Below are 139,437 nucleotides of genomic sequence, written 5' to 3' on the forward strand. Positions count from 1 at the left end.
CATCTTGAGTAGATGACAAGGTTCAGACAAGCAAGCATGAGTGCTTCAGGTTCAGGAGTTCAGATTAGCAGGTCTGAGGGCCAGGGAGATGCAGGTCAAGGAAAGAAGAAACAGGTCTGGGCCATCTTCAGGAAATACAAGTACTAGTTACATTACACAATAGTAGTTTGAAAGATGATCAGTGAAGTAGCTTAAAAGATTGGGAAATTTAAGACTGCTAGTTGCACATGAGTTGTTGAGGAATTGCCAGCAGTTGCCATGACAGATTGACAGGTTGGAGATTTCAGTTTGAAATGCAATCGAATAAACAAGTGTGGCCACTTTTGCTCTTCGATTTGCATCTTATTTTGATAGACAAACTAATGTAGTACTACTAGTTTGATACAGACATACTGAAGCATGCTAGTTTTTTTTTTGTTAGACAAGTTGCAAACGACGAATGTAACTTTTCTGTTTTGCCAATTCCTACCAGAATCGAACAGATTCGTACATAAATCTTGCAGATTTGATATAAAACTCAGGAAATCAAGTATGACTGAACACATATGGCCTAAAAATTATTCACCATTCGGTCAGAGGTTCTCTAGCACATATTGCAAATCAAATACATGCATGAAGAAAAAAAAAAGACATGGTGCAAATAAAAAGCGTTCTGCATGTTCCTTTTGTTGAAAAAAAGTGTTCCATTCTCTTGGATTTCAGTGGGTTTCAATCCAAATTTTAAATATTGTTTTTTCTTAAACATGTATATACGGAAATGCGGAATACCATATTTTTAAAACTCATTCCAAGGGTTTTTTTATCGTAATTTGTTTTCTACTTTTTACGTTTAAATCACTGTAGACACATACATATATATATATGTATATGTATATATATATTATCAGGTATAGCTACTTTCTTCACGTCTAAGGTGCAGAAACACCTCTATACATATTTATTCTCTCTTCCAACAAGAAGTACAAACTCTATACATGTAGTTGTATTATTCACTTGAGATTTAATAGTGTCTATACTTTCTGTTAGGTGGGAGCAGAAACAGTTACAAAAATATTTTTCATCGTGGACGTGCAGAAAGTAGCTATTATATATATATATATAATTAAACTATTTTTTCAATCATCGATAAGTCATTACCGCTTATAATTAACACACCCTTATCGGTGCTCCTACCTCATCCAAACTGAAAATAAACTAATGAGAAGCCCTCATCGAAGTGATGATGAACTCATGTGCCATGGCTACTGTTCATCATCGGCTGAGCCTGCAGTGCACTACAACAACTCCTTTGTCCCATGCTGCCGTCCTCTATCTCAACCCCCCATATTCCCATCCCATCCCATGCTGTGCGATCGATCATCCTTCGACCAAATCCCAAAAGGCCTCACTGACCACTTTTTTTGGTCGGCATGGATCATGGAGCCACTCTCTGTCACTCATCCCTGAACTTTGACAGCTGAAACGAGATCAAGGAAAAGATTAGAAGAAGAAGATGAACAAGATTACTCAGTAGGCAGGCAGGCGGCTCTCCCATGATGAGATATGTGCCCTTGGTTACAGGGATCGATTAGCATTCCACACGAGAAGAAAATAATGATCCAAGACGGCTATGGTTTTGATGAGCAGCAGCAAGCATACCACCCCCTGTACTCCAGTAGCTGTAGCTGCAGAGGCAGGCAGAGTGCCCCTTCTTGGCTGCTTCCAGCGTAGGACGGGCTTGTATTATCTGAGGGTCTGTACGGCACCTTAAGGACTGCATGCACTTTCTCAGTCGTCCATTTTCGTGATCAATGCTTCACATTCATTGCTACGGTAGCAATGTCAACAGCATAACTGTTGGGTTAGGGCGGGAGCAGCAAGTCCAATCAGGAAGAAATCCTTACCACACCCCTAAAAGCTAGCTCGATAGGTAAGAGATTTCCCTCATTTTAGGTGGTGAAACTTCCTTTTATTTTCAATATGGGGCAAGTTGTTTCTATCTTCGACCAACAAATGTTATCAGGTTTATAATCTTGGCCTATCTATACTCGGATGGTGTAGGCTCAAAACCCAACAGACTGTGGATGCATGTGATGGGCCTTGAGGATGTGGGAGGCCGGTCAATGCTAAGGGAGGTTGGAATATGATTACATCTATGAAATAGATTACGAATTAAAATCCTAATCTATATGTGATCACCAATTAATTTATATGCAGAAAATTAAATATGGATCTATGGATGAATCCATATGTCTCTCTTCTCTTCTTTCCTTAATATTCTCCGCTTCTTTGTCGCCAACGAGATCAGATTGCCGATGATCTGTTCTATATCTCTAACATTCGGCTCTCCAACCACACTACCCTATAATCGTCCCACAAAGCCCTTCTAGTGCTTCTCTTATCGGGATAGTTCGATTACAAATTTATTAGAGTACGTAAAACAACACAAACATCCCTGTAGGTCTTTCTCTTCTTATACAATGCACGGGTGGGTCTCCTGGGCTTCTTCTTATCAAATTCTGGTCCGTGTTACGGTCCGTGTCACGGTAAACAATCATTAGGATGACAAATTTAAGTTATGGATACATATTAGGTGGTTATATCCTAAAAATTAGCTATACCGCTAAATCAACCAAGGAATACTAATATTGTGACCGGGAGATTGATAGAACACTTCTACATTTAAAATTAAGAGGGAGTTATACCAATTTAAAAGCGTGGAAGGCTCTCACCTGTTGAGGTAACCTTCGGGTAGCGAGGATTCCTCTCTTAGTTGGGCCGACAGCTCCCGTCTTAGGCCAACAACGACATTCCACAATATGTTTGCTACAGTTGACATTGTTACCGTAGTACACGCCTCTTACTGCGTACAGCTCAGGCATAGACTATTAGCTCTCTCGTTTACCCTTAAGTCTGTAAGCATAAGCAAAAATTTTAATTTCAGAGTTGATTATGAAAGTTTTGTATTATACCTTTTTAGCATTCACTTTTTTTTTTTACCAAAAGAAAGTGGGGGGAGGCCTCCACGGTTAAGGTTTTATAGATTAATAAGAAATGTTAGAGCAAGACCTGAGGGCCAGAACAGTTACAAAGAGTTAACCCATAATTAAACTGTATTTTGATGTTTATAAATAGTATAAACAAAATGAGGCAACCCCTGCCTGAAGGCCGATCAGGGGAGACAGACGACATTTTTCTAGCAAGAGTATAAAACACGTCAATTATATATATATATATAAGTAAGTTGGTGTTTGGAACGCAGGAATTAAGTGCGCGTGTTAGAAATAACAACAACCATTCTTACAGCACATGGCATATGTAAAGAAAGAGATCTGATTGATTTTCCTTTGTTTTCCTATTGAGAATCATGGGTATTATTCCGTTGCTCAAACCCTACATTCCAACCATTTCGTTGCTTGATTTGGAGGGGGACCAATAATGCTAATCTAAGTTTCGTTGTTGGAGGGGGGCAATAACACTTTTCTTTTAAATTGTTTTAAAAGATACAGTAACCATGTCCAGTGTTCATGCAACCAGCGTTATTCCGTTAATTCTGAAGCTCATGGAGAAAAAAATCAGAGTCAGCGGGCGAAACATCTTTACAACTTGAGTGCACGATGTTAAAGGTTTGATATCGTTGACTTTTGTATACATATTTAACTATTCATCTTATTTAAAAAATACATTTTATTAATTATTTTTCTATATCATCTTATTTATTATTAAATATACTTTTATGTCTATATATATTTACATATTTTTTAAAAATTATAAATAAGATAAATAGTTAAACGTGTATAAAAAATCAACTACGCCAAACAAATCAACTACGTCAAACATTTATGGAAGAAGAAGGAAGTACAAATGCCATGTCCGGTGTTCATGCAACCAGCGAGATGTCGAAACCCAGGAACATTCGACAAGTTTCAGATGAATACTTAAATTCACTGTTTCAGATTTGAATTTGTTAAAGATATTTCCTCGGTACTGGTAGCTATATTTTGGGACAAAGAATTTATTCAAAATTAAGGGAGTTCACAAACAACCAAAGTGGGGCTGAGTTCGTTGCCCCCGCTTAGATAACTTATCCCTCTCGTTTTCCACACGTATGTTTCCCAAACTGCTAAACGGTGTATTTTTTAAAAAAATTTCTATAGAAAAGTTGTTTTTAAAAAATCATATTAATCTATTTTATATTTTTTAATAATTAATTAATTATTTACTAATCTATCAATAAGTTAACTTACCTCTTCTTCCACGAGCACGGCCTGGGTTTCTTTGGAATTGTAAGGTCGTAGCCCTGCCTCTCTATGACCGAGTATGGACTGGACACTGCAGATGCACGCTGTGTGGCACCCACACCACCAGGCCTGCAGTTATGTTGTGCTGTCTTAATTATGGCCAGCGTGGATTATTAATCGGTTTTTACACGTCGGTTTATAAATTACTAAATAATATATTTTTAGTAATTAATTTTATTATTTATATTATAAAATAGATATTAAAAATAAGACAATCATTTATCTAATAAAAAACGAAACCAATCTTCCTCCTCGGATGAGTATATTACTCTGAGCCCCAAAATATAAAATGTTTTAAACCTATTCATAGGTATTAAAAGAGTTAATTATATTAATTGTGAAAATGTTGTAACTAGAGAAATTAGGTGAAAAATCTGTAGCGGTGATTGTTTAAAAAGAAATGTAGGTGTCAAATACTCAAACTTGTACGCTCTTCCTTCATAAATGATCAACGTACAATAATAAGAACATAACGCATCAAAGAATGATATCTGTATAAGCTGTTTCGTTGAATTAATTAGTTTCATATTGTAAAATTTTTTAGTCTCGTCTAAAGTCATCAATTGATGAATATATATAATTTATATATATATATATATATATGTCTAGATTTATTAGCATCCATACGAATCTAGACAGGGATAAAAAATCTTACATCGTAAAACAGAGGAAACAACAGATTAAGGTGATGTTTGGTTCCAGCAGGGACTGTCAGTATTGGATGAATTTAGACTACTAAACATAGATTACTTATTACTTATTACCAAATATAAGATTCTCTCAAAGTACTACTTGTCTTATGAACTATTTCATTCAATTTGGCCACCACCTACTGACCTACCCTTCTTCTAGTCTCATCTGTTCCTCATTTATTAAAACCATCGTAATATTTTTTTCTTAAACTTAATCATTGATAAATAACTTAAAAATACTTACTGGAGGTAGTTCAAGAGGTAGTTCCAAAAGTTTTGAACTAACCAACACGAAAAAGGTGAAGAGAGTTTTAGTTAATTTAGTTGTTTATATCTAAAAACTATCATAAAATCATATTATTCAGCAGATATAATAAGAGCCTGTTTAGATGAAAAAAAATTTTGGGAAAGAGGTCATATCAAACATTTGACCGATGTTGAAACGAGTTTTCGATACGAATGAGAAAATGAATTTCATAGCCCGGCTGAAAACCGCGAGATGAATTTTTTGAGCCTAATTAAGTCGTTATTAGCACATGTTGGTTACTGTAGCACTTATGGTTAATCATGGACTAATTAGGCTCAAAAAATTCGTCTCAAGATTTTTCTCATAACTATGCAATTAGTTTTTCGTTTTATCTATGTTTAATTCTTTATTTAAATGTCCAAAAATTCGATTTGACTTTGGGAACTAGGGGTGGACAGAAAGCTCGTGGATTGTTAGCTCGCTCGACTCGTGACAAACTCGACTCGGCTCGGCTCGTTTTCATTTTCTAATGAGCCGAGCTAGCGTTTTAGCTCGTTAGAGATAACGAGCCAGCTCGACCTGGCTCATGAGCTGCTCGCGAGCCTAATGAGCTAGACTAAAGACACACGATTCGTCGGCGTTCATTGATTCCACCCCGAAATACATGTGTTCAATATTTCATAGATTCACTATGTGATTTATTGGTTCAAACTTTAATATTTAGATACAATTTCATATGATTTACATGTTTAAAATAAAAATTTGCTTGTATAATCTATTAAAAAATTATTTACATTAATTTTTCATACATGGCTCACAAGCCTAACGAGCCAGCTCGAGCTTTATAACGAGCCGAGCCGAGCTAGGTTTTTTTAGCTTGTTACGATAACGAGCCAAGCCGAGCTGGCTCGTTATCTTAACGAGCTATACCGAGCCGAGCTGGCTCGTTATCTAGCCCAGCCCCATCGGGAACTACACAAAACCTTAATCCCATAAGAACAAAAACACCACTGTAATTATAATTTTCATGTCCTGACGTCATAACCTTGACTAGAGGGAGCAATACGCATTATTATGGGGGTCGATTGCTCACACGCGGCACCTACCTCCCTCTGCCTGCACCCCGTGGTTCCATGTAGCAGCATGGCTCGAGTGATCGACGCTGTCACGTCGCCCTCTCAGCGTCCGCCACGGTCACCGTTCTTCGGCGTCGCTGTCTTGCTGCTGGCGCGTCGCTCGCCGTCGACGTAGCTCGACCGCAGCTCGTCGATCATCCGGCGCAGCGCCACCCGTGACGTGCCGTTCTCCGCCACGGCCGACCGCGCCGCGCGCCCAGCCTCCTCGGCGCTGGCGCGGATCGCGCGGCTCTCCTCGCCGCCGTCCATCAGCTGTCGGACCTTCTTGGCCACCTGCGCGCGGCCGACGCCGGCGCCTGGCCCACGGCCGCGGTCCACGCGGACGCCGGCGCCGATGATGTCCGCCACGTGCTTCGCGTTGGCGCCCTGCTCGGCCATCACCGGCCACGCCAGCATCGGCTGCCCCGCGGCGAGGCTCTCCAGCACGGAGTTCCACCCGGCGTGGGTGACGAACGCGCCCACCGCCGGGTGGGACAGCACGCGGCGCTGGGGGACCCAGCCGCGGACGATCTTGCCGCCCGCGGTGCCGGCGTCCACCGGCGGCGACCACGTGGCGTCGGACCGGCCGAAGGCCCAGAGGAAGGAGTGGCCGGACTCCACTAGCCCGTGCGTGAGCTCGTCGAGCTGCGCGGCGGGGAGGTGCACCTGCGTGCCGAACGACACGTACACCACCGAGCCGGGCCTCCCCGCGCGCTCGTCCAGCCACGGGAGGCAGCCTTCCGGGTCGTCGTCGTCGTCTTCCGGTGACTCGCCGGTGGCGAGGAACAGTGGGCCGACGAGCCAGGCGCGAACACCCGGGGGGTATAACGCCTCGAGGATGGCGGCGTAGTCTCCGTCGAGCGCGGCGAAGCTGTTGACGAGGACGCCCGCGCTGCGGTGTTCCCAGATGCGGACCTCGTCGTCGAGGAACTGGGTCACCGGATCATCGGGGTTCCCCCCCTGGATCACCGCGTCGGGGACCTCGTCGACGGTGATCCTCACGTTCTCCGGGAAGCCGGGCACATGGACCGCTGCGCCGTCCTCGACGTCGACGTGTGGCCGTCTCGAGGCCAGAGTGAAGCACAGCGCCAGGGAGAAGGCCGACATGCCGTTGAACGTGAGGCGCCGGACGCCGGCGTCTTCCGCGACGCGCTGCGTGAACCCGAGGAAGAAGTCGGAGACGAGCACGAGAGGCGGCGACGGGAGGGACGCCAGGAACGCGGCGAAGGGCTCCCGGAGCAGCGCCGTGGCGCGCAGGAACGCCGGGAAGAGGGAGTGCGACGGCAGCGCGTCGGTGGACTCGACGCCCGCCGGGAGCTCCGGGTGCGCCGGGAACGGGATGGAGACGACGCGCACCGACGACGACGACGACTCCGGCAGCCGGCGCCGCACGAAGGGGAGGTTGGCCGGGGTGGTGACGAGCGTGACGCGGAGCTGGCCCCCGTGGTGCGCCGCGAGCGCCGCCGCGAAGTGGAGGAGCGGGATGGTGTGGCCTTTGGCCATGAAAGGGAAGACGACGACGTGGTCGCGGCCGGCCAGGAGGGCACCATCGCCGCTGCCCACGACCTCGGCGGCAGCATTTGCTGCGGCGGCCATCGTGTTCGAGGAGTCGTTGGAAGTGGGTGAGCTACGATAATGGGCACTCGGACACTGGCTCGGTCACAATTTATAGCAAGACTTTTTGCTGTGCAGTACTCCGTTCATATTATGTTTATATTATAAGATTTTTTAGTTTAAAATAAATTTATTCATGTATCAATATATATTATATATATATGTGTCTAGATTTATGAGTTATAAATAAATTTAGGTAAAATTAGAATGCCTTATCATATGAAACGAAGGGAATATGTGTTTATATATGGCTATATATTTATCATGTGCTTATTTACGTGGGGAGAGGGAGAAGATCATAGGGTTACGAGTTCGATAGGTCATGTCGAACATACCCTGGACTGGACCTGTCGAACTAGTGGTGCTCGATTAGTAGTTTTAAACGAGCCTGTCGAACAACCCATCATCAGGTGGTGGGCCCTGTCAAATGGTGGGTGTCGAACCGCAGCAGTTTGACAGGCCCAATCAAATACCCACCGTTCGATAGGGCACTAAATTTGAGATTTTTCGCAGATGGCCTCTAATTTTCCATTAAAATAATATTATTTCTAAAAAAATTCCACAATCCGTCCCAAAATAAGCGGTATAACTCTTCGTATTATTTAAATTTTTTATGATTAATCTTTTTATTATTATTAGATGATAAAACATAAATAATATTTTACGCAAATTATTTTTTATGTATTTTTATAAATAGTCAAACACTCAAAACTGGACATATAAATTACAAAATAAAGCTTTTTTTGGACGGAGTTAGTATGTAATTATGACCAGATGTGACGTGAAATAGATGCAAGAGACTTTTCAACCCAAAACAAAGACGACGAGTATCGACCGTCATTTGTTTCTTCTTGTGCTATTATAGTGTTGACGGGTAGCAGTGCTGGCTGTGGCAGCATTTACGTGGCTTGTAGCGTAGCCACACATAAAAGAACCATCATCTTATATTAATTACTCCCTTCACTTTAATATTTTCTGTTGTTTTTGATGCAGTTATCTTTAAAACATATCTATAACTTTAGTTTCCTATTAGAGCAAGTACAATAGTATAAACGGTCATTGTCTATTTAATATATACAGACAACTAAATAGACAACTCGTACAATGACTTATTTATTTGTTTGTCTGCAAAATATTTAATTTATCCTTGACACATAAATCAAGGTAATCAATGGTACTAGCGAATAGACAATACGCGGCGTACAATAGTGCTAGCGGTGTCGGTTTGGTATTAGAGCATACACCTCTGCTGTCTCTTCGCGAAGAGACGCTGTGGTCGTCTGTTAGATGGTTGGGATTTTTTTACAAATTTCATAACATATAGGGTTGGGTTTTTTTTACAAATTTCATAACATACAGACAGTTAAACATGTGTTATACGTGCCCTTAAAATTCCTATTGCTTACCACCTCCTTCTAAAAACACTACCTCTATCCTTAAAAAAATCTAGCGTTTGACCACATGTTTCATTTAAAAAATTATAATTTTTTTAAAAATTAGTCACTCGTAAAATAATATTAATATTTTATCATATAATAATAATAATAAAAATATTAATCATAGAAAAATTTTAAATAAGACAAAGCGTCAAACATTCTTTCCAAAAACTAAAAACTAAATTTATTTTGGGACAGAGAGAGCACTTTTGTTAGAGTATTTTTAAGACTCATATCTTATACTATTGGCTTTAAATTAAATATTTTAAAAGTTGTTGATAGCTAAAGCTTAAAAGTTTTATTAAAATCTGTTCAAAACGGCATGAATTGTGGAATTGAAGGGAGTATTTATTAGCTACTGCAAACTAGATTTATTTCTGAAAAAAAGTAAGTCTCTTGCATCTATTTTAAGAGTTTTTTTACCGTCTTAAAAAAAATACCTCTAGGTACATGCTTTTTACACCACACTTTTTAGTGTAAAAAATATGATATATTTAAGTTATTAAAAGTTTATACTAAAATTCTGATATCTTAAGATATTTTTAAGCATGATTCCTTGCCTCTAGACCAAACACATCACGACCACGTCTCATTTTCAGTCATTTCAAATACGAAACGAGGAAATTCAACTTGTACCTTGGTGGTAGCTAGGGGAACGTACGTATCAGTAAAGTTTGTACAGCGTTGTGAACCTGACGAGGGCCAAGGAAAAAACTAGTAGAAAAAGAGGGTGCGGTTCCTCTGCTGTAAATGCAGTGAGTACTGTACGAACAGTATTTTGTGCCTTGTGCTACAGTAATACGCAGTATAACAGCGTCTTCGTTCTGCAGCAACAGTGGATCAACAGTGTTTAGATGCTTAGTTCCATGAGTACTGTAGCGATAGACCGTAGCCTTTATTTTTGACCGTACATCCAAGATCTAACGTCCCAAAATAACCAAGCAAATGCTAATCACGTAGCATCTCTGCATTTTTTTCTTCAACGCAGAGGATCTCAATCTAGAAAAAGAACGCGGCCGCAGTCGGTCGTCTGAAAAGACTAATGGGCGCGAACACTTCCACCGTAAGTAACTTTTTCAAGTTTGCATATATAAATTTATATATATAAATATTTGTATATATTTAAGTTTATACCTATAACATTTGTGTATACAAAGAATTTACATGCATAAAGATATATCTATGTAAATTTGTGCACATAAAGCATACAAATATAATATTACACGTATAATATTTACTTGCTCTGTTTCGTAATATAAGACTTTCTAGTATATGCTAATGAATCTAGACACATATATAAATTATATACATTTATCAATGAATGAATTTAGGTAAGGCCAGAAAATCTTACAATATAAACAAAGGTAATCTTTTTTAAACAAATTTTTTACACGAGAGTTAGCATGGTGAATGTTTTAAAGCATATTGGGGGTACACACTATGTTTATGAATACTTGTACGCTATCATTGTTTTGGTAAAAAACGATATATCGTAAAATGGATGACCTTAAGTACATCAAGATATGTTTTTAGTAAAAAAATATTCATCACTATTTCTCGTATTACAAATGTAACATATGTGGCTGTCACAGTGAATTTATCCAAAACAATAACCATTAAAGCGTTTATAAAAACAACACCATATACTCTTTTGGAGTTAGAGTTAAAAAATAATCACTCAAACAAGCATGTCGTATACCCAATCGTGCTGTGTCATATCCAGTATGAGTTAAAAAATAATTGGTTTCGTAGGTAGCGTTGTGTTGCGTCTTGAGTCAAGAATGAACTCAAGAGTGACTGACCATTTATTGAACAATGTGTTGGTTGTTCAGTTAAAAATTAACTCGCGTTCACTGGCTTGTATTCGTGCTTTAGTAAGTTAAAATTTGATTGAAAAGAGTCAAAACTTAACATACGTTGTTTGGGGCAACCTGCAAGTAATTCAAATAGTTAAAATTTAACTGTATCTTGTATAAGTGGGGTGATTGCTCTATTGGTGGGTGGTGTGGGGGTTTGGTTTGATTTTGGTATGTGACGCGGTGTGTATTACGTAGCACTCAGAGCGCTGTATAGTAGTTCTATATATATATATATAGAGAGAGCAGGAGTAATACGTGCACCTCCTTAGTATACGTTATTCCATACCCTCTCTCTTTCCAGGCCTCCCAAAGGCCTATCCTATCTCCCACACTCTTTTCAAGACTCAAAAATCACCCTCTTTTCATTTAAAGATTGGTCAAAGAGTCCTCTTGTGAGTCAATCCCCTTATGTGTTTTTCCTTATGTCTATTTAAATTCACCCCTCGTCTCACAGGAATTATGTAGTAACACTAAGACAAAAATACAGTAACATAACAACTAATTTACAGTAACAGCGTCGAAACATACCCATGAGGGATCTACTTTTTGAAAACACCTTTTCTAACAATGTGATACAAATATTTTTAAAAAATAATATATGAGGTGAGAGATAAAAATGTACTTGATTAGGATCAGGAGGTTTCAGAAATCAATTGGAGAGTCTATGAATGACCAAGTTGAAGAAATATTTTATGTGACGATCAAAAGGTATCACCACTGTGCCAAATTTACTTGATTAGGATCAGGAGGTTTCAGAAATCAATTGGAGAGTCTATGGATGACCAAGTTGAAGAAATATTTTATGTGACGATCAAAAGGTATCACCACTGTGCCAAATTCTACTTGAAGATCCTCTTATGAAGCATTGTGACTAAGAATATATAAGAAGAATGCTAGCTTCTCTTCAACCTTAATTCTAGTACCATCAACCAATCCTTTAATCCTAAGGTAATTAGCTAGGGCTCTAAATATTTCTGGTTTCATCTGGAATGTTGTCCGACAGTTCTGGACATGTCCTTCAATTAGCTTCCTCCCCCGTTAGCTTCGAAGTATGCCAACGCTTTTTTTCCTTTCCTCCTCTAGAACTCAAAATATGTTGTGTAGGGAAAATAAATAGCATCATATCATCGTCCACCTCTATCTTCCTCTTTCTAACATGATCTCTTATTGTTGTAACCATTGCAAAACTAAAAAATTGAAGCCATACTTGAGAAATCGAGAAATGACAGAAATATTATATTCACATCATTAGAATGCATCGACTCCAAAATAAATAAGTCTTGATTGAGAATTGTTGCACAACTAGAACATGTATCAATGAAAAACTCTAAGAAAAGGAAATAAAATAGATCACGTACTATTTGGAGATGGTACAGGGCCTGTGGGCAAAATCATGAGGACTTTTTCCACACCTGTGTCCAAGCTCCAGTGTCGCCGCAGCGTCGCGCCTTGTCTGCGCCTCCACGCCGAGGATTTTTTCCACACCTGTGTCCAAGCTGATTTTTCCTAGGCCAGGTTGAGTGGGAAAGGTTATGATGGGCCGGGGAGGAATCCCGACTAGGCTTCAATGAACGTGTATTCTTCCATAGAGTGAGATTCAATCCGCGTCGGGCTGATTCACAGGGATTGCAGCCCAATCCCGGCCGTTCCCGGGCCAACCGAACGAGGCCTAAGGAGTCTACAGGCCCACCCGAGCCCAACCCCGACCCCACGTGGCCACGTATATCATCCTCTCCGCCTTCTCGAACCCTCCATCTCGGGATCTCGCCCACCCAGCTCCACCCCTCTCGCCACCGCCGTGCGGTTCCGCCCCCTCGCCGCCGCCACCGCCACCGCCGCCGCCGCCGCCGCCGCCGCCGACGCGAGGTCCCTCGAGATTGATCGGAGGAGGTGTGTGTGTGTGTGTGTGCTGTATGCCTGTATATACGTTCTCGCCTCTCGTCCCCTTTCGGTGATTATCCCGGTACCAAACCCTAGATCTAGTCGGTTCGCAAGCACGGGTCCGTTACGGGCTTCGGATCTGTCGGTCTCGGGGGCCGATTTCTGCGTCGTGGTTCTCGGGTTCTGGGGGCTCGTTGTATGATCTGATTGTTTTTTTTTGGGGTAATTGATAGGTGGTTGCGATGGCCCGCGTGTACGTCGGCAACCTGGATCCCCGCGTGACGGCTCGGGAGCTCGAGGACGAGTTCCGCGTGTTTGGAGTTCTTCGGAGGTCAGTGACTAACCCGCCTGTTCCCTGGATTCGCCCTAGCCCACCAGACGAAACAAGTCGTTGTAGGGCCTCAGCGAGCCCCATTCAAAAGTACTGAATGAATGAATGAAGGATTATTTGATTTTATGGTAATAGTAGAGTGTTCTAAGAAATTTATATATTGAAAGATTTCGCAAAAAAAGAACTCATCCATGTAGGAGCTTAGGAAGCGAGCTCACGATAATTGATAAGGAGTTCTGAACGGGGCATATGCAGCTGCGCATGTGGTACTTTAGTGATGTATAATTTTGGGTAATCCCGCCTTCTAGATGATTGGTCATACCAGTAGTGCACGGTGCATAGCCATTGTGTATTTTTTCTAATGTTGTAGGCTTTATCTTCTGCTTTAACTGTGCATACGTTTCCATGAACTGACACTGTCTGATGTTAGTGTAATAGAAGAGGGAGCTGTTATGATTCGAAATCAGAGGAATTCATCTGACTTAAGATATCCCAATTAAAGTCACTAATTATTTTCTTTGATATGTATTGATCTTTCTAGAGCACAATACTTTCCAGCTTTGACATCTAAGTTTAAATTGGAGCACGACCTCTCAAATTCTCAGTACACATCTATCTGACATCAATGCTTCCAACAAACACTACTCTTTGGATTAGGTTTCATCACGAAACACAAATTCAAGTCATTTTGATATGTAGAACAATTATGGGCTTATTTACTGTGTGCTGAATATGCTCTTTATGTTTCTTTTTCACTTTTTCTATTGCCTATAATTTTTTCTTATTTTCGTGATGCGCTACTGATAAGTTTCTTACCCAAGCTCATGTATTTGTATTTTGCACACAGAATCCAAATTCTGTTTGATGCTGATGGTCCTAATGCAGTTTGTTTATTGTTCTTTTGTGCAAGCAGTGTATGGGTTGCAAGAAAGCCACCAGGTTTTGCATTCATTGATTTTGATGACAGGAGGGATGCTCAGGATTCAATTCGTGATCTAGATGGTATGTGAATGTTTTTATGGGAACATAGCCTCTATCGGTTGTTCCATCAACTCAGAAACTTTCTGCTCTACCATTCTTTTGGTGAGTAATGGGGAGGTGTATGCTCACAAAAATATCTTGTGTTAGTTAAACTTCTTCTGGAGACTATGATATATGTGTATTACTTACATCATTTGTTACATTATATCTACTTGGTTTCATTGGTAGAAAATGTGATATGGACTGCTGTTTGGATTATGCTTGTCCACCCCATTCCCTCTGCCTCTCCCATCCATCCAAACACCTCTTCCCTTGTTATGTTAGATCAATTTCATTTCATGTTTGTACATAGATGGTTGTGCACAATCCACTTGGACACACAAGTTGGTTGTGTGGGGAATCTGGGACTGTCAAGGGGGTAAAGGGTCTGCATTTATGGGGGTAGTGAGGGGAGGTGATAAGGCGTAGAACTAACAGTAGTGTTAGCTTTGAATTTCTAATTGTTGAATGGCTTCTTTTATAGGCAAGAATGGATGGAGAGTTGAGCTGTCTCGTAATGCAAGCAGTGGTCGTGGTGGCCGTGATCGATACGGTGGGTCTGAGAGTAAGTGTTACGAATGTGGTGAGACTGGGCATTTTGCTCGTGAATGCCGTTTGAGGATTGGTTCAGGGGGCCTAGGAAGTGGAAGACGTCGCAGCAGGAGCCGCAGCCGCAGCCGTAGTCGAAGTCCCAGATACCGCAGGAGTCCAAGCTATGGTAGAAGGTAATCAAAATGCCAAATAACTGTTGTACTATTTTAATAGGTTGAAAAGCTGTCCATTATTATGTACTATATTGGTCACATTACCATTTTTGAGTCTGTTCTGCTACCGAGCTGAAGTTTTATTGGCTTGCAACCCTCCTTGAAATCTTTAAACAATCATGTTTCTGCATTCATTGTAAACATGTTACAATATGTCGATTTAGGTGTCTCTATGGTCACAACCAGCTTAGATAAAGCTTTCAAATTTTTTCCATTCAATATTCATCCACCTGTTCCCATTTTCCAACTTCTAGGTTAGTAGATTGTGTAAACATGTTTGTAAGTGCTAGTGAAGAATAGTGTAGAATTTAGTATACTGTTATTTTTATTACTGTACAACTAGTAGATTTACGCGAAGAATAATGTATCTGATGATGTTATAAATGATTTATTATGCAAGCAGAAGTTACAGCCCTGCAGGGCGCTCTCCAAGGCGTCGTAGTGCGTCACCAGCTCGTGCACGCAGCTATAGCAGGTCACCACAATACAACCGTGGCCGTGATGAATCTCCAGCCTATGATAACGGGTAATGCAGAATTCAGTAAGCGGCAGTTATTTTACTGTCTGTTACTGAGGTAACCATTTTTTATCATTTATACTGTTAACATTGTCTAATATGTTGCACTTATGGTGTCAGATATCGCCGCAGCAGAAGTTAGAGCTGAACCTGATGTCTAAAGATTGCTGATACAAATCTCTGTGGGTTATCAGCCATGAACAGTGTCCTATTCCAAAGATCATCTCAACGCTTGACTTTGATTAAGGTTCTCATAACTTATCTACCTTACTATGCTGTGTTTGAAGTTTTATTACTCGAGAAACTTATGATTGGATGTAGTATTCAACTAAGATCAACTGTCTTTCTGTGTGTTAATAAGGCATCGTCCTGCACTGCTTAAACGACTCGGCCGACTACGGCTATCAGTTATGTCTTCATGGTTGTGTTCGCTCTTCATTCTACGCACGCCCTCGTCTGCTTCATGCAAACACATGAGAATACAGCCCCATTAGTTGCTGCCTACAACGCCTCTTCACGATCCATATACTTCGTTGAGGATGCTGCTCATCAGTAAACAGTAATGACCTTTTCTTGTCATAACAATTTGGTAATATTGTCTTCATAAAAACAGTAAATGCAGCATCTGGAAGTACTGGCAGAACAAAGTTCTTCATAGGCCTAGACTCCGGAAACTGAATTTGCTTCCCCGGGGCCGCACTGCATATTCAGTTGGATGATTCTTACTCCTGCCCCGTCTACCATGCCTTGTGCCAGTGAAGTGAGGGCACTAGAGAAGTGCATTTAACCAGGCCGACTTCAGTAAGCGGTTTAACTGTGCAAGGTGTAAGCCTGCTTAGACTTCTATTTTTTTAAGCAAAAGCCTGCTTAGACTTCGGATGCTGGCAGTGATCTTGCTCTCCTACATGATCTTTGTTCTGCGCTATCTCAGCCTGCCAGCTGCCACAGCGTGGTGCGCTTCCTCAGCCTGCTTCAGCGTGCTGCCGTCTAGCAAAGAGCCTTCGCTACCTCTGCTTACCCGACATCTGATTGCAATTACTTGGCATTTGGCATTCGTTCATCAGATTAATGTGTTAAATGGTTAATTCTTGGGGTATCTGATAGTTACTACGGGTGACAATGTCAGATGTTATTCTATTTGCGCCAACGGAATGTCAATATCGGATCATTTTCTTTTTTTTTTCAGACCTGTGATGCATTGCATTGCGTTTCACTATCTCTGTTGATTGGCTGCGTTCGAAACAACCTATTGCAAAAGCTGACTAGCAACGGAAAACGATAAACGTAATTAGTATATGATTAATTAAGTATTATTTATTAAAAATTTAAAAAATAGATTTATTTAATTTTCTAAAATAATTTTTATATAAAAAATTTTCGTATGAAATACATCATTTAGCAGTTTGAAAAGCGTGCTAACGGCGGAAAACGAGAAGCAGTTTATCTCAACAAGGCCAAACGAACGCAGCCATTTTGTGGCCAGAATTTTTATCCATCCATTTTAAGGAGCTTCAACGTCGGATGCTTTATTTGCGGATCAACTTTTGGTTGCCGTTGGCCAACCGGTTCCTGTTGATGGAGCTGTCCAAGATGGAGACACCGTTCTCCATGACCAAGTTCTTGGCTTCTCTTTAAAATATAGTTGGTACTTTATTTCGTTGAGGTAAAAATCTGATAAAAAATACTCTATTAATGTATTGTTTATGTGATATAAAAGTATAACTCTATGAAGGTATTATTAATATGAATATAATAATATTAATTTTATTAAAAAATATATGAATAGCTTAATCTTTGATGGAACATTTGTTCTAATAAAAAAATGCACGGGCGATTGATTGGTTTTTTATGAAAAAAATAAAACGATATATTTATAAAGGAAAAACAATTTGTTAATAAAACTTTGATATCCATGAAAACTATTTTTAAAATTAAATTTAAATTTAAGATTAAAAATTTAAAATTTGGTTTACGGGCATAGTCAAAAGGGACGTGAGTCTCTTCTGAGTGGGTGGTTTGGGTGACTGGTGAGGTGGGATGATGGAAGAGGATGACGGCAGCAGTCCCGAGTCCCGACCGAAACGGGCTGAATAAACAAACAGCACGACAAGGATTAGTTAGACATGACATGATGATCCCCTTGCCCTGCTCTTCTTTGTGCTTCTGTTAACGAGGGAGGCTACGGAACGGTCGTTACTCAGAGCAGGTAAGCTGACTATAAATCAGCTATAAATATATTTTAAAGAGATAAAAGGAAGAAAAAAAATGTGAGCTACTAATTTATAGCCAGCTGTATATGGGCTCTAAGACAAAATATGTGTATAACATGTGGGACATATATTGATGTTTTGTAGGTAACTATTATATGAGTTGGCTATTAGATTGACTATAGATGAATTAGTGCTAGTAGTTGGCTATACTATTGAACTTGCTCTCAGCACAATAGATCTGATACCTAGTTATTACTCCTATTGGTAATGTTTGACCACTCGTCTTATTTAAAAAAATTAAAAAAATATTTTTTATTTATTTTTAGAAGTAGTTTAAGTATTACTTATAAATTTTTATATTTGCACTAAATTTTTAAATAAGACGAATGATTAAAAATTATAAGTGAATAGCCCAATTCCATATAATCTGGGACTGAGGAAGGAGGTCTGGTATACACTCGTATAAGGTTTGACACATAGTATCAGATGTTCCAACGGAATACCTTTTTCTAGCGTTCCCTTTTCTTTTGCTATGAATTTGGGGTTAAAGATATTTTGTCACTCGAGAATTGATATGCAGGGCTGAATGGCTAAGCATTCTGAAAAGTCGCTGCGACGTCAAACAAAGTCATTATTAAAATCTCTATCAGCTAATTTACTTGCTACTGTCACAAAAATTACGTACAACTTCTGTTCCATATTATAAAACTTCTGATATTTGTCTACATTCATATATATATATATATATATATATATATATATATATATATATATATATATATATATATATATATAGATAAAAAATCTTATAATATGAAAAATGTGGAATACCTAATAAAATATATAATGCTGTATATCGCGCATCCACGCGTGTGGTATGGTCATCTTCTGACGATTTGGAGAAATAGTGAATGATATATCTATAAACGGAAAATAATTTATGAATAAACTTGTACAAATATGTTCTTAGTGATTTAAAAGTAAATACTGGAAAATAAATTATGATAAAAAATCTTAAACTTAACTTTAAATTTATAATTAAAAATTTAAATTTAGGATTAGTGTTGCTATGGGTTTGCATAAGAATAATGTTATTACATAGTGGGTGGATGAAATTAAATCTTTTTTACGTAAGAAACCGTGCTGCAACGCTAGCAAATGAATGAAACATGTAGGATGACCCTTCATTCATTTTATGGGTCGAAAACCTAGTGGTTTGAGAAAACGATGGGTGGAATTAGTGAAAGGACTATTGATTGATTTTTCTTAGAGTCGTGACATTTGTCGAAACCTTATCGGTTCATAGTTTGAATTTTGCAAACCTTGGAAGGAGCCAAGTATGTGGCGACGTAGAATAGATACCACCGCTTCCCGTTGTCCAGCCACACAAGATCTAGATCTAACACTATCCAAAGTTTCAAGCTTGCAGTAATTAAGCATTGCCTCATTTGATCATGGCTACCACTGCTGCTGCTAGCGCTAGTTCTGCAGCCATGCAAGAAACCAAGGCGATGCCTAGCAACTCGATCGTCCACTGGGAGTGCGTCACCGGCGATGTACTGGTCATCGTTGCTGGTCATATTCAGAGCCTGCCCTGTCGTCCCACTCGGCGCTGGCCGGCCGCTCCTCCTCTGGGTTTACTTCACGCACGGTGGGAGCCGCCTCTAGCTGTCCGCCATGCTCCAAATCTCCAGCTGGCTGCTCTTGCTTCCGCCGCTCCGCGTGTCGCTCTACCGCAGCCGCAGGCATGGGATCCCAACCTCCTCCTGCGCCGATTGCCTCGTCGAAGTGGCTGCCGCGCTTGGTGGGTTCTACACCAGGACGTGCTTCGTGTACGGGCTGGGTTCGCAGGCGCTGCCGCTGTCCACGTCCCTATTGTTGGCGACGCAGCTCGCCTTCACCGGAATCACCGATTCACCGCCATGTTCGTGTTCCTGTTCGTGGGGCTCCGCTTCACCCCATTCTCGATCAGCCAACGCTGTCGTGCTGCTCACCATCGGCTCGACGGTGCTGGGATCAGTACTCGGCCTGTCGTTCATGAAGCTAGCGGGCCATTCCTCCAAGGCATACTGAACTGGACAGGGTTCTGCGAGGCCATCGCCGCTGCGGCGCACGCTGGGCTGGTGCTTCCCTTTGTCGAGGTCACCAAGGCTAAATACGACCATCGCACCAGCCCCGCCGCGAGGGTGCCCCTACCCTCGGCAAACATGATGCAGATGCAGACGGTGATGGGCACAACCGGCACTGTGGTGTGCGACCAAGTACTACCTCGTCCTCGTGTGGGCGTGGGACGCCGTGTCCTGACCGACTCGGAAACCACGCGCGCTGTGGACGGGCGAACCGATGGATGAAATTGCTTGGCATAATCGTTACCTTTTTTTATAATAGTAGGGATATAAATATAGATAAGCCTAAACAAAACGAAAAGAGGGTTCGGTTGGATTACAACATGAGTATGTTATTTTTTTTTCACGACTTCATCAGCATCGACACACGCATCCACCTCCCTCTATGGAAAAAAAAACCGGATTCATACCTTATGTCAGGTTTCCTTTACAGCCAGCTACCTCAACTTGTTGATAGTCACGGTCAGCGTCTTACCATTAAACGTGAAAAAGACCAGACAAATTTAACAAAAGCATTTAAATTTATTTGAATCTGAAGTGTTTTTTTAGAGAAGGGTTTTTTTTTAATTTAGCCTCTGTATCTACTCGGATATATCCAGCTATTTTTATTTTGAGAACTCTGAGAATTTAGCCCAAATAGAGAACTTAGCCTCTCAAATACCCAAATCTGAAAAAATTCATGCTTCTATGGAGATTTGAACTAGAATCTTTACCGCAACATTATCGTTACCGTCAGTGTTAAAATTATTGACTTAGGGTCGGCTCCCCCTCTTTTTAAATTCTAGATCTTTTTCATGCACACACTTTATGAACAGCCAAACAATATGTTTTTTCCGAGAATTATAAAATGTGTTTTGAAAACCATATTAATCTGTTCTTTAAAAGTTTGTTAGCAAATACTCCTTCTGATTCACATTATACCATCTCCAGTTTCATAATTCTTATCGTTTTGGATAAATTAAAATCAAACGTTTAAAACTTTAACAAATAATGACTTCAATAATATTTACTTTAAAGATACTAGAACAATATATGTAAGTAAGTCTTAAAAACACTTTAATAAACATAAAAAATATTTATTTATTATATATATTATAATAAAAAATCATAGTCAAATATATGTTTTGGAGATCGTGTCGATTTCCAAAACGATAAAAATTATCAAACTGATATATTTTGACTTTTTTGAAAGTCAAACTTCTTTATGTTTGACCACATTATTTGTAGAAAAAAATATATAGCGATACATTCAATGTTCTATTTAATTAAACTAATTAGTTATATATTTTGCTATAATTTTTCAATAATTTGATCAAACTTTTAAAAATTAATTTTGGAAAAAAATCAAAATATCTTATTAATATAAAACAAATAATATAGAAAAAAAGCTGTTGCTCAGTTTTAATAACTGCCATTGGAGAATTTCACAACTCCACTCGAGGAACACAGTCCTAATCCAAAATTCAAATTTACTGTTTTAAGCTGTTTATATCTTACTTTTAAATCGCTAAAAACATATATATAAAATTTTACCTATAAATTATTTTAATAATTAATAAGTCGTTTCACTCCCACTTAATTTCAGCTGCACATGCGTTACCAAAACGAGCAGTTGACCTGGTCTCCTCAATACAAAGCATTGAAGCAGCAGCAGCACAGGACCAAAAGAATCTCCAAACCACAGCAAGCAGCTTCACCCAGCAAGTGCAAGTCAACACACTTTAACCGCGATATTTATCCCAACCCCCCAAAATGCCCCCGATTTAACCGCGCTTAGTAAAGTAATACTCTCTTCTAAAATAAAATAATTTTTGTAATTACTATCTTTATTGTGGTTAGACGATAAAATATGAATACCATTTTATATATGACTATTTTAAAGTATTTTTTATAATTTTTTTATTAAATAAAATGGATGGTTTAAATGCTGGACGCATGAAAAAGAAGTTTTTCTTTTACAGAAGCAGTAATAATTAACCGAAAAGCACCCTACCTTTTCCGCGGGTAGCAGCGGCAGCGGCAGCAGTTGGGTTCCCGTCCTCCGCTCGCCTTCCTCCCCTCCCCCCTCCGACCCCGCGCCGCCGCGCTCGCTCGATCCCCGCCGCCCGCGGCTGCTCCCTCCCTTGCCCCGGCTAGGGTTCTCCTCCTACAGCGCAGGGGAAATCCGGGCCTCTTTGCTGCTGCTCCTCCGGCGCCGGAGGGATGCGATGCGAGGCATGAGGTAGTTTGTTTCTTGGTGGTTGCTTGGGTCGAGGAAGGCGAAGGATGGTATGGAGTTCACGAAGCAGAGGACTGTCAGGTGAGGCCCCGGGTGCTGCTGCTTCGATTTAGCTTTAGCTTTAGCTTTGGGGAAGTTTGGGGGGTTGGGGGGAGGGGGGCACGGGGAGAAGACGTGTTCTTCTCTTGAGTCAATCTTTCTCGGTCTTGGGTGTGGATTTGAGAAGAATTTGAGCCACCTGTGGTATTCTTGAATTAGTGTTTAGTTCATGAGTTATAGTTATGGTTGTGATTTTATATTGATTTGAATGATTAGGTTTACTTTTCTGTATTGGATAATCTGTTTGACAAGCTGTTAGGTTAGGGCACTAATCGTGTAGTGAAGAATCCTTTAAGTTGTTTGCTAACTTCAGGTTTAACTTTGATGATCAGAGTATGAGAGATGCTTATAAATGCGAGTGAGATAGAAAATGATATCTAATAAGCCTAAGGAGATCATATGTTATGCTGCTAGCTGATGAGCTTAGATGATCATTTTTTATTATTAGATCCACTAAACATATTCTCTAGTCCCGCATAAAATAATCTGGCAAATTAATAATCTTACTTTTTGAGGGAATCTTAATGATATTTTCATCCACAGATTCTACGAGGAGAGGGCAAAGCCAACTATACCCACTCACCAGAAGCAGGCTGGGCTAGCTGCCAGTAAGCTTGGTCTGGAGATTTCGGAGAAGAACAAGATTTTTGTAGCAGGGCAGGACCTTTGGTACAAGAAGATTATTGATCCATCAAGTGATTTCATCTTGACTTGGAATTATGTCCTCCGTATTGCATGCTTCATTGCTCTATTTATGGATCCTCTATACTTCTATGTACCTAAAATCTATTATGGTTCTCCGGATTCATGTATCGGGAGAGACACACGACTAGCCATCATCGTTACTGTCTTCCGATCAATTACCGACCTCTTTTATGTTGTCCAAATTATAATAAAGTTCAGGACTGCATATATTAATCCAAGTTCCACGTTGGGGGTCTTCAGTCGAGGAGACCTTGTCATAGATCCTGATAAAATTGCAAAGCAATACTTGAGATCTGGCTTTGTGGTTGATCTAGTGGCTTCGTTGCCTTTACCGCAGGTAATTTGGTTTCTCTCCCTTGCTTGAATTCATGCTAATGCATGGTATAATTGAAAGCATGGGCTAGCAAGAATGTTCTTTATCAAACATGGAAGTATTGGATCTCAACCTTATATCCTATAAATGTTCCTGCTGTAGTTGCGAGGTTATAGATCTTAGTGTCTTTAGGTGAACTGATCCTCATAGGTTGCTAACATCCTTTCATGGTGCTTGTATTACTTCTCTTAATGCAACTGATTACATTCTTTTGCCTTAGTTAAAAAGGTAATCTGCATTTGTACCTAAAGTTTGAGTTATAGATGTTACCTAACATATTTTTTTCACTTCCCTGCAGATCATTATCTGGTCTGTGATACCATCTGTCAAATATTCATTGTCACAACATGACGATGACATACTGCTTCTGATTGCAATATTTCAGTATGTTCTAAGATTATATCTTGTATTTTCATTGAACTCTAAAATCGTTGAAGTTACTGGAGCATTTTCAAAGACGGCTTGGCAAGGAGCTGCATACAATCTTCTTTTATACATGATTGCTAGTCATGTACGGTACTCATGCGAGTTCTTTACAAATTTTATTCCTTTTTCTGTTTAATACTATCTGGCATATTAGAACCATGCTACTGTTTTCTTCTGTTTTGCTATTTGGAACATCAGGATGTACCTATCCTTTTCAGGTTTTAGGAGCATTATGGTACTTGCTATCTGTCGATCGCCAGACTGCATGCTGGGAAAAATACTGTAGCGATGAGAGTGATTGCCATAAAGGATACCTGGCCTGTGATGTACAGTCTGATTCAAATTGGAAAACTAACACTGCTATCTTTAATAAATGTGATGCCAGTAGCAAATCCATCGATTTTGACTATGGTATGTTCGCACCATTGTTATCAAATCAAGCTCCTGATCAGGGTTTCCTGAAGAAGTTCTTCTATTGCCTTTGGTGGGGTTTGCAGAATCTAAGGTTTGACTCTGAACATATTTGATCTAAGGTTTGTTATTAAGAGGAAGAATTTTGAATATAAGACACATTTTGTGCTCACTGCTAAGAGAAAAAAACAATTATAACTCCCAACATTATTACCTTTTTTTTATCTGATTAATTTAAACTATTATGGTCTGACTGTGATCAAATGATAGCAAATATGAAGATTCTGGTACTTGTACCATGCATTGATTCTTTTTCTTTAACAGTTGCTATGGGCAAACCCTGACTGTGAGTACTTATATTGGTGAGACGTTATATGCTATATTCTTGGCGGTTCTTGGTCTCGTCTTGTTTGCGCATTTGATTGGAAACGTGCAGGTACTTTTATGGTCTAAACTGCATTTACTAGTTGTTTATTTGAGTATTTTCTATATCGTGTTTTGTTCTTGCAACTGTCAACTGAAATAATTATACTGGTAATACCACAACAACCTCTTAGCTTCAAGGCACACAATTTTTAAGGGATTAATGACCTCATCACATTATATTGTCTGCTAGACCTACTTGCAATCGATCACTGCAAGAGTTGAGGAGTGGAGAATAAAGCAAAGAGATACTGAAGAATGGATGAGGCATCGGCAACTTCCTAATAAACTAAGAGAAAGAGTGAGAAGATTTATTCACTACAAATGGCTCGCTACTAGAGGTGTGAATGAAGAATCTATATTGAATGCTTTGCCTACAGATCTTCGCCGTGACATTAAGCGTCACCTTTGCTTGGATCTTGTTCGTCGGGTAAAATTAGCTTTCTTCCCTTTAGTTTTATTTTATTTTATTTTTTCCTTTCTCTGTTTCACATTCAACATAGAGGGGACGACTATAGGATGGAAGATGAATGCTATGGATGCTCTTCTATCCCCTACTTTTTTGTGAGAAGGATATATCCAAATCATGGTTGTTTCCTCCAATCATTTCTACTCTCCACAAGAGATCTTTTTTTCTTTTAAAAAAGGAAACGACATTTCCCTTGTTCTCTTACTATCATGTATCATCAAACCACAAATAGCCCACCATTGCAGAACCAGCTAATGCATGGACCTACTCATTTTTTGCTCTGCTCATCGAGTTATGCTGGAGCTTTAGATTTTGAATATGGTACAGCTGACATGATTGATCTAAATCCTATTGTCTGAGTGAGTACACATTTGAAGATTCACCTTCTCCCTCTCCCCTTTGTTGGCCAGTGAAGCACTTGATACTGGCAGTTTTTTATTAACTTGACAATGGCAATTGACAGTTAATGTATGTGTTGTGAGGTCATCATTGCCATTCATGTAACATTTTATTTCAGTGAGATCTTGATGTTTTATATCAGTTATTGATTCTCTCTAATTTCAAATTGCAATGCTTTAGGTTCCCTTTTTCTCCCAGATGGACGACGGTCAACTTCTGGATGCCATTTGTGAGCGTCTTGTATCTTCCTTGAGCACAGTGGGCACATACATTGTCCGTGAAGGTGATCCAGTGACAGAGATGCTTTTTATCATTCGTGGGAAGCTTGAAAGCTCCACTACTGATGGTGGCCGGACGGGCTTCTTCAATTCAATCACCCTAAAAACTGGTGATTTTTGTGGTGAAGAATTGCTTGGATGGGCTCTTGTTCCCAAGCCTACGGTCAACTTGCCATCCTCCACCAGGACGGTGAAGACAATTGTTGAAGTGGAGGCATTTGCTCTCCGAGCTGAGGATCTCAAGTTTGTTGCAAGCCAATTCAGGAGGCTCCACAGCAGGAAGTTGCAGCACACATTCCGCTACTATTCTCACCATTGGAGGACATGGGCAGCTTGCTTCATCCAAGCAGCTTGGCGCCGCTACAAGAGGAGGAAACTGGCCAAGGATCTGAGCATGAGGGAGTCATTCTCTTCCAGGAGATCATATGAAGACGATGGGTCCCCTGAGCACAGCCTTGAGCTGAACGCAGCCAGGAAAGGAGCCCATATCATTAAAGAACTCCCAAAGTTTAGGAAGCCTTCTGAGCCAGACTTCTCAGCAGAGCATGACGATTGAGGGACTTGCTACAGAGAAATAGTCACTTCTGCTGTAAACACTGCACTCTATTGTCCTGGAACATGCATCGACCGGTGACAGATTTGTTGATAGGAGAAAATGCTGAAGCTCAAACTTTGCATGGTGAAACAAACATCAACGAACGGTGGTACGGGAATTAGGTTCTTGGAGTTGCAGACAGAATGATAGATTATAACCACCTCTTTCACTCTCTCTGCACCTGGTGATTGTGTTACTGTAGGTTAGCTTAGTGATTACAGTTTACACCGCGTTCATTCTGTAAATGCAGATGTGATTATGTTGGCGATGTTGTTGGGAACAACTTGAGACCTCATAGTAGCAGATTGTTGTATTCACTGGCCGAGCAAATTCTAGCGCCTCGGCGAATACTCCATGTTTCTTCTTTCGGAGTGTATATGTAAATCTCAGGAGGGAAACTGTTCATTATTCAGTTGCAATGCAATCCCTGTTTCAGTGATTTGGCTATTATCTGGCGATTTACTGCTCGTGTCCTAGTGCTCCTTACGGGAAAATTTTGGATGTACATCGTACTGCAGACGATCTTAGTTGAAAAATTTCCCTCACCTACGGGAACTGAACTGTTTGGTACGAAATTTCTGGTAAATTTATACTGAACCACTAAATACAAACAAATGTCCGCCTGCTCGTGCCTGTTACAGTTAAGACTACTTTGGTACTTCTCGCCGCTTGTTTGGCGATTATTACTACAGTTTCCACTTTCAAAATCAGTGGGTTGATTGTTTAACTTTTTCATAGAAAAACCAAATAGCATATTTGTAAATAAAAAATAATTTATGAAACTTTTATATATGTATTCTTAGCAATTTACGCCAATTCTGAAAAACAAACTTCGATAAAAAAAAAATTAAAATCAACTCTAAATTTAAGGTTGAAAATTCAAATTTTGGTATATAAGCATAAGCGAAAAAATGGGATCAGTCATTTGTGTTTCATATGCCAATCTGAAGGGCAAACTGAATTACTGATACTGATAGTGGATAACATTATAGCCAGGTAAAATACTGGTCTTTTACAGAACAAACAGTTAATTTAGCTACCTTAGCTACACCAGCTATTTTGCCGGTGCTAGAACTGGAGACCAGGTAAAAAAAAAAATGGATTGGAAGTGGTATTCAGTAATTTGTCTGCTTAAAGAATGCTTAAGGGCTACTGAATCTAGTGTTACTACTTGTGAGGATGTGCCTCTACATCTGGTGCAGTCCTTCGTGGCATCTTCCTCTTCTGCATATACTTCGCATACGAATACCAGACACCTCCAAATGTGTTGATCACCAATCCAGTAACGTTGAGCGTATGTACTTCCACACCTCCCAGCAGAACGAAACCCAGGGTCTGAAAGAGCCAACAACGCGAGATGATACCAAATGTTAAAGTTCTACAATACGGCGTTTCAGATTTTCAGTAATTCAGCTAGAGATAGAAGTGCTTACAGTAGATCCAACACCCTTGAGAACTCCTACTATCGTTGTCGTCAGGGCAGAGTTCACGATCGTGCACCAAAACATTGTGAAGTTTAGGACGATGCCCATCACCAGTGAAACAAAAAGAATAACACTGAATGATAGAGAGGCTGTCTGCATTGCAAGTGACACCACCAGATAATGTAGTTAAGGAAACCGGATAGAGGAAAGCACTGCAAACCAGATTGCTATCTTTGATGTCCTATTTAAATTTGATAAATATCACTAACCTTTTCAGAGAGTACTGAAAGAGAATAGGGGAATTCTCCTGTTGCTATAATGATGAAAAACAGAAAGGGAAGTGATAGAACGCTGTTATAGAACATCAATTCCACAGAGGAAAGACCATCCTCTGCACCTGATTTCTCCACTAGAATCAAATACATTGTCTGCATACACACTCAGCTGTCAGTTACAGTGAGAAACACAGACAATTATCTGAGAGCCACAATAGTGAACATATTATAACCTGGAAGAAGACAGACGTCAGAGCCATGGAGTATCCATACAAGTCAAAGGAAAAATCTCCAAGAGCTGCAATAAGTACTCCAGCAGCCGTGCAGATAACTGAAAGGGACACCTAAATAAATTTGTAGTAGTAAGAGCCAAATATAGTGTATTTTGAAGAAAAATTGAAATATGGTTAGAACCTGTTTATAGGATACTATAGTTGGCTCCATTCAAAATCCTGAAAGGATTGCATGGTAAATCTTGTAATTCAGTGGCAATATTAAGTTGTTGACATCTACTCAATTTTGTTTAGTGCTCTCGTGATTCCACTAGAAGCATATGGATTCCAAAGGGGAGTACAAATTGACACAATCTTAGAAGGCCAAGTCTTCGATTAGGAGTTTATTCAAATATCCTACTCCCTCCGTTCTAAAATAAGTGACCACTTTAGGAGAGAGATGACAATTTATGAGGGGAGAAATGACCAAGACACCCTTTATCAAATGAGAGATGTTTATGATGGAAGAGTAGTTGGGGCTAAGATGGGAGGAAACTGAAGGAGATGTGGTAGGTAGAAGAATTAATATTCCAAAGTGGTCAGTTATTTTAGGAAAATCTTGAATCCAAAGTGGTCACTTATTTTGGAATGGAGTACCTAACTTTATTATGACAATTCACATCGAAAAGCCGCAAAACCGACTCCCAAAATCTAAAAGTAACATCTTGGGTAGGAATGGCAGGTCTAAAGTAAAACATTACTATGTGTGAAACCTAGTTCAAAACTGCGCTAACCTGTGTTGGTGGTTTCCCCTTTCCCCGTAAACACCCAGCCACCAGTACAGCAAGGGGAGTGAGCCTCTTAATTGCAATATACATAGGAATATTAACACCCTTTAGGCTTGCTAGAGCAAATGCAACATTTGCATTGTAGAAAATCGACACTGGAAGAAGTTTCCTTCCTGTTGCTATACTGAAATCTTTTCTTTTAGACATTCCTAGAATTTGACCAAAATGTATGAAAATTGCTGTAGCTATTTGCTGCAGAAAAAGAGTTAATGAACCAAACAATCAGGGTTAGAAAAACATACAAACAAAAGTTGAATTTTGTCATCACTGATGACTGATGTTCGTTTATAGTCATACCTGCAAGGTGAGAAGAGTCATTGAGTGAGCATACTGCATAAGAATTGCTTTGTTCACGAAAACCATTGCCATAGATGCGATTCCATAGGAAAAGGCGGCAGATAAGCTGAACGAGAAGACAAACATGGAAATGGTCAGAACTTCCAATGCATTTCCTGCTTCAATCAGGTCTGAAATAGATCCATACATAGATGTACAGAAAACTGCAATATTTATGACTAGCAACAGGGCAAATTCTCAGGTATTGCTGGCAGGATAACAAATGCACTAATGATGTCCTCTAGTCTCCAATAATCAAATAAGTCAAGAAGATTCCCCGACAGCATCTTTGGCAATACCAATAGCTCTAGCTCGGGATGATGAAATCAACCTAACGTGTTATACTTAAATCACCATGCAGAGCCATTCGTGAAGATAGTTGACTTGCTATTTTAACAAAAAGCAACAGGCTTCCTTAGGTGAAAAGAAAGGCCTCTAAATTCTCAAGAACAACGAAGGATATCCAGCAAAGAAAAAAAAAGAAATAATTCATGTCGCCTCCGCATTAGCCCGAACAATGCTTATTCGCCTCGGCCCCTGGCAGGTCTCAAATCGATGCAAAGACATCTCTAGCAACAATCACCCACAACAAACAAGCTCTTCCCCATTTCTTGCATTCGCACTACAGAATGAATCAAGAAACGAACAATCAGCTCCTCCGGCCGGATGCTACAGCGGCTAGCGGCCAACCACACGAAATCGAATCGTCAGCCGGCCGCGGCGACGGGCGCTCTCCTCCCAATTTCGGTCGACCGCACGCCACGGGCGAGGAGGGCAAAGAAGAGGGGAAGCTGAAGCAAGAAGAACAAGGAGGAGGAGCCAAAGCAGGCGCGAGGCGCTCACCTGAGGAAGGAGCTGGGCTCGCCGGTGTCGGCCCCCATCTCTCCTCGTCGTCGTCGTCGCGTCGCGTCGCGGTTTCTTTCCGACAAGCCGGCTGCTCTCCCTCCGCGAGGTGAGGAGGGGCGCGAGCTACATGGACCTCTCGAGAGATCTGGAGCCGGGTTTTGTGGAGTCCCAGGGGAACCTGGGCCTCTTTTTCTTCAGGGGAGAGTGTCGATTACTCTTCCCGGTTCTCAAAAAGTTATTATCTGTTACTTGTCCGATTTGTTTCATAAAAACAGTAATTATTATGTTAAAGTTCGGTAAAATAAAAGTTAAGTATATTTGGATTTAAAAAAACATGGGGCAAGTGTATTAGGGTTTTAAAAGTAAATAATACTACCGTCTTTAACACACACAATAATATATATGAAAATTAGACCGGGTGTAGTTAATTCCTTCGCGTCTAAAGTACACAAACACATTCATATCTGTTTCTGCTTTCAGCCAACAGAAAATATATACCGTTAAATCCTATATATGTGAATGATACAAATATGTATATGTAGTAGGTATTTTAAAGTCTTTTTTGTTAGAGGTAGTACACGTGGTTTGAATCATAGTAAATTCAAACTTTAAATACTTGACTATGAATCACTTTTAAAATATTTACTTTAGAAGACATGTAACTATATGTATAGATTAATTTGGAATTATATTTTAATGAAATATATGGTTATTGATATTTTTATACATATTTTAAAAGAAAATGGTGGTCAAAAATAGTTTTTAAAGTTGTGTCTTTGACTCTTTGTAGGGCAAGAATTATAGAATGGGATGGAGTATGAAAGATCGGTCCATTTCATGTCCAATGATCTTAGTAAGAACATCTCCAAGCAAGGCTAAAATTTATCTTTTAAAATATTTAATTTAGTCATTTATATGAAAAGATTTTGTCCCTAAATTGATGTGCACTCTAAAAACCTCACTGTTCAAATTCTAAAGGCCAGTTACCATTGTCTAAATTTTAAAAACTCACTTCATATCCATTCTCCATATCCACTCTCATTATTTCTCTGAAAAATTTAGGCACATCCATGTGGGACTCATGCATAGCCATCTAGTTTGTTGGGAGACAGGCTTGCCAGATTTGGCTATTAAGGAGACAAGCTCAGTCATTCCGATAACATGACAAGTCATATGAGTACTATTTAGTGGCTATTTTTATAATATAAGTGCTAGAATTTAGAATAGAGAATCATTTGATCATTATCTTTGTAAGGCTCTTTTGAAACAAATGAATTTTAGTAGATTTGTATAGGAAATAGTTTAATTTCTTCAAAGTTCCTACTTTTTTTTTCAAAACGAATGACACTTAGAGCCTATTCGTTTTGGAAAATATATAAATAAATGGCAAAATTTGCTATAGGGCATCAAAAAAACGTGTAATTAGCTGGTGGACACTCGAAGATCACAATTTTGCTGTAGGGCACCATAAAAATATGGTAATTAGCTGCTAGACACTCCGGCCATTATTTTATTAATTTCGAAGTGAAAAATTTGAAAAATGACAAGATTGCCCTCGGTGGTCGGTTCACCACCGCCCTCGCCGTAGCTGGGTCGCCGCCGCCGTCGTCTGCTCAATCGCCCTGTAGGCTAGGTTCTGGTGTGGTATGGTGTCGAGACCGACTGAGTCTGGTTTGACCGGACCTAGTTGGCACAACAGGTTTGCCACCGAGGGCAATCTCGTCATTTTTACTCTAAAATTAATAATATAATGGACGAAGTGTCTACTAGCAAATTACCATATTTTTGTGGTGCCCTGTAGTAAATTCGTGATCTTACGGTGTCCACTGACTAATTACGCGTTTTTTCGATGCCTTGTAGCAAATTTTGCCTAAATAAATTGGATTCCTATGAAAATAATTCGGTTTGCCAAAATAATATATAGCATTTAAATAAATGATGTATATGAAAAGCACATAAAATTTTTCTTTCCTACAAGTTGCAAAGAGGAAATATAAGAAAATTTTCATCGATCGAAACCTCTTGAAAAAAATGCTATGGATTGATGTGAGCATGCATTCCAATTCAGACTTTTCCTATTCACATGATTTAAATTTTCTTTAAACCAAATGTGCCCATAGGTTTTGTACATAGGGTTGACAACAGGATGGGTTGGAGTCATGTTAGATAAAAACAACTCTTCTCCGACCCTAACCCCGAAATAGGTACCTGGGGGATTCGATCCTTGACTAGAGCCCGACCGGTCCTTGGCCTTGAAGTGCCCCGATGCCCCCCCCACCCCCGCGAAAATGAGGAGAAAAACTGTATCGCCCGATGCCATAGCCGGTGGTATGGCAGGACCGAGATCGGCAAGTGTGAACATGTCACCAGACAAGCGCATTCTTCGTAGGAATGCACTTGACCTCCTTTGGCACATCAAGGAGAAACATACTGACATTGAAACTCTTCATTGCTTCCTTGAACCCGCTGTAGTTGGACGGCATGTCATTGAGCCGAAAAGGCAGGTTGTCCAAGTGGTACAGCGTGCAGCCCCATATGTACTTGACCTTGACGTCCTCCTTCTCAACAACCTTCCGCTGTAGTTGGACGGCATGTCATTGAGCCGGAAAGGCAGGTCGTCCAAGTGGTACAGCGTGCAGCCCCATATGTACTTGACCTTGACGTCCTCCTTCTCAACAGCCTTGCTCACTCCTCGGTGCGGCACTATCTCACGACACCTCCCCACGCGTCAACACGACCACCCGATCTTTTCGCTTATACTTATACGCTAAAATTTGAATTTTTAAACCTTAAGTTTAAAGTTGATTTTGAGATTTTTTTAAACCGACTCTATTTTTTAGCATTAGTTTTATGTCGCCAAGAATACATATATAAAAGTTTTATTTATAAATTATTTTTTCATCTGTAAATATACTATTTGGCCTTTTGATAATCACCCCAAACTTGAAATCCGCCTCCCGCGCACCACCAGGTCATGCACCGCCGCGCACCGGGTTGCGCTGGCTACAGGCAGGCCGGCCGATCCCGAGCCTCCCCACTGCCTAGGCTACTGCATTCCCTCTTCCACCTTCTTTGCAGGCACGTTGAGGTCGATCGATTCCTGCCATGGCTGCATGCAGCATGCAGCTAGCCGGCCGGAGAAGCACGCGAGAAACGGATCGGAGAAGGCAACCTGAGAGGGCTGAAAGTGCTCGCCGCCGCCTTCGCGATCGGTGGATGAACGCCGGCTCCCCTAGCTTCACGCCTTCGCCTACACCGCTGGGATGGCCGGCTCGGTTGCCCACATGTATATAGCGGATGACTCTGGGTTGACACATGCGTATTTTAGAGTTGACTCTAGTTTATCTAAATAAGCTAAATTTTACTTTATGATGATACTTAGATTTTTTATTGAACTGGAATTGATCCTAAATCATCTGCAGGTCGATCCATGCTCATGTACGTCCGCGCCGTGCCTCTCAAATGTCGCCGCCATTGCTAGCAAGCCATTGCCGTCTTCTTTTTTATTTAAAAAATGATTTTGTCCTTTCTTTATTTGGCTGTTTTAATCTCTTTATCCGCTCACAACCTTTTAACTTACAAGTATATCTTCAGCCGTGGGATCTTTTATTCACCATTTTAGTTTATGCTACGCAGGCTCAAAAAAGTGTTCAGAATAATGTTGTCAGCAAATATGAATGGATACAAATTCTGTCGGATCAATCATGCACCTCCAACCAATGTTTGGACAGCATTTTCTCCAGCAATCAAAATCACCAAGGTGTTTTTGTCAAAGTGAAATCTGAAAACTTTTACTACTGCATTATATCCAAATCCTACAATATGGATTAACTTTGGCTGCACTGTGCCATGAACCATATTTTAGTTGGAACGCTGTGCTAGTTTAATTATTTTTATTCCCTATGAATTCGCGGTACATGCTGAAATATGTACAAATAATTATATTGTTTTTGCACTTGCATGATATTGATTGATCATTGTCTATGTAGATATTTTAGAAGAAACATGTTAGCTACCATATTTGTTTTCAAGTTTAACATAATAACATTGTTGGTGCTTATCTCATAAAGTTAGAGGAAACATGTTAGCTATATCAATGTTGGATTGTCGCTAGAAATTACTCAGAGGAAAACTTTTAGTCCCCTGCCTTTGCTTCTGTCTTGAAAAGTAAGCACAAATTAGACGGATTGAGATCCCTTGCAGTCAAAGACATCGTGCCTTTTTCACTGATAGGTGGGCCCAACAAACCCTAGGCCCACATGTCAGCGACAAAGATACCATGTCTTTCACTGCGGAGGAACCGATCCAAATTAGGCACCCTTCCATTCTAGCTCCTTGGCTATTTGGTTTGATTCGTTTAATTACGTTGCTGTTATGTTCTCTATCTTTACCACATCTGTCGTATTACAAATCTGGAGCTTTTTAAATGGTGATGCTCTTCTAATTTCATTGAACAAGCCATTGACATGGTACTGAGCTATTTCTAATTTTCTACGTACATTGGCAAGTGAAAATGGTTTTTTTTTCATATATTAATCTACATTTTACATGGCTTTGCAATCCAGATACATGTTGCACTAGGAATCTATTCATTTCATTTGTTTCCCTCCTTATTCTTTTATCCTACTATGCAATTCTCCTACCTGACCATCCTACTGAATAGCAATCAATAATTTTAGAAATCATTTCCAGCTAACAATGGTTGCAAAAATAGTACAATTAATGCTTATGGATGGAGCAGTAACTTAGGTCCAGTTACATGAAGTATGGTTGAAATAATTCCCTTGCCTTTTCTATTGTCAAAAATTTGCGATTCTGGTACGTTGTCATCATTCGTAATGTATTGTATATGTTCTAAAATATAACCATTTCTAGGTTGTTTAAATAGTAAGGTTATGTCATTATTCTCTTTTATTCATTTTAGCTGTCAATTTTTAAAGTTTGAATTGTTTAATTCCTTTTCAAGCACCTGATTGTTTTGTAAATAATTGAAATAAAGTGAATCACAAAAAATGGCGCAAGAATGACTATATTGTGGTGCAGAATTTAAATTCTTGAAATATTTATATTTTGTAACGAATGTAGTACAATGTATGGGGCATTTAATTATTTGTCACTGCTACTGATACTGGATCCACATGTCATATATACAAATGTTAAATACTGAATATAAGAGTGATAAATAATTAAATATCCTATAATGGAGTATGGGTGTCCCATAGCAACATTTTGCGGGCCTCTGGCTAGTTATTTATATTCTTTTACTCCACTTCTATCCAAGGGACAGTCAAGCTGCCTGTTATCCTTGGCTGCTTCGTGATCTCAATCTCCTTCTACCACCTGATTTGCTTGCTCTATGTCATTCATCATGATCTCATTCTGCTGTTGCACCTCAAAATTGTGGGAGTTCAAATCTCTGGAGCTGAGAATTGTCGACAAAAAGCGCGCACCCATCCAGCTTCTCCAAGAACTGCATGCAGCCCTTACCTTACTGAACTCCTTATAGAAAAATGTTGCAAACCAGGTAAGTAGCATCAGACTTGACACTGTCATGACGATGATGATAAGCCCAGAGAAATCACTGGTGTCGAGTCTAGGTGAACCAACATCGTCGGTTGTGTTAACAGGAAATGGAATTAATGTGTTTCTTGGGGTACTGGGTGACTCCATCATCGCCATCAGGGCCTCCGAGACACGCCTCCCTAGCAGGGAACCTTGTGGAAAAACCTGAAGAAATACATCGACATATTAAAAATGAACACAAATACAAACTTGATCATATCATATAACGTAAGGGATTCAAAGGATGAATCTAGACAAGCATTTGTCTAGATTCATCCCTCGAGTCCCTTGTATTTGAGGACGGAGGTAGAATTTTCATGTCAGGGAGATGTAGGTAACCTACAAATGCAAATCCACCGCTCTTGTATACTGGGCCAGCCATGGTGTATTTGTTGGGGAAATGTGACCGGAAGAGCTTCAGATATGGGATTTCGTCGAAGATGGCTTTGACACTTCCATCTGACAGGGCTTGGTTATATTGTTCCACCGTGCCAAGATGACGCAAGTTTGACTGTTTGAAACCCATCTTAATTAGCGAGTCCTTGACGAAGGAGCTCTCGTGATACCCCACAGGGTCCCCACCCCTTATGAGTTCTTCGACATCAGTCACTGCAGGTCGTAGTTGCTGCACCGTCGACATTGATGTCAGGCTCGCTGTGTAGTTCGTTGTCAAAACCAACACAAAAAAACACCCATACGATCACTACTATTCTTGACATGTTACTTTGTAGCTTCTCCCCTAAAAAAACACAATTTTGAACAAGATTCATGTCAATCGATGTAAACTAGCAAGATATAGTAAAATAGTTTTCTTACCATCCAGGTCGAGATACCTGAAGTTACCATATTATCTATTGTAAAAAAATAGTATTTAGAGGTACTATAATTTTAAACTAAAAAATTTGGTGCCTTTAATTGCTTTATCAAGAATCACAAATTTTCTCATAGTTAAAACATATACTAATACACGTACTATGGGAGAAAACCATGGTTGAGAAGATGAAGTAGAAGGTAGTGCCAAGCTGCTCCGATGGCGTGCCACGAAATCTAGGGTTGATTCGGTGCTCCAATACCCACACAACAAAGCCGATGAAGAGGAACAAAGCAATGGTTACAAGCCAGAGGGTCCCGGTGAATGGCTTCGGAAAGATCCACATGCTCTTGCGTGTGTCCTTCTTAGCCATCACCATCATTGTCCATCCTAACTCAGTGAATGGCACGGTGAACGTAACGTTCTCCATCCTTTTCGCTGTGATTGTTATGTCACCAACAAGCACATCAACTTCCTGCATTTAAACATGATATTAGCCCTTTTGATTAGTTAATGCACAATGGACAGTTTAAATAAATTAAATTTGGTCTCCTAAGTATATAAACTGTACAATTCAGATATTCTATCCCAATATTATTTATGTCCATCAATTAACTGACCTTTCTATGCACCCTCTCGACGAGATGGTTGTAATCTTCAGAACGATTGTCTGTCACATACTCGTAGCCCCCTTCATACTTCAATTCCTGCATGACCCTGTGAAACAAATCAATACAGTATCCTGTGATGTTAGCACTACTAGCTGTTGTATTGCCAGCGACGTTCACGAACTGTCTGAACCCATTTTTCCTTGGAACAGCGATAACAAGACTCTTTCCACTTGGTGAAACCTCCCACCCTTTTGGAACATTGGTTGTATCACCGGGCCAGATGATTATCTTAAGCCACTTTGCATCTGCACGGCGATCATAGTAGCTGATTGGATGCTCATCTTGCATCCAGGTGCCGACTGTTCTTGTACCCCTGCCGATCACATTCAGAATATCATATCGCAACTGTTGTTGCTGATACCCATTGTTGTAATCCAGGCTAAACTTTCCTGCCAAACCATCAAATGTTGTCTTGAGAACTGAATCAAGAAGCGTCTTGCCGGTGATTGGTAGCTCATCTTGTGCCAGGCCAGTAGCAAAGCTTGCTAGTCTAGCTGTCTCGGCTGCAGTAGCAATGGCCCATGCCGTGTCGTATGCCCACAACAACTGCATGCTCGGTTCATCGTGCAAATGGGAATGGTCAGAATATGAGCTGATCATCTTTCGCTGGAACCTTGCAAAAAATCTCTTGACATGGTCTGTTTCATTCACGGATGGTCGGAGAGTGAGAACCCCTTCCATGGAATTGATGGCATGATCAGATCTGAGGCTGTCCACCGCATTCCCAATAGTAGAGGTGACAATCCAGGCATAGCCCTGAGACATCATGCCAAGATCATTGGCCATGGCGAAGAAGCGAGCAGCCATGCTTGACCTCATGTGCACGATGAACACCCGCGTCTCCATACGCTTCAGGCGACGCATCACTTCGTGAACACGATCTTCAGTGGCATCGACTGGCACAAACACAACATCAGAGATCTGTGTCTCCATGCCGTCCAGTTCATGGGCGAGTTTTGGGAAAATGGCAGCGCCATGCGGCGAGTCCTCGCACACCAGGATGACCTGGCGCCATGAGAAAGACATGGCGATGCTGGCGATTGGCTTAGCTTGGAGCAAGTCATTTGCTGCAGCTTGCACGAAGTAAGGCATTATTTTGTGTGGTTGCTCGCCTGATGATGCTGGAGAAATGCCCGACAAGGACAGGATTGGAATGTGCTTATGGTTGCCTAGGTGTGCCAGAAAATCTGCTTCGGTTAATGTCTGAGGTGCCACGATAATGGCTTCAACTTGCACATTCTTGATCAGGTCCTCAGCTGCACACATATAAAAATTTCCCATAGTTCATACATGTAATATGATTAGGTGAAAAGCAATTTTACAGTCTTTGATTAAGTACTGAGAGTTACCAAAATTTAGTGTAAAATTTGGTATCTTCTGATACCAAAATTTACATAGAAAAAATGGTACCTCCTAGTACTTTCTCAAGAATGGTAAAATTACTCTTAGATGAATTGCTAAATATATCTTATCAACGTTTCAAATAAAATTTTTAATATACTTATAAAAATATATGTTTAGATTTAAATTTTACTATACTAACCTTTCATACTAGAAGGTGCCATAAAAATGCCCTAAATCTGATATGAGGATTTCATAAATAATCAAAGTAATTAAAACGTAGGTTGAGTAATTAAGTACGTAGTTGCCCCAATTGTATATAACTCTGAGAAAACTTGCTAGCTAGAAACATATAAATTTAGGGTTTTTTTACCGTACTTAAAAATTATCTTAAGATACCAAGAATTTAATATGAATTTTTGATATCTTAAGATACAATGTATCTAAAGGTACCACGCTTTTTTACACTCAAAAGTATGGTACCTTAAGATACTTTTTCAAGTATGATAAAAAAGCTCATATATTTAACTTACCGGCGTGTGCTGCCGCCACGGTAGGATCGTCGTCATCGCCATGGGAATCCCTAACATGGAGCTGCACCCGTGTGGCAGAGCTCGGATGCTTCATGTAGAAATCCTCCAACGCCATCTCGATGCAGGTGCGGCTCTTCCTCCCCGCGTCGCTCCGCAGGTCCAGCACCACGCCGACCCTCACCGCCGCCGCCGCCGGAGACGGAGACGACGACGACGACGACGTGGGGCAAATGATGAGCAGCAGAGTAATCATCAACCAGCTGGTGAATGTGGTGTGTGTCATGGCGGCAGCCATTATCGATCGGCAGCTCGATATATCCACTGCATGCAGCAGACCACGCGCTGTGTAAGCTGCTAGCTGATCAGGATATGATATGATGCTCAAGCTACCGTATAAACTTGTCTAGGTTTAGGAACAGCATACGTACGTACGTATTTATAGGCATCTCGTTCTCTCTCTGCAACGACGCATATGCATGCATTCACGTAGCTAGCTAGGTAAAATTACTATACACATGTACAAGTATACGCGGCGAGATCGATGGGGGCTCAGCGTCTTGTACAGAGTTGACGTGTTCATGCATGCATATCCAAGTTGTTAGCAGAATGAGCAAATTAAGTAACCCTAATATATCCAAGTGGTTTGACCTGCAGGTTAATTTTTGTACGTTCTAGATCGAAGCAGTACCACTTGACGACAGTGGCTCAAAGTCTGCAGCTACTTACAATTAATTAATTCGTTGATACATTTCTGCATTCATGCGTACTTTCGTGGGAGCATGCAAAAAATTTTGGAGGATATATACCGTACGTGTGGAAATTTAATTATTTTTCTATATTATATAAATGAATGTAGAGATGAGAGTTGAAATCTGAAACGACCAAGTAATTAATTAATATGAAGCACCTGCATTTCAGTGTTCGATCAGTCAGTCACTGTCATCCCCTATGACTTCTTTTGAGTTCCTTTTACATTGATTTTTAAACCGTCGTTGACGTTGCCAGAAATTGATGTTAGGAAAATAGATGTATAATAGACACAGAAATTTATCTAGAAAACTCCTGCAGGAAGACTAGCTATAGATGCCAATTGACAATGATTACTCTGAGAATATGACTGAAACGTACGTGGGGAATAAAAGTGGATCACCACACACTCTTTTTATGTTGCTTACAATAGATATAAATAAAGGGAAAAATAACATGAGTCTTGATAGAAAACTAATATCATAATCCGGATATATTGTATGCTAAAATTTAAATCTCATAAATTTAAATAACATATTTAGCAATTTCCACCTTCAATGAATTTATCTAGGAGCATAGAAACCATCATTGGCCAAAGAGCCTCACGTAGATAAAATCAGCTGGTGCCAAATAGTCTATATGACTAAACTACAGTACCAACAAAACTTGAGCACACCAAAATCTCAGCATTCACCTCTGCTCTATTTTTTACACTTCAACACAGTAGCACTAATATCCTAAATATCTCTTGTATTTTCAATTTTTCCCAATTTCGATGGAGCTCCAAAACATGCAGTAAACTTCATCATTTTCATCTTTTTATTTGATAGCAATAAAAACTAGATATACATATGGTATTTTTAAAAGTTTTCTATATCTTTTTTTCTAAATTTGAATTCAATCCAAATTTATCAAACCCTACCGATGGTTACCCTTACCGAACCCTTGCGGTAAACTCATTACCCATGTGAATTAAATCTTGAATCCACTAATATGAAATAGCAGAACCCTAGCACAAATGTGAAATCTGGTGCTCCCTCTGTTTTATATTATAAGATGTTTTTGTCTGACTTTGATTTATATATGAATCAATGAATATGTATTTTATGTATGCGTTTGGATTCATTACGATTTGGAGAACATGGTGAGGACTAGAATATGCTAGATATAGCTAATACTTGTTTTGGGATGGAGCTAGCTAGGGAGTACAGTTTCCTTGCACAGCAAGCGAAGCAACGAATCCTCCTGGCTCCTGGGACGTACACATGGATTATTGCGTAGCAATTGCTGTGTGGAATTAATTTGATCAGGCAGCAAGCAGCGTATGTTGTGGGTTTGATTTTTTCTACTCAGGAAACCGGCCGGGTTGGCTTGGAATTAATGCAAGATTATATGGATGGACGCCGGCTGCATGCTCCTCGATCGATCGGTTTGGACGCATGCGCAACCAAGCCAGCAACTCGACGCATGTCGCCAAAATTGATGAGACTGCCGAATGCATGCATGCGGCAGCGACTGGGTAGTGGATAGATTGCTGTTCAATTAATGCTCTGAAAATAGACGTGAATTTTACATGGATAATCTTCGTGAAAAAAACTACCAGCGCCAATTATCAGCGATGATCATTGTGAGAAGATGATTAAATAACACTATGGCACTGTTCTTTCTTTCGTACATCTAACTCAGATTCTCTCGTTTTTCACGCAAACGCTTCCCCTTATTTGACCCTTTCCATAAATAAATTGTAGTGTTTCAGTGCTTGTTTTGTACGTCCTTCGTTCTGTAGTATAAGATTATCTGGATTTATCTAGATTTATTCATCTATTAATATATATATTTTTATATATGTCTAGATCATTAGCACACATATAAATATAGACAATGTTATAAAGTCTTATAATATATAACGAAGGAATATGAGATTGGTAACTAGCAATTTGATCCCTATGTAGTATTAAATTGGTAAAATTTGCTACAGTGCATCGAAAAAATGTGTAATTAGCTAGTGACACCGTAAGATTACGAATTTGCTGTAGGACACCATAAAAATATGGTAATTAGCTGGTAGACACTCCGCCTATGATTTTATTAATTTCGGAGTAAAAATGACGAGATTGCCCTCGATGGCCAACCTGTTATGCTGACTGGGTTTGGACGAACCAGACCCAGTTGGTCTCAGCGCCGCACCATACCCGGACCCTAGCCTACAGGGTGACTGAGCAGACGGCGGTAGCACCGACCTAGCTGTGACGAGGGTGACGGCGAACCGACCACCGAGGGCAATCTCGCTATTTTTAAAATTTTTGACTCCGAAATTAATAAAATAATGACCGGAGTGTCTACAAGTTAATTACCATATTTTTGTGGTGCCCTACAGCAAAATCGTGTTCTTTCGGTGTCCACCGGCTAATTAAACGTTTTTTTCATATCCTGTAGTAAATTGTGCCTATTAAATTAAGTACTACTCTCATGTACATTCCCCTTGATCATCTGACTTGGACATGCAGTGACGCGTACGGTTGGCGTGGTCTCGCTACCTCAATCCTCGAGATAGGAGAGTCGTGTATATTGCCAATGCGGTGACTTGCAACTTGCAAGGAATGATGTGCTAGTTTTGTGTGCTGTGCTAATTTTCTGCATCCTGGCTCTCGATCATATCAATTAGAAATTAAGAATGATTGGCCGTCTAAACAATTTTCTGTTTATACTTATAACCTAAAATTTAAATTTCAATTGAATTTAGGGTTTTAACCGAAGTTTATTTTCAGCATTAACTTTTAGTTCACTGAGAATACGTATATGTTTTTTTCCCTAAATTATTTCTTGTTTGTAAATATGTCATTTGTCTTTTTTTATATAAAAAAAGTCAAACAATCATCCACCCATATTAAAACACCCTAAGCTAATATATACTTCCAATCCTATACAATAAGAACTGTTTTGATTTAGACCATACCTATAGAGCTGTCTTTTGATATATGAAAAAAAATCATATGAGGAGATCTTTTATAAAAAAATATTGTTCATAGTATTACAATTTGATAACATTTCTTAGACCTATACCCCTCTCATAGCTAGTGTTACCTTCGTTCCGAAATAAGATCGTTTTTTAGTTTTTTGATACAATGTTTTGACTCTTCGTTTTTTTTTGAAATTTTTTTGCGATTCTATTTATATTTTTACTAAATGATAAAACATGAATAATACTTTATACATGACTAATTTTTTTTAAAGTTTTTCTACAAATTTTTTAAATAAGACGAATGGTCAAACGTTGGGTATGGAAAAACGAAAAATAAAGTTATTATAGGACGGAGGTAGTATATTTTAGTTGCAGAATTGTGCTTCTTGTTGACTTTTAAAATCGGTTGTCAATGATCTCTGGTTCCATTATTTGGGGACGGGGGGAGGGCATAACATATATATTAAATGCTAGAAATGTTTACTTGTTATAATCTTGGTGATTCTTTTAGCCTTTCAATTGTTTTTTACTATCTGAAAGCGTAGTTGAGGATCTGCTCTCCATCACTCTTTTCTTTTTTCAAAATTTCTTTAAAAAACATTGGTTGTGTGCCTTACGGCATGCAGAGGCTAGCGACGCATAACATTTTTATTATCTAAAAAGAATCAGACACATTTTTGAGTGGTTGACATAAGAGAGTAGGAGTTGTGGCTATATTTTTAGAATAAAATTTAAATGTTAGAATTGGCTATAACTTGAGCCGATGGATTAGCTTATTAGCTAGTTCTAATCTATTCCCTTTGTATATAAATATACACATTTTAATTATTTAGAATTTATCTATAAATATAATTTTTCTAGAGTACTACTTATCACATCGATCATATATTATTCAAATTTATTTCAATCTTATTTCCAACCACCATCTCATCCTTGCCATCCACCAAATGTTTTTCCTTCGTACTTAACATCTTCAAAACAATCTAAAAATACTTATATTTACCGACAGAGGTAGTAGCTGACAAAATAGATTTTAATGCAAGGCGTTATGAGAAAATGAAGGCGAACTAGAAGTTTCCGACAATTGGCAAGAAGATATTGAAAAATTAACTCTCTGCTATTTATCAATCTTGTCCTATTTTAACGGTATGAATGATCAGAACAAGACGGCTTGAAGAAAATATTCCACACTTTTCGTTGAAAACAATGAACCAATTGCATGACTTTAGCTGCACTCCAATTACTGAATTTCTGTCCGGGGAGAAAAACCTGCAAACGTGATGAGTCGAGTCTCAAGTATGAATGATAGATACATGTTCTTCGATAATAATTATTTGATGTTTATGATAAGATTTGATAAAATATTTAAAGATTTAACTATTAATTTTATATCAAAATTTGATGCTATGTTCGGACACGGAAGTTTGATGTGGGCTGAAAAATCCTCGTCTGGAAATACTCAGGGTTGTTGCTCTTTCAAGTAGTTGTCAATGTTCATGCTATAGCTAGGGTTGGATAAAATGACTTAGACCAAAAAAACTAAATAGGTCAAGATTGAAAAAATCGGTCACAAGTTTGTACGAACTGAATTCTAGTCACTTCAATCATTCTTAGTTAACCCAAAAAACCAAACTATTACATATAATACAATAGAAGCCCACTATGCCACACAACCCAATCCCAAAAGCTACCAAAATCCTAAGTCCTAACCTCAGTCCGACTAGGCTACTACCTCTCAAGGATGTTGTCATTTGCCCCCACCCTACTCCCACTCGAGAAGGCAAGCAACTAGCGGTTGCGCATATATAACTGTCTTCACCTCCTGTAGTCCTCCTACACCCATCATCCACCTTCTGTCTCACCCCCACACACCAACTCCTAAATCGCGTTATTAATTATTTAGTTATTTTTACGATTTTTAGGGCATGACAAGATGACTAGAGAAACCCTTTTTAGGTAGTGTGGATAATAAGTAGAGTGAATGAGAGATTAGGGAAACACCTCACACCCAATTTCATATTGTAAGACTTTTCATCAATTGGTCAATATATATGTTTTTTGTACACGTCTTGATACACTAGTATTCATATGAAAGTATACAAGGTTAATGAAAGTATACAAGGTTAAAAAGACCTGCACTGTGAAATGGACAGAGCATTATATGGCCCAAATATGGAGAGATTACAATCAGATCATTAAAAGGAAGAGAAATACACATGTATGTATAGTTAATAACTCCCTCTATTTTAAAATGTAAGTCTTTCTAACGTTGTTTAGGTTTATATAGATGATAATAAATCTAGACATATATATAAATTATATAAATAAATGAATCTAAGCAAGTCTAAGAAGTCTTTCAATACGAAACGAAGGTAGTAAAAGAAATCAGCTATACAATGTCCAAAAAATAAAGATACTGCTGAAACCTACCCCATTCAAACGATCAACAAAAGAAGATAACATTTCTTCAACATACCAACTTGTATCTGCTTTGAGGAATCTCATCTGACAAGTCGCAAAGCTTATCATAGGTTCAGGTTTTTATCTCACTAACTGGTCATTTACACCATATTACATCAACGCAAACGAAATGTCAATACAAAACAATTCCAGATGATGAATGCGTTCACTAAAATATCTACACAACTATATATACCCAACCAAACAAACGCCCTGTTTGGACGGCAAAAAGTTCAGATACAAATATCCAGACCCTGCAAAAATCAGGAAAAGTTCCTGCATCCTAAACAAGGCCCAAACGATATCTGTTTCTGCAATTTCAAAGGGTTTCTGTACACAACCACACCGACATATCAGCCAGTGTTTGGTTCTATCTGAACATGATGTTCAGGCACAGTGCCATTGTGCACTGGATGAGGCTGTTCATCGCCAACACTTCCCTGCAGCGGTTGGGCAGGCTGAGATCCATCATTTCCATCATCTTGGACAGCTTGATCAGGTGCATTACTGTTGTCAGTGAGACTGTGGCCTTCATCCTGCACATCATGGACACGAGCTTCCTTGTCGCATCTGGCGCAAACAAACCTGTTCACAATGCTTATCAGAAGCATGAGAGCTGAGATGCAGCCACTGATGATGAAGAGGCCAGAGAAACTTTGGAGTGTGAGAGGGTTGGAATCACTGCTGCTGCTGCTGCTGCTGCTGCTTGGGTTTGCATCACCTCCTGTGGAGTGTTCACTTGAGCCAAACCACTTCTCTTCAATTTTGGAGCCTTCACTCTCTCCAGTCAGGTTCAAGATGGCTGTAGAGAGATCATGCACTATTGGAGAACCTAGAGGAAATACCTGAATATACCAAAACATGGTGATTGCTAGTTAGGCCAATTTGCTGAATTTCTATATGGAAGCAACACAAAAATCTCTATTATTTTTTTTTCAAAAACATGAAAAGTAAAAGCTTGCGCGTTATACTAATCGAAAAAGATTGAAAAGAATCGAAGAACTCTGAATCTACCAAAGTGCACAGAATTGAGAAGCTTACAAAGCCAAATCCTGGGGTCTTGTAGAACCGATTAACCATCTGGAATTCTTTCTGGTATTGGGGATTAGAGAGGAAAGAAGTTAAGTAGGGGATTTCATCAACGATCGCCGAAACTCCTCCGTTCTTGGATCCATTCCTCAGAGCTTCAGCATACTCCTTTGGCGTTCCATATGGCCTTAACATGGATGGCATGAACCCTCGTTTTTTCAAGAGTGAGCCCACAAATGATCCGTTTTGGTATCCAACATAGTCACCATTTGACAGGAGTTGATCCAAGCTTGTCACTGATGGCCGGAGCCTCTTTGCTGTCAGCATAGATGACAAGCTCGCCGTGTAGCTCTGCACTAGAATCAGCACTACAAAGCACCATATCACCACAACAATTTTTGATAAAGGGCTCTTGATAATCTGGCCTGTTTGCACATTGAAAGAACCCAAGTAAACCTCATATAATGCAACTACAAATGAGCATTCTTGTAATCATGAAAAGGTACCACAATTTATAGCGTAAATTCATCACACCATTTTGACATCATAATACTGAAAGGTAATCTAAAAGGTGACTTAGATTTTACGCTATAAATATGGAACATCCTGTTACCTTTTAAAATATTGTAAAAAGTCATGTTATAAACAAGTAGTACATTTACCATGTTTAGGAAAGTATATAAATATTAAAGCAATAAGTTTAGTTTGAAAGGGACATAGTAAACCTCTTATAATGCGCAATTACAAACAAGCAATTTATGATCTTGACAACATACCACAATTTAGAAGTAGTAAATACAATTACCATGAGAAAAAGTGAGGGTGGAGAAAGCAAAGTAGGAGGCAGTGCTGAGCTGCCTGACGCCCGATCCCTGGTACTCCGGGTTCCTGGGTCTCTCGATCACCCACACCACGAAGCCGGTGTAGAAGAAGAATCCGACGGCGGCCAACCAGAGGTCGTTGGTGAGCGGCTTCACGAATATCCACTGGATCGGCTTGGCGTCGCTCTCCTCCAGCACCAGCAGCGACACCCCCGACGGCGTGTACGGCATCGTGAACTCCACCAGGCCCTCCCGCTCGCCGGTGATCGTCACGTCGCCCACCGCCGCGCTGAACTTCTGAAGATATAGATATGCCCCACAGGACAGAACATGTATGTATGTATGTCAGGAGGAGAAGTGTTCAAGTCATAGTAGAGATACAGTAAAGTTGAAAGGGGTGACGGTATATTTGTAAACGAAAAATAATTTGTGAATAAGATTTTTATATATGTATTTTTAGTGATCTAAAAACCAATACTAAGAAATAAACTTTGGTAAAAAAAATCTTAAAATCTGCTTCAAATTTAACTTTTGAAAAGTTAAATTTTGGCTTATAAGCATGCAGAACTGAAAACGTGGGTGAAAATGTCTTGGAAATGGATGATTATTGTAGTTCTCTCTTTTCTTGACTCACATTTTTATGGTCTCTGAGGTTACGATACTTCCCTATAACTTTTCAGCGAAGAGTAACCGCAAGTTAACACTGCAAAAACATGGCATCTAGTAAAAGAAAAATGGTGTTTTTTTCTTTTGTGAATTAATAAAGCTACTTTTATTTTTAGATACTTCTTTTAGTGCTCTTTGAGGGTCTGAGCAGAAGCACTTTTAAGGTGATCTCTACTGATAATATTTGTTTAGCAATATTATCGCCACTATCATTATGTTACGCCACAAAGTGACACCAAGAATATGATAAAAAAAATATTTGATACAATATTTTACCATTGATGAGAAGGTACCTGATACTATTTTTTTCTATTATAAAATTTGGTGCATCCCAATAACTAGTAGGAAGTGTCAAAAACTATTTTCAAAAATGATACTCTTGCTATCTGTCAAATTAATACCGTAAAATTTATCTTGTTTGATAATTTGGTAAAGCTTGTGTCTTTGTTTGAGTACATAATTAAGTACAAAACAATAAGTTTGTGGGAGTAATTAATTAGGCTCACCCCTGAAGACACGCTGCGCACGAGATCATCGTAGGAGCCATCGAAGACGTGAAACTCGTACCGCCGGAGAGGCCGCAGCCTCGCCATGGCGGCGTCAAAGACGTCGATGCAGTAGCCGGTGATGTTGAGCCTCTTGGTCGCCGGATCACTCTTCACGTTCACGAACGCCTGGAACCCGGTCTTCAGCGGCACGGCGATCCTCATCACCTCCGGCAAGCTTCCTCTCCCGGCTAATCTCCTCCTGCCGCCGGCGCTTCTTCTCTCGAAAGGACGAGAGCAAGTCGTTCTTGGACGAGCGCCGCCGACGCCGGTGGTGTTGCGGCGGAGGACGACGCCATGGGGTGGCGAGCCTCCCGCTGCCGAGGTCAATATGGCGGCGAGGATGCCGGCGAGCGCCGGCGAGGAGCTGGCGTGTGAGTGAGAGAACGGCGCGGGCGGTCGGTGGGGTGGACGTGACGACGGCGGAGCAGCGCCGGAGATGAGGAAGGTGAGGACGGGGACGCGGTGGCGCGCAGCCGAATCCGCTGCCGTCGGAGGCTGGTTACCTACGACGACGATGGCCTGCGCCTGGTCGTTGTTGACAAGGTCCTCAACTGCACGCTCGCACAAACCGCGTAATTAGATGCAGAATTCGGAATACACTACATGTTCATACAAATTATGACACTATTTTATACTCTTCTTTTTTATTTAATTTGACATCGTCTTATTTATATTTTTGTGTAAATATAAAAAAATATAAGTCTTGTTTAAAATTTATGTAGTAGTATCAAATCAAAATAAAATAATTAGTTATATATATAAATTTTTAAATAAGACGAATGACCAACCTAAAATCTAATGTCATTAAATAAAAATACGGTGGGACTAATTTTTTAGTATCGGTAGGAACAGAAATAGAAAATTTTACCATATTTAAAGAGCACCTGAAGATATTAGAGCATCTCCAACGGCTCATCTAAATTTGGTCATCATATTTTCATTTGAATGATCATCTAAACTAATTTCATCCTTCATATCTCTTTGTACTACACTAGATCATCTATATATGACATCCTTTATATCTATTTGGAGGATGGAGAGAGATAATCCAAATATAAATGTTCTCTCTCCTAATATAGATGACATCTAAAAATAGATGATAAGATAGTCGTTCTGTTGAAGCTTAATTTCTAGTCTTCATCCTCTATTTTCAAGATAGAAGATACGATAGATGAGTTGTTGGGATACTCTTACGCTTTGTTTTAAATCTTGATAACCCTTAAGAGTGCAAATTTTAATACCTATGTACTCCACTAGATCATCTATATATGACATCCTTTATATCTATTTGGAGGATGGAGAGAGATAATCCAAATATAAATGTTCTCTCTCCTAATATAGATGACATCTAAAAATAGATGATAGTATAGTCGTTCTGTTGGAGCTCAATTTCTAGTCTTCATCCTCTATTTTCAAGATAGAAGATACGATAGATGAGTTGTAGGGATACTCTTACGCTTTGTTTTAAATCTTGATAACCCTTAAGAGTGCAAATTTTAATACCTATGTATTTTCTTAATGATGGTAATAAATACTGGTGACAGTATATCGTTCAAACGGAATATAGCTGATACATATGGCACATCAATCTTTATGTAACCCTGTTTCACGAGTACTAGTATATATACTGTCGACCAACAATGACAATTTAGAATATTGTTCTAAAAAAATGACAATTTAGAATATAGAAGGTTCTTTTGCATGATTAGATTCATTCGAATATTCATGTCCATTCTTCAAACTATCTAGACACGTTATATATGTTCATCTCTACAGAGCACTCCCTATAGTCATTTTTGTTTGATTATATGATAATTATACCTAAGCTAGCTCTGCCAACTGTCAAATAAAGTCGACTCGAGGGAGTCCAAATATGCTAAAAATGAGGTATCAAATTGGAAGAAATCGTGGAAAACACACTTCAGAAGATATATAGTTTTGCCGAAAAGTTATTTTATACCCCCCTAAGGCTGTGTTTGCATATTCGGGGTTTCAAAAAATTCCCTTAGCATGTAAAACGAAACAACGTATTAGCCTATAACATAATACTTCTTCCATGTTTTTTATATGACGTTGTTGACTTTTATGTTTACATTTGACCATTTGCTCTAAAAAATTATATAATTATTAATTATTTTTATTATAATTTAATTTATTATTATAAAAATTTTATGTATGATTTATAATTTTGCATATTTGAATAAAATTTTTGAATAAAACGAACGATCGAACATAGATCCAAAATTTAACGATGTCGTATAAAAACATGGAGGGGATAACTATTAGACATAGAAAGCTTGAAAAATGGACCAGTATGATTTTTTAAAGAAACATTTCTACATAAACCTTTTTGAAAAAACAAACCATTTGATAGCTCAAGAATGTGCACGCGAAAATGATAGTTATAAAAGATAAAAGATATTGACAGCACAGATCAATATGCTGTACATAACTTTAAATATGTAAGTTTAAATTTGATGTCGATGGTTCTGCTGGATTGGTGATTTCCTAATGATCCTATGCAATGGCGGATACAGGAGTAGGGCAGCTTGGGCTGCAGCCCTACTCCTGATCCTAAATATGTATTAAAATTTCATTTTAAAACTTCAAAAACTAGAAGATAAAGATAAAATTATATAAATTCAACTCACTAAGCCCTAGGTTTGAAAAGAAATTCTGGCTCCGCCACTGATCCTATGATGTGATTAAATATGTGCGGCTTGCACTATTCTATCGCTAAGTCTTCTGCGACAGGAAAAAAAAAGACCTGGTACAACGGTAGTTTGGTTCTTTTATCCCTAGAAGGCTAGAACGTCGCAATCTTGAACTTTCGTTGGCACAATCTTCAACTTACACACAACTGAAACTTCGTGATTGCGACATCCCAGAACTTAATATTTTGGAATTTCTTCAGACTCTATGTATAGTTTATTTTTTATTCGAATAACCATAGTTAATTCAATGCCATAATATGTGTCATCTCAAATTGTACATGTTCGTCGCTGAAGGGAGCTCTTTTAATTACAGGAAGTGATTAAACTCACCCTCAAAGATGCACACTCATCTATTATATATTATCTAAACAATTATTTAAAAAATAAGAAAAATGATATAGATTATATATGTGATATATTACAAATTAACATAGAGGTTCCAGTGTGACTTTGATTACGATGAAGAAAAACAAAATAAACTACTACTTCCGTTTCATAACGTAAGATGTTTGACTTTTTAGTTGCAATATTTAATATTTATCTTATTTAAAAAATTAGTACAAATATAAAAAATGACAAGTCGTGCTTAAAGTTTTTTTATAATAAAGTAAGTCACAAGCAAAATAAATGATATTTTCATAATTTTTTGAATAAGACAAATGGTCAAACATTACAAATAAGAAAATCAAACATCTTATATTATGAAACAGAGGGAGTAATTATGAAAATTTTAACTGCCAAATCAAAACTTCTTCGTCCCGATGAAAAATTTCAGCTTTGAGCTTTGTTGCATCTAGCTAGCGGAGAGATGCGTACGTACCAGCGTGTGCAGCTGCAGCATCATCCTCCCCACGCGAGTCCCTCACGCGCAGCTCCACCGGATGGCGCCGCCGCCGGTGGAAGCCGTCCACCGCCATGGAAATGCCGGCGAGGCTCCTCCTCCCCTCGTCGCTCGCCAGGTCCACCACGACGCCCACCCTCACCGTCGGCGCCGCTGCCGCATCCCGGAGCGCGAGCAGCGAGAGGAGAGCCGCGGAAGCAGCAACGAGAACGAGCAGACGACGTCGCCTGATGAGCCCCATGCATGCAACGACGACGACGGCAGATTCTGCTCACACCTTTTGCGTGATGGCTAGCTTTTTGTGTGGAGATGCAGTGATATATATATATATACGTATACTGAGTCACTGACAGTGCTAGCTGTGATTATTTATATTTGTATATATAGTAACATCAGCCACGACAGCAGTGGCGAACTTTCGTCGAAATTTTCAGTTTCGAATTGATCTTAGGGAGGGACGAAGATGCTTAGACCTAAAGTCATATGATCGACTCTGTGTCACCGATCGATATATGGGTCCATGTTTATCTGACCCCACGTCTTAGTGATCGACAGTTCTTTTAGTGGTTTATTTGATTTTTAGAGTTATATCTGATCATGTCTTATTTAAAATTTTTACGTATATATATAAAATTATAAGTCATGTTTAAAATTTATTTAGTAAAAGATCAAATCATAACAAAATTAATAATTATATAAATTTTCTAAATAACATAAAAACCAATGATATCACATCAAAGAAGCAGTAGGATCGAGTGTATATAAAGTAACGTAATAGAATTTTGATATTTTTAATCTTTTAAGAAACTTATTTTATAAATAGACCTTAAAAAAACCTTCTTGTATGAATAGGACTTTTTGACCGGGCCAACGTCATTAGAGTCGATATCGGTGCCGTCCTTCAAGTCAATATGACATGGTTACGTGGCCGGAGGACAGCGCCAACATTCTATACAATGACGGAGCCAATGACATTAGTGCGGTCAAAATGATTTATTTGTGCAATAAGTTTTTTTAGAAGTCTATTTATAAAATAAGTTTTCAGAAAAAAAAGACTAAAATATCAAAATAGGATCTTGTTCTATGGCTGCGACGGTTTATCAGTTCGATCATTTTCAATAGCATAGGGAAGGATTGTGACGTCAGTAGATTTTATAACGGGAATTTTGATCAAGTCAGATTGCATTTAACAACGTACCAACTAATCTTATATATCTGTTAAAGAAAAGATAATGTTGCATGAAAGCTAGCAACTAGTGGATGGCCTATGCTAAGATATTATGTACGGGAAAATGCTATGCATTGCATGTGTGACAGCTGAACGGGATGAAATTAAACAAATGCTTCTAGAGTTGAACATTTTTCTATCGAATTAATCTGCTCAACAACACCCAAAGAACAGTGACATGCATGTTGCGAGCTCATGAAAGTACAGAACAAAATGTTATTCGAAAAGGAAGTGAACTGTAGTGAATTAAACAAGCATGGATTTCTTAATTTCTCGTACTAAATATATGTTTAATTAAATTTATACTAATCGCTGGTCAATGGCTTGTAGCATCGGGCATGTGTCATTTTCAGGAGAACGTTACGTTATAATTTATAAATGTAAGTTACCTCACCGTGTTCTAAAATATAAATATTGCTAAATTATTTAAGTAAGTATCGAGGTTATATCAAAAGATTTTTCTTTTAGTCATTTCAATTGTCAATTTTTAAAATTTTGAATTACTTAGATTTTTTATGCATTTGGTTGTGTAATTATTGAAATGATGAGAACCAAAATATTTATATTATAGTATAAATTTTTAATTCTACAATTTTTTATATTTAGAAACAAGTGAAGTACCAGCCCATGAGAAAAAATATTGACGTAAATTATTAGTATTTGTCCCTGGAAATTAGTAATATTTGTCGATTGAAGACAGTATTTCAAATTGTACTCCATCTAGTGTCTCATAAAAATACAGTTACTTCTAGCATTCAATTTTGTTTCATAATATATACTTCTTCTTCACCAACCTTCTCAACCAATCATAATTGTCTCTCATTTAATTTATTTACCTACTCTCTCATCATAATGATTCCTCATTTAATTTGACCATATTTATTAATCTTACAAAAAGAAAGGGGCAAATGTGTCTATAGTATGAAACAGGAGGGAGAATAAACATTTTACGCTATGATGGATAGCCAGAAATGCTAATTATATTTTGGAAAGGATTACCATTATTAGATGAAGAGTTTCCCCCCAAATTGCAGCATGTAGGAGGAATATTTCGAATATTCTTGCCATATAGTACTTGCATTAACAATTAGCAATTCCAATGAATTGTTTCTTAAGGAAATAAACTTATAGATCATTGTTCTAGCTGACAAACTGATCCAAAGGTCGAAGCAATTAGCATAGAAACGAGAGCGAGAAGTTTCTGGGAATGCAGAACAATAGGAATAAACTCTTTACCTTCAAAATATCAAAATGTCAACGATAAAGCAAACACCAAAAACTTTGCAGCAGCTAATTCATTGGTCAATCTCATCTGACAGTGATGGGTCACACTCACACACATCTCATGTTTCATTCAATCACTCTCCCCCAGTTTGATTGTTTCTGTCTATTATTAATTGATCAAATTAATTCGAACTGTCAAAGAATAGCAAGAAAAATCAGAATTCAGCAGCTTGTCTTCCCTAAAACCTTTCTTCACAATCAAGTCTTGGTTTTCGTAGGCGACTCACTGACTGACTGCATGACTTGGCATACACTGGACATTTGTGTGCAATTTCTCAGAATCTATACAGTTGTGGTCTAGTTCCATGTTCAGGTCTATAGACTTGTTCATGCAGTAGTTCTGATTCTGACTTTCTGACCAGTTTGTAGTGTCCCAAGGTAGGTATACAAGAAAATCTTGGTTGTTGGTCAATACAGCTAAAGTTTCAAGGGTATCATTCACCTGGTAGGCTGGTACTACTATAAGATTAGTAGTTTTTTTAACACATCCTGATCGTATACTTCCTCCATTTCTTTATTTAACACGGTTGACTTTTCTATTTACGTTTGACTATTTGTATTATTTAAAAAAATATATAATTATTAATTATTTTGCTATAATTTGATTATTACTGAAAACTTATAAATACGACTTATAATTGTATATGTTTGCACAAAAAAATTAAACAAGACAAATAGTCGATCCGAAAGTCAATACTGTTAAATAAAAAACCGAGGGAGTACCATTGCATACAAATTGCCTTCCAAAAAAACAAATGATAATTACATTTTTTTAAAAAAAATAACGATTGCAAATGATAAATATAGACGTGACTAGCTACTGAAATATGCACAGCATCTAATACACAGCCTGCGGTGAAGCATAGGCATCCATGGCTTTACTGAAGAAATTTCTAAAGCAGATTGGTTGATACCTGCACAGAGATGAAGAGATGAAATATTCTTGTTTTTTTAAATTCCAGAACACATTCAGCATGACCGTGTCAACATCTCAGCCAGTATTCATCTGACCTGGGTGGAATCTGCACGCATAGAACCATTCTGGATTGGTCCAGATTCATCGCCATGGACAGCACGTTCAACGTACCCATGGATATCCTGGGGATCCTCAATTATGATTTCATGGTTGGTTTGATCATCAGCCACAGAGAAACTGCCCATGACGTCCTGTGATGGGTTAGCTGCTTCTTCTTGAGCACTGTCTCCGTCATCCACACCAGGATCTCTAATTTTGGTGTAGTATTTGGCAAGAACTGACTTGGAGATGCTTATCAGCAGCATCAGAGCTGAAATGCATCCAGTGATGATGAACAGACCAGAGAAACTTCGCAAAGTGAGGGGTGCTGAATCTGTGCTGGGAATCGCATTGCTTGGAGAGAGAGCCTCTGTGCCAAACCACTTTGCCTCCATTCGTGAGCCCTCATCTCCACTGGTCACGTCCAATATGGCAGTTGAAAGATTATGCACCAATGGAAAACCAGGAGGAAACACCTGAAGGGGAAGACATGATATGATGCTAGTTAGGCCAGAAAAATTGTGTCCAGAAAAATTAAAAGTTTTTTCTTACCATTCTTAAAAAGTACCTTGAGGTACCAAAAATTTTAATGCAAAATTTTGGTACCTACTTTTATACTGAAAAACATAGTACCTCGAAGTACTTTTTTAAAGATGGTAAAAAACTCAATAATCAATGTAGTGTAGCTCTTGAAGCATGAGGATCTGAGAGGCTTACAAAACCAAATCCAGGAGTCTTATATATGCGGTTAAGCATCTGGAATTCTTTCTGGTAATGAGGATCTGAGACAATAGCATTCAAAAAATGGGATCTCATCAACGATAGCAGACACACCTCCATTGCTCGATCCATTCCTCAAAGCTTGAGCGTAGTCCTCTTTCTTTCCGTAGGGCCTTAGCATTCTTTTACTGAAGCCTTGTTTTATCAAAAATGATTCCACAAAGGATCCCTGTTGGTATCCGACATAATCACCATCATACAGGATCTGGTAAAGATCTGTCTCTGATGGCCGGAGCCTCTTTGCAGTCAGTATGGATGACAAGCTAGCTGTGTAGCTCTGCACAAGAACCAGCACCACGAAGCACCAGATTACCACAACAATTTTTGACAAATGACTTTTGATAATTTGACCTGTGCATAGCATAACAAAGGTAGTAGTTAAACCACTTAAATACTGCATCAAATATAGCCAGCAAGTTGAGCTCTAAGTACTAACCATGAGAAAATGTCAAGGTAGAGAAAGAAAAATAGAGAGCAGTGCTGCACTGTCTTGTGCTAGATCCTTGGTACTCCATGTTTCTGGGACGTTCAATTATCCAAATAATGAAGGCAGTGAATAGGAAGAAGATCACAGTAGCAAACCAAAGTTGTTTTGTTAGTGGCTTCAGGAATACCCATTCGATTGTTGATTCAGATTCACTCTCCGCAAGCACAAGCATTGAAACACCAGACTCAGTGTACGGCATCATAAACTCCACATGGTTAGCTCGATCGGCAGTAATGGTTATATCCCCACTGCTGCATCGTTGATCTGGTAGCAAGAACCAGCAGATATAATGTGAGTACTTGATTCTATTCCAATGCCATGAACACAGATAGTAATTAAAAGCTTTACCCCTGAAGATACACTCTGTACTAGCTGGTCATAAGAGCCATCAAAGACAACAAACTCATAAATCAGATGTTATGGTAACTTCTTCACAGCAGCCTCGAAGACATCAATGCAATAGCCAGTAACACCTTGGTCAGATACATTCACAAAAGCTCTAAAACCATGTTTCAGTGGCACAGCAATCTTGAGTTTCTTCTGATAGCCTTCAGGCAAAACTCCTAAGCTTCGCCTCACTCCAGCAGTTATCCCTTTGGTTTCTGAATCAGGTTAGTTCATGTTAATTGTCGATCCAATATTCTCATGTCCTATGAGCAAAAATGAACATCGTGGCACAGCAATAATAATAATTATATTGGCATTTGTTTGCATGAAAGAGGGAAGGTCACTTGTTCTTAAGCAATACTGCTTGCCTGTTTGGTACATTCCATAGGAGAAGTACACAGGGAAATGAAAACATTTTCCTCCATTACAGAAAACAAGAAGAGGACATAACCAATGTAAGAACCTCATGTTCATCCTCGATAGTAATTCTGATATGTATCCTATCCCAAGTCTGCAAGTGTACTGGGTATGTTATCAGTATAATGAAATTTGTCAATAATTTACCTCCAAATTTATTCCCAATTATATGGATCTGGCCTACTGGGTCTGTTATCAGTACAATAAAATTGAATGGCCGACCTTCGCCGGTCCACAGAACATTGCAGCTCTGATATAGATAAATGATTTGGACTTAAATGCCAAAGATAGTAATCACATCTAAAAGTTCATACATAATGATGCTTAGATCCAGTAATTGACCAACAGCCATGGCTATGAACTGCTGTAAATAGGATGGTTCTCATCGCAATCACTGTTCAGATCGGAACTGGTAGTACCGTATAAGAAAGCACTAAAACTGACTAAAAATTCATGGAGCAAACAAGTCAGGATGAGCAGCGAACCTCCTCAAACTTGCGGGGCGGAGCGGCGGAGGCGCCATGCGATGCGAGCATGAATGCTGCAGGAAGGGAGCTCGGCAGCGGTAATCCCTTGGTTCCCTACTCATCGGACGGCCGGCAGCCGGCAGCCGGCGCGGTGTGACTGGGGAGGTGGGGATCGGGGCGATAGGGGTAGAATCGCAAGGCATTTGCAACCGGTGACGCGGCCGCGCGCGCTGGAGCGCACCGGCCGGCGGCGGAGCAAAGGGCCGGCCTAGTGTGCGTGCTCCATGGTGCTTGCTGCACGGCCACGACGACAACCTGCTGCCCTAATCAACTCTACGGTGATTAAGGAAAGGGGATTTGGTTAGAGATACGAGGCTGTCGTCCACTGCCAACAAGAGAAAGATTACGGTAAGTTCTGTTTGATAGGCTCGTTTTCGTGAAGGTTTCATAGGGTTTCAATCTCATCAAATATTACAGTTGCAATGATAAAAATATTGATGTGGTATAGAATTTGTGACCAGAAATATAAGTTGAGTTTAATGAAGATAAACCTTATCGTACAAAGTTATCTGGAGCATGAAATTGGATTCAAATATCATTGAGACTTTGAAAGTAATTTGTTTCGTCTTAACACATTTAAACAATTCACATTGGTCGCTTATATATAATATTTAAGTGATATGTTACCCTATGAAAGCCTTGAAGTGAAATTTTACGTTAAGTGCAACGTCAATGAAAAGCTAAGTAATAGCTCAGAAATCTTTTCATGTTACTAAGAGCTAAAATAGAGTCAATTTATATAATAATTACACATAAACATATGCTATATCATCGATAAATGTTCTACCCTCATACATACATGTTTTAGAGTTTATATTGCAGCTGACTATAAATTTAGCCTAATTTTTTTCTCTCTCATTTCCTCCTCCAAGTAAGCATATATGGCATGGCAATTCCTAGAGTCCGCTTAATCATACTTGTTTCATTCATCTGTTTAAATTTGTTTTGATGACGTGGTATTATTGGAGACCGTGTGTAATGAAATTTGCACCGATAATGACCTTAGAATCCCCAAAAAGTATTTTTCAACTTCTGATTTCTATATCATATTTTATAATCTACCGCTTACAACTTCAGATTCTCGTGAACCGAATCATGTTTGGAATAGTTTCTAATCTGTGGATTCTTTCACCACTGTCGCATACCAGTTGGCTATATTCACATGATATTTTTACTAGAACAAGTGAACGACGTACCATGTGTACCATTCTTTATCTGTACCGTTTCATATCAAGACGAAAAAAGTTTTTTTTATGCTAATAAGACTACAATATATATACTCCCTTTTGTTTTATTTAACGCTATTTACTTTTGAATTCAGGTTTAACCATATTATTTAAAAAAGTTATATTATTAATAATCATTTTATTATAATTTAATTTATTACTAACGAAATTTTAAGTATAGCCTATTATTTTGCATATTTGTAAAAAATTGAATAAGATGAACGCTCAAAAGTAGATCCAAAACTCAACCGTCTCAAATAAAAAAAATCGGAGGAAGTACTAATTAAGCATGGACCGAACATAAACATATAGATTCTTTTTCCTTAGTATCTCTCTTATTACTACAAAGAAATATTAAATCAGGCAAAAAAAATATAGCATACAACATCTATAATATCAAATTAGTTGTGACGGTATTTTTTTTACTCATATAGATAACTTAAACCATAATTCGTACAAATGCCATAGAAGTAATATGGATAGTTAAAAAAGACATGTCATGCAGCGATGTAATGTCAGCTATAAATACGGATGAGTTTATCAGGGTTGGTCGTTTGGTTTTTTTGGAGGAGTAAAGCAAACGACATATTTACAAACAAAAATAATTTATAAATAAAACTTTTATACACATATTTTTAGTGATCTAAGCTAAAAATGAAAAATAGACTAGAATGAGAAAAGTCTTAAAATTAACTATAAATTTAAGATAGAAAATTCAAATTTTAGCTTATAAATTTAAGCGGAAATAAAAAGATGAGGCTGATATTCACAGACCAATTTCACATTACCATTAGAGCAATTTTATCATCGTTGAGAAGGTAATAGGAGATATCACTGTTTTTTATGTAAAATTTGATATTTTTATATCTCTATCTTAGAAAGTATATAGAAAACAGAGGTACGGATGGTGCCTGCTAAGGGTGAAAAAAATTCTCTTACCATTAACACGAGCAGTTGGCACAGCGTCCCCGTGCAGGAGGCCATGATGGCCATCCCCATTTAAGCCCAAGTGATACACCTCTGACGCCGTCGCCGAGCTCCAAACCGTGAGCACGGCGAGCGCCGCCGCCATAGCCACCGAGCGACGCGGCTCCTCCATTGCCGTAGGTGCAAGAGCTTAATTACGTAGCTGACACAGCAAGCAGCAGTGCAGCACGTCGCCCGCCAGCCCAACTGAATTGTGAGTTGTATGTATATATAAATCTTATTACACTGTAACCACACAATTAATTCACAATTCAGTTGGGCTGAATTGTATTGTAGTAGCAGCTAGGCACGGTTTAGTACGCGATCGGGACACGGTTTATGCAGACGCTGACTACTGAAGTAGTTGACACGTTCGCCCTGCATGGAATGATTCTCACTACTCTGTTTTCCTTTTTTTTTATGGGCTGGTACGTGGTGCAGACAGTCAGAAATTGAGCGTGTTGTATATTGGTTTTTTCGAACAGTTTCCTAATTAGATAGAAGTACAGGAGTGTCACTTTCAGTGAACGTCTGCTAGCGATTTTCCCTTCTTATTGGTCCACGAATACAAGAGATTTTGGGGGACTAATCCTTCGGTCTATTAAGATTCATTCAAATTTAGGTGGCCATCGTTTGGCTTTTCGAGGAAAAAAAGTGAAATGGTATATTTAAAAAAAATATAATTTTTAAATATAATTTTTATTTATATGTTCTTAACTATCTCAAAGTAAAGGATGAAAAATAAACTACAATAAAAAAATATAAAATTAACTTTAAATTTAGAATTAAAAATTTAAATTTTTAACTTATAAATATAAGCGGAAGAGAAAAGATGAGACTGATATTCTCAACTTTATTGCTTCCGACTATCGTTTCATCAACCCCAACCCGATATAGTAGTCTAGGTCTAGTTTATACTCTTCATTCTTAATATTTAAAAAAATATAGAAAAATCTCGTAGACGGAGAAAGTATATTCAGAAGACATAGCTAGGCTGTACTATACCTACTCCTACATACCCGCTGAATGCTTATGAATAATCAATAATTTGACTTGACTTGAAACTCGAAGCGTAGCAAACTGGTAGAGCAATCTTCTTTCTTAAGGCCTAAGGTTATTTTTCAGTGATGACCAGATCATTGGGACTGCATGATTTGACTCAATGGAATTTTAGCATCAACCATGTGCGTCCCCTGTAATACGGTGAAAATGACGATGAATTGTTTTTTTTTTGTTTGATAAAAGACTGCCATGACGATGAATCGTCACAACTGACAAATTATCCTTCGCTTCCAGAACCTGAGTGTAATGTCTATATGTATTTTTTGCATTTGTACTATGGTAGTCAGTAATAGATTAAAATAAACTAACTTTTTTAAACAGGTTGCAGTTTCTATTTTTGGTTGGATGGTTTTTTTAAAGAGAAATCGAAGGAATTAAACCGTTTCATGTAAAAATTCATGTGTGCCAGATAGGCCCTAAACACGGTCAGTTTCCAAGCACTCAAGCTGCCCTGGTTGGAAATAACAAGGGAAGTAGGAATGCCGTTTTATCTGCTGCGTCGTGTCGACAGTAGACGCATGGATCAAATTGGCAGAGAGAAAACATCAACTGAACCTCATTCAGCATGAATCATGAATGCGGTAAAATTAGTGCCAGTCTAGAGGATTAGCACAGCTTACAATTGACCAACTAAAAGGAACAGAAGGGAAGCGGCATACATAATTAAGCAACGCGCCAAGGCCAACAGAGTGGCACTTTGCAGACCAACACCAGTGGATTTTTTTTTTCTAGCTTCAGAGCCATACATTTGGGTTAGATGGTGCAGATAACTGGTAACCATTCTAATTGTTTTCAGTCCTAATATGGAGAGAGTGTATAGGGTTGTTACTCATGCCAATCTGTGATGATTGAGGTTCATTGTCAGAAATAGCTTCCTCACTTCTACAAACTAATAGTTTATTTGTAATACAAGAGAGAGAGAGAGAGAGAGAGAGAGCGTGTGTGTATTGCATTCGCAAAATAGAAATGATGATTAAATTTTTGTTAAGGAACAGTAGTTTGTAATGATAAATATCGACATGATCACTTACTAAAATATGTACAGAACGATCTAATTCACGGCCTGGGGTGAATGAAGCATGTCTAGTTGAATGGCAACCGCTGAGACAAGGCTTCATGGCCGGCCTTCCTGCAGTAATTTCTACAGCAGATTGGTTAATATCTCTACAAAAGATGCAGAAATGGATCATTCTTGTTTCTGAAAGTTCCTCTCAACATCTCGCCCAGTATTCATCTGGTCTGGGCAGAATTTGCCGGCACAGAGCCACTCTGAATCTGTCCAGGTTCTTCACCATCAGCACGCTCAAAGCTCCCATGGACATCCTGGGAACTGTCAGTTCTGATTTCATGGAGGGGTACATTGGCCATGACATTCTGTTCCGGGTTACATTCTTCATGAGCACCGTTTCCACCATCCTCATCAGGATTCTGCATGTCAGAGTCTCTAATCTTGGTGTACTTGGCAAGAACTGACTTGGAGATGCTTATCATCAGCATGAGAGCTGAGATGCATCCGGTGATGATGAAGAGGCCAGAGAAACTCTGCAGGGTAAGAGGTGTGGAGTCTGTGCTGGGAACTGCGTAGCTTGGAGAGACAGCCTCTGTGCCGAACCATTTTGCTTCAATACGTGAGCCCTCGTCCCCACCCGTTACCTCCAATATGGCAGTTGAAAGATTATGCACCACTGGAAAACCAGGAGGGAACACCTAAAATAAAATTAAAAATGCTGGTTAGTTCAGTATCACCCTCGCCATTTCCCTTCTGCATATACTTATAAGTCAAAATTTAAATTTTTATGAGTAATTTTACAGTCTAATAAAAAGTAACAAAAAACACCTCAAGGTACCGGTACCTCGCGGTACCAAATCGTTTCTCACAATTTGATCTAACAGCGCACATTCTACTCAGCTAGATCCAATGGTAAGAAATGATTTGGTATCTCAAGGTGCTTTTTATTGGACCGTAGCAAATCTCTAAATTTAGAGTTGATTTTGGAGGTTTTTTTTACCGAAATTTATTTTTCAGCCTTGACTTTTAAATCGCTAAGAATACATGTATAAAATTTTTATTCATAAATTATTTTTCGTTCGCACATCACCCAAATGCAGTAGAGATGTTGAAGGATGAAGGGTCTTACAAAACCAAATCCAGGCGTCTTGTAGATGCGGCTAAGCATCTGGAATTCCTTCTCGTAACGAGGGTCCGAGAGGAAAGAGGTTAAGTATGGGATCTCATCGACAATGGCCGACACCCCTCCGTTCTTGGACCCCTTCCTCAAAGCTTCAGCATACTCCTGCTTGTTCCTGTATGGCCTTAGCATTCTCTTGCTGAAACCTTGCTTCATCAGAAATGATTCCACGAAGGATCCCTGCTGGTATCCGACGTAGTCACCATCATACAGGATCTGGAAAAGATCCGTCTCTGATGGCCGGAGCCTCTTTGCAGTCAGTATGGACGACAGGCTAGCCGTGTAGCTCTGCACAAGAACCAGCACCACGAAGCACCAGATCACCACAACAATTTTCGACAAGGGACTCTCGATAATTTGACCTGTGCCATAGCATAACATAGATAGTAGGTTATCTGAGAAACTAATTGGATCACTCACGATTAAGCAATTTTATCATTTTTGAGAAGGTACCAGAAGGTAACACTCTTTTTTATGTAAAATTTAAGAGATTTACTTCAGTCCAAGGTATCGGTACCTCGTGATACCAAATCATTTCTAATCGTTGGATCTAACAGTGTATATCCTACTCGGCTAGATTTAATGGTGAGAAACGATTTAGTACCTCGAGGTACTAAGTACCTTGAGATATTTTTTATTGGACTAAAGCAAATCTCAAAATTTTATACTAAGAGGTATCAAATTTTACATAGAAAACAGTGACACCTTATGATATCTTCTCAAGGATAGGAAAAAAACTCCTCACGATTAATGCAGCCTGCAAAAAATTTGAGCTGAAAGAATACTAACCGTGAGAAAATGTCAGAGTGGAGAAAGAGAAATAGAGGGCAGTGCTGAACTGTCTCGAGCTTGATCCTTGGTACTCCAGGTTTCTGGGATGTTCAATCATCCAAATCACTATGCCGGTGAACAAGAAGAAGATCACAGTGGCAAGCCAGAGTTGTTTTGTCAGTGGCTTCAGGAACACCCACTGGATTGCTGACTTAGATCCGTTCTCCATGGGCACCAGCATCGACACACCGGATTCTGTGTACGGCATGGTGAAGTCTGCATAGCTGGTTCGCTCAGCAGTAATCGTTACGTCCCCAACCGCTGCATCGTAGCTCTGGTAGTAAGAACCAGCAGATATAATGTAAGCACTCGATTTCGTAATTTGAGTTTTTTTACCGTTCTTTAAAAAAATATCTCGAGATACTATATTTTCTATGTAAAAGTTTAGTACCATAATTTTGCGCTAAAAATTTTGATACCTTAAGATACTTTCAACGATGATAAAAAAATATATAATATATTTGAATTATATTACTAGTTTCCTACTAGATTTCTTTTAGTCGTTTCCTCCTAGGAGTAGGAGTGGGATTAATTTTCTAATATGATTCTACAATCCTTTTCCTACTAGGACTCTTGATTTCCCCTTATATATACCTTCTAAGCTGCACAGGAAGGGTGCGACGACCCGGTGTATTCTTATGCTATTATAATCATTATCTCATAGTGATTATTACCGGTTGGCATCTGTGGTTTTTCTCACAAGGGTTTTTTATGTTAAATATGTATCTCGGTTATCTACCAATTTCCCTAACATAGTGAGTAGAGTTTTTTTTATTATCATTAAAAAAGTATGGTAAAAAAGATCGAGTGATCGAGTAAGGCTCACCCCTGAAGACACACGCTGTACTAGCTGGTCATAAGAGCCATTGAAGACGACATACTCATAGCTCAGGTTATGTGGTAGCTTGTGCACGGCAGCCTCAAAGACATCAACGCAGTACCCAGTGAAAGTTTTGTCAGTTACATTCAGAAAAGCTTTGAAACCAGGTTTCCATGGCACAGCAATCTTGAGCGTCTTCTCATAGCCTCTAGGCAGAGCTCCTAGATTTCTTCTCACGCCAGCATTGATGCCCTTGGTTTCTGGATGAGAAAACAAAATCAGTTCATGTTCAATTATTATCAAGCAATATTCTCATATGCGATGACCAAGAATGAACTTCATAGCACAGCTACAGCAACAATTGTTTGCATGCGTTCGCACGACAGAGTGAAGGTCATGTTTTGTATGAAATACCTTGGGGGTACATTTCATAGGAGAAGTACATGAGCCCCGCTATGATGGTCTCTTTTGGTAGTAGAAATAAATTTGAATCATTGCTTTAATTCTATCACAGAGTTCATATCTATTTCTACTGTCCCCTCAATGGTAGTAGAAATATGGAGAGGCAAAATAGTAAAAAAAAAATACAGATGTAAAATCATATACTTTCTCTTGCGGAATGATGTATCGTCAAGTATGTGCTAGTAAGCAATATAATTTGATAAATATATAAAAATCTCTTATAAAGAATTAATAAAATCCTTAATACCAGTATTACCTCTAATAATTAATTAGTAAAGTACTCTAATAATAAACGAACCATCCAGATCTATTCTACTAGTAGTACTCCCTCCGTCTTTTTTTATTGGGCACCATTAATTTTTAAGTTTATGTTTAACGATTCATCTTATTTAAAAAAATTATATAATTATTAATTATTTTATTATGATTTGATTTCGTATAATTACATAATAGTTTTGAATAAAGCGAACCGTTAAACCTAGATTCAAAGTTAATGGTGTGAAAAAAAAAGAGTACAGTACTAATCATACTACCATTTCTCGATACACACGCAAAAAATGATATTTTTATTGATACTAATGGTTACTGAATAATGCAGCAGGATCGACAGAGGGATTAGTAACCTACAGACACGGATAAGTTTATTGTATTTATTTTCCATTTGAGTTTAACATTTACCATTATCACCAGCGGCCGTGATAGCATCCGTGAGCCAGCCACTGCCATTGGCGTCCAAGCTGTAGGCCTCCGCCGCCATGGAAACGTCTCCTCTCGCCGCCGCCGCCGCCGCCGTGACGGCCGAACTCCAAACCACGAGAAGGATGGCCGCCGCCATGGCCAGCCGGCGCCGCCGCGTCTCCATCGCCGGCCGCGGCCGACTTGCCCTGCCGATCGATCAGCTCCAGACACACAACGTACACAGCGACGCGTAGCCGATTCAACTGCATGTACGTAGTATTTATATAGGTAAATACTGCACATGTGTGTGGCTGTGCAGCCAGTCAGAAATTCAGTTTGCATAAGTTTCTGAAGGGAGAACGTAACGCAACTTGTTCAGAAGTTGTCAAGCACAAAGTCCTCGAGCTCCCTCCCTTCGTTTTATACTTTAAGATGTTTTAATATTTTTTAAATCAAACTTATTTATGTTTGACCAAAATTGTGCAAAAATACAGCGACATTTTCTACATAAAACAAATATCTCTCGGTATATGTTTAATGGTCTATTTAATAAAACTAACTTGGTGTCTTTGATTTTGCTATATTTCTCTGTAAATTTGATCAAACTCTAGAGAATTTAACTTCACGGAAAGTTAAATCATCCTATAGTATAATAACGAGGGAGTAATGCATGGTTGGAGTAGACTAGTAGCAATAATCAATCATTTGACTTGACTTGAAAGTACTAACCACACAAGTGTTCATACAGTTTCGTAGGAGTAGATCAGTCGGTCAATCTTCTCTCTTGCAGGCTTAAGAGTTTGTTTATTTTTCCATCATGACCAAATGTAACGTTCCATCCTAAGACTTAATAGAATTTAATAGAATATTCATTCTAACAAGTTATAACTTTTTTTTTCTGAAAGCTTATCTCAAGAAAACCTCGAGGTTAAGCGTGCTTGGTCTAAAGTAATCTTAGAATGAGTGACCGACCAATAAGTTATTTTGATTAGCCATAAGTGCTATATTAACCAACATATATACGCGAGCTGAGAAATTCGTTTTTTTTATTCATGTCCAAAAACTCATTCCGACATCCAGTCAAACATCTACGTAACCTTTTTATCAAAAATTTTTGACAACTAAACAAGACCTTAATCTACTACTCCAAAGTAAGCTGCACGACCTGCATGGTTAACTCGATGGAATTCTAGCACCAAACCGCGTGTCTTCCTTTTTAATACTGCAAAAAAGACAAGTTTCTTCTCTTCCAGAACTTATCCACTGCTACATTGGCTACCCGTTCAATGTTCTGGTATACAGTCACGCGAGCGATCTGGTCCATTTTCTTCGTTTTGCGAGTACGAGTCTCAGTCACTGTCCGAGCTGCTACAAATTTTTTAGTTGCAGAGACGAAAGAAAAGAAAAAAAAAAAGGAGAAATGGCACAGGAAAGAATGCACAGGTTCAATTGCAAGATTCAGCAGGCGTTTGTTTGACTTTTTTAAGAAAAATGCCAATGGCATATTTACAAACAAAAAGTAATTTATAAATAAAACTTATTTATACGTGTTCTTAGCAAATTTAAAACAATTAATAGTTGAAAAATAAATTATAATGAAAAAAACCCTAAAATTAACTTAAAATTTAATTTAGATTATAATGATAAGCAGAACGGAAAAGATGGTGGTCTCAGTAGCACTACATTTTGGCTGTTCTGTTTTAGTGCAGTAAACACATTGGCCAAGAAAAACATCATTGCAAGATATCGTTCAGCGTGTTTGTGTATTATTGGGGATCTGGAGTTTTAGAATATAGCTAGCTTACAATTGACTTATGCCAAGAAAAAACACATCAACTGAATATCTTTCAGCATGTTTGTGTTGCAATACAGTTATTGTCAGAGTTCTAGAATATCTTGCAATCGACTAACTAAAAGCAATGGAAGAAGCATACATTAAAGCAAAGACCACATGCTGGAGCAAGCAGGTCAACTCAAGAGATCTTCTTTGGTAGCTTCAGAGCAATTGCAGTGACTTGGAGTAGTTGGAGTTGGTGCAGATTCAACTGGTAAGTAGTAACACTATAGTTATTTCTAGTTTCTTGTACTAATCTAGAGGGTATCAGAAGGCACGGAGTTGTTAACCATGCCAATCTGCACTGGTTGAGGTTCATGGCTACAAACACCTTCCTCATTTCTGCATTTGGCATATCTAACCTTGCCAAAGTTTAGCAACAGCATGGCAATCAGAACGCATCCAGTGATAATGAAGAGACCTTTGAAGCTCTGAAAGCTGAGACGTGAGTCAGATTCGTGACTGCCATAATTGAAATACGGGGTTGGATCCACGGACCATTTCTTTTCGATTCTCAAACCTTCAGGCCCCTCTGATAAGCTCAAGATGGCCCTTGAAAGATCTGGTACCAATGGAGAGCCTTTGGGTAAAACCTGCAGAAACATAAAATGTAAAGCCAAGAAAAAATAATAGAAGATGCACTATCTGAAACTGCAAAAAATACTGTTAATAGGTGCAAGAAGCTTACAAAACCAAATCCACCAGTTCTGTCAATGGGACCAACTATCTGGAACTCTTTACCATATTGTGAGAGGAAAGAATTTAGATAGGGTATCTCATCAAAGATAGCAGAAACCCCTCCATGCTTTGATCCCGTCCTTAGGGCGTTTGCATATTCCTCCTGCTTGCTGTAGACTTTAATCTTGCGCTCATCAAATCCAAGTTGCTTCAGCATTGAGTGCACAAATGATCCATTCTGGTATCCAACAAAATCGCCATTGAGCAAAAGTTGTCTCAGATCAGTCACCGAAGGCTGGAGCCTCTCTGCAGTTAGCATTGACGACAAACTTGCTGTATAGCTCTGCACTAGAACTATCATGACAAAGCACCAGATTACCACCACAATTTTTGATAGAAGGCTTTTAACTTGACCTATGCACGGAATTATTAATAAATAGATTATTAATAAATGAATTAATATCAATGAAGGTTAAAGAAACATGGTAACAATCAATGCAGTTTTGAAGTATGAAATAGCATCCTCAGATATTCAAGTTTCAGGTACGACTGACATGTACAGTTCTCTACTTTATTTATTCAATAGTTAATAGCTAGGTGAATAAGGATGACTTTAATGACATACCATGCGAAAAGGTCATAGTAGAGAATGCAAAGTAGAAAGCAGCGCTGCACTGTCGTGAACTTGGCCCTCGGAATGCGCCATTAGTAGTAGACCTTTCAATTGCCCACACAACTAGGCCTATGAAGAAGATAAAGACTATAATAGCAATCCAAAGATCCTTTGTTAGTGGCTTCAGGAAGATCCAAATGGTTGGTTCATTGCCATCCTTAGCTAGGACAAGCATCGATACACCAGACTCTGTGTACGGCATTGTGAAATCTGCATATCTAGTTCTGTCAGCAGTAATTGTCACATCACCGACTGCTGCATCAAAGTTCTGTTGCACACAAAGGAAACATAAAGGGAACAAGTAAATACTTAGGGAGTTAGTTTTGGGTTTATCCACAAGGGGAAAACAATTGACATTAAGAAATAAGCATGGACTAACCTTGAAAAAAACCTGGGATACCAGCTGGTCATATGAATTAGCACAGTCGTAGGGAATGTACTCGTAGCGTAGAGCATACGGTAATCTCTTGACAGCAGCTTCAAACACATCAATGCTATAGCCACTGACACTTGATCTATTGGTGTTAGGATTAGTCTCAACCTTCACAAAAGTTTTAAAGTCATGTCTCGTAGGCACACCAATCCGGAGTATCTTAGCATTCACTGGGAAATCCCAGCCTTTGGGCACTGTTGTTGAATCTCCTGGCCAGATGATATTTTTCAGGCCAACTGAACTTGTGCTAAATTTAGACTCGCCATGGATAATTGTTGAGTTCATAGACATTGCGAGTCCAGAATCAGAGCTCCAAAACCCAATCACTCTAGCTTTCTCTCCAATCACATTGACAACCTCATATATGGGAACTTGCATATGCCTATCAACAAGCCTGAATTTCCCAGCCAATCCATCAAACTCCCCTTGCAAAATGGAATTGAGAAGTTCTGGCCCAGTGGGAAACGCCGGGAGATCATCTACTAAGTTCTTGCCTATGTTTCCCCCAATATGAAAGCTTGGATTCAAAGAAGTGGACCTATGAACCTTCTCAATTGCTGTTGCAACTGCCCATACCACATCGTATGCCCAGTATTGAAAGGCAGTGGGTTTTGCCATCCTAATATCAGTATTTGGATGGTATTTACTGACGAATAAGGTAGTAAATAGAGAAATGAAATCAAGGATCCTTGTAGACTCTGTTATATATGGCCGAAAGCTAACAATTCCTTGCATCGTTTCAATGGTATTTTCAGGGAGCACATCAAGGACAATACCAATGCTGTCTGTGACAATCCAGACATAGCCTTCAGCCATCATACCTAGTGCTTTTGCCCTTGCAAAGAGGCGGGCAGCACGGGCTGGCAACATGTGGACAATGAAGACACGAGTCTGCATGGTCATGAGCTTGTATAGTTCCACATCAATACGGTTATTGGAGGAAGAAGCAGGCAAGGCAGACCGGTTGATGACATTTGCCCCAACCTCTTGTAATGCATCAGTAATGGAAGGGAGAATGCCAACACCATAGTTGCTGTCCTCATAGACAAGAACAACATTTCTCCAGTCATAGGCTTTGACGAAGGCAGCAATGGAGGCCACCTGGAAGGAGTCCTTGACACAAGCACGGATGAAGTATGGGACATGAAACCGAGTGACGGCATCACCTGTTGCCGAGAAAGTGATCACAGGAACCTTGGTCTTGTTTGCTAGGTAAGCCACAAACTCTGCTTGTAGCGTGCTCTGAGGACCAATAACAACTGCAACATTTTCTTTGCTGATGAGATCTATTGCTGCAAGATAAAAGAATGACCAGTTCAATTCTTCAGACCTCACATCACATATTAAAAGGGTAGGAAAATAAATGTGCAATACATATGCTATCAGAATCCTTTCCTACATAGGAACAATCCACACTAGCACATAGAAAAAAAAATTTAATCCATAGTAAATTCTGAAGAAGATGAAACACTTCAACCAAAATAAAATGTGCTAAATTACAAGACAATAGTATAAATGATTTTAGCATGTCTTTTGTTCCTTTCTCATTCTACCATCTGAATGTCATATACTGCATTTTACTCTGTCGGTTCCATTCTAGAAAACAAGCAGGGGCAGATCTACCATGGAGCCCCCTTAAAATTTTATGCCAAAAATCAATGGAATTAGGGGCTTCCAGCATTAACATAGTTTGTTTAGACCCCTAGTATCGTTGCTAGATATGCCAGCGAAGACAAGCTAAGCTACACCTAATCTAGATAAGTGCCTGATGAACAACCCAACCTATCAACCATCTCAAATTTACTAGCCAAAAGTTTCAGAAACTAGTTACGCACTTTGGATTGGCTCATATGTGCTAATGACTGCTACATTAGCACATAAGCGAAGACGAATCTTTTGAGCCTAATTAATCCTTGATTAGTCATAACTGCTACATAACTTATATGTGCTAATGACGGATTAATTAGACTTAAAAAAATCCATCCTGTTGTTTTCTGACACCTTGCGTAATTGGTTTTTTAATTATTCGCTGAAATAGTCTTTCGATATCCAGTTAAACATCTGATGTGACACCTAATCCAAAATTTTTCGTGCACTAAATGAAGTCCTCGGACGACTCTCGGCAGTAAAGTCTCATTCAAGTTTCTATCCGATCTGTATATATTTTTATGCTCCCGTCTCTAAGTCTCGTTTGAGTCTCTCCTCATAATTAAGCTGGTGCTCGATCTCAATTAAAAGCACACGTAGGGAAAACTTTATCGAGACAAAAAGATTTATAGCGACAGCTGCAACTACATACTCCAGCTATTCATAAATTTGCGGCGGCCATGGCTTGCACTTGCCCCATCTCGATAGGGGTAATCAGCGATACATGGGCAAACTTGGAATAGTGATTTTGGGATACGCATGCGTTTCATAAGAAATCACTTTTAAAATATATACGAACATCATAAAAAAATATGAAAAAAAGTATGAAACTTCAGATATAATCCCTCAAGTAAAATACGTACGTACAACAATTATACAGTAGGTACGTACATATATAATCAGACATAGCCAGGGACGGCCCGGTCCAGACCACTGTATATACATCTCTCTCAATCCAACCTTTAACACCCACACCCACACCCACACGTAGCAGTTTAAATTCGGTTCAAAACACTAGAGTCACGTCTCTATATTTTGCGGTTCACATATATAGGTGTAATACCTGCAGATGCGGCGGTGACGACGTCGCCGTCGGAGTCCCTGGCGCGCAGCCTGACGCGGGTGCCCAACTCCGGGCGCGCCGCGTACACGTCCTCCAGCGCCATCTCCATGCTCAGCAGGCTCTTCTTCCCCAGCTCCGTCGCCAGGTCCAGTATCACCCCGACCTCCACCGCCACCACGCCCGCCGCCGTCGTGCCGTCGCCGGCCGCGGCCACGGTGACGAGGAGGAAGAAGACGACGACGACGCCACCAACACTGAGAGTACTGCTGCGGGTAGCAGCAGTGGCTGCTGCTCCAGTACTGGAGCCAGGTAAGCCGCTAGGCTCCTGATCCATATGTGTACGGCACTTGTGAGCAGTGACAGTGGTTGCTAATCCAGTAGTGGGGCTGTACGCTTGGCAAATACTCATATGGTGATAGTACTTATAATACAAGCGATTTACAGTTTCTAAGAGATACCGAGGTATTAAATTTTTAGCGTAAAATTTTGATGCCTCTCAGGATCTACTTAACCTCTTATAATACACATATGCATCAATGCATGTAATATAATGTATACTTTCTCTGTCTCTAAATATTTGACATCATTGACTTTTTTATACATGTTTGACTATTCGTCTTATTTAACTTTTTATCAAACATGTAAAGTTATATATATGCATAAAAGTTTATATATTTAACAATAAATGAAATGATATAAAAATAATTAATAATTATGTAAATTTTTTGAATAAGACAAATAGTCAAACATGTATAAAAAATCAATTGCATCGAATAGTTAGCGACGACCCACGAGTGACGACCTAACCGCGTTCGATGATTACGTGTCTAATGGTGTAAGCGTATCAAATCCGTTAAAAAGAAAATGCCTTACTCTAATGTATTATTTTTTTATTTAGCATATTTTTTTTGTCTCTTTGTCTTATATATGTACCAGTATGACTGATCTGTATCAAATTCGTCTATACTGTTCTTACATGTAGATGGCATCCTCTACATTGTGTAGGGCATGCAAAAGTATATTCGGTAACGTTTAGGCACCATTTAGTTCACGAAAAGAAATTATTTTGGTGTTATATCAGACGTTTGATCGAATATCAGAAATGGTTTTTGAACGCTAATGAAAAAACAAATTTTATTGCTTGTTTAGAAACCGTGAGACGAATCTTTTGAACCTAATTAATTCATCATTAGCACATGTGGGTTACTTTAGCATTTATGACTAATCATGGACTAAGTAGACTCAAAAGATTCATCTTACTATTTTTCCTCTAACTGTATAATTAGTTTTTATCTTCACCTATATTAATACTACATTTATATGTCCAAAGATTCGATACGATATTTTTGAAAAAAAAAATTTGGAAACTAAACAGACCCTTAGTTTTTTTGTACTCTCCGAGCAAAGTATATTCACTAGCGTTTAGTTCTTAGGCCGTGTTCTTTTGGGAGGGGTAAGTTAACTTATCCCGACATAGAAAACGTAGTAATAGATTAGTACATGATTAATTAATTATTAATTATTAAAACATATAAAATAAATTAAAATATTTTTTAAAACAACATTCTATAAAAATTTATAAAAAAATATATCATTTAGCAGTTCAGAAAACATGCATGCGAAAAACGATGAGAATAAGTTAACTTAGAGGGGGCAACAAACACGGCCTCGGTAGTCTCCAAGCTTTGCCCACTTGTTCTTTTCTCACTGTTGTCTGCGAGGCAGTTTCTATTCGGTTTAATTTTCTATCAAGCTGCTCACTTGCTCAGTTTGTACAAGTATTATACACCCGCTTGTCCATTAATTACAGCTAGCTAGCTCTGAAGTTTACTTGTTACGTGAGAGCACTCGCTGCAGTGCAGCATCTCATGAAAAAATTAAGACAAAAGTACACAGATTTGTAGCTGTGATGTTCCCCAATAATGTGACTAATCAAACCTTTCAAGATCAATTAGAACCACAGAGTGCTACTTGCAAGATTAATTAATTACAGGGTACTCCTTGCAAGATTAATTATGGAGTATTTTTTAGAGGATAATTACATAGTGGAGTAGTTGTGGTTCCGGGCCGCGGGTCTTATACAATGACTTGGCGTTGACGTGACACGCCGCTCGCGCGATGGATAGGTCCTGGAGGGATTTTAGCAACTTCGATAGTATTAGGTCTAAATCATTTATACTCGAATCTAATAACTAATTTATATAATACTATCTTTGTTCCTAAATATTTGACGACGTTGATTTTTTTATAAGGATTTGATTATTCGTCTTATTAAAAAAATTTTATCAAATATGTAAAGATATATATGTGCAGAAAAGTATATTTAACGATAAATGAAATGATATAAAAATAATTAATAATTATGTATTTTTTAAATAAGACGAATAGTCAAACGTATATAAAAAAGTCAACGGTGTCAAATATTTAGGAAATGAGGGAGTAGTTATCTACTATTAATACATGGCCCCACCTGTATACATACATTGTGTTTTGAAATTCGTGCTATAGCTGGTTATAAATTTGTAGCTCGCTCGTTTTCTCTTTCCTCTCTAATCTATTTAAAATATATTTATAAATGGCTTATAGTCTACTATTGTGTCTGCTCTTAATAGTAGTGCAGTGACACACATCGAGGAAAATGGCAGAGTATTGTATCAGATCTATGGTATAGTCACTGTGGCATAATAAATAATGTTGAATATACTGTTTATATCGTACCAAACCGCCACAGCAAATCGGACGGCTGAGGTTTATCCAATCTAACAGCACTGTTCTCTGTTTTATTATTGTTGTGCAATGAGAGAGGATCAAATTCCGTCCGCGAGACATGGCACTGTCTGTGCTGACACCGAATCAGGCCGTGAGGAGATTCTTTGGTTAGTTGGATGGAGCCTTGCATTATTGGAATCTGCTTCATTGTTTGTCCGTGTTATCGTCTAATTAGGATAATTTTCCTGGAGACATGATTAAAGATGAAGGAAGAAGGAATAATATCTCTCTCTAAAAAAAAGGATGGGATTGCATGAGGTCAATAATATCTCTCTCAAAAAAAAAAGGATGAAGGATTTGAAGTATGAACTGAATCAATGATGAAGCCTAGGCAAGGCAAAGCACTTGAGTCGTGATCAGTGACGGAGGAAAGACGAAAATTTATCTATAGCGAACTTAATTCTATTAAGGCCAAGTTCGTTCACCCTCATAAGTTAACTTATCCTCTCGTTTTTCACGCGCACGTCTCCCAAACTACTAAACGGTGTATTTTTTGCAAAATTTTTTTATATGAAAATTTTAAAAAAATCATATTAATCTATTTTATATTTTATAATAATTAATTAATCATATACTAATCTATTAATACGTTTTTCGTGCCGGGGTAAGTTAACTTACCCCCACACAAAACGAACACGGCCTAAGGTCGCTTTCGGCCCCTATAAGTTAACTTATGCCCCTCTTTTTCGCGCGCATGCTTACTGAACTGCTAAACAGTGTATTTTTTATTAAAAAAATTATATATGAAAGTTGTTTTAAAAAATCATATTAATATATTTTTATTTTTTAACAATTAATAACTAATTAATTATGTACTAATCTATTGCTATGTTTTTCGTGCCAGATAAGTTAACTTGTCCTCCTTACCTCGAACGCGGGCTAAGTTCTAATTTGTATATAAAACTGCATATGTAAAATAAAATGAAGCTATAATGCATTAACTTATAAATCATCATATAAATAGTACTCCATATAAATCACAATACTTATAAATCATCTTTTGCACGGCGTACAACACTAAGTATGGTGAGGGGGGTCTGCCAACGGCCAGGTATGGCGGCCGCCATACCTCACCATAGTGGTGGCTCCGCCACTGGTCGTGATGATGGTTGAGAAAAAACTCTTTAACAGTTTTTCATCTTAACAGTGCATAGATCAACTATGTCATGGGAGGGGCTCAAAACGGATGAAATACAGATGAAAACTAGCTCTATCATATTCGTTTTTAATTTTTTCCAAATCAAAATCGGAATCAGAAACTCGAATACGGAAACGGAATCGAATATTATTGAACAAATATAGAGTGAGTACGAACCGAATCGAATACAGTGATGAATATTAATCGGAACATAAAACCTCTTAAACTAAGTTTCACAAATTATCAAAGAAACATAACTTGTTATTTTTTTAATATAAGTATATAAGTCATAAATATTTTCAAATATAAGTGATTAATAATATCATAACAAGAAACATCCGTGGCAATTATAGGGTCGTGGGGCCATGGACACCTAATGTTTATTTTTATTTTTATTTTATTTTGGAATAAGGCCGTAGTCCAGCTTTTTATTAAAGCCAGAAAAATAGTTTTGGGAGACTTTACATGACTGATCACAGCACAAAAGAAACACCCAGACTAGGCCAACCAACATATACATCAAACCAGCTGAACAACAGCATTCAGAAGCCAAAAGCTAATCTCAGGGGCAAAGCACACAACGAGTATCAGACTGAAACCAAAAGCGGGGGTTTTTAGATGGGGCTAAAGTTTTTTAAGTCCATGTCACATCAGATGTTTGGACATTTATCGTAAATATTAAACATATGCTACTTATAAAACTATTACATAAATGAGCCAATTCGCATGACAAGCCTAATTAATCCACACAGGCTAATTATGGATTAATTAGGTTCAATAGATTAGTCTCACGAATTAGTCTAAGATTATAGATGAGTTTTATTAATAGTTTACGTTTATTATCTATAATAAATATCTAAACATCTGATGTGATAAAAGGGAACTAAATCAACCTATCCCTACTCTACGTACTGTTTATTCTCACCGACCAATCCCCACCAGAAGTACGACGGTGTGAGCAGGGACATGGCGCTGCAAACTCTATATCTGACACACATACCCCCTGGGCATCCTCAGAGCAAGTTCAGTATAGTCAACTACTAGCTTCAATTCATCTATAGTCAATCTAATAGCCAACTACCTATAAAACATCAATACATGATCTCACATGCCATATACATATTTTGTCTTGGAACCCGTGTGTAGCTGGCTACAAATTAGCAGCACACCTCTTTTTTCTCTCCCCTCTTTATCTCTTTAAAATATGTTTATAGTTGGCTTATAGTCTGCTATTGTACCTGCTCTTAGTATACATTTTCTTAGTAGGGCTATACATGTTATAAGATGCTAGCTTGATGAATGGTACCTTAATGTTTAAAATTATACATCTTATACTAAGGTGGGATCCACTAAAATACAAAGATGTCATCTTTTCCATCTTTCTCTGCCATGCGACATTAAATATTTAGCTAAAATATTTTTTAATCTAAGCACTAGTTGTCTAAATAAGCAATCGGTGTCTAAAAAATTTAGCATAGCACCCTTACTTCGATGTATAGCACTTATCTCACGTATTTCTCTCTACTTTAAGTACCTTTTTAGCCCACAAGTTGGAGCTGTGTAATCACAGCGCTCTGAGAAGTTCCGAGCCTTGCATTATTAGAACAAGTAGGCCATATTTACTCGTCGGCCTAATTCGTTTTCTAACCAAATTCGTTTATTTGGAGTTTGGTGGGCCTAATTTAGATGTAGGCTGAAACGTTGATTGCAATTACATCGGCCTAATTTAGCCATGGGATAAATAAGTGATGGTTTAGGTAACTCAAATGTACTCATGGGCCGTATTCATTGATGTAACCCAAATTCATAAACTTCTAGGCCTGCAAATGGGTTGGGTGAGAATGGGTTTAACGGGTTGGATGTTAGTCTGAATTGGAATAAGTTCACATTGGGTCCCTCAAATTGTCACGAAGTATCAAAATCGTCCCTCGACCGCAATACCAGAAATGTTGGCCTCGAAGTTATGAAAACCGTTCAAATCAGGTCCCTTGACAGTATTGGAGGGTGGTTTTGCTCACGTGGCATCCCGGTCAGCAAAAAATATATTAAAAAATTTATGGAACCTACCTGTCAGTGGACAAGTCAAAAAAAAATACCAAATAAAATATGAGGCCCACCTGTCAGCCTAATAATAAAATAAAAAAAATCGCTACCTCTCCTCGTGTTGGTCATAGCGTACGTAACTACGTATGTAGCGCCGATCAGCCAAGAACGAGTTAAGGTTCTTGCTACGATTGCTTTTGAAGTTTTGATTCGAGATATGGCGGCGATAGATGTGTTCGTCAAGGCCGGCAAGCCGCTCGTCGAGAATTAGACCGGGTCGTACCTCGCCTGGTCCGGCAAGGACCAACCGGCCGTCGCCTGGGAGAAGCTCGGGTGTGGGCTACTTGTCTTGAAGCCCCTCAACTTCGTGCTGCCGCACTACGCCGACTCCGGCAAGTTCGGCTACGTTCTTGGCATCAGCGCGGTGGTCAGGGTTCTCCCCGTGGGGGTAGACGCCAGGGAGAGGGTGGTGTGGCTCGAGGCCGGGGATGTCATCACCGTGCGCGCTGGGGAGGTCACGTGGTGGTACAACGATGCAGATGACGGTGGCGAGGATGTCACCATATTGTGTTCGAGGGTGACACGGCGGGCGTCGTCAGCCCCGTGACATGTATGTTGCCGCGGCGCATGCGGTGTACATCGCCCGGGGAAGTGGGCGCGTCCAGATCGTCGGTGCCGGCGGCGCGTCGACGCAGCTAGACAGGAAGGTCGCGGCGGGGAGCCTGCTCATCGTGCTGCGGTACAGGGTGGCGCTCGTGGCCAGCCCGGCCGCCATCGCCCCCGCCCTCCCGCGCCAGCCGACTCCTGCCACCGCCGCACGCGTCGGCCGCCGCCCTCCCGCGCCGCTAGCCCGCCCGCCACTGCCCCTGCCCTCCCGCGCCAGCCACTGCCGGTCACCGTCGCTCGGCCGACGCTCGTGCCGCTCGCCCGGCTGCCACCGCCCTCGCACTCCCGCGCCGACCGACGTCCGCCACCGCCAAGAGGCCGACGTGCGCGTCGGCTGTCGCCTTCCCGCGCCGCTAGCCCGGCCGTCACCGCCCTACCCTCTCGCGTCGGCCGCTGCCCGCCGTCGCAGCCGGCTTGACCGCCTCCACCCCTGCCGACGCGCTCTAGAGGAAGAAGAGAGGAGAGGAATGGAGAGAGAGGAGAGGAAAGGGGAGAAGGGGAGAGTAAAAATAAAAAATTTTGACATACGGGACCTGCAGGCCGACACGTCAACAAAACCGGTCAAAAAATGGGTCAATACTGCCGAGGAACCTTTTTGAACGGATTCTCAAAATTTAGGGGTACACATTTCTATTATTACGGTCAAGAGACGAAAAACAAACTCGTCTTCAAGTTTAGGGATCTCTAGTGGACTTATTCCGTCTGAATTTGCTTTGGTTGGGTTGAAATGCACCAACATCTCTATTGGATTGGATTAATTTGGATGCACAAGAAAATTGATCGGTATGGATTGGATTGATTTGGATGCACAGGGGAAATGGATCTAAAAACTCATGCCGATTTAACTCAGATTTGAGCAAACAAGAGGCCACGAAAGCCTGTAAGTTATTCCAGGTCGAAACCAAACATACAAATCACAAAAAAAATCACCACCCCGTCCTCCAAAATCGCGGTCGCAACTTGAAAACATCACATGATCCCCATGCTCTTACCCATTTCCAAATCAAAATGTTCAGATTCAAAAAAAAAACGCTATTGATTCTCATATATGGAAAAAAAAAAAAGAATGCAGGGCTCGCCACGCGTGCCAAACTCACCGATTTGCTCTCACTGTTCAGCCCTCTGTCCAATCCACAAAACCAAAAAGAGATTGATTTGTTGATCGAGTCGTACCTGAGAAGAGGCTAGGCAAAACGAAGTCTCGACCGCGGCTGCAGCGTTGACCCGGCGAGTCAGATTGCCAGCTTGTTCACTCCTCTCTCAGAAATGCTGAGTCACCTCACAAAATAAAAAAAGAAAGAAAGAAACACTTGAGTCCAGTCCAGTAGCCAGAAAATGTGCATCCTTACCAGGCCCAAATAGCATACGAATCTTGAAACAAATCCAGTAGCCAAAAAATCGACTGACCAATTCTAAAATTTCAAGCTCTTGATGAATAGCAAAACCAAAGTAACTCATAATATGAAACGGAGGTAGTAACAGTCTGGATTTAATTCATTTTTCTAAACTAAATTGGACCTAATCCAATTTTTCTGAACTAAATTGAACCTAATCTAGTTTCTTGTGTGCAAGCAATGAACTGGCTTGCATTCATTGTTTTGTAATCAATCATCCATGTAAAATACAAGCGTTTTGGTGTGACCAATGCAGGACAGCTGAAGCTTTACAAAGATGATTACTACTTACAGTGCAGTTTTTATTAAATATTCTGCCAAAATGAAACAAATCGGTCCCATAAGTGTGTTTCTGTGATCATCAGCAAGCCATGCAACATCCGAAAAAAAAAATCTTAGTTGTAGTGGCACATTCAGTAATGCACTTCTGGTTTATGCTTTGGGATATGTACTATTCCACCTGCATATAGCACAGTTGGATTTACACTTCATAGGTTTGCTTTAGCTGCAGTATGCTTGAGCCAATAGAAATTAAGGAAATGAAGTGTTTTGAGCCAAAGCCACACAAGATTCAACTTCCTTTGTGTGTGTTGTCTTGAAAATTGGGCACCCTCATCAAAGATTGAATGCACAGGGAGACATCATTGCAGGAACAACATAGCACCCAGCATGTTGCAAACTTGTAAGTCATGTTAGCCTACAATTCAATCACATTTGATAATAGTCATCTCAGAGAAAAAAAAAAAGAAAACAAGAACAGTCCCAGCATGGCTCAACCCATGTTTGGCCGTCTGGTTACTTGTCAGAGAGTATTTGAATTACAACCCCAACATGATTGTGTTTCAGCACATTCCTGTGATAGTTGCTACAGAATCTAAGGTGTGTTACTGGATTGTCGACATGTACTCTAAACCTTGCTATTCTTGTTCACTTTGCAACACCTGCTAGGACCTTTTTTTTTCAAAGCAAATTCCCAATTAAATATTTTAGCCCCAACAGCCTGGGTTTGGCCTGTCAGATAAAATCTCAATGCCTTTTTATTCCAAACCCATTGCCATAAACCATTGTCATTCTCAATCATCAGAGCTACTACAAGATAAAAGTAACAAACAACCTACATACTTCTTCAGCACAAGCTTTAACATATATAGATTATACAAGACAATCCAAAGGGTCACAAACCTTAATAATTTGCATTCCTGTGCGACGACCTAGCCAAAATCGACAGAAGAACTTCAACACCATCCGTTTCAGTCTACACTCCAAGCAGTGAAGCAACTCAATTTACTTTCTCAAAACAACGGGATGCGTAAGCTTCAGCAAGGCCTGGAATGTGGTCCTTATAAGGATCCACGAACCTTTGCACAAACTTCTCCTCGCCCATCGCGGCTGTGCGGTAGTAATCCAACTCGCAATTCAGCAATCCCTTTGCCCGGAGGACCTTGAGCAAGTAATGCCGAGGCAGCAGCCGCCTTTCAAGGCTATAAGTGAACAGCGCTGGCCTTTGCGCAATGTACCGTTCCTCCAGTCCAATATCCCTCTTGAAGAACTCCGCGGCTCGCCGGATCTTTTTTTCAGACAATGCCAGAAACTGTGGCGACTTCCTCACAATCAATAAGACATCATCCCGTGAAAACCCAAGCTCATCCAGCACCCGCAATTTCGCAGCGACAGACTCCTTGCTTGTTAGGGCCACCGCCATGAGCGCGTACCGGAACATCCGAGAACCGCGGCCCAGCCCTAGCTCCTCCGCTCGTGCCACGGCGTCCCGGAGATAGCTGGGATTCAAGGTGAGCAGCCGTCTGGAGTAGACGGATGGACAACTGGCAATATCACAAGCAGTCATCCCGCATTCCTCGAGGAGCGCCAGGTTCGGCTTCACCACCTTCTCGAGGTCGGAGCCGAGGATGGAGGAGTTCATCTTGAGGCACTTGAGGATCTTCTCGAATGAGCCCAGGACCGGGAGCCAGAAACCGAGGTTTGTGGCGAGGGCGCGGCTGCGGAAGGTGGAGTTGGCGAGAGGGACGAGGCGCGCGATTTGGGAGCGCGAGATGCCCAGGTCGCCGAGCTCGGCGGCGCGCCTAGCTAGGTTTTTCTCCACGCCGGCGCACAGCAACCCTGGGTCGGCGGCGACGGCGGCGGCGACGTCGGGGCGCGAGACGCCGAGGTCGGAGAGGAAGGCGAGGACGGCGTCGGGCCTGGAGGGGGACCTGAGGTGGGAGAGCTTCCCCGAAGCCTTGGCTGCCTGGGCCCGGGTGAGGCCGCAGGTGGCGACGAGGTACTCCTCGACGGCGAAGGGTTTGGGGGAAGCCGGCGCGGTGGTGGAGACGGCGCGGCGGAGGTAGATGAGTGGAGAAATCACTACTGCATCGGGGACATGGGACACGGGCTTCAGGAGGAGAGACACGATGCGCCTCCGGAGGTGGATCATGGCGGCGGCGGCGGCGCGACGATTGCCGGCGGCTGCTGCTTCAAAGCGCGAGGCTAGGCTTTGGCTTTATAATTGTGTATTTATGTGTGTATGCGTCTGTATAATATGTTTTCGTTAAAAATTAGTGTACTTCTGTAACATTAATATCTAGTGCAAATGTTGAATGGATTAAGATACATTTCATGTTGTTGTTTAACCGTGGGTACAGATGAAAAAAAAAAGAGTATTGGCAATACATGTGCCATCTCATAAAGGCTGGGAAATGAATCCTTTAATACGCTAAAAAAAGATACTACTAGGTATGTATTCCAAGAGCTTTACAACAACAACGGGTGTAGAACATACTGCGATAATTTAGAACCAAAATGTAGTCTCCTTCGGACGCCTGCTTCTCAAGTTTAAGAAAAAATAATTTTCAATACTTATAAGTTTTGCAATGAACATAAATAAATTATAAGGACATACCATCCTCAAATATTGATATATCTTTCAGAGTACGTCGTCTTACCTGAATAGCTTTACGTTGCATATTCAAGGGCCATGTCAAGATAAACAACGGGGATTTTGGCAAACCAAAGAAATAAAATAGATCTGAGTAGAAACACGTTCTCAACTGGTAGGTAACGAGGATGACTTTAGTTATTTATGTGCAAGTTAATATGAAGCCATTAAAACCGCAAGAATTTAAATTTTGTAATGCAAAAAATATTTGTTTATCAATTAGAACAAACCGCTCTCAATTTAGAACACATCGGCTCGCTGACTGTGGCCCCCGTCGACCCTCGAGTGATTTTTGTTGCTCCAAGATGTCATCATCAACTAATTTTTGTTGGACCAAGTCTTTTAGTTAATAACTATTGCATACTAATCCTTTTTTCTATAAAGTTAATGCTCACTAAGTATAGTTAATGCTAATTCTCTCTTTCTCTCATGAAGTCACATCACCTTAATTATTTTAGTCTTAAGATGATACATTAAGGGTATAAATTACATCTCATCTATAAAGTTCGTCCTCACTAAGTCTAGTTAATACTAACTCTCTCTTCTCTCGTAAAACCACGCCACATCGATTGTTTTTAGCCTTAGATGATACATCAAAGATGTAAATTGTATCTTTCACATCACCTTAATTATTTTTAACCTTTGGATGATTTATCAAGAGGTTAAATTGCACCTCTTTCATCAAAAGGAATACCATACAACCCAATTATTTTATAACCTGTGGATAATTGATAAATGTAAAAAATATATAAACACATGGAAAAAAAATCTAGTAGATAAGAAAATCTTTTTAGAACTCATATCTGCTATATTCTATACTATCACACAGTTCACTCGCAGCAACACGTGGGGGTGTTCATCTGGTGAGTATTATTATTATGCATTACTACTGCCTGCTGTACTGGTGAGCTACATACAGCCTACAAATTACAACATTGCTACTATTTCGGTACCGTTAGACATTGCTATGCTGCTAGCCCCTAATACAGTTACATTTTGGGTATACACAAATGTTCAATAGGTAGTCTATGTGGTATATATGATTATTGCTTTGACTTGATATCACATAAATATTCGTACTGGGAAGTGTTTGTATCTGTCTTGGTACATATTTGTATCCAGTATTATTCTTAATTGTATATGTATTCGATAATATCCATGTTCTGTCAATTCTGGTTACAAAATGTGGATTAGAATATGAGAACAGTGAGATCCGACCGAACCCGATCAGTTTTCACCCTTAAACTTTTAGAGTTTGCTAAATTACTTCTAATACAATGAGTTACTTTTACGCTTTGCAAAGTTACTTCTAATACAAAGAGTTATTTTTATAATTTGCTAAATTTCTTCTAATATACTACGTAGTAAAGAGTTGCTTGTATTTTTATGGGGAGTAAATTCTATAGATTGTGAGGATCACTTTTTGGATTATGAAATAATACTATGCAGTGTAAAAATATTTAATGTCGAATTTATTTTTTTACTCACTAAGTTTTATAATATAATATTTTTTTTAATTCATGCGAATGTTAATGAATCCACGTGCATATAAAACCAAATACATTGAGCAATGGAAAAAAATATCTAGATATCTAGAAAGTCTTACATAATAAGATGTAGGGAGGACATTTTAAGTAAATTAGGTTCAAGTATATCATAAGAAGATCATATACGATTCAAAGTATATTGGTAAACATGGTACTCTCATATTTTATATATGACACCGTTGACTTTTAAGATTACGTTTGATCATTCGTGTTATTCAAAATTTATATCCAAATATGGAAAATTATAATGCATACTTAAAGTTCCTATAATAATAAATCATATTATAATAAAATAATTAATAATTATATATTTTTTGAATAAGACGAATGGTCAAACGTAGACCTAAAAGTCATATAAAAAATATGGAGGGAGTATATAAAAAAGATTGGCTACTATACTAATATTAGTTGATGGCGGCTACTGGGCATTTAACAAATTAAAAAAACATGTAAACATGTGGCAACACGTTAAAGTTAACGTATAAAACATATTGGATGGTGGCTAATCACTATTGAGCTATAAGACTAACGAACACTTGTTAGGTTATAACAAGTAAAAAGTACGCCGTCCGTGGGATTCGAACCCACGACCACACGGTTAAAAGCCGTGCGCTCTACCGACTGAGCTAGGACGGCTCGTTGTATTGTAGCAATAAATAATTTTTATTGGTTTACAAGTTATTTGGTTGCCTAACCGAAAGGGTGATAAAGTTAGGGTGTTTAGTTAGTGAAATAAAAATTTTTGGATTGGAAGGGGTTTTTGGATACGAATGAAAAAACGAATTTCAAGGCTGGCGTGGAAACCGTGAGACGAATCTTTTAATTAGTCTGTCATTAGCGTATGTGGGTTATTGTAGCACTTATGACTAATCAAGTACTAATTAGGCTCAAAAGATTCGTCTCACGATTTCTCACATAACGTGTAATTAATTTTTCGTTTTATCTATGTTTAATACTCTATTTAAGTGTCTAAAGTTTCGATGTGATTTTTTGGGTGAAAATTTTTGGGAACTAAACAACCCCTTAACATCAAAGTTATAAAACATATTAAATCTATTTATCAATATAAGACTTAAATCTACGCATATATATAAATAATATATATTAATCAATAGATAAATTTAAATATATGAAATTCGTACGGCATAAAATAGAGAGAGTGTAGTTAACCATGTGTTGTAACCCAAAATAAGATTCAGGAAACAGAGGTAGTTAAAGGCAAATCAGAAGAAACGAAATTTTCGTATGTCTGATTTTTTTAATGTAAACTTTGTTAGGGAAGCAACTGTTTGGTTGACAGCTTATAAGAATCTAGAAAAGCTCCTAAACCCAGCTTCTCCAGAGTGTGGATTCTTAGTTCATTTTTCAGAATCTGTAACTACAGATTCTCAGAAGCTATGAACCGTTTGGGGCAGCTTCTGACAGAAACAGCTTATGGAAAAAGCTGCAGCTGGAAGGAGCTCCCCCAAACATGCCCAATAATAAGCATTCAATGCTTCTAGCTTATCTAATCCTTCCGTCTTTTTTACCGAATACCGTTGACTATAGAGTTGATGTTTGATTATTCGTTTTGTTCATAAAAATTATATAATTATTAATTATTGTTATTATCATTTGATTTATTACTAAAAATACTTCAAGTCTAGCCTATAATTTTGCATATTTACATACAAATTTAAATAAAATAAAAGAATAATCTAAAAATCATCCATCATCAAATAAAAAAGAGTTCACCGAAGCACGCCACCCGTGAGCTGGCTCCCTCGCCAATGAGCCATCGACACTCGGCCGGATCGGCCTGCTTTCTGGTTCGCATCCTTACTTCGAAGGATTATTAAAAAGGATTTCTCTTGATATATGTTTGTAGTCTCATAAATCATCAATTACCTATCCCATATCACACATGACTCTATTTTATTAATACATATTAACTACATATTTCTCATCAAAGCATGTATTATTTAAGAAATAGTATTTGCATATATATTTGGAGTAGGGGAGATAAACTTTAAATTTAGAGTTTTTTTTCTCTCAACCTACTTAGAAGATGGCTAAAATTAGAGAATCTGTTAGAGGAACTGATAATCATATTGTTTTTACTTTTTATTTTTCTATTTTGTAGATGAAATACGAGATATAGAGATGTGCTGCTTGAAATGCTTTTACACGGCCAAAAATCAAGCTGAGTGTATTATTATCTACTAATTACTTAATTAGTCCCGCATCCAGAGAGCACGCAGTGACTCTTTTCATGATGCACTATCAGTGCTGCTGCTTTTATGTTCAGACTTTAGACTTCATAGGCAAGAACAGTTACTATAGCCCCCAGCTATAAACATATTCCCTCCGTCCCACAAAAAATCAATTTTTTGGTCTTTGTGTCAACCATTTGACCATCTGTTTTATTTGAAAAATTTTCAAGAAATTTTTAAAAAATTAGTCACACATAAAGTACTATTCATGTTTTATCATCTAATAAAAATAAAATTATTAATCATAAATTTTTTTTAATAAGACGAAGAGTTAAACATTGTATCTAAAAACTGAAAAGTTGATTTGTTTTGGGACAAAGGGAGTATTTTAAAGAGATAAGAGAGTAGAGAGAAGAGTAGTTAGCTACAAGCTAGCTGCAGCACGGACTTCAGGACGTAGTGCGTATGATATGTGAGACCATGTATTAATGCTTTGTAGTTAACTATTGTATGAATTGCTTATTAATTTAACTATATATAAATTGGAGCTAGTAGCTGATTATAATACTAAGATCTACTTCCTGCGAAAAACCCCTGAACACATTTTTGTGATTTCTACCGTGACAGTTTTGCAGTTGAGTCAGCTAACAAAATTTTCTACGTTTAACCGCGGAAACATCCCATCAAATTGTACATTTGCAAGATTTATCGCATTCAGATTAACAGTGCAAATGTTGTGTGGAGAAAATCAATCAATACCATGAAGATGTTTTCCACGCACTTCCTCCAATATTTGGCCCGGCTCGTTCCCATTCCTAATTCTCTTTTTTTTACATGCATCCCAATCTGCTAATCATGTGTTTTTTAAAAATTTTCTATGAAAAAACTGTTTTAAAATTCACATTAATATATTTTTCTAAGTTTTATAGTTAATAATTAATTAATCATGCATTAATCCGTTACTGCGCTAACAACACAACCGCCGAACGCAGTATTGGTACTCTCCCAGTTTTTTATTTAACACCATTAACTTTTAAAATATTATTTATTTTATTTAAAATTCTTTTATAAATATAAAAATTATATGTTATGCGTGATTTCGTAATAAATTCGAGGCGTCCGGAATTTCGCCGCGAGAAGACCAAAAAGGGTCCCAGCGCTGCTTCGCATCCACCTCGTTTCAAAATCTCGCCCCCAAATTCCTTCCCTTCGAAGGCGAAGAACCCCCATCAATTCGCACGCCCCCCAATCCATTTGAAACCGCCACCGGCGCCGGCGGAGGAGGCGGAGGCGATGGAGGTGGGGGACCTGCACAAGGTGTGGGAGATCCGCGCGCTCAAGAGGAAGCCCGACGAGCCCGCCGCCCGCGCGCTCCTCGACCGCGTCGCCAAGCAGGTGCAGCCCATAATGCGCCGCCGCAAGTGGCGCGTCAAGGTCCTCTCCGAGTTCTCGTAAGCGCGCCCCATGGCGACCGACCTCTACCCACCCCCCCGAACCCTAGCCGTAGAGCATCCTCCCCCTTCCCCTTCGTCGCTAATCTCTGATTCGTTCGTTCTCGATCGATCGATCGGTTGTTCTCTGTATGTGTGTGTCACGGATTTCTGATTTGGTTGCGGTGGGGAATCAGGCCGAAGAACCCGAGGCTGCTGGGGCTCAACGTCGGCGGGGGCGTCGAGGTGAAGCTGCGGTTGCGGCCCGCGGGCCGGGATCACGACTTCATCCCCTACGAGGAGGTGCTCGACACCATGCTCCACGAGCTCTGCCACATCGTGCGCGGGCCCCACGACGCGCAGTTTTACAAGCTCTGGGATGAGCTCCGCAAGGTACGTGCAATAGATGCTGTGATCGTCTGGCGATTGAAATTCTTTTTGCGATTCCACGTAGAGATGTTATGAACAACATTGGAACATATATGTATTGCTCTAGAATGTGCTGCTCGCGTGTAGAACTGAGAATTCAGAAGTTTTTTTTCATGTTATCCGTCTAGAAGGTGGGAAGTACCCATAGACCCTCGCAAGTTGGAAAACTTTGCAGAGTAGTGCATACTTCAGGATATTTTAGAATCAAACATCATTCAGCTTGGTTTTTAATATCATGTTAAATCAGCCTTTACATAGATGGCATTGGTTTCTTCAGCACATGTGCAGGCATACTTTATAAAACACTGTAGAGGTAGCACCCAGCTATATTACTACATACCGATAGTTTCTTCTGTGGGGGTAGAATTGGAGTGGGCAATAGGGAGCGTTATGTCCTTAATCATGATTTGCGTAGGAGTACGAAAATTGATTTATCTTTGCTGCTACATGAATTCCTGTAAGAAAAAATGCTGTAGCTTAAGAACTGTTGTTTATGTTCATTGTATCGAATTTAATGGAAAGCTCAATAGCCCATCCTTATTCAGCCTACTGTCTTAAGCTTATACTACTCACTGAAACTCATTCAGGAATGTGAAGAACTTGTTTCCAAGGGTATCACTGGATCAGGACAAGGATTTGATGGTACAGGTAGGCGGTTAGGTGGGTTTACAGTACATCCACCACCACCATCTTTAAGGCAAGCAACATTAGCTGCAGCACAGAAACGGGCAAGGAATGGAGCTCTTTTGCCATCCGGTCCTAGAAAGCTCGGTGGAAATAATGATATTATGAGTGCTCTTAGTCCAGTACAAGCTGCTGCCATGGCTGCTGAAAGGAGAATGCATGATGATTTGTGGTGCGGATCACATGATCAATCTGGCATTGATGACTCAGAAGACGTTGTTATTCTTGAGGGTCCTCCTAACTTGCCAACACAGCTTGGGGAAAGCACAAAGAATGGCTTTTCCAGCAGTTCTGTGCAGCCCAGTACTTCTTCAGGATTTCCCACAGAAGCACAGAGTGGATCCTCTTCTTGTAGGATAACAACTGATGCAGGAGATAGTTCTCTATGGGAGTGTGTTGCTTGCACACTTTTAAATAAGGTAACATCATTAAGCCCCTTCTTTTGTACTGTGATGCCTGGATGGTGGCAAGTCTTATTTTTTCCGTGGGCAAGGAGTTTCCATACATAACCTATTTAAGCAGGGTTATTTCTCATTGGATTAATTATTACGTTAACCATTCATAGATGTAATTCAGAAACCAAATCCCATTTGGATAGCTTTTGATAACTGATAAATGACACAAAAATGCATGTATTATACAAAAGAAGTGCTTGGAGTTTTTTCCTTGGCCAAATGTTGAACCTTCTCTGTTGCAGTTTTTATTGCACTTGACCTTATTAGTTATTATGTAGTTGCTTTTATTTTTCTGCATACTGTAAATGCATTTCCTGGCATATTGTTTCTTTACCAAAGGCATTTTTCTCGCTGCACTAAAAGTATCATATGAGAAAAGGTTTTTTGGGGCATTGTAATTATTATTTGTCCTCGTTTCTAATACTTTTGCAGGCTCTGGCACCAATCTGTGAAATTTGTGGCACAGCTAAACCTAAAATTGCAAAGGCCAAATATGCAACCTGGTGCTGTAAATTTTGTACTCTAGAAAACAGTACTAAGATTGACAAATGTTCAGCATGTGATCATTGGAGATACTCATATGGACCACCTGTAGCCACAAGTGTAAGATATGATTGATCCATCGTTGAAGGTTGCATTAATATGGTAGGTACCACTACACTGTACTAAGCCTATTGAAATTCTCATTTTCTTTGTGGGCAACTTTTTTCTGTTCATGCTGAATTGTTCATAGGTTAAACTCTTGATGCCTTTGAGAGTTTGAGTTATGACTGACTAATAGATTTAACAGCCACTAGTGGTTTAGAAATATACAATTAAGTGGCTTTTTTTCTGTACCTAACAGATTTATCTTGGTGTATCAAACTGATTTTCTTTCTGTATTCAACTCATAATATACAGTCTGGTAGAGGTGCATCTAGAAATATCCTTTTCACCCAGATCCGATCATGTAGTAATATCAGTAACAGTCTACAAATACGACTTCTTTCTAGAGCATAATTAGGAGCTGCACCACATGCATTAAACAACCGTGATATTTCAGTGGTGATTTGTTTTGGTCAGACTCTGCATTTGAAGTTCTGTTAAGATTTCTCAGAAGCTGTCCTACGTGAGAGTTAAAAAAAGAATATGCTCTTGAACCCTCTCTTTTGTGCTTTTCCATTGAGTACAACTTTTTGATTCATTATACACAGCCTTGTAACTTGGAAGTTGGAAATGTATATATGTGCCAAGCTGTGCACCATATTGATTTTGTACTTGTGCCATTTGATTTCTGCATTGAATTTAGCTGCATTACAATTTACATCCATTTGCTACATACATCGATCTTTATGTTGAGCTATGCTCCATTGAACAGTTATCCACAAACTGAATTGTAACAGAAAATTTGTTTGGTTATTGCAGGACTAAGGATTTTGACCACCCGTCTGCTGAACTGTGGATATATAGATTCCTTCCCATCTGCCATTCATTGTTGCCCCACTGTGTTTCAGTCTCTGAAGCTGCATAACGAATATGATGTACAACTTATACTATCTAAGGCACTCCCTCCGTGGATCGCAGCGTGTATAGAGAGAACCACCTATTGGCAACATCTAACATATCCCAAGCCCATTCAGGAAAGGCTAACGCTTGGAGCCTTAAACCATTTGCGAATCTGGATTCACCTGAAGCATGACCATGCATACCTAGCTGAACCTAGCACGCGGTACGGTTTGCCTCTGAACTTCAGCAACACAATAGTCCTTGCTGCATTGTCCATTGCAAATTTGTGACGGTGTTTCCAGATGCTAATAGCTTGTTTGGAATTTTTGTGCAAGGGGTTTAAGAGTTTAGAGCAGGGAGCTGAATTGGTGCTGGGATAAGTCACATGAGTTTTGATTTTAATTCCTAATCTTGTGTGTGGCAAGTTTGGCTAAAGAAACGGGTCACGGGATGATTTGGCTGGAATTAGAATTTAAATGATGTACAGCTCAAATTTAACTCATACATAGGGGGGAATTTGCACTCAATTTTTCATCTAATTTGAGCACAAATTCCCTGCTCCAATCCCCGGTAGAACTCCCATGTCCACCATCCAAATAGACGACTTAATAAACCTTAATCTCCTCAACTTAATTCACCCTTAGACGATACAACAGTGCATGTTTAGATAGTGAGTTGCTGTTGCATCATTTGAGCGATAAGCTGTCGCTTTAATGTCATTCGCTAACTACGTTGACTTTCATTCGTCCTTGTTTAGTTTCTCCATTTGGCAGCGTTGGGTTTGCTCTTGCTTGGGACCAATGGCTTGGCATTGCAGGTCAATGCCTATGGTGGGGTTATCACCAATCTAACGATTTTGTCCTCATTATCCCTGTGGTAGAATCTGGTGTTCCAAGCACCTGTTTAAGAATTTTTTTTAAGGTGTTATTGTATTTTCATGATATATGTATTCCTTAAGCATACATAGTAGTCTAAACTCAATTCAAAATACTAAAAAGGAAAGTAGCATCTCTTTATATTTTGGTCTAGCTTCATTCCTAAACTCAACGTAAGCTTTTATATCAACATACACTTATGTATTGATTTAGACTTCCACTTTAATCCATATCGACGTATCGACAATGATGTTCAATCATTGAGGTTGTGACAGCCGGTAGATTCATTTTGAAAAATATACGTAAACACCTATGTTTTGAAACGGAAATAGCACATCACGTACGCTTGTTAGAGATTTAGAGTGCTAAAATAGATTGCCCCAATGAAAACTATAATTTTTTTCAATCTGAAATATAACAGTACAATACTAGGTTTTGCAAATGCATCGTAAACAAAAGCTAATTAATTAAGTTTTCAAAAGAAAAGTTAGGTGATCATCTTTTAGCTTTTTCTAGAAAAAACGAAACATAATATTTGCAAATCAAAATTAATTTGTAAAAGCAAAGACTCAAAAGGGTAAAATAAACTATGATGAAAAAAAATCAAAAGCAAAGACTTAAAAAGGTAAAATAAACTATGATAAAAAATTCTAAAATTAACTCCAAATATAAGGTTAAAAATTTAAATTTTAGCTTATAAGTATAAGAAAAAGAATAGGGTGTTAATCAATGAATGGCCTAATAACTTGGGAGGACAACGGTGCGGACTAGTCGGACCCTCTCCTATGGTCAGGGTTTGCAGTACGATGATATTGGTGATAATCGGTTAAATTGCCATGGCACGGTTATAAACAATAACCTACGTTTTAGTTTGGTAAATATCATGAGAATTTCAAACTTGACAAAAGAAAAAAAAATCACAGGGAGAGATATGGATCCTCTGGAGTTAGTGCTCTGTAGTATCAGAGGTTAACATGTGGGCCCATGTGATATAGAGCCTACATGTTAGCTGCAGCTACTGCATAGAAGTATTACAGACAATTCCCGCCGCACAGTGAGATATTGTGATAATGGCGACATCGTACGGTTTCTCATAAAACCGTGATTATTGGTATAGCAAAAATCATGACCATGATTATTGATATAGCAAAAATCACCATGATTATAGTCTTCGATATAGTAACCATTGTTTGGACCCAAACTTCCACTTACCATGCGGTTTTAACTAAAAAAAACCATAATTATATTAAAATTTAATTCTTACGGTTTTGGTGCACATGATTATCATATCGCTAGTGTGCGTTTTGGACCTTATGAAACGATGAGCGAAACTCTAACCGTGGTACATCTGGTTCACGTCCTCTGATTCTCTCCTTCCAATCCAAACACACATCAACCTGCTGATAATCATCGCGGCGCCAGTATTCGTCACGCATCTCGTTTTTTCTCTTTTTTCTTTTTTGTCTCCTTTTGCAGCGCGAAGCAGAGCATCTGATCGACTCATCAATCCATTACATGCCATTCCAAGAAGAGGCGAAGGCGAGGTCGTCTCCTCCCCCCTCCACCTGCGCTCTCCAAACCAACCCTACCCTCTCTCTCTCCACGACGCGATGCGCGCGGGCGACGCGCCGGGGCGGCCTCGCCGGCGCCCGGATCTCACCCTCCCGATGCCGCAGCGGGACGCGCCCACGTCGCTCGCCGTGCCGCTCCCGCTCCCGCCGCCTGCGTCCGCGCCCGCGCCCGGGGCGCTGCAGCAGCACCAGACGCCGGCGGGCGCTGCACCGGCGGCGCAGCCGCCGCTGGCGGAGCTGGAGCGGGTGCGGAGGGTGGGGAGCGGGGCCGGGGGGACGGTGTGGATGGTGCGGCACAGGGGCACGGGGAAGGAGTACGCGCTCAAGGTGCTGTACGGGAACCACGACGACGCGGTGCGGCGGCAGATCGCGCGGGAGATCGCCATCCTCCGCACGGCGGAGCACCCGGCGGTGGTGCGGTGCCACGGCATGTACGAGCGGGGCGGGGAGCTGCAGATCCTGCTCGAGTACATGGACGGCGGGTCGCTCGACGGCCGCCGCATCGCGGACGAACGGTTCCTCGCCGACGTCGCGCGCCAGGTGCTCTCCGGCATCGCCTACCTCCACCGCCGCCACATCGTCCACCGCGACATCAAGCCGTCCAACCTCCTCATTGACTCCGCGCGCCGCGTCAAGATCGCCGACTTCGGCGTCGGTCGAATCCTCAACCAGACCATGGACCCCTGCAACTCCTCCGTCGGCACCATCGCCTACATGAGCCCCGAGCGCATCAACACCGACCTCAACGACGGCGCCTACGACGGCTACGCCGGCGACATATGGAGCTTCGGCCTCAGCATCCTCGAATTCTACATGGGCAGGTTCCCCTTCGGCGAGAATCTTGGCAAGCAGGGTGACTGGGCCGCGCTCATGGTCGCCATCTGCTACTCCGATCCCCCGGAGCCGCCCGCCGCCGTTTCGCCGGAGTTCAGGAGCTTCGTCGGCTGCTGCCTGCAGAAGAACCCGGCAAAGCGGCCGTCCGCCGCGCAGCTGATGCAGCACCCGTTCGTCGCCGGACCGCAGCCGCAGCCGCTCGCCGCCCCTCCCTCATGACTGCGACGAATCTCGAATTGTTCTTTCAAATCTTGTCAATCCTCTGGGAATCTCACAAAGCAATTAATTCCCAGCCATTTCGAGCTCCCCATTCCATCCACCACCATCGTCTTCATCTATTGCTGCTGATGATTCTGCTTGCTGCTGCCCCCAACTCAAAGGTTTCTCTCCACTCATGTTCTTTGATGTTGTTTTATCCTCAGTGATCATCAAATATTGGGTAAATCTGGTGTGTAGAAAGGATTTTTTTTTTAAGTACAGACATAATCCACTTGTTAGCCGAATGCCATAAAATTCTCTTAGAAACGAAAAATCTCCACTGTACAAGTAGCATTTTCCATGTAATATTTTTGCTTGTTAGCGGTTTAGCTGGTTATGATGATAGTGTGTGCAAGTTGCAACGCTTTAAAGTGGTTCTTTGGTTCTATGTGTTTTCTTGCCTAATTGGATCCTGTATTAAGATTGATTACTACTACTCTGTGTTTTCGGGGAAGAAAAAAGAAGCACTATATTCTCTGGAAGGATAATATTGTGTATGGTTCCTTTTGAACCCTTGCTTTTCCTGACCATAATCCTTCAGATTATGGCTTTATCATGCTCACATTTTGGCTACTTTTGGGCTATTTGATGGTCCTTTTTCCATTTTAATACTTAAAGCATGGTATGATGTCACAGCGACGAGTCAGAAAAGGAAGAGCTGTGCTTGTGCATTTGCTTCTTGTTTTTGATAAACCAGCCTTAGCATAGTGTACGTTGTGTAAGTGAGTAAGGCCGGCTGGTGGGCATAAACTTATACCGTGCACGAAAAACGTAATAATAAATTAGTACATGATTAATTAATTATTAACTATTAAAAAATATAAAATAGATTAATATGATTTTTTAAAATAACTTTCTTATAGAAAATTTTTACAAAAAATACACCGTTTAGCAGTTCGGGAAACGTGCGTAAGTTCAAGAAGCGTGCTCGTGGAAAATGAGAGAGATAAGTTAACACTTAGCGTCCTCGTGGCCTAAGTGTTACTACATCCGAGTTCATCTTTCCCTTATCCTATGCATATCATATCAATATATAATAAAATGACTAAAATATATTTTACTTTTTTCACACATTAATGTGTTTGTCCTTTGCTTTCTCAAACTACAGCAAACTTCAAGCATATCTTTTGTTTATGCTTATGCAAAAGAATGAATTTTTAATTTTAAATTTAGAGTTAATTTTGTGAGTTTTTGTCATAGTTTTATTTTTTAGTTTTTGTTTTTAGATTGCTAAGAATACACATATAAAAATTTTATTCGCAAATTATTTTATGTTTGTAAATATGTCATTTGATTTTTCCTTAAAAAACTAAATAATCACTGCTTGTTTTTTTAAAAAAATTCCAATGCAATAATTTCTTTAAAATAAAGTTAAAGATAAAGTCATTATTGGATGGATGAAGTAGTACAATAGTTGCCTAGTTGAAACTAACACATTTATTTCAAAATATAACCGTATCTACGCCTTTCTTAGCACTTGTCCGACAGCATATATTTTTTTTAAAAAAAATGCAAAGGACCTAACATATTTAAAGCAGAGCAGAATTACTTATATTTTGAAAAACACTTGGTACCAAGGGTCTAGAGGCAGTGAGGCCAGTGGCACTGTTGCGAGTACTAACCAAAAGATGCCGTGAACATGAGGCAAACAAGTGCGAAAGCGCCATGGACACATCTGGGATCTGGATGAGACCAGAGGGCAACAGACGAAAGGGAAACAAAGGAAGGCATGGGAGGGAACTGCGCTCGAAACGATGGGAGAAGGATTGGCGAACAGGGTGGGCTGCCTGCCATCCAAAGCAGAGAGCTCCGTTTGGAGATCCGAAGTTTGATATGGCATTCTCCAAGGCTACTGGTCGTTGTGTTCCCCAAAGGCTCGAGAGGGTTGGGTCCTCTTGCTCTCAGTCCCGTGGCTCTGAATCTATTAAGCTACTACAGCCACGTTCGGCAGAGCCGGTAAGCTATATTAACCTCTTTGTTTTTTACGTATTTCATGTCGGATAACTAACACGGCCTATGATGTATTCTGCTCTTTTTCCAGTCTTTTCGCTTTTGTTTATACCTGTAAGCCAAAATTTTAAATTTTAAATTTAAAGTTGGTTTTATGATTTTTTTTCATCGTAGTTTATTTTTTAACGTTGTCTTTTAGCTCATTAAGAACAAGTATATAAAAAATTTATTCATAAATTATTTTTAATTTACAAACATGCTGTTCTACAAAAATCAAACAATCCATGTGTGTTAGTGCTTGTGTCATATTAGGTTCATAGGAACGGATGGAGTGGATTGGGTCAAACTTTAACGGTATTCCAAGGAATCAGATCCCCTGCTCACTTGAGCAGGAGCACGCGGAACTCATATGTCATTCAGTAGTACTGGAAAGAGATCAGACTTGTATTCCAATAATATGCAATATACTATTTGATTTGAACGAAAAATATGGTTGAATCCTACTTCAAATGAAGCCTAAATAGAAAACTAACAATGCAACACACTTCATTCGCTTTGCTAATTCCTGTGTCTTAGAAATTCAAAGTGTATACTACTACTCCTAAAATACAATAGGACTGATTCTAGACATGTCCATGTTCAGATACATAACCAAAATACAGGACGAAGGTAGGCCGGAACGGCAAAAGCACACGACGAGTTGGGCCGGAAGACGTGTTGCATTGGATATCAATCTGGGCTAGTGATGTACATGTGAGTTCTCCCAAGCCTCTCATGCATAAGAGAGGTCACCTTGATGATGGATTTTACCATTATCTTAATGCGATGTTATCTCCTTTTGTTAGAGTGTATAAAGTAAATTGCTCGTATTTTCTTATCAGTTTAAGCTTTTAGGTGGCTGGTGCATGCAACTTAACATGGTATCATAGTCAAATGTCTTAAGTTCGAATTCTGGTTGACGCGCAATTAAATAAAATAATTGCAGTCCACTCCAATATTCCACCCTCCTTTCCCTATTAGCTTATCCTTTTAGGTGCAATTGGTTGGTACATGTAACTTAACACCTTTTAACATTGCATTTTTTTTCCATCCAACGCATAATCTTATGCTGTAACCAAAGCACACTAGGGAATTGAAGATATAATGGAAATAAATCTGGACAACACCTTACATGCAAGGTATTAAAAGGAGATAAAATGCAAGAGATTAGCACACTAGGGATAATCCAGATTCATCATAAAATACATTACAATTAAGGATAAAGGAAGTAGTCCGGAAATTAAAAAAATAGCTAAATAAAAATAGTTTATTGGGTTTGTGTTAGAGCAAGTGCAATAGTATAGCCAACTACTAGCTCCAATTCATCTATAGTCAATCTAATAGTCAATTTATATAATAATTACCTACAAAACATTAGTATATGGTCCCATATGTCATGTACGCACTCTGTCTTGGAGTCTGTGGGCAGCTGGCTATAAATTAATAGCCACTTTTTTCTCTCTTCTCTTTTATCTCTTTAAAATATGTTTATATCTGGCTTAGAGCCTGCTATTGTACCTGCTCTTAGTGGGTATGTGCTTATTTAAGGTTTGTAATCAACATCTGTTTGGAGAGCATGTGACCAAGCATGCTGTAAATACAATACAAACTGGGCATAAAACTTTTTATCTGTACATGATAGGATGAGATGCATCATACGACTATAAATTTGGACATAGATCGGTCCAAACCTGTGCTTTTATGATGCGCAATATACTTTATTTATTTTTGCTATTGATCAAACGTTTGATTTTTTGTTCTTCTGTCAAACACGCGCACAATAGTTGGGGGCTAGGGGAGGACGTGTATGGGATTTTTAACTTACGTGCGTACCTTCGTATTATCATTCAACTGTAGTGATCGGATTTGATGGATGAAATTAAAATTTTCTAATATTTGATGCTAGGTGGACCTATTTTTTAAATAAGACGGCAAACGCTGGACACGAGAGAAAGAAAAAAAAAGAGAGTAGTTCACATGGTTTATGATGCGTGCTTAGTACTAATCCAGCAGCTGGAGCACCACGGGGAGGCCGCACTTGGGCTGCAGCGTCAGGAAGTCCAGCGGCGCGTGCACGTACTCCGGCGCCACCTCGAAGGCGAACCGCCGGAGGACCATGGCCAGCGTCGCCTTCGCCTCCATCATCGCGAAGTCCTGCCCGATGCACGAGCGGTGCCCGAGGGAGAAGGTCAGCAGCGCGCCGGCGTGCGTCGCCGCCCTGTTCACGCCGTCGCGGAACCGGAGCGGGTTGAACTCGCCGGCGTCCGCGCCCCACACGTCCACGTCGCGGTGCAGGATCGCCACCGGTATGATCGCCGTCGTGCCCTTCGGGACCCGCACGCCGCCGAGGTCCGCGTCCGCCGTCACCTTCCTCGCTATCTGGCTCACCGGGCCGTACAGCCGCAGCGTCTCGTAGAGCACCATCGTCATCTGCAACGTTGGTGTGGCAAGTTCGTCAGCGCATGTTCGTCGCCGGCGATCACCACCAGCTTGGGTTTTGTGAGCTTCATTGTATTACCAGCTTGAGCTTGCTGAGAGCGTCGCCGTTGGGGAGCGCCTCCGTGTCGCCGCCGCCGCCGCCGCCGCATTCCCGGAGGACCTCCTCGCGGAGCCGCTCCTGCCACTCCGGGTGCGTGCCGAGGAGGAACATGGCCCAGGTGAGCAGGTGCGAGGTGGTGTCGTGCCCGGCGAAGAAGAAGGTCTTGCACTCGTCGATGATCTCGTCCAGGGTCATGCTCGTCGGCCCGCCGCTGCCGCACGCCGCGTTGGCCTCGAGCATCAAGCCGAGCAGGTCCCTGGCCTCCTTGCCGGCAGCCACCTGGCGCTCGCGTATCATCGCCATGAGCATGCCCCGCACCTTCTTCTCGAGCTGCCGGCGGCGCATGTTCCTCTTCGTCGGGATGTACTGGAAGCCCGGGAAGCGGACACTGTTGAAGGTGGAGATGGCGATGGCCTGGAGCTCCCGCTGCGCCAAGAACACCTCCTTCCCGTCCTGATAGCTGCTGCCGAACGCCGTGTGCGAGATCACGTCGGCGGTCAGCTCCTGGAACTGCTGCCCCACCTCGACCTGCACCCGCCGCTCGCCCGCCGGCGACTCCGCGGCACGCACCTCCCACGCCCGGATCACCTCCCGCGCGCACTCCGCCATCGTCTTGGTCATCATCTTGAGCTTGTCCATGGTGAACGCCGGGTGCACGACGCGGCGGTGGCGCGCCCAGTCGTCGCCGTCGATGAAGACGAGGCCCTTGCCGATCAGGGCCAGGAGGGCCGGCCCGGGGTCCGGCTTTCCGTACAGCCCGGTCCGGTCGGCCAGGATCTGCCTCACCATGCCGTACTCGCCGACACAGAGCGCCGGCGTGGCGCCGCCCCACGACACAAGCACCTTGCCGTAGCGCGACATCCACGCGCGGTAGTGCGGCATGACGCGCGGGACGATGTCGTGGCAGCGCCGGTCGAGCACGTCGCCCCTCGTCGCCGCGAGCATCGCCGCCTTCTCGCCGTCGCTGCCGACGAACAGCCGGTACGCCGGGCCGCGGATCCCCTGCCGCCCGAACGCCCTCCCCACCGCGTACGGCCTCCACACCAGCTGCGCCACCGTCGACCACAGCCACGTCGACACCAAAACCACCACCACGGCGACGGCGACGGCGACGGCTGGTCCAGTAGAAGCGTCCATGGTCGCCATGCCAGCGAAGCTGAGAGCGAGTTAGCTTGTGTATGGCATAGAGACCAAAATGGTAGCAACTCTGTATTTATCATGCCTACCGCGTGTAGTGAAACTTAGCATTCGAGTAAAATTCACGTAACCATGCGTGCTACATATGCTTTCACTTTTATAAATTTATAAAACTACACTCATTTTACCCGCGCGAGGTATTTTTTTAGTATTTTGATAGACTGAGATAACATACTCCCTCCGTTTCATAATATAAGATGTTTAACTTTTTTAATGTTTGACTACTTGTCTTATTCAAAAAATATAAAAATATTATTTATTTTGCTTGTGACTTACTTTATTATTAAATAAACTTTAAGTATGACTTATTATTTTTTATATTTATACTAAATTTTAAATAAAACGAATGGTCAAACAATGCAACAAAAAAGGTCGAACATCTTACGTTACATGATTATACTAATTATAAAATAATTATTTGTTTTGTTCTAATTAGATTACTCCTACACTCTTGGCACGTTATGTTTGGAGACTTGGGTGATCTCGGCGACACCGAGGCAGCGGATGTGGAAATGTGCGGCCCAATTTTTTCGCTTCTTTCATTTTACACGTTAAAATTTAAATTTTTAAACTTAAATTAAAAGTTGATTTTTAAGTTTTTTCATCAAAATTTAATTTTTTGCCTAATTTTTATATTGCTAAAATATATATTTAATTTTTTTATTTATAAATATATTATTTGACTTTTTTAATTAAAAGTCAAACAATGAGGCCGGCCGGCGAATGCTACTGCGTACTGGCGAGTGGCAACCGATGAGAACAAGACAACCAAAAACATGTTTATCAAAGCAAGCCGGTTGGGAGATCACTGTCACGCACAGTAACCAATGCAGATGAATCGCGCTGCCATTGGATCACATCGTGTTGGATGTACGTGCGTATTAATTTCTTGATAGGGACGTCTAAACTTATCTACTGTCCATTTTAATTTTCATTTTAGGGGGGCAAAGAAGTGCATGCCCATGTGTAACTGAGATGGCCGGACACAGTTAGAGAAATGACTAATAATATAGTCAGCAAGCTGATCGTAAGACCTTTTTAGCATTTTTCAGTATAGAGTAGTTAGCTCATCATCATTAATACATAACTTACTTGTCTCTTTCACAGAGATTTTTGGTTCTTATGCCTAAGTCGACTGTAAGCTTACAGATTGTTTCTCTTCTCATCTATCTTTCATCTTAGCATTTAGTCGGTTTACCGTCTGCTATCATACATGCTCTTAAATGGTAGTGGCTCGTGCATTTAGTCGGTTTACCGCTGCTATCATACTTGCTCTTAAATGGTAGTGGCTCGTGCTTGTGCCTGATATATACTCCCTCCGTTCTAAAAGAAATCAACTTTTCAGTCGTTAGATACTGACTCTTCCTCTTATTAAAAAATTACGATTAATAATTTTATTTTTATTAGATGATAAAACATAAACAGTATTTTATGTGTGACTATTTTGTTAAAAATTTCTTGAAAATTTTTCAAATAAGACGAATGGTTAAATACTCGATAAAAAAACTAAAAAATTAGTTTTTTTTGGACGGAGGGAGTATGTTGTGATTAGGGGTAACCAACTTGGAGTTAAATATACATGGCTGATGCACATACACATGCACACATCCAAGTTGCAAATTGTACTGCCACAAGTTCCGGCGTACGTAGAAAAATCATTGCTTGAGCCAACAAACCATGGAAAGTATTCTAAACACTTCACAAGATGTCCCTTCGTCTATTCCATACTATCCAAATAGTTATAAAATGATTAAAAAAATTATAAAGATAGATTAATATAAGATATATCACTACACAAACATACAAGTTCAAATATGACTTCTACCATCCATAACAAAAATAACAAATTGAAGTTTAAATGATATAAGTATACTCACAGCCATATTTTTTTATTTTTGTTATAGATTGTAGAAGCCATATTTGAACTTGCATATTTATTTAGTGATATATCTTATATTAATGTATCTTTATATTTTTTTCAAATTTTTTATGACTATTTAGATAGCTTGCAATAAACGAGTGGACATTCACTCGAGAGTTTAAAATCCACTCCCAACAAACCACTATCTATATTTTTTGCCGACCAACCTCGCTAACCCGCGGGCATTTCACCTATCTTTCTTGACTTTCTTTAATATTTCCATTTCTCCCCCTTAGCAAATTAAGTGTATTGATTTTCTGATTCAAATACAAAATTTCAGTTCATACGTAATATCGAGTATTCCAAAGATAAGAGCGCACAGTACCAAGAACTACCAGTGAGGAGCTACCACTCACCTCTAGCTCTTTTTCTTTGCGATGACCCGTTCTTATTTAACATTCGTCCTCTAGCAAAAAAAATCTAGAGTAATTTTATCATCCTTGAGAAGTAACAGGAGGTACCACTGTTTTCTATATAAAATTTGGTACCTCTTGAAGCTGGAGATACTAGCGGTTACTGAATTTTATATAGAATACAATAGTAAAGATAGAAAAAATGATCAAAAATCTATCTTCTCCTGTATGTAGCAGCAGTGGCATTAGACTCTGAAGTACCATGAAAGGCAGATAAAATTCTCACGCAATCGATGCAAAACATAGAGAAAGAAGGTGAGCGAGTTTGAAGTGATCACTATGATATAACGTAATCTTGTAATCATACAATTTTTTATCCACAAAATATTTTTCATTTATAAATATGTCGTTTAACTTTTTCTATAAAAAAAATCAAAGAATCACTAGGTGTGAACTTAAAAGCTTATGTATGTACGTGAACTTAAAAGGGTCATTTTAGAGTGATCACTATAATATAACGTAATCTTGTAATCATATAAATTTTTTATTTATAAAATATTTTTTATTTATAAATATGTTGTTTAATTTTTTTAAAAAAAAGTCAAAAAAATCGCCACATGTGAACTTAAAAGCTTACGTACGTGAACACAAAAGGTTCATTTTCATCCTACATTTAAAAAAACATTTTATGGTGCGAGAAGCCTTCCATCAAATTTAAACCACGTTAATCTCGGCCTGACTAAAATCATGGATTTTCATAATAGCTGAGCTGATCCACCGGATGAGATGCATTTCTACCCCACCACACCAATTAAATTCTGCGGTGGGTGTAGTTGAAAGGTACTAGTATTTCTCAAAAATAAAATGCATGGCACTGATGTCAATATGTAGTGTCTGAGTAGGCTGGCCGGACGGCTCGTGTGAATCGGAGTGGTGACCGAGAGGCCGCTGCAGTGGACGGCGATGCGTCGGTGGCCCTCTGTCGGGGCGGTCCCGCCGCTGGATCATCTTCGCCTCATCTTTGGTTAGGTTTTCTTTTTATAGCTTTGCTCCCATTCAGCGGGTACCTGTTCGGTACTAAATCTCAGCCATACAATAAGATTAATCGAACGGTGGTAAATATTTTGAGCGGTGGAATGATAAATTTGTCTTTTCACGTAGGAGTGAGTGTCCAGGAGAGGGGAATAGGGTTGTCTACCAGATCTGATCCAAATCGGATTATCGGCGTATCGGGACGGCTTTAGAGCATTTTCAACCATAACACTATACGTATAAACTCCACATTATCAAGAAACTAGTATTAGACATTATTTTTTCAATGCAAACATCACTATTCCATACTTTAATTTAATGCTACTTATCTCACATGATATCTTGAATGTTGTGTAGAAACCATGTCTCATGCAAGACATAGTTTTATTCTCTTTTCTCATTTATTCACTTCACATTATTTTTCATCCTAGATGACAACTTATTTAATGTTATGGATATCATTCTAGTCATTGGGTTGAGAATGTCCTTACCATGATGGACGTGCTTTGTGCCTCGGGTACATGGGCCGCTCTGCCGCGACGCCCCGCGGCGTACGTCTCCCTCGTACTCTTCTGCTCGGTGCGTCCCACCCACGGCCTCGACGTGAGCTTGCCATTGGCCTGGATGTCAGCAGGCCAGATGGAGCGTGAGAATCGATGGCGGGAGGCCGGGAGCATCACGTCCATCGATCTGTCCGGCAACACCGGGCCACCAGCAACGAAGATTGGGCCTGGTTGTACATCGGGAGATCACACGGGTCAGACACCCTTCCACCTTAATTAACCCTCAGATTTGATTCCTACTGCACCAATGCTATGGACGGTGGAAGGCATTGTCCCAAAACCATGGTCAATAGCCGAGGATGACCCCAGGTTTCGGTAAGAATGGAAACTTTTACAAGATGAAAATATTTCAATCTGTAAGATAAGATTTCGAGTGCAAACTCGAATGAAAACCGAAATATAATTAAAGAGCAAATCAGCTAAAGTCAATGAATTCCTTCCACTCCACATTCCACAGAATGTCGTGTCAAAACTACAGGGAATTCAATTGCAATTTAACAAAGTCACAAATTACATCCACAGGTGCAACAGCAGTGTTAGTTCCAACTTATGCAAGGAACCTTTTGCCACCCAACCTGCTCCAGCTCCCCTCACCTCATGCTAGGCAACAATGCCATCTTGGCACATACTGTATATCTCTGAACAAATGCTACAAGAATTTTGGGCAGTTTCAAGGTGTCAAACGTTTGATCTTCTCGGTGGCATCGGTGATTCACTCGCCCTTGAGCTGAACACCGATCTTGGGTATTGCGAATCGCTCATAAGATCCTGCAAATTTTGCAGCCAAAATACTTACTGAATTTGTACAAGTTGTGCACTGTGTTATGTTGAATGATTTTTATGAAGCATCCCATATTTACCAAGCTTACGCTTATGCTTAAAAACTAAATTTTGAATTTTATAACTTAATTTAGAGTTGAGTTTGGAATTGTCTGAGAAGTTGGGTATTAATTTTTTATAACTTAATACGTATATATATATATATTAATCATTAATAAGTCGTTTTGGTTATACTTAATTTAAGCGGAATAAAAAGGCGGTAAATTTGTCTGAGAAGTTGCGTTAAGTTGAATGATTTTGTTTGGTTAAATTTGTTCTGAGAAGGAACTGTGTTGAGTTGAAAGATTTCGGGGAGGAAGAAAGGTGAGTTACTGCTTGTGAGCGCGAGGCAGCGCTGAGGAGGGACGAACTGAACATTCCGCCGCCGCCGCCGCCCCTGATGGCGCCGCCGCAGAACTGCATGTTGTCCTCGCCGAGCATGCGGAGACGGTTGAGCTCCGGGAGCACGGCGGTGCCGAGGTCGGGGCGGTCCTTGCGCCGGAGCTCGCAGCAGCGGAGGGCCATCTCAGCGAGGCACTGCGCCTCCTCGACGGGCCAGTCGTGGACGGCCGGGTCGAGCATGTCGCCGAGCGCGCCGCGCTCCATGGCGCGGCCGACGTGGTGAGTGAGCCCCATGGGCGGCTTGGCCGTGATGATCTGGAGCAGCATCACGCCGAGGGAGTAGATGTCCGACTTGACGCCGAGCATCCCCGTCTGCTGGTACTCCGGGTCGATGTAGCAGAAGGTCCCCGCCGTCGACGTCATCCGGTACTGCGTCACGTTGTCGGCGACGTTCGGCGGCACCAGCCGCGCCAGCCCGACGTCGCTGATCTTGCTGACGTAGTTGCGGTCGAGGAGGATGTTGCCGGGCTTGAGGTCGCGGTGCACCAGCGGCTCCGGCTTGGTCTGGTGGAGGAACAGGAGGCCGGTGGCGATCTCCGCCGCGATGCGGAACCGGTGCTGCCACGGGATCACCGGCCCGCCGCCGCGCCGGAACAGGCAGTCGTCCAGGCTCCCGTTCGCCATGTACTCGTACACGAGGCAGCCGTACTCCGGGCAGGCGCCGAGGAGGAGCACCATGTTCGGGTGGCGGATGCAGCTGAGCACCTCCACCTCCTGCTGGAACTGCGACCTCCCCTGCGCCGCGTCGGGGCGGAGCACCTTGATGGCGACCGCCGTGTGGTCGAGGTGGCCCTTGTACACCGGGCCGTACCCTCCCTCGCCGATCTTGCGGGCGTCGTTGAACCGCTCGGTGGCGTGCTCGATCTCCTCGATGCTGTACCGGCGGTACCGGATCTCGTGCGACATCCCACCGCCGCCGCGGTTCTTGCGGTCCTCGGCCTCCTTGAGCAGCTTCTTCTCCGCGCTGATCCGCTTCTGCACCTCCAGCTCCGCGATCCGTTGCGACGCCTCCGCCGCGTCCATGGCCGCCTTCGCCTTCGCCTTCTCCCGCTCGATCATCGCCATCGCCGACTCCTCCGTCAGCCTCGCGTCCTGCGTCTTCTGCTCCTCCTCCGCCTTCCACCGCTGCAGCTCCATCGCCTTCTGCTTCGCGCTCAGCGCCTCCTTGCACGCCGTGCTGTACATGTCCATCGTCTGCTTCAGCTCCAGCCGAAGCCTCTTCATCTCCGTCTCCACGTCGTCCTGCACGCACGCACGCAAAGGATCGAACACACCCCATGAGCAATGCTCGAGTGCTCGACGTGGCGGCAATGGTGACAAGCGGTGTGGAGAGGAGAGCTCACCATTCCGAGGGAGCAAAAGGAGGAGGCGCTGCTCTGGGAGAAGGAGGAATAGTCGTTGCCACCAAAGGAGTCGCCGCCCCACTTGCTGGGCGTGCGCGACATCTCGAAGCTGTGGTCGTAGCTGTCCGCCGAGGCGGCCGACAGACGCGCCGGGATGGGGTGGTGGTCGATGCTCCGGCGGCCGGTGCTGACGAACGAGATGTCCGCGGAGTCCGGCATGGAGAGGTGGCTAAGATCCGCGTACGACTTGCGCGTGGCGCCGCCCGTCGGCCCGCGCGCGAACGGCGACCGGATGTAGTTATCCACCCTCGGCGTCTCCGCGTGGTCGTGGGCCCTCGACGACGACGACCACTTCTGCGGCGTGGGCGCCATCGCCTGCTCGGGCTTCGCGGCCGCCGCGGCCATGCTCTGGATCTGCGACCGGAGCGGCGACACCCGCGGCGCCTGGCGGGTGGAGTTCCGCACCGACGCCACCTTCCCCTTGTTGATGACGTACACCGTGCAGAAGTCCGGCGCGCCCTTGGAGATGGTCGTCGGGATGTCGGCCTTGAACCTGAACCCACCCCTCGCGGTGGCGCCGACGACGAGCTTCTCGACGGCGGCGAGGGCGGCGAACTCGGTGATCGACTTGGCCACGTCGTGGTCGTCGAGCAGCACGTCCTTGCACTGGATCTGCAACACCACCGCGACACCGAATCAGCGGGCCCGCGACGCCGGCGATCGATCGTTGGCGGCGTCGAACACTTACGTCCTTGCGCGTGCAGAAGCAGCGGAACGGGAGGAAGAGCTCTTTCAGGTGCGGGTCGGTCGGCTGCTTGAAGCCGGAGGCGTCCTCCACTCCCCCTGCACGCGCCACACATCTATCACTCAATTTTGGATTTAAATTTCACTTTTGCTATTGATCAAACGTTTAAATTTTTTTTTCTTCTGTCAAATACGCGTGCAATGCATGGGGAGCTAGAGGAGGAGGGCGTGTATAAGATTTTTGACTTGTGTACATGTTTTTAGATTATTATCCAACAACAGTGACCAGATTTGATTGATGAAATTAAAATTTTCAAACATTTGATCAATAGGCGGACCTGCACATTTTATGATTTTCATCATTTTATCATTTTCAGGAGCACCACTTAGCTAAACGCATTGAAGGTACAATATGTCTCAAACAATGATTTCTCAGAAAACTTTTACATTAATTGTCATTACTCAAACTTTTACTAAGCTTATACTTCCTCTTATCTTTTTTATTTAACATTTTTTACTTCTGGATCTATATTTAAACATTCGTCTTATTCAAAAATAATTTATTTTATTATAAAAGGTATGACTTATAATTTGCATACTTGCACACAATTTTTCAATGAGATGAATGAAACATAATTCAAAAATCAATAGCGTCAAATAGACAAACCGAGAGAGTATATGTTATCTTTGTGATATTTAATTCATCTATTTGAGCAACCCAACCCCCAGCTAAAGCAACAATTTGTTCTCTCTCCGTTAAGAAGTTATACATACATTAGATAATTTACTCTCTTCCTGTTTCATATCGTAAGATTTAATCTTACCTAAATTCATCATCTTACTAATAAATACGTACAACCATCATCATCTAGATAAAACTAAAAAATCTTAAACCGTGGAACGGATGGAGCACGGAACTTGCCTGAGGTGCCTTTGGTGTTGACATGGACGAGCACGATGACCTGGCCCTTCTGGACGAGGGTGTCGATGGCCCACTTGAGGGCGTTCTGGCTGTTCTTGTCCTTGTCGATGCACACGGCGATGAGCGGGTAGCTCGATGTGTCCACGTCTTTGCCGTCATGGTATCTCCCCATAGACCTCCTCCGCTTCCTCTTCTGCTGCTCAACCTCAAACACCTCCTATTATATCTAATTAATCGCCCAAATAATTTTATTAAAATGGAGATAGTGTATATGCCGGGTTACAATTCGTTAGCTAGGTTTTATCGATATGTTTTGTTTATCTCTTACTCTGTCATTGCCTGATGGGGAGGAAGGCAATGACGAGAGAGAGGGAAAGTGGAGAGAGAGGCCTCAACCTGTTTTGGTCTCGTTTATTTGTCACCTATTTTTAAGTGTTGCCTATGTTTGGATGTGGTGTGATTACTCTATTTATCCATGTGTGTGTGAATTTTGTGCTGGCTAAAATTATGTGGGTGACCGATGAGTCCGGACTTCTTGTTTTAGCTTACAGGATGTATAGAAAGGGATGGCGAAATAGGGATCAAATTAATGAAGATCAGTCGAATTTTACTCCGCAAGGCATAGTTGACAAAGAATGACCCGGTGGAATTCCTTGTCCGTTTTCTGTGAAATACTTGTTTGGCCGAGTACTTCCAAACATGTCATAAGCTAAACCCGTACCGACAAATAACCAACCCGCAATGAATAGGGAAGGTATAGTAATGCGGCGATTGTTTGGCTTTTTTCGGGGAAAACCAAATGGCATATTTATAAAAGAATAATTTATTAATAAAAATTTTATATGTGTTCTCAATTATCTAAAAGCAAGGGTACAAAATAAGTTATCATGAAAAAATTTAAAATCAACTCTAGATTTAAAGTTTAAAATCGGCTTGTAAAAAAAACGGAAAGATGAGGGCGAAGGACATAGTGTTGCTAGGATAGTGGCATGGGTGTGTGATTTTAACCCTGAGTTCACATGTTCATAGGTTAGACTTTCTTCCTTATGCTTTCTTTTCGAAATAGAAAAAAAAAAAGAAAGACGCATGTAATGACATTAACATGGATATGCTGGAAGACTACACTTTCTTCACTGCATTTTCTCTTAGAAACAGAAGAAAAACAAACTTAAAAAGGCTCATGTAATCTCATTGACTTAAAAGGGCTCATGTAATCTCATTGACTTTTTCTCTTCACTGCATTTTCTCTTAGATGCCAGGAAGATTTTTAGTTTTATCTTGATTTTTTTTTTAGGAAAAGGGCATGAGCTCTGCCATTTTTTCTTTTTTTGACAAAAGGTTCATAGCCTTGCTTTTACTGAAAGCATCAAAGAAACAGAGTTTTTGCTGGGTTACCAACTTACAAAAGGGGAATAGTTCTAGGCATAAAACCACACATAAAAATAGCTCTAAGTTCTGCCCAAATTGGGACATGCCTTACTTAAACTGCTGGATACAGCAACATTCAAACTCCACAGGAAGACATAGCAAAAAAAAAAAAAAAAAAAAAAAAAAAAAAAAAACTCTCATCCAACTCACATTCTTCCCATTCTCCTGGTCCAGCATCGCTTCCTCGTTGCTCTTCCGAAGACTTTTCCAGTTCATCAGAAGACAATTCGAAAAACAACAGTTACACGAGAAAATACTATTTTTTTTATAAAAATCATATCATTTCTAGTATTCCACGTAGACCAACTCACTGCTGCTGCCAATTACACAGGGTTCAGTTACAGCAAATGGCTCCTAGTGAGGGCAGCTCGAGCAGCACAAGAGGCGAAAAGGAAGATAGTTAAAAGCTTCTTCTCTTTCCTCTCAAAGTCTGAGGCCGCGTTCTGGGATGGGGTGGCAAGTTAACTTAACTAGCATGAAAAACGTAGTAATAGATCAGTACATAATTAATTAAATATTAAAAATATAAAATAGATTAATATGATTTTTTAAAATAACTTTTCTATAGAAAATTTTTATAAAAAATACACCATTTAGTAGTTCGGAAAGTGTGTGCGCGGAAAACGAGAGAGTTTAGTTAGCTTATCCTCGTAGGCAAACACGGCCTGATTGCCATGTTAGAGCAGGTATAATAGTAGACTATAACCCAACTAAAACATATTTTAAGAAGATAACAAATGAGAGAAGATAAAAGAGAAGAGAGAAGAGGAGTAGACTATAAATTTATAAATAGCTGTAGCGGACTTCAAGACACAATCTGTATATGACATGTGGGACATAGTTTTGTAGATAACTATTATACGAATTTACTATTAAATTAACTAAATGAATTAGAGCTAGCGGTTAGCTACATGATTCAACTTGCTCTTAGTAAGGCTGTGACGTCATAAGGATCATTAAAATTCATGTCGTTTCATTGCCGCCAGACACACGCCGTGTGAACAAAGATGCTAAACCCATCGTAATAATTCGCTTTTTATCGCTCTTACTGTCATAAGATACCTGCTACTCAACTCATGTATTATATACACATAAAAACTCACATATCAGCGAGTCTATTATCATCCATCAATGACAAGTACTTTCTCCGTTTTATAATGTAAAATGTTTGACTTTTCTGCTTATAGTGTTTGACAATTTCTTCTATTCAAAAAAATTATGAAAATGTTATTTATTTTGCTTGTAACTTAATTTATTATCAAAAGAACTTTAATCACGACTTATCAATTTTTTATATTTGTACTAATTTTTTAAATAAGACGAATGATCAAGAAACATATATTGTAGTTAAAGAAATAAGTCTACTTAAGGTCCCTCAACCTAGTCTGCTTTTCATCCTTGGACCGAAAAACCGGATATAACCGGTCCCTAAACTACCAAAACCGGCGCAAAAAAGGTCCCTCGGTGGTTTTGGCTGACTTGGTGCCTACATAGCTAGTCTGAATAAATCTCCGTCCTACGTGGCATTGATATGGTGCTTACGTGGCAATTATATATTAGAAAAACAGTAGGCCCACATGTCAGCTGCACACAAAAATGATTTAAAAACACGCCCTCGTGGGCCCACAGTTAACTACCCAAGAGAAATAAATATGGTAGAGCCCACGTGGGCCCCACATGTCATTCCTTCTCCCCTCTCAGCTAATAGGTGGGTCCACTGTTTTTCTGATATAGAATTGTCACGTAAGCGACATGTCAATGCCACGCGGAACGGAGATCTAGTCAAACTAGCCATGTAGACGCCAAGTCAGCCAAAACCGCCGAGGGACCTCTTCTACGCCGGTTTTAATAGTTTAGGGACCAGTTGTATCTGGTTTTACGGTTCAAAGACGAAAAACAGACTGGACGATAAGTTGAGAGACCTTATGTAGACTTCTAAGGGGGTGTTTGTTTCTAGGGACTAAACTTTAGCCTCTAGTCACATCGGATGTTTGGACACTTATTAAAAATAGTAAACGTAGTGTATAAATAAAACCCATACATAATCTTGGACTAATTTACGAAACGAATCTAATGGGCCTAATTAATCCATGATTAGCCTATGTGATGCTACAGTAAATATTTGCTAATTATGGATTAATGAGGCTCACTAGATTCGTCTCGCAAATTAGCTCTCATTTATGAAATTAGTTTTTTATTAGTCTATATTTAATACTTTAGATTAGTATCCAAACATCCGATGTGATATAGGGCTAGCCCCATATAAACAACCCCTCAGAGCAAGTATAATAACAGGCTATAAGCTGGCTAAATGCTTATATGGAGGAGAGAGGGGATGAGAGAGTGTAAGCAAGTTATAAGCTTGTTGCCAGCTCAGGCACAAGAATCAAGAAACTCTGTGTGGGTACTGTATTAATGAGAGCTAACTAGTATGTGGGTAGGCTAAGAGCTGGCTATAAGAAGTCTTATAATCAGCTGGTTGGCTACTCACTCTGTTCAAAAAATCAATTCTCCGGTTTGCGTGTCCAACGTTTGATCATCCGTTTTATTTGAAAAATTTTCAAAAAATTAGAAAAAAATTAGTCACACGTAAAGTAATTCATGATTTATCATCTAATAAAAAAATCAATCGCAAAAAAAATTTAAATAAGACAAAGAATCAAAAATTAGAGGTAAAAAATAAAAAATTGGTTTATTTTGAAACGGATGGAGTATATTATTAGCCTTGCTATTATGTATTTCGTAGTTAAATGGCCCAACCCCACCTACCCAAACAACCCGGAGTCTGATCCCTGAGCTGCCTCCCACGCGCCGCGGTTGCAACCTAACTTCCCCCCCACGTGCCTCGCCATCACCGTTTAAATCCCGCCGGGCACCGCCGCGACCTCTCCAAGACCCAGTGCGATGGCGCCGCACGTCGCCGTGGTGACCTTCCCCTTCAGCTCCCACGCGGCGGTGCTCCTCTCGTTCGCGCGGGCGCTCGCGGACGCGGCCCCCGCGGCGACGTTCTCCTTCCTCTCCACCGCGGACTCCGTCGCGCAGCTGCGGAGGACGGCGGCGGCGGCCCCTCCCGGGAACGTGAGGTTCGTGGAGGTCGAGGACGGGGCGCCGCCGGAGGGGACGCCCGTGCCGCGGCGGATGGAGATGTTCATGGAGGCCGCCGAGGCGGGCGGGGTGGAGCGCGGGCTCGAGGCGGCGCGCGCCGCGGCGGGGGGTGCGAGGGTGACCTGCGTGGCGGGGGACGCGTTCCTGTGGATGGCGGCGGAGGCGGCGGCCAAGGTGGGGGCCAAGTGGGTGCCCGTCTGGACGGGGGCTTCGAGCGCGCTCGTCGCGCACCTCCGCACCGACGCGCTCCGGGAGGACGTCGGCGAGAAGGGTACGTACTACTGTAACTACAGGATTTCTCACCGGAGTTGGGTGTGGTTTTGCGTTGGGGTTGATGGCTTGACATGGATCTCCTTGACATGTGCTTCATGTGGCTGATGAAATGTCCAGCCGCGAGCCGCGCCGACGAGCTGCTCGCCTCGCATCCCGGCCTCGAGAGCTACCGGATCCGCGACCTCCCCGACGGCGTCATCTCCGGCGACTTCAACTACGTCATAAGCCTCCTGCTGCACCGCATGGCGCAGCGCTTGCCACGCGCCGCCACCGCCATCGCGCTCAACACCTTCCCTGGCCTCGACCCACCCAGCGTCACTGCCGCGCTCACCGCCATTCTCCCCAACTGTCTCCCGCTCGGCCCCTACCACCTCCTCGCCCCCGCCACCGACACCACCGCGCCAGCCAGCGACCCCAACGGCTGCATCGCCTGGCTCGACAGCCACGCCCCGCGCACCGTCGCGTACGTCAGCTTCGGCACCGTCGCGGCGCCGCGACCGGACGAGCTGCGCGAGCTCGCGGCGGGGCTCGAGGCCAGCGGCGCGCCGTTCCTCTGGTCCCTCCGGGAGGACTCGTGGCGGCTGCTCCCGCCGGGCTTCCTGGAGCGCACCGGGCACGCCGGCCTCGTCGTCCCGTGGTCGCCGCAGGTGGGCGTGCTGCGCCACGCGTCGGTGGGGGCGTTCGTGACGCACGCCGGGTGGGCGTCGGTGATGGAGGGCGTGTCCAGCGGCGTGCCCATGGCATGCCGGCCCTTCTTCGGCGACCAGCGGATGAACGCGCGGTCGGTGTCCCACGTGTGGGGCTGCGGCGCGGCGTTCGACGGGGCGATGACGCGCGACGCCGTGGCCAGGGCGGTCGCGTCGCTCGTCGGCGGGGAGGAAGGGCGGCGGATGAGGGCGAGGGCGCAGGAGCTGCAGGCCAAGGCGGCGAAGGCGTTCGAAACCGGCGGCGAATGCGTGAAGAATTTCAGCAAGTTCGTCGAGATCGTCTGTGCGCCGTGATCCCGTCCAGCGTACGTGACATGTCCAGGAGGCTTGAATTGAATGAACCCTTGGGATGTTACTAAGAAATTTAACTCCTTGCGAGTGGTGAAAACAAATTTATCACTAGACATGAATGTCCGTGTGAGTATATAACAAACAAAATCTCTTACGACCATTCGTAAGAATAGCAGAAGTTAAATGTCCCCATGTTAAAATATATAGCTATTTCATTATAAATAACAAAATTAGTTACTACGGAATGCAAATTTAAAAATTAATTTAAAGAGTTATATAGAAAAATATATCGGTTAACTGTTTCAGAAAGTGTGCATGCAAAAGCAGATTATTCAAAGACTAAAGAGTTGTTTCATCTTCCATCAAAATCGGGCCAAATTCGTACGACTCTCATGAGTAGTAAATTGTACTCCTCCTGGCTGGTACATTGTAGACTTGTAGCCCCATTAATACCATACGGAATAAGAGGAGAAGAAACGCATTCCACCACCCCTCGAGGAGGAAATATTTCTTGAATGTTTTAGGCTGGTACAATATATTACTCTATTTTATATTATTTGAATGTTTTAGGCTAATTACTACTCCCTCTATCCCTCAAAAAGGCAACATTTCGGTTTCCGTATTGAGTGTTATTTGAAATTTTTCATATTTTTTACAAAATTAGTCACACATAAGGTACTATTTATGTTTTATCATCTAATAAAAATAAAAATATTAATAGTATAAATTTTTTGAATAAGATGAAGAGTAAAAACTAAAAAACTGATTTATTTTGGAACAGAGGGGTTTAATTGTATAAATTGAAATAAATTTTAAAATAAGTTTAAAACAAATTGTACATCGACTCAGAAATGGTAAATTATGGTCAGAATTGATTGGGGAAAAGAATATTGCATGAGAAAGCTTATAACTAACAATATTAAATTGTGATCAATATTATAAACAAAATAAATAAGATAGGTGGTCTTTAGACAATAAAGGAAGATAAAAGCTCACTAAATCTCGTTACCTTATGTCATTTTTAACCAGTTTTGCTGTTTGCTGCTGTTGATTATTTTTTTATTTGATGCAAAATATTCGAGCAAGTGGTTGCTACTCGTAACCTTTTAGTTTCCAATGTTTTTACCTTTCTCTTCTTTCTATTTTCGTTTCTTTCTTTTCTCCTTTTCTTCTTCTTCTTTCTTTTTTTTATTGTCCTACCTTGCCCTTTTTCTCTCTGTGCAAGCCTATTTAATAAAATACAAATAGAAAAAATCCGTTTGGTTAAAATTTTTTAAGAAAACAAAAACAGAATCTTAATACTCTTGTGATTCAATTTTTGTGTCCTATTTAGACAACATTTGGTTTCTTAAAAAAAGGAGTAGAAATGAAATCCTGATGCTAATATGAAAACCAACCCTGATCATCACCAGCTAAGTGCAAGCATTACTTAGGCTCGTGTGGCTGTCATGGCAACAGATATTCGTTGTTCACCTTGCTTTAGACCACATTCAAATATAGAGCCTAGGATTAACACTTGTCTTGTCCGCGTTAACAACCATTTTATAACCCTATATACATATGCTAAATACTAAAACACAAACTAAGTCATTATCCTGCATAACAATCATTTTTCTTTTTATGGCAAAAGATTTTTCCCTTTCCTTCATGTCATATCATCTTTTTTTTAATCAACACTGTGAAAAGATTTTAATCTACACAGTGAAAAGAAAAAAAAACTACATGCCATATATTTACTCATGTGGCAATAGATTTTTTTTCTTTCCTCCATATCATATATTTCTCTCTTCCTATCCAAACTTCTACTTCCACGGGTTTCTCTCTTCCCATCCAAACTTCTACTTCTACGGGTTTCCCAGTAATAGGAAGATCTGCAAGATACGTGTTAGACATATATTACAAGTTCTTCATAATTGTCCCTTCATAGCACGATGGAATTGCCTGATTGTAGCCTGCCTTAACACGCTGCATCAATGGCTCGATATGAAAGACAACCAGCTCGAATGAAATACACAACTATAAAAAGGTATAAAATGCATTCACTGATCATAAACATTTTTTTCATATGAGTCGGAGGAAATCCTATTTATATTGACTGCCATTCCAGCGCAACAGCCTTCACCAGGTCAAGTCCAAATAACAGCAAAAAACGTAGAACGTTTCCTTTTAAGGAAAGAATGATGAAAATAAAAACAGTAATAATGCAGGGAAAATAAAGATGCACGATGATAGGTCGTGACTGACAGGCAGGCTAGGATTTAGTGCCAACAAATAGTAAAATTTGGGAAATATTCTTCAGGTTCTCAATACATGAACAGTCCAAACTGTCAACACAGCATAGAATCACCATAGTGCGGCGCTTTAAGCTCATAACAGAAGGCAAGAAATAAGCAAAACTCTTCCTACTTCAACCAAACCTGCATGGCTGTATTGTGCAAATCATAAACAGAAGGTAGTATTAGTAAAGCCAATCCAAAATGTTTGGAAGAAATATGATATAATAACTCCTCAGAATATGAATACTATAGAAAAGCTTGCACTCAAGACTTGATGAAATATTTGTGTTAAGGGCAAAATTAATTGGGAATAGCCCGGTTAGGATCTAAATACTAACATGTGGGACCTGCGAATCAGGATTATATATATAGTTTTATGCTATTGTTAGGGTTATTGGATTGGAAGATGGGGTGGAAATGTGGAAGAGCTTCATTTTATCTTGTACATTTTATAGAAGATTCAAAGACTACAATGTTGACGGAGACTGAATTAGCTAAAGCCAGTGTCTTATAAAGATATTTCAACTTATTTAACTTTTTGGGGGGTTATAAGTTTGAAAGGAACACAAAAGGATCTGAACTTTGTAAAATAGAAGATAGCAACAAAAGTGTTCTCTGTGATTGCTAAACAGAAAATGAGTTCTCTGATTTGCTTAAAAGAAAAAAAATTACAGCACAATATTTTCAAGGCGAATAAAACTGAAGTTTAGGCTAAAGAGAAACAATAATACGATGTCTTGTAAGCACAAGGCAAAATTCAAGTCAAGCAACTCAATTGACCAATGGTTCAATGACAAAATGGTCACAGTAACATGAAATACGCAGGTAACAATGATAAATTTCACAGTGCAATGATGTAGACGAAATTGCAATCCTAGGTGGACAACCCATACACGTGATACCATCAATGTTATCACAAATCCGATCAAATCAAAAATACAGGCGGTAGTGAAACAGCATTTCTAGACATAGCACTAACAATACCGTTGCAATACAGACAAAATGGAGCAGAAACAAAGTCATTTGCCTGACCTTAGATGCTGCTCGGGTACATGAACACCCTGACCTTGCGCCCCTGCACCACCAAACAACAAAACACAATGAGCTGAGCACAATACCTAAACAAGCAAAGCGAAAGCACAAGCGGTTGTGCTGTTCAGCAACAACCCACCATGGAGGCCGGCGGGAGGTTGGACTTGAACTTGGCGCGGACGACGCCGGAGTTGCCGTGGGGGCGGGTGACCTTCCCCCAGATGCAGCGGTAGTGGGTGCCGCTGCTCTTGGTCTTGGCCTTGTACACGTACGCCATGCGCTTCCCGCAGTACCACGCCACCTCCTCCTTGGTGTTCACCCCCTCGATCTGCACCAGCGACGTGTTCTCGTACTGGTTCGACTTCGACCTGCACCCGTCCCAACCCGATCAGGCTCGCTGCCGCCGCCGCCACCGCCGCGGCACGAAAATGCCGCGCAAATCCAGAGCCTACAGAGACCGGCGCGCGAGCTCACTCACCGCTTGTAGCCGAGGATGGTGCCCCGGACGTACAGCCTGACGCGCTGCCCCGTGCGCCCCTTCATGGCTGCCTCCTCCTCCTCCTCGCCGCGTGCTTCGCCTCGCTTCTCTTCCGCCGCCGGTGACGAGAGCTCTTCGATGAGGCGGCGGCGGCGAGGGATGCGGCTTATATGGAGCGAGGGGTGGTGATGCGGACGGTGGAGATTGGCCGCTGCGATTGGATGGACGGGTGGGATTCGGCGGGGGGTGGAGGCTAGGGTTTAAGATCGCGGTGTTAATGGGCCGGGCCGTCGTGTATTGTACTGGGCTGGTTTTGGAACCGGGGACCCACTGGCTGTTGGCCCACTGACCACTGGGATGGGCTGGTAGACTTCTGGGCCCAAACTGCATCTACTACGTTTTTGCCCTAATTAGCTGGGAAAGTCCACGTTACGTCCCTCAAGTATCGCTAGATTTTTATTTGCGTCTCTCGAGCGCAACATGGGCTAAAAAGCACATTTAACACCAGTATAAATCGAGAACTAGGATATTACGAAGAGTGGTTTGGACTAACGTGGCGTCTGTATAGCTGTTTGACAATTTCTTTGCACTATGTAGCGCTAAGATGACGCTTACATGATACTAAAAGCAGAATATATATATATATATATATATATATATGACTCGTTTGTCAGTCACGTGACCAGATAAAAATATAGTGGGATCTTCGTTCCTTCAGCTGCCACAACTTCGACATAAGGAGAGAGTCACCTTAGCCTAACTTCATAGGCATGTCACCAGAGAGGACACTGCCCTTGCCATACGACAACTCTCTTAATCAAGCCTAAGCTTCCAATGTGTTCTCTCCACCTATATCCAACGTGAGAGTCTCTCACGATGGTCGACGAGACCTGAGCAAAGGAAGGCATTTCAGATAAGTGAGTCTAGTGTGGGAGCATGAAGAGATAAATGATCACGGGTGAGGTATTAATATCCATCGTTGTTGTACCCTCTGTTGTCCTCCCCTCACCAATCCATCCATTCTCCTCTTCTCCCGAGGTACGATGCCAAACCCAAGCTCAACGGGATGCCCGTGAGTGTGGTGCTCGAGCTTTAGTGATACAGGCTCTAGATCTACTCGAGCACCTCATCGTGTGATGACGTAGAGCACAATGAGAATGTGCATGGATGACGATATGACAGACAAATCTTGATGTCATCGTCGTCTAGCCCTCTACCCCTTTTCCTCTCCCACTGCCACCGGTAAGGAGGAGCATGGCGAGGATGTCATACGGTTGGGCCCAACATCCTACCCTATGTTGTTGTCGCCTCCTCTGGCTGGTGACATTGATGGTGTTACGAGTTGTCACATCTACTACCTGTCTCCAACTTGCCACACGGTGGCCGTAGGGTAATAGGGTAAAAATACGATCCAATGGCATGCAGGACCCAATATGCTTTTAACTTTATTGTGATTGTGGGCCCTCTATATTTATTTTAGTTTATTTTTTCTTCCAATGCCACATGGTGCAAAGACCATGTCAAACCATATATGTAGGTGTTACGCGAGTCAAAATCACTTTGAATGTTACCATGGGACTCAACGTGCACTAGTATTAGAGGATGAGGGATGTGTTGTATCATGTTCTGTGCTTGATGCATATAAATAAAATTCGACTACTAGATTGTGGACATAAAGTCGAGTTTTTCCTTAGCTAGCCCAAATTTAGCAGCTCTTTTTAAAAAAGACAATGTAGCCGGTGTCAAAGATAAGCATGGGTGAAAGAATTAAGGAGATTCCCAACCGTTCGTTTTCATAGTAGTAACATAGAAATAGCATGTTCTCGCTGTTTTTACCTGTAGTCATATATTTTTTTAACTCTATTAGTTTCTATTAAAATTCTCACTAAAATAGTTAAATTATAAATATGGAAAATTCTTGGCCATACCAGCGCCATTTTTATAAAAAAAAATATAAAAAGGTGGTGTTTCCGACTATTTTCAAGGTGATGGACGAGCAGGCGGAGAATGGAAGTCAATGGATTCGATTTAACGCAATTTCAAGAAATATTCCAACGACGTTTTTCGTTCAACGCGGTGCTTCATGATCAATAATCACTATATTTTGAAACGGTAAAAGTCGGTGAGATTAAGATGGTCTTGGTCATACTATATACGCAAAACTATTTTTCAGACACACAGACACTATTCTCATTAAAATTAAATGGGTTTCATTATCGTGTTGCGTTAAATGCTTCAGGGCAGAAGAAACAATCAAACTGCATTTTAATGTGAACAAAGTTCTGATTTTTTTTTACATGGAAGAAAATGATGTTTTGGTCGATGCAGAAATTCTTTCCACGCATTGCGCCAGCCTGGAAAACGACTGACCGGGCAAAGAGAGTATCTTGCAAGCACGTAGTATCTGCTGCAAGCATACATAACTGATGCATATATAATTCTCATCTTTTCGTTCATCGAAAGAACATCTAAACGATATATTTATAAGCAAAAAATAATATATAAACACATATTTTATATACATGTTTTTATCGATCTAAAAGAAAAGTCTGAAACGACGATGAAAAAACTTTTAAATTAACTCCAAATGTATGGTTAAAATTCAGGTCCCCATTGATTCAAAGGAAATTCATCGAATTTTAGATGATTTCATTTTTATAGGAATTTTTCCTATAAAGTCCTTTGAATCAAAGAAACAAACCCTATGAAATTGATATGGAATGTCTTTTTCTATACAAGTTTTGGAGAAAATTTAACAAGAGATAGAATCTCATGGAAAAAAATTCTTTGAGTTTTTATCTCTTCTTAAATTCATGTATTTTTCCTGTGGTCTAATCAAACGGTCATTCCTACGTTTTTCTTGTGTTTTGCAATTCTCTGTTTTACACTTACATTCTTATTAGAATCATATGTTTTTCTTATTTCTCCATTCTTTTCATTCCTGTGATTTAGTGATTTAAAGACTTAAAACAAAACCAAAAGGACGAGGTCCATCGACTAAGCTTACGACTCAAGTTGTCTGTCTGCTTCAAAGCAACACACCAACAACCGTTATATAAATAATTTTATCTACAATTTACACAAATTATATGTGAACAATGACGGATGTAATCTACAAATTACTCTTGGGTTGCCACAGGGGAATTAATTAATCTAGAAGCTAGGTAGCAAGAAGGCTCTAGGAGAAGATTAAGTTGGTGGTCTTTCTGGAGGGATCTAGCCAGGTGACATTGAAGTGCTCCAAGGCTTGTGCCCATCTAAGGTCTTGCTTCAGCTGGTGCACCCCAATGGTGCCCTCCAAGAAGTCCTCTGGGTTGGCACCCTTGAAGTCATACATCCTAGGAAAAATGTTCACCCTGTTCTTGGCCTTGTTGCCCATGTTCAGCCATGTCCCTGTTGTCACATCTTCTGCACCTGGTGTAGTTACATACAGTAATTAGGTTTTAAAATTATATAGAGCTTTCATTAAGGGGTAGAGTATGGGCATAACTCATATATTAACAAATGCTATATGTTTTATCGGGATTGGATCTAAACTCTCTATGTATTGATTATTGTCTTTTATAAATCTTTTGTATGTCATTAAAATAGTTATAAAAATATTTTAAAAGTTTAGCAAGATAGATTAACATGTCAAATTCCCTAATCTTTTCGTTTATGTTTATGCTTATAAGCCAAATCTTAAATCTTAAAATTGGAGTTAATATTAGAGTTTAGTTTACTTTCCATTCCGGTGTTGCTTTTAGATTGAAAAGAATACATAGAAAAAATACCTATAAATCTTTTTAATTGTTAATAAGTAGTTTCACTTATATGTATTAAAAACAAAGTGACGATATTGAATATGACTTTTAAAAGTTATATTATTTGTTTCTGTAGCTTATAGAAGTCATACTACTGTTATCTCAAATATTTATGAACATACAAAGTGTATTTGATCTTACATATTTGTTGCCTATCGTGTAGTGATATATTGCACATTAAATTATCTTTTAATTTCTTAAAATATCATTATTAATTAAATAATATCACCCTTATCTTTCGCTTCTTCTTGTACTTATGAGCCAAATTTTGAATTTTCAATCTTTATTTTGGAGTTTTCACATTATAATTTACTTTTTGGTCTTTGTTTTAATATAATTAAGAACATATATATAATTTTTTTAAAATTATTTTTTATTTATAAATATATAAGTCCATATGCAAGAAATAATTGAAAATTAATTGCATGCATGCTATGTTCAGCTTAGTAGCGTACCAATGGCTAGTGCTTTGACCATGTCGGAGCCGGCGATCCACTCGACGAGGTCCCATGACAGCACGTAGCCCATGCCGAGCATGAACGGCGGCGACCTCTTGTCCAGGAATGGGAGGCCGGCGCCGTAGTACATGTCCTCCCTCGGCGAGCGCCGGAGCGTCTCCACCAGCGCGTCCAGCCGGAGGTACATGTCGTCGTCCACCTTCATCACGTAGTCGTACGGCGGGCGGCCGCCGGCGGGGTCCCGCGGCCCGAGCATCGCCGGCAGGCCGGCGAAGTAGTCGTACGTCTTGCCCTGGTCGGGCCTCTCCTCGCAGTCGAACAGCAGCACGTCGCCGTAGGCGCGGGCCTCCAGCGCCACGAACGCGCGGTGCTCCGGCGGCATCGGCCGCGCGCACAGCGCGAACCGGACGTCCACGCGCGCCGCGGCGCGGAGCGCCGGCGTCTGCTGCAGCGCGTACGCCATGCGGACGAGGTGCCGCCGGGAGTGCTTCTTGGCCATGGTGTGCACGCCGACGAGCACGCTGATCCTCTCCGGCCGCCCACCTCCGCCGCCCACATCCTCCTCCGCCACCACCGGCGGCACAGCCTCCGCTGCAGCCTCGCGGCGGCAGCCGCTGGAGGCCACGACGGCCGCGGCGACCACCGGGTTGCGCAGGTAAGCAGAGAAGGGGAGAAGAAAGCTAGCGCAGATGATCGTGAACGGGAGAAGCAGGACGACGACGAGCGAGATGGTGTAGTACGATGGCTTCTGCAGGTACGACATTGCTGCTGCTGCTGCTCCTCCTCCTCCCGTCTTCTTGAACTCTCTAGCCTTCTTCTTCTTCCTCCTCCTCCTCCTTGTGTGTATGCATGTGGTGATGGCTATGAGTTGGCGTGTTCATATATACCACGAAGAGAAGAAGCGGTTTGGTCTTCAGAAAGCGCAGGAAGAAGAAGCACGCGTAGCAGTTTGAATCACCCTTTGATTTGATTGGTTTTGAGTTTAATTTTCAGTTTGAAAATGACAAGCTAGCTTAGGTGGCAGTGGCTCTCTGGGTGCAATTCTTTGCTCTTGTCACTCTGGAATGTAACTGGTATGGGGATTATACTAGTGATTAATTAATTGGCATGTTGGGAGTATCAACATAGTTTTGGGTGTATTTTGTTAAGTTCTTCCTCGCTGCCATGGTTGTGACATCTGAACTTCTTAATCGTGGAAGTTTTCTAGACTGCTGATGTAATATTTCAAGATTAAGCTCGATTGCGTTTCGAAGAAACCAGATCGAAAAGGACTGAAAATAATAAATGGATTAGTCAAGGAAAGTGGAAAATCACTTTCAATATTGACTTTTTTCCTTGTTATAACTTTGATGTTAAACTTTACCTGCATGCATGAGGGGTATGGGCTACCCCACGTACATATAAGATATATACAAAAGTAATCCAAATCTTTAACATTCATGTGGGTTAAGGTAATTCTTGTGAGACAGTATTGTCTGATATATAATTAAATCCTACCTATGGCAAGTTTATTGTCTGATTTGTGTAACAGATTCCTTAAAAAGGAAGTACCTGATCAATGGTATCCAGCTTCTCTAAAATGGTTCTGTCAGAGAGGCTTGTGAGTTCTGAACTTCTGAAGAACAAGATAACAAAGTTCTCTGGGATTAGGAGAACTCAAACATATCTTGCTCCAAGTTTCGAACTCATCATTATTATGAAACACACAGCTCATCACTTCACCAGCCTAACTGACAGAACCATTTGCTTACTCTGAACACCCTGTCGCTGTTGCTGAAGCTGAGCAGCCAAAGATTCATCTAGAAAAACACCCAAGGATCAATGGTCCAGCATAGGTATGATTGAAAATCTTAAACATAAATCATTTTTATCTGTACCCGAAAATCAATCATGAATCTTGTTATTTTTGCAATTCATGGAGGTTAACATCCCAACCGACTGGGCTGAGAATCTCAACCCTTGCAGCCTTCGTTTTGACCACGCAAGCTGCACGCATGGTCCACAGACCCAGTTCGTGGTTGCTTATTCTGAATTTTTTTTCAGGAACACTGATTAGTTAACTGAATTTTTAACAGAGGACAACCACTGGAACACGATTCAAGCCAACCGGCCGTTTGATCAATGGTTTACTTTTTCTTGAGCTTGATGATCAGGTAGGTGGGAGACCACTCATGATGAACTTGTGCGTCAACTCGTAAACAAATTAATTAAGGTGATCGATCAACTTGGATGAGTTCATATATATTATGAAACCATGTGTTGTTGGCCGAAAAATTTTAAGATAGCAAGTTCAAATTCGCATATTCGCTTTGGGGGAACTATGAACAGCGAAAAAAATTCGTTTCCAAACTGTGTGTAGTGATACATAATACGGGATTAGAAGGCTAATCACTGCAGAAATGCACATGCTTCAAATCAAACTATGACAAAGATTCCTAACAATGGTTTTTTATATACCCCCTCTTGTCCTTACAATGCTGTAACAACTGCTGTTAGTTACTCCATTCACTTTTTATTATTGGACTTATTAACTTTTGTGTTTATATTATCACCCATCTTATTCAAAAATTTATATTATTATTAATTAATTTGTTGTGACTTGGTTTATTACTAGAGGCTCTTTAAGCATAACTTATTTTTTATATTTACACAAAAAATTTAAATAAGATAAATGATCAAATGTAAATTTAAAAATCAATAGCGTCAAATAAAAAAGATCAATAGGAATATATTGGAAACTTTCATAAGTATATTTTTGTATATATTAAAGTAGCACTGTTACTATTTAGTGTCATCTAAAGGTTAAAGCTACACATGATTTATTATTTATGAACGAAATAGACAAAGTCTAATATCGGGTCAAAAACCATGTACTACTCACTGTTTTCTAATATACATGTACTAATCATAGCCTATTATTGTCGCTTCATGACATTTTGTGGATGGATTTTACGAAACCTTATTATAAAATATATAACAACATTGCATACGTGTACGTATCGGTCCTCGGAGAAATATATACCTCATCAGTCATCGCTACTGAGATGTGAAAAAATAATAATAATAATAAATCGGTTGAATTGATTAGAGTACAAGTTTATGATTGGCAACGGCGACCGTAGATTTGTCTGGTCCTTTGGAGGTATATAGAGGTATATATGCTGACTAACACAGATCTATTCTTTTATAAGTTTTTTTTTCACTGGCTATAAAACTCAACGTATAAATGTGACATGTCGTCACCTAGAAGCAATCATTATATTTAAACTCATACAAGTTGTGTTTGACCGGGGGTTGTATATCCGGTGCGAAAAACGTAGTAATAGTTTAGTACATGCTTAATTAATTAATTATTAGCTATAAAAAATTAAAAAACAAATTAAAATGATTTTTAAAGCAAATTTTCTATAGAAAATTTTCAAAAAAACACATCGTTTAGCAGTTCGGGAGCGTACGCTTGAAAAACGAAAAAGTCTAGGTTAGTAAGAGGGAGAAAGTACTCAGCCACAAGTATGTTATATAAACTCAGCTTGTAAGCATGTCATTCATAACCCACGGGCAATTATTCTCTCTGTTCTAAATAATAAGACTTCGTAGCTTTGTCTATATTTATATGTGTACTAATGAATCTAGATATATATACAAAACATATATATTGATACATGGATGAATCTAGATAAACCCAGAAAGTCTTATAATATAAAACTTATTATATTTAAAGCCCATATATGCTACATCACTTATTAGATTCTAAATATTAATATACAAAAATCTGAAATCATCATGCTCTATATCATTTTCTTAATATTTCAACATATGTTTATCCGTAATTTAACATGCATTCATCCATATATCTACAACAAGCATATTCACCTATCATTTCAACATATTTAACCTACATTAATCTATATATCCTAGTAAAGCGTGACATGCCATCCAATATAAACAAAAGAAAAGGTTAACAATATATGTAAAGATGATTTTTTTTTAGTCCACATATAAGGTCGAAGCAACACGTAGGCGGCTAGAGCAGGCGCAGTGAGTAAAGTGGTGGCTCAGCCAAGCTCGAGGTAGGCGCATCCGGTGACAATGGAGGGGTAGGCTCGGCGGAGTGCAGTGAAACAACCTAGGGGAGATGCGTGGCATTCGGGTGACGTGGGAGGTGATGGCTGGTGACGTCATCTACCGTAGGCGGCGATGACGCGTGGCACGAGATTGGGCAGGAGTGGTGTTAGAGCAAGTTCAATAGTATAGCCAACTACTAGCTCCAATTCATCTATAGTTAACCTAATAGTCAATTCATACAATAGTTACCTACAAAACATTAGTACATGGTCCCACATGTCATACACACATGTGCAGCTGGCTACAAATTAGTAACTCACCTCTCTTCTCTTTTCTTTCTTATCTTTTTAAAATACGCTTATAGGTGGCTTATAACCTGCTATTGTACCTGCTCTTATGGATGCTAGGACAGGTGACATGGAAAGCGGACTGACAAGGCGCTAGGATTTATGGCGGGCGGAGCAACGGATATCTGCGGGTAGCCAATACAAGCATGAGTGATAGGTTGCATGTATAAAGAGTAGGGTTGACAATATCCCCGCCGAAGCTAGGGACCGGATGGGGACCTGTCCCTATGGGGTCAAGGTCGAGGATCATTTCTTTTCCCGTGGCATTTCAGGGTCAAGGGCTGAAATTTAAGAGATGTGTGTGGGAGGGCAAAAGCACTCGCGGCCCCGGTTTCATCTAAGGGCATATTTGGTTTGAAGAAATTTTAACCCATAAGAATAGAAAAGGTGGAGGAACAAGAATGCATAACAACATCGATCCATAGAAATTTTTCTAAGAGGTTTAAGCGGATATAAGAAATAGAAACATTTTCTTTAGTTTCCCCCTACTTCGTTCCTAGCTACAAATCAAATGCCTTATAAAGAAATCCAATTATAAAAAATTCAATCTTTTTTTCCCTTCAAATCAAATAGGCCCTAAACACGTGAAATGCATTAAAGTTTTGGGCTTTGGCCCATTTAACAGGTTAACATCTAAACGTAGCCCCAAAGAGCCCAACTCCACAAGTCACATAGAGACAGCCGCCGCCCGCCGCCGCCGCCGCCGCCGCCGTCGCCCGGGCGCGTCGCCTTGCCAGCCGGCATCCGCCGGCCTCGACGGCGCCTCTAGCCGCTCTCCCCCGCGGCCCCCGCTCCGCCCGCCCGTGCGTAGTGGCCGGTGACTGCTTCTCGGCGTGCCCGTCCAACCCGGAAGGTAAGCATCAATGAACTAGAAATTTCGGGGGCATCGGGGGCCATTCAGGGCCGGGGGGATCCGCCGGGGCCGGGGTCGTTCATGTCCAACCCGGCCCCGACCCGCCCCGTTGCGAACCATAACAAAGAGGAAGGGGACGGGCGGTGCTAGCGTCACGATGATTGGTGCGACGGGATAGGCAGTCGGCTGCAGGGATTCCGGTGAAGATGACGGTGAAAACCTACAGAGGACCTGTCGTACTACGTACGGACGAGAGGAGATGAAGAGAGTGTACAGTGATGTTGTTGACCCACGAACATGCCGGTGCCAACGACGCTGTCGCCTGTGTGACATGCTAAGATTGGAACATATGCCATGAGATTTAGACGTCGTCAGCATACGACCAGGGTAAGATTGATCAATGTCATCATCTTTGGTGTCGGCGGCAGTGGCGACGAGTGAGAGGAAGTATAGGGGCGTGCGGATGCATTAGTGGGGGAAGTGGGCGTTGGAGATCCGTCTGCCCAACAGTCGGGAGTGGATATGGCTGGGATACTACACTGGAGAAGGCGGTGCGGGAGTTCGAAATCGCCTTCATCTGCCTCCATGGCGCCCATGCCGAGGCTAGGATCAACTTCCCCGACTTGCCTCCTGTCGTCCTTGCACACACCGCTGACCTGCAGGAGGTGTACGCGGCCGCGGTGTCCCATGCCAACCGGCCGTCGTCGGCCCGACCACCGGCTGCCGCACTACTACTTCCACCAAGAAAAAGCTCAACTGGTGGACATGCCTGATGTTTTACTCAGGGGAAATGTGGTGGTGCTGGCAACCAGGAGCTTCGATTGGTCGCAGAATACTCTACTCACCAACCCACATCCATGATTTACAGACATGGATGATGGCACAGGTGGTGGCCAAAGAATCAATAGAGGAGGATGGTGAAGGAACTAGCTGTGATAATTTTTGGAGTTTCCATTAATCTTCACTGACTCACCTTGGCACTAAAGGAATTTAAGATGCATTTTCCTGGTTTCGCATAACAGCTTTTCTGCAAATAATTGCCATGCATCTTACAACGTACAAAGGCGCATTGTTTCGAAACTTTGTCAAACAAAATTTAAGCTTTCAAAACTGAGTAAATTTACTATACATTTAATTTAATAAAAACGATTGATACACAAGATACTGGCACCATGCATGTAGATCTATCTTGAAAAAAAATAAATCAATCTATTTGGTTCTCTAAAATGTATTTTGTGATGAAAAATCTATTGCTTTTCTAACATAAATCAAAATGTAGATGACCAACCTAGAAATATTCAAATTTCAAAACGTATATTATTTCTAGGTGCATGCAGAGTTTCATCCATTGTCATTAATATGCTTCATGACCTGCTGGCCAGCTCGACGACCACAACTATGATGTGGACTTGCAGTATTGGATAAGTTTATCTGCTTCCCACCACCCCACTCGCCGCCGCCAGGAGTGCGATGGCTAGACGGCGGCGTGTGGCTAGACGACGCGACCCGTCGAGTGGCGAGAGAGCCACCGCCGTGGTGACCAAGATGCCACCGTTCTCTTCCTCTGGCGCTTCTCTGCAGAAGCAGCAGCATAACGCCAGGTGCCACACCCTCCCCCCGTGATTTCGTTTCATTCGCCTTGTCGTCGTCTGTGGACTGAGCTTTTGGTTCTGAATGGTACGGGTTTGCAGGAGGAGGCAGCAGATTCGGCAGCAGAGGAAGTCGCTTCCCATCGCCTCAGGTTTGTTTTCACTGTTGGATACCTGTTTTCTTTTAGTGTGAAAGTTAGCAGTGGTTAAATTTGTTGCTGGTGATGGTTTAGTGGAGAAGAGGCTTGTTGAGGAGGTGAGGAAGAATGACGCACTGATCATTGTCGGAGAGACCGGGAGTGGCAAGACAACTCGTAAGTGTGTTGCTGCATTTTGTTTTTACCACACAGTATTGTCTTGGAACATGTATATGGCTATAGCTTTGCTGTTTTTAGTTTGAGTAGTCCAGCACTATTATGTCACTGTTGTACTCATATGCTTGTGGATTTGGGAACATTGGCAAAGTCGTTTCATAAAGCCAACCGAAGAGTAGCTGTAGTCAGGTCCCAGCTAAAGTTGCATTTGACAAATTCTAAGGTTCTTGTTCCTTAATCTAATTGGATTGTTGTGCCCTAGTGTATTTGGTCATTAGGAAAACTTTTCTTGTGGTTTTTTGGGCAATACCTATGAATTTTCTTTATTTGGTTATGTCAAGGAACATATCAACCTCAGTTATTGCTGAAACCTTTTTTGTTATCTAATAATGTTACAGATTATTTATGCTATTTGTTCCAATTCTAATTGAGGAAACACATGTTCTTTTGCATTTGTTTTATGCAGAGTTACCACAGTTTTTGTATGATGCTGGGTTTTGTCAGGATGGAAAAGTTATTGCCATAACTCAGCCTCGGAGAGTTGCAGCTTTTACTGTAGCAAAGCGTGTTGCTGAGGAGTGCAATGATCAGTTGGGCAAAAAGGTTGGTTACTCTATTAGATTTGATGATTCCACATCAAATGCAACGAGGATTAAGTACATGACTGATGGTTTGCTTTTAAGGTAATATTGTATTTACAGAATTAGTTAGTATCTGATTATCATATGGTTTGTTATTTTATGTTAGTTATTTTACTTCAGCTCATATAATAGCTTATATATTATTTATTTGTTTGGAATCTGAGCCTAGAAAGTTACCATGCTGGTATCTCTGGCTTGGTTGTTGAAATGAAGGTTATTAGATTCACATATATTGATTTTTCATCGTTATTCACAAGAGGGATACAAAAGTTTCTATATCTTGGATGATGGCTACTTGGTTATGCTTTATGAAAGATGTTCAAATCATAATAATTAATGAGTTAGAATCGTTGGAAGTGAAGAAAAACGTTGAAAGTTAACAAAAGCACTGACTTAAACACACACTTTTCATCTGCCACATCCAGGTGGCACACTGGCCCTGCTGATCATTTAGATATTCAACCATTTTCTCATACATTTCATATTTTGTGGCAGTAGGCATCCTTGTATCTGTATCAACTTAAGCTTGTGGGTGCAATTCAGCTACCATTTAATTATTTTCTTCGGGGTTAAATATGTACCGTTATCAATCATTTTATGTACCATTATAGGTTTTAATACGTGGCCATTTCTTGTTTCTGAGATTGGTTTTTTATTAATAAAACTCACTTTTTCTTTCACAATAAAAGCATTGCCTTGGATTTTCAGGGAGGCACTTCTGGATCCACTTTTGTCTAAGTATAGTGTCATAGTTGTTGATGAAGCCCATGAAAGAACTGTACATACTGATGTCTTGTTGGGTTTGTTGAAAAAAGTGCAACGTTCTCGATCTATTTATGCTAATAAGAATGGGAAGATTCTGCCTGATATACAAGATCAGTCTCAATATTTTATTCCGAAGGCATGCCAGGGAACAAAAATTGATCCTCTAAAACTGATAATTATGTCTGCTAGTCTGGATGCCAAGTGTTTTTCAGATTATTTTGGTGGCGCTAAAGCTGTACACATTCAAGGACGGCAATACCCTGTTGACATACTATACACTTATCAGCCTGAATCAGATTATTTGGATGCTACACTAGTTACTATCTTTCAGGTGAGCACTTCTCATGCAAGAGGTGGATGAATTAGGCAGGATAATATGAAGTCGGAAACTTGAAATCACACAAAAGCAGATTTCAGAAAGATTTGGTTTACATAATCATTATAAGTGATACACAATCCTATCTGGAATTGTGTTGCATATTACTATTGTTTCAACAATGATTTAATGTAGTCAGTTCATTGTATGAAAGCTTCTTATTTTTATGTTTGCTTTTTTATAGATCCATCTGGAGAACGGCCCAGGTGACATTCTTGCATTTCTGACTGGCCAAGAGGAGATTGAGTCACTAGATAGACTTATTCAGGAGCGTGTTCGTCAACTTCCACCACAGAGCAGTAAGATATGGACTACACCTATTTACTCATCTCTTCCATCAGAGCAACAAATGAATGCTTTTAAGTCTGCACCAGCTGGAACCCGCAAGGTAAAACTAGTGCATTACGTTTTTTTTATCTTTACTTTTTCTTTGTTCCAATCAAGGGTGTAAAATCTCTATTTTTGTAGAATGGTCCCAGAAAACAAATAATGTCTGATGGCTCACGATTTAAATTTTCTATTGCTGCTCTTTATGCTTCATGGTCCTTTTGGACACAACTTACTGGAGGGTTCAAATAGGTTGCTTCTACTAAACAAAAGCATATTTCATTAGAGTATGCGGCTGCAAAAGAAAAGGAGGTCAGAAGCACTGGAAATCTGGAACAATGCATTGATTATCACTGATGCATATGACCATAATTATGCACAGATCTTGCATTAAAACAAGTGTAACTTCTACAATTTGTCTTGCTATAGATGATTCCTTGAAGAGTTGTCACTGTGCTTGAGAGGAATTAAACAAGGAAAATGGTTTGCTATATAAGCTGTCATTTGCCCATTTCTCTTGTTGCTTATAGAAAACGGAGTAAAATTTGTGGTCCATGAATGAAATTGCAATATCATTCTTTTTCTCCTGTTGTATTTACCTTTTGGATCTTAAGGTAATTATTACCGGATATTGAAATTTTCTGATATTAATTTTGGAGAAAACAATGACCCTTTTTGATTATTCTGCATCTCACAATTTGAATTCTTTTCCAAGGTTCAGAAATGTTTTTTTTTCTTAATAGTTGTTTTCATAGTTTACTCACCCTAAAGTTGCAATCTGTATAAAACGTTAGGATTGCAGGCTGCAGCATTTACTGATGGTAAGTTTGTCTTTTTCAGGTGGTTTTAGCAACAAATATTGCAGAGACTTCAGTAACAATACCTGGTATCAAATATGTTATTGATCCTGGCATGGTCAAAGCTCGTGCTTACAATCCTGTAACTGGAATGGAATCTCTAATCATTATCCCAGTTTCAAAAGCACAGGCTCTCCAGAGGAGGTAAATACATTTAAGCATTTGTAACTCATGTGTTTTCTCTAATTCGTTCTCTACACTCAGTGGTCGTGCTGGACGGGAGGGACCAGGGAAGTGCTACCGATTGTTCCAAGAAAGTGAGTTTGATAAGCTGGTGGATTCCACCGTGCCTGAGATCAAGCGGTGTAACCTTGCAAATGTTGTACTACAGCTCAAAGCTCTTGGAATTGATGACATCATAGGTTTTGATTTTATCGAGAAACCATCAAGGTAAGCTCTGCCGTTCTGTTCTTTTAATCCTTCACATCTAAACAAAAACGCTCAGCCCCCTACCTGATTAGTTTACTGCTATAGTAAGCTTAAACATAGTGATGTGTCATTCAAGACGTGCATTTGGCTCGTAAGAGGAAAGATTAAATGAAAGCTTACACATAAGAAGAAAACATGGAAACTGAAATCTTCATTTACTATTGTGTTTCGTAGTTTCTGTATCAGGAAATTTGTGTTAATAGTGCATAAATAATATTGCATTTGTAATATTGTATTTTAGGTATCCTAGCTTCAAATATTAGGTAAAGCAAGACCCTTAATTACACAATTACAAAACTTATGATGACTACCTTTGTAAGAACTTCAAACATGAATTTCTGTGAGCTTATCAGTATTCACTGAAGATCAAACGCAAGCTGCTTGATTTGGAAACTGAATTTTCACTATTTTGTTTCAAATGTGCTGCAGGACAGCTATTTTGAAATCATTGGAACAGTTGATTTTACTAGGTGCTCTGACTGATGATTATAAGTTGTCAGATCCAGTCGGTCGTCAGATGGCTAGGCTGCCTTTGGATCCAATGTACTCCAAGGCTCTAATAGTATCAAGCCAATTTAAGTGCTTGGAAGAGATGTTGATTGTTGTCTCTATGCTTTCAGTGGAATCTATTTTCTTTACCCCACGTGATAAGTTAGAAGAGGTATTCTCTTTGAATCCTGTCAAGTGATTAAATATAAGTCTGACAAAGGGAGTATGCTTTTATAAACACACCTTAAAGTTCATTGATTATTTGTTGCTATCCTAATTAGCTTTGAAGTTTGGACAGACCAGAGCATTGTTTAACTCAACACTATAGCACCTGTTCTCAGCTATCTTTCAATGTAGTGGGAGTTTACCCCTGTGATAAAGATAACATTCATTTTTAGGTTGTGCAGATTGATGATTTACTTAGTTATGTTTTGGAATCTTTTTCTGTGAATTTCTTTCTGAAGTACCTTTAGGCTTGTCCATGGTTTGTCATTTTCATATTGATGATAAGGTTCAACATGTATTTTGGTCTGCTTCCCCTTTTCAAATGGTGATAAAGAAATCCAGTCTGCTGCTAACTAATTAATGCCCTTATTGTTAGGCAAGAGCTGCCAGGAAGAGTTTTGAAAGCTCCGAAGGGGACCACATAACCTTGGTGAATGTATATCGAGCTGCTGCAGAATGCTTGGAGAAGAGCAAAAATGCAAATGCCAAAGAAAAAACAATGGAAAAGGCATTGCAAAGATGGTGCAGGGAAAACTTCATCAATTACCGTTCTCTAAGACATGCTCGTGATGTTCACAGGTCAGTTTAATATTTGTTCTTGGACTCATGGAAAACCAAATCAACTGATGGTGAGAACAATGATTGATGTAGAATTTGAATTATTGCAGTTGCAATTTGCTAAACACAGTGGCCTTCTCAAGATTGTCTATTTGTTTGTCTTAGCAATGCTGCATTCATCAGAAAGCATGAAGCAAGGCATAGTTGTATATGTACTCTTTTAGCATTAGCACTCGAACTGTTTGTGTGAAAAAATATTTCAGATTCTATTAACGTTTCATTTAGGACCATTGGAGAATATTCAGAATTTTAAATTAATCTGGTACGTTAGACTTTAAGAAATGAAAAGGAAGAAGAGTCCATATCATGAATTCCAGAGTATGCTGTGAATTGACATAGCTAATTTTGTTTGTCACAGCCAAATTCAGGGCCATGTCCAACAAATGGGGTTTAACCTATCATCGTGTGGGGATGACATGGTTCTGTTTCGGAGATGCCTCACAGCTGCTTTCTTCTTGAATGCAGCAATGCGACAGCCAGATGGATCTTACAGGTACTAGCACAGTTTTCCTTTTTCTTTCAATCGAAAAGCTCATCCTAACTATTTTTCTCTCCAAGACTCCTACTATAATCTTTCAACACTCTTGATATAAACTATGTTACTACACTGTTAGTATAGTACAAATTCTTCCATCCAAGGTTATGGCCTCACCTGTTGATTGACAGGGCCCTAGCAACCAGCCAGAGTGTGCAGATCCATCCTTCATCAGTGCTTTTCCAAAAGAAGCCAGATTGTGTCATCTTCAACGAGTTGGTTCGTACGAGCCAGAATTACGTCAAAAACCTGACCCGGATCGATCCCTTGTGGCTGGCTGAACTCGCCCCGCAATACTACGCTACAGAGGACTAATTTTGATCAGGACTAATTTTGATCTGCTGCCGTAGCTCCCTGTAACCTTGTAGCACTAGAGTGTTTAGTGCTTAGTGTGTACTCTTGTCCTGGCATTGGTCACAGGTGAGGTCAGCATGGCGTTCGAAGCTGTAAAACATCCTTGTCCTGCTTATACTCTTTCTTTGAAAGAAGCTAGTCACAGTTTTGACCTCCAAGTCTCCAATTGCGTGCTGAAAACAAGTGATGATTAAAGGTCTGATTCAGGGGGTGATTGCTTGGAAAAAGTCACGTGTATATTTGCAAATAAAAAATAATTTATTATCGAAACTTTATATACATATTCTTAGTAATATAAAAGGCACAGCTAGAAAAATAAATTACGATGAAAAACAACTTAAAATTAATTTAAAATTTATTTAAAGTAAAAAATTTAAATTTTAGTTTATAAGCAGAAGCAAAGCGAAAATATAAGGGCATCAAATGGTGGTACTATGTGATTGTTACTCTTTCTTGGTTTTATATTACATGTCACTTTGTATGTGTTCTAAGTTAAACATAAGTTTAATCAAGTTTATAGAAAAATATACAAGCATTCACATTACTAAATTAGCTTTATTAAATTATAGTTAATTATATTTAGTATATTTATTTGCGTTGAAAATATTGCTACTTTTTATATAAACTTAATTAAATTTAAAGATGTTTGACTTAGTTAAAACCCAAAATAACCTAAAATAAGGAGGAAGGAGTAGAAATCAGAAGGCAGCAAGGACTAAGCAGATTTGTCATTTAGAAGATGATTTTTTTCTTTTGGATCTCTTGTTGTCTGCTGTTGACTTATTATAGCTAAGAGTTATTTTTAAAAACTTAATTTGAGAGTTACTTTTAGGGTTTTTCATCTTTGTATATTTTCTAGCATGGACTTTTAAACCCTAAATAATAATAAATATGTAAAACAAGTACTTATAAATAGTTTTGTTGCTTCATTTGTATCTCCATCACTCCACCGCGTAATACTTCCTCTATTTTATTATAAGGATACTAATCTTTTCGGGAATTTAACTATTTGTCACTATTACATTTACCAACTCCTCGAATGCTCCTCTTGGTTTTAGTCTTCCAAAATTGCCACGGGAGAGATTACCCCGACAAACAGGACTAGCTCCAATATCGGTTTGTCTTAAATTATAGTCACTTGAATCTTTGTGCATTGATTTACCCTGGACTTAGCAATGGTAAAGTAAAAGGAGTCCTATAAATCAACGGCAAAAGAAGATTCCTCCAATTTTCCTCTGCCTCAACCCTCCATCCCGGATTAGTTTAGTGTCAAATCCTATAGAAATTTGAACCCTCCACTTTTCCACCAAAAATCCTTCAAACCAAAGGAGGAAATTGATAATGGTACTAGTTCTAGTGACAGATCTGTAGTGCTGATATGCAAGTGGAAAATCAGTATTTGGTAAGAAGCACATTAAGATAACACCTGCCATTGAAGTCATGTTATCGGTGTGATTATTCCCAGTGTTTCCAGATGGAGGATGCTACTGTTATGGTCACACATGCATGAAGGGGAATAGTATGCTCTCTGTTTGTTCCATTCATGAGGCCACCAAAGTTCTAAGAACAGATTGAATGTGAGGATCCAATGTTCAAGCATCAGACCGTATGCACCGCTTAGCCACATAGTCTTCTAGAGAATAATATCATACAAAAAGATGCATTGGACTATTGCCCTATAATCTTGTGATCATATTTGTTAGTAGAAGATCTGAAATACTACTAAGCTCATTCAGTTGGTTTCATAGGACATCCTTTTTGTGTTGTACCTTCAATGATGTTGGCATTAATCCTCCTAAGGGAGTGCTGTGCTACGGCTCTCCTGAAACTGGGAAAACACTTCTCTCTAGAGCAGTAGTGGCCAATCGCACAGATGCTTGCTTTATCCGTGTCATTGGAAGTGAGCTAGTAGTTCAGAAGTATGTTCAGGCCAGCATGGTTCGACAACTACGAGCTTGTTTGGTTGGTGCCCTGAAAAAAAATTGCCTGGCTTGAACACCTCTCTGAGAAATTTGGATGATTGTTTGGTTGCCACCCTGAAGCTCATTCTCCCATGTCTGGCCTGAAGCATCCATGCATGCAATTAGCCTGAGCCAGGCCATCAGAAGTGGTCGCCTGAAGATCAGGCATAGCCATGCTATGCTTTACCACTGTACTCTCTCTCTTTAACTTGATGTATTTGAGAAAAAAAATTATTCTCCTTCATTTCTCCATCTTGTTCTTGGTATGAATAGCTGGCAGATGAATTTTGTTCAAGTGAGCAATGTACTATTGTAATGGCTACAAGATTAGTATATTTTCCCTTAGCATTTGATTAGTAGCTAAATATTTAAAGTATAATCTCATTCTTACACTCAGGCAACTGTGCACAACCAAACAAGTTAATGGTCAGGCTGCCTGGCCAGACAAGATTCATCTATTTATGAGCTGCCTTTCAGGCATGTAAATTTACCAGGCATGTTGTTCATGGCACCAACCAAACAGGCTCTACCTTCCAAATGGCCCGGTCAAAGAAGGCCTGTATCGTCTTCTTCGATGAAGTTGATGCCATTGGTGGTGCTCGTTTCGACGATGGTCTACCCAACATAAGACAAACCAACCATTTCTAGATACATACACATATTCACACCAACATCATAAATATTTTTAAACTAATTTATATTAATAACTTAATTTACAAACTAATTGTTTATTCCAAAATATTAATCATCAACGTGGTCTTGCAATTGGCGGTGACAATGAGGTCCAGCGCACTATGCTTGGGATTGTTAACCAGCTTCATGGATTTGATGCTAGAGGAAACATCAACACGCCTGATACCTTACTTTTCTGTGCCCCTCCTTTGGATCTTATGCAAGCTTCTTATTTGTTTCCTTTTCTTACTCAAAAAGAAACCTGGGCTGTTTTCTGCATCATTTGAAACGCTGGACAATCTTCTGTTTAGAATATTCAAATATCACAATGGGAGGATGCATTGGCTCCCGTCATTTCGTTTTTTAGAGGAATAAGTGAAACCACTTTTTTGCAAATAAAAAATAAATTGCAGATAAAACTTTTATATATATACGTGTCCATAGCAACTCAAAAGCGAAATGTGTAAAATAAAACATAATGAAAAACCACAAAATCAAGTCTAAAATTAAGTTTTAAAATTTAAATTTTGATTATAAACGGTTGCAACTACGAAACGGAACCCACTGTGTTGTGCCCTGCACTTTGCCGCAGTATAGACGTACTGATATCAAGTCATGGAGGACAGCACGAGCAAAGGCAACCTTTTACCACGACACGAGCAGAGCAACTTTTTTCTACTTGGAAATGGTGAAAATGGTGATGGTATTCCTCGAGAAAAGGATGATCACGACCAGGAAAGGTGTAGATGAAAGGTAAAGTTGTGGACTCGATTCAGCAAAACCATCGAGGGAACCATTGAAAAGATTGAAATCTTCTCCCA

General features: G+C 40.4%; 17 protein-coding genes, 1 non-coding gene and 2 pseudogenes across 22 annotated transcripts; 7 read left to right on the forward strand and 13 right to left on the reverse strand.

Annotated features, from left to right (window-relative positions):
- Positions 1–5,948: 5,948 nt before the first annotated feature.
- LOC102701554 (UDP-glycosyltransferase 73B4-like) lies at positions 5,949–7,962 on the reverse strand. Its single transcript, XM_040525269.1, has one exon. It carries the CDS (start codon positions 7,928–7,930, stop codon positions 6,398–6,400), a length of 1,533 nt encoding a protein of 510 aa, XP_040381203.1. The 5' UTR covers positions 7,931–7,962; the 3' UTR covers positions 5,949–6,397.
- Positions 7,963–13,032: 5,070 nt separating this feature from the next.
- On the forward strand, positions 13,033–16,948 carry LOC102702013 (serine/arginine-rich splicing factor RSZ21A). Of its 3 annotated transcripts, XR_005812062.1 has the most exons (7): positions 13,033–13,133; positions 13,358–13,455; positions 14,369–14,457; positions 14,960–15,200; positions 15,643–15,765; positions 15,877–16,003; positions 16,118–16,948. XR_005812062.1 is itself a non-coding variant. In XM_040525337.1 (6 exons), exons 2-6 carry the CDS (start codon positions 13,367–13,369, stop codon positions 15,896–15,898), a joined length of 564 nt encoding a protein of 187 aa, XP_040381271.1. In that variant the 5' UTR covers positions 13,033–13,133; positions 13,358–13,366; the 3' UTR covers positions 15,899–16,175. The 3 variants fall into 3 exon arrangements, 2 of the variants coding, with proteins under 2 accessions (XP_040381271.1, XP_040381272.1); XM_040525337.1 differs by having other exon boundaries at positions 15,877–16,175; XM_040525338.1 differs by lacking the exons at positions 13,033–13,133; positions 13,358–13,455 and having other exon boundaries at positions 14,455–14,538; positions 15,877–16,175.
- Positions 16,949–19,420: 2,472 nt separating this feature from the next.
- LOC102701832 lies at positions 19,421–20,317 on the forward strand (annotated as a pseudogene).
- A 1,836-nt stretch (positions 20,318–22,153) lies between these two features.
- On the forward strand, positions 22,154–26,629 carry LOC102702292 (cyclic nucleotide-gated ion channel 17-like). Its single transcript, XM_006655802.3, has 7 exons — positions 22,154–22,391; positions 22,953–23,451; positions 23,786–23,998; positions 24,132–24,418; positions 24,649–24,760; positions 24,941–25,177; positions 25,796–26,629. The coding sequence occupies exons 1-7, from the start codon at positions 22,363–22,365 to the stop codon at positions 26,447–26,449; spliced, it is 2,031 nt and encodes a 676-aa protein (XP_006655865.1). The 5' UTR covers positions 22,154–22,362; the 3' UTR covers positions 26,450–26,629.
- Positions 26,630–27,384: 755 nt separating this feature from the next.
- Positions 27,385–30,589, reverse strand: LOC102702569 (UDP-galactose/UDP-glucose transporter 7). The gene is made up of 7 exons (XM_006655803.3): positions 30,427–30,589; positions 29,545–29,650; positions 29,194–29,439; positions 28,421–28,531; positions 28,182–28,340; positions 27,922–28,065; positions 27,385–27,823 (listed from the first exon to the last, which is right to left on the reverse strand). The coding sequence occupies exons 1-7, from the start codon at positions 30,462–30,464 to the stop codon at positions 27,656–27,658; spliced, it is 972 nt and encodes a 323-aa protein (XP_006655866.1). The 5' UTR covers positions 30,465–30,589; the 3' UTR covers positions 27,385–27,655.
- A 2,203-nt stretch (positions 30,590–32,792) lies between these two features.
- On the reverse strand, positions 32,793–39,462 carry LOC102702108 (glutamate receptor 2.9-like). The gene is made up of 6 exons (XM_040524875.1): positions 39,348–39,462; positions 37,423–38,729; positions 36,965–37,277; positions 36,335–36,645; positions 35,917–36,156; positions 32,793–33,005 (listed from the first exon to the last, which is right to left on the reverse strand). Exons 1-6 carry the CDS (start codon positions 39,460–39,462, stop codon positions 32,793–32,795), a joined length of 2,499 nt encoding a protein of 832 aa, XP_040380809.1.
- A 6,063-nt stretch (positions 39,463–45,525) lies between these two features.
- Positions 45,526–52,376, reverse strand: LOC102702387 (glutamate receptor 2.8-like). The gene is made up of 6 exons (XM_015838446.2): positions 52,115–52,376; positions 48,869–49,131; positions 48,539–48,799; positions 47,351–47,663; positions 46,558–46,970; positions 45,526–46,361 (listed from the first exon to the last, which is right to left on the reverse strand). The coding sequence occupies exons 1-6, from the start codon at positions 52,374–52,376 to the stop codon at positions 45,870–45,872; spliced, it is 2,004 nt and encodes a 667-aa protein (XP_015693932.2). The 3' UTR covers positions 45,526–45,869.
- A 2,957-nt stretch (positions 52,377–55,333) lies between these two features.
- LOC102702668 lies at positions 55,334–60,558 on the reverse strand (annotated as a pseudogene).
- A 1,983-nt stretch (positions 60,559–62,541) lies between these two features.
- On the reverse strand, positions 62,542–66,678 carry LOC102702948 (glutamate receptor 2.8-like). Its single transcript, XM_015838541.2, has 5 exons — positions 66,495–66,678; positions 65,361–65,614; positions 64,493–64,808; positions 63,653–64,065; positions 62,542–63,221 (listed from the first exon to the last, which is right to left on the reverse strand). The coding sequence occupies exons 1-5, from the start codon at positions 66,676–66,678 to the stop codon at positions 62,745–62,747; spliced, it is 1,644 nt and encodes a 547-aa protein (XP_015694027.1). The 3' UTR covers positions 62,542–62,744.
- Positions 66,679–68,220: 1,542 nt separating this feature from the next.
- On the reverse strand, positions 68,221–82,097 carry LOC102702854 (glutamate receptor 2.7-like). Of its 3 annotated transcripts, none has more exons than XM_015838740.1 (6): positions 82,015–82,097; positions 80,612–80,707; positions 70,059–71,404; positions 69,632–69,947; positions 69,017–69,420; positions 68,221–68,921 (listed from the first exon to the last, which is right to left on the reverse strand). In XM_015838740.1, exons 3-6 carry the CDS (start codon positions 71,013–71,015, stop codon positions 68,586–68,588), a joined length of 2,013 nt encoding a protein of 670 aa, XP_015694226.1. In that variant the 5' UTR covers positions 71,016–71,404; positions 80,612–80,707; positions 82,015–82,097; the 3' UTR covers positions 68,221–68,585. The 3 variants fall into 3 exon arrangements, with proteins under 3 accessions (XP_015694226.1, XP_015694227.1, XP_006655867.2); XM_015838741.2 differs by having other exon boundaries at positions 80,612–80,716; positions 82,015–82,056; XM_006655804.3 differs by lacking the exon at positions 82,015–82,097 and adding an exon at positions 72,823–73,147 and having other exon boundaries at positions 80,612–80,683.
- On the reverse strand, positions 82,085–83,352 carry LOC102703224 (transcription termination factor MTEF1, chloroplastic-like). The gene has a single exon (XM_015837994.2). The coding sequence runs from the start codon at positions 83,261–83,263 to the stop codon at positions 82,112–82,114; it is 1,152 nt and encodes a 383-aa protein (XP_015693480.2). The 5' UTR covers positions 83,264–83,352; the 3' UTR covers positions 82,085–82,111.
- A 2,522-nt stretch (positions 83,353–85,874) lies between these two features.
- On the reverse strand, positions 85,875–85,947 carry TRNAK-UUU. Its single transcript has one exon. It is a non-coding gene; the product is annotated as a tRNA-Lys (tRNA).
- Positions 85,948–88,670: 2,723 nt separating this feature from the next.
- LOC102703312 (DNA-dependent metalloprotease WSS1) lies at positions 88,671–92,945 on the forward strand. Its single transcript, XM_006655806.3, has 5 exons — positions 88,671–88,954; positions 89,131–89,326; positions 89,950–90,465; positions 90,934–91,146; positions 91,906–92,945. Exons 1-4 carry the CDS (start codon positions 88,797–88,799, stop codon positions 91,117–91,119), a joined length of 1,056 nt encoding a protein of 351 aa, XP_006655869.2. The 5' UTR covers positions 88,671–88,796; the 3' UTR covers positions 91,120–91,146; positions 91,906–92,945.
- Positions 92,946–94,234: 1,289 nt separating this feature from the next.
- LOC102703502 (mitogen-activated protein kinase kinase 5-like) lies at positions 94,235–95,745 on the forward strand. The gene has a single exon (XM_006656663.3). It carries the CDS (start codon positions 94,472–94,474, stop codon positions 95,483–95,485), a length of 1,014 nt encoding a protein of 337 aa, XP_006656726.2. The 5' UTR covers positions 94,235–94,471; the 3' UTR covers positions 95,486–95,745.
- Positions 95,746–98,898: 3,153 nt separating this feature from the next.
- On the reverse strand, positions 98,899–101,230 carry LOC102703586 (cytochrome P450 709B1-like). Its single transcript, XM_040525139.1, has 2 exons — positions 100,032–101,230; positions 98,899–99,943 (listed from the first exon to the last, which is right to left on the reverse strand). Exons 1-2 carry the CDS (start codon positions 101,196–101,198, stop codon positions 99,515–99,517), a joined length of 1,596 nt encoding a protein of 531 aa, XP_040381073.1. The 5' UTR covers positions 101,199–101,230; the 3' UTR covers positions 98,899–99,514.
- Positions 101,231–105,474: 4,244 nt separating this feature from the next.
- LOC102703787 (U-box domain-containing protein 35-like) lies at positions 105,475–109,774 on the reverse strand. Its single transcript, XM_015837920.2, has 5 exons — positions 109,349–109,774; positions 108,431–108,525; positions 107,683–108,354; positions 106,271–107,581; positions 105,475–105,886 (listed from the first exon to the last, which is right to left on the reverse strand). Exons 1-5 carry the CDS (start codon positions 109,518–109,520, stop codon positions 105,797–105,799), a joined length of 2,340 nt encoding a protein of 779 aa, XP_015693406.2. The 5' UTR covers positions 109,521–109,774; the 3' UTR covers positions 105,475–105,796.
- Positions 109,775–113,574: 3,800 nt separating this feature from the next.
- On the forward strand, positions 113,575–115,699 carry LOC121054737 (anthocyanidin 3-O-glucosyltransferase-like). Its single transcript, XM_040525250.1, has 2 exons — positions 113,575–114,152; positions 114,272–115,699. Exons 1-2 carry the CDS (start codon positions 113,681–113,683, stop codon positions 115,153–115,155), a joined length of 1,356 nt encoding a protein of 451 aa, XP_040381184.1. The 5' UTR covers positions 113,575–113,680; the 3' UTR covers positions 115,156–115,699.
- Positions 115,700–117,225: 1,526 nt separating this feature from the next.
- LOC102703871 (60S ribosomal protein L35a-1) lies at positions 117,226–119,092 on the reverse strand. The gene is made up of 4 exons (XM_006655807.3): positions 118,939–119,092; positions 118,600–118,828; positions 118,461–118,503; positions 117,226–117,577 (listed from the first exon to the last, which is right to left on the reverse strand). The coding sequence occupies exons 1-3, from the start codon at positions 119,001–119,003 to the stop codon at positions 118,462–118,464; spliced, it is 336 nt and encodes a 111-aa protein (XP_006655870.1). The 5' UTR covers positions 119,004–119,092; the 3' UTR covers positions 117,226–117,577; position 118,461.
- Positions 119,093–121,837: 2,745 nt separating this feature from the next.
- LOC102704068 (beta-1,3-galactosyltransferase 6-like) lies at positions 121,838–124,110 on the reverse strand. Its single transcript, XM_040525376.1, has 2 exons — positions 123,197–124,110; positions 121,838–122,352 (listed from the first exon to the last, which is right to left on the reverse strand). The coding sequence occupies exons 1-2, from the start codon at positions 123,960–123,962 to the stop codon at positions 122,117–122,119; spliced, it is 1,002 nt and encodes a 333-aa protein (XP_040381310.1). The 5' UTR covers positions 123,963–124,110; the 3' UTR covers positions 121,838–122,116.
- Positions 124,111–128,363: 4,253 nt separating this feature from the next.
- On the forward strand, positions 128,364–136,136 carry LOC102704345 (pre-mRNA-splicing factor ATP-dependent RNA helicase DEAH10). The gene is made up of 13 exons (XM_006656664.3): positions 128,364–128,464; positions 129,847–130,065; positions 130,156–130,205; positions 130,287–130,367; positions 130,834–131,050; positions 131,717–132,104; positions 132,334–132,537; positions 133,317–133,477; positions 133,538–133,723; positions 134,192–134,423; positions 134,853–135,055; positions 135,453–135,587; positions 135,761–136,136. Exons 2-13 carry the CDS (start codon positions 129,935–129,937, stop codon positions 135,942–135,944), a joined length of 2,172 nt encoding a protein of 723 aa, XP_006656727.1. The 5' UTR covers positions 128,364–128,464; positions 129,847–129,934; the 3' UTR covers positions 135,945–136,136.
- The last annotated feature ends 3,301 nt before the right edge of the window (positions 136,137–139,437 follow it).

This window comes from Oryza brachyantha, chromosome 6 (genome assembly GCF_000231095.2).
Source record: "Oryza brachyantha chromosome 6, ObraRS2, whole genome shotgun sequence".
Classification (NCBI taxonomy): domain Eukaryota; kingdom Viridiplantae; phylum Streptophyta; class Magnoliopsida; order Poales; family Poaceae; genus Oryza; species Oryza brachyantha.

What these genes read in the sequence shown, in the direction of transcription:
- LOC102702948 (XM_015838541.2), bottom strand. Translation starts at nt 66,678, where the DNA reads ATGGAGACGCGGCGGCGCCGGCTGGCCATGGCGGCGGCCATCCTTCTC. An exon ending in TACAGCGTGTGTCTTCAGGG is followed by an intron (nt 64,809 to 65,360) that starts GTGAGCCTTACT and finishes TCTTACTACCAG; the next exon opens with AGCTACGATGCAGCGGTTGG. An exon ending in CACTCTGACATTTTCTCACG is followed by an intron (nt 64,066 to 64,492) that starts GTTAGTATTCTT and finishes GCTATGGCACAG; the next exon opens with GTCAAATTATCGAGAGTCCC.
- LOC121054737 (XM_040525250.1), top strand. Translation starts at nt 113,681, where the DNA reads ATGGCGCCGCACGTCGCCGTGGTGACCTTCCCCTTCAGCTCCCACGCG. An exon ending in GGAGGACGTCGGCGAGAAGG is followed by an intron (nt 114,153 to 114,271) that starts GTACGTACTACT and finishes TGAAATGTCCAG; the next exon opens with CCGCGAGCCGCGCCGACGAG.
- LOC102701554 (XM_040525269.1), bottom strand. Translation starts at nt 7,930, where the DNA reads ATGGCCGCCGCAGCAAATGCTGCCGCCGAGGTCGTGGGCAGCGGCGAT.
- LOC102703224 (XM_015837994.2), bottom strand. Translation starts at nt 83,263, where the DNA reads ATGATCCACCTCCGGAGGCGCATCGTGTCTCTCCTCCTGAAGCCCGTG.
- LOC102702854 (XM_006655804.3), bottom strand. Translation starts at nt 72,931, where the DNA reads ATGGAGATGGCGCTGGAGGACGTGTACGCGGCGCGCCCGGAGTTGGGC. An exon ending in CGTCACCGCCGCATCTGCAG is followed by an intron (nt 71,405 to 72,822) that starts GTATTACACCTA and finishes TTTATCTTGCAG; the next exon opens with CAATAGATCTCATCAGCAAA. An exon ending in TACTATGACCTTTTCGCATG is followed by an intron (nt 69,421 to 69,631) that starts GTATGTCATTAA and finishes TTCCGTGCATAG; the next exon opens with GTCAAGTTAAAAGCCTTCTA.
- LOC102703787 (XM_015837920.2), bottom strand. Translation starts at nt 109,520, where the DNA reads ATGGGGAGATACCATGACGGCAAAGACGTGGACACATCGAGCTACCCG. An exon ending in CAACACCAAAGGCACCTCAG is followed by an intron (nt 108,526 to 109,348) that starts GCAAGTTCCGTG and finishes TGGCGCGTGCAG; the next exon opens with GGGGAGTGGAGGACGCCTCC. An exon ending in GCTTCTGCACGCGCAAGGAC is followed by an intron (nt 108,355 to 108,430) that starts GTAAGTGTTCGA and finishes GTGGTGTTGCAG; the next exon opens with ATCCAGTGCAAGGACGTGCT.
- LOC102704068 (XM_040525376.1), bottom strand. Translation starts at nt 123,962, where the DNA reads ATGTCGTACCTGCAGAAGCCATCGTACTACACCATCTCGCTCGTCGTC. An exon ending in GGTCAAAGCACTAGCCATTG is followed by an intron (nt 122,353 to 123,196) that starts GTACGCTACTAA and finishes TAACTACACCAG; the next exon opens with GTGCAGAAGATGTGACAACA.
- LOC102702108 (XM_040524875.1), bottom strand. Translation starts at nt 39,462, where the DNA reads ATGGCGTTGGAGGATTTCTACATGAAGCATCCGAGCTCTGCCACACGG. An exon ending in AGAGCGGTGGATTTGCATTT is followed by an intron (nt 36,157 to 36,334) that starts GTAGGTTACCTA and finishes GTATTTCTTCAG; the next exon opens with GTTTTTCCACAAGGTTCCCT. An exon ending in TCTATAAGGAGTTCAGTAAG is followed by an intron (nt 33,006 to 35,916) that starts GTAAGGGCTGCA and finishes GTCCAACTACAG; the next exon opens with CGGAAGGTTGTTGAGAAGGA.
- LOC102704345 (XM_006656664.3), top strand. Translation starts at nt 129,935, where the DNA reads ATGGCTAGACGGCGGCGTGTGGCTAGACGACGCGACCCGTCGAGTGGC. An exon ending in CGGGAGTGGCAAGACAACTC is followed by an intron (nt 130,368 to 130,833) that starts GTAAGTGTGTTG and finishes TGTTTTATGCAG; the next exon opens with AGTTACCACAGTTTTTGTAT. An exon ending in GCACAGGCTCTCCAGAGGAG is followed by an intron (nt 133,478 to 133,537) that starts GTAAATACATTT and finishes CTCTACACTCAG; the next exon opens with TGGTCGTGCTGGACGGGAGG.
- LOC102702292 (XM_006655802.3), top strand. Translation starts at nt 22,363, where the DNA reads ATGGAGTTCACGAAGCAGAGGACTGTCAG. An exon ending in TGGGGTTTGCAGAATCTAAG is followed by an intron (nt 24,419 to 24,648) that starts GTTTGACTCTGA and finishes TTTCTTTAACAG; the next exon opens with TTGCTATGGGCAAACCCTGA. An exon ending in ATTTGATTGGAAACGTGCAG is followed by an intron (nt 24,761 to 24,940) that starts GTACTTTTATGG and finishes ATTGTCTGCTAG; the next exon opens with ACCTACTTGCAATCGATCAC.
- LOC102703586 (XM_040525139.1), bottom strand. Translation starts at nt 101,198, where the DNA reads ATGGCGACCATGGACGCTTCTACTGGACCAGCCGTCGCCGTCGCCGTC. An exon ending in CTCTCAGCAAGCTCAAGCTG is followed by an intron (nt 99,944 to 100,031) that starts GTAATACAATGA and finishes CCAACGTTGCAG; the next exon opens with ATGACGATGGTGCTCTACGA.
- LOC102703312 (XM_006655806.3), top strand. Translation starts at nt 88,797, where the DNA reads ATGGAGGTGGGGGACCTGCACAAGGTGTGGGAGATCCGCGCGCTCAAG. An exon ending in AAGGTCCTCTCCGAGTTCTC is followed by an intron (nt 88,955 to 89,130) that starts GTAAGCGCGCCC and finishes GTGGGGAATCAG; the next exon opens with GCCGAAGAACCCGAGGCTGC. An exon ending in CTTGCACACTTTTAAATAAG is followed by an intron (nt 90,466 to 90,933) that starts GTAACATCATTA and finishes ATACTTTTGCAG; the next exon opens with GCTCTGGCACCAATCTGTGA.
- LOC102703871 (XM_006655807.3), bottom strand. Translation starts at nt 119,003, where the DNA reads ATGAAGGGGCGCACGGGGCAGCGCGTCAGGCTGTACGTCCGGGGCACC. An exon ending in ACCATCCTCGGCTACAAGCG is followed by an intron (nt 118,829 to 118,938) that starts GTGAGTGAGCTC and finishes GGACGGGTGCAG; the next exon opens with GTCGAAGTCGAACCAGTACG. An exon ending in ACCTCCCGCCGGCCTCCATG is followed by an intron (nt 118,504 to 118,599) that starts GTGGGTTGTTGC and finishes TTGGTGGTGCAG; the next exon opens with GGGCGCAAGGTCAGGGTGTT.
- LOC102702013 (XM_040525337.1), top strand. Translation starts at nt 13,367, where the DNA reads ATGGCCCGCGTGTACGTCGGCAACCTGGATCCCCGCGTGACGGCTCGG. An exon ending in GTGTTTGGAGTTCTTCGGAG is followed by an intron (nt 13,456 to 14,368) that starts GTCAGTGACTAA and finishes TTGTGCAAGCAG; the next exon opens with TGTATGGGTTGCAAGAAAGC. An exon ending in AGTCCAAGCTATGGTAGAAG is followed by an intron (nt 15,201 to 15,642) that starts GTAATCAAAATG and finishes TTATGCAAGCAG; the next exon opens with AAGTTACAGCCCTGCAGGGC.
- LOC102702387 (XM_015838446.2), bottom strand. Translation starts at nt 52,376, where the DNA reads ATGGGGCTCATCAGGCGACGTCGTCTGCTCGTTCTCGTTGCTGCTTCC. An exon ending in GCTCGCCACCCCATGGCGTC is followed by an intron (nt 48,800 to 48,868) that starts GTCCTCCGCCGC and finishes CGTCCTTTCGAG; the next exon opens with AGAAGAAGCGCCGGCGGCAG. An exon ending in TGCGCAGCGTGTCTTCAGGG is followed by an intron (nt 47,664 to 48,538) that starts GTGAGCCTAATT and finishes CTATATCTTCAG; the next exon opens with AAGTTCAGCGCGGCGGTGGG.
- LOC102703502 (XM_006656663.3), top strand. Translation starts at nt 94,472, where the DNA reads ATGCGCGCGGGCGACGCGCCGGGGCGGCCTCGCCGGCGCCCGGATCTC.
- LOC102702569 (XM_006655803.3), bottom strand. Translation starts at nt 30,464, where the DNA reads ATGGGGGCCGACACCGGCGAGCCCAGCTCCTTCCTCAG. An exon ending in TTTCAGTACTCTCTGAAAAG is followed by an intron (nt 28,066 to 28,181) that starts GTTAGTGATATT and finishes CTTGCAATGCAG; the next exon opens with ACAGCCTCTCTATCATTCAG. An exon ending in TCAAGGGTGTTGGATCTACT is followed by an intron (nt 27,824 to 27,921) that starts GTAAGCACTTCT and finishes TGGCTCTTTCAG; the next exon opens with ACCCTGGGTTTCGTTCTGCT.